This window comes from Anabas testudineus, chromosome 21, assembly GCF_900324465.2.
Source record: "Anabas testudineus chromosome 21, fAnaTes1.2, whole genome shotgun sequence".
Classification (NCBI taxonomy): domain Eukaryota; kingdom Metazoa; phylum Chordata; class Actinopteri; order Anabantiformes; family Anabantidae; genus Anabas; species Anabas testudineus.
In genome coordinates, this window is record NC_046629.1 from 16,019,134 (window position 1) to 16,163,312 (window position 144,179).

General features: G+C 40.4%; 1 protein-coding gene across 3 annotated transcripts; it reads left to right on the forward strand.

Annotated features, from left to right (window-relative positions):
* Positions 1-37,061: 37,061 nt before the first annotated feature.
* On the forward strand, positions 37,062-118,478 carry epha3 (eph receptor A3). Of its 3 annotated transcripts, none has more exons than XM_026376302.1 (18): positions 37,062-37,237; positions 44,764-44,828; positions 52,167-52,827; positions 81,581-81,736; positions 84,429-84,788; positions 88,284-88,408; positions 94,288-94,450; positions 94,783-94,888; positions 95,261-95,325; positions 96,562-96,687; positions 99,827-100,012; positions 103,221-103,282; positions 105,181-105,390; positions 107,465-107,614; positions 107,920-108,113; positions 111,769-111,924; positions 114,824-114,935; positions 116,073-116,193. In XM_026376302.1, exons 1-17 carry the CDS (start codon positions 37,144-37,146, stop codon positions 114,903-114,905), a joined length of 2,961 nt encoding a protein of 986 aa, XP_026232087.1. In that variant the 5' UTR covers positions 37,062-37,143; the 3' UTR covers positions 114,906-114,935; positions 116,073-116,193. The 3 variants fall into 3 exon arrangements, with proteins under 3 accessions (XP_026232087.1, XP_026232088.1, XP_026232086.1); XM_026376303.1 differs by having other exon boundaries at positions 114,827-114,935; XM_026376301.1 differs by lacking the exon at positions 114,824-114,935 and having other exon boundaries at positions 116,073-118,478.
* Positions 118,479-144,179: the final 25,701 nt, after the last annotated feature.

The window sequence follows — 144,179 nt, forward strand, 5'->3', positions numbered from 1 at the left end:
TGGTTCAGGTTTTCACTTTTAAATAATAACGACATCCTTTATTGATCCCCTTGGGGAAATTGTGGTTGGTCGGCTGCCAGACAGTACATATTGGCACTACTACTGGGTTTCAGGGTCTTATCCTAGGACACTTCAAAAGGTAACTAGTAGGAACTGGGAATCAAACCACTAACCCTGGGGCTTGTAGATGACTGTGTTACCACCTGAGCTACTGCCACCCCAGAGAAGTTTTTAATGTTGCTTTGTAATGTAAGTTAGCTTAAAAAACATTTGCAACTAACTAAGAATAACATAAACTTAAAGTACCTTAGCACCTCTATTTCTTCTGGAACTGTGTATCCCTGTGACACTTAAACTTCTACCACATACAACCACATGCATCAGTGATGCTGGTCATGTTGACTACAGAGATCAGCCAGAGTCTTCTGCATTTTGTATTTACATTTAGTATTTGGGTGACACTATCACCAAGCAACTTAAAAGTGAGGTTCAATGCAATCAAAAAAGTCACAACGAGGAGAAGATATTGACATGTGCCATGTAAAGAGATGTCTCGGTATTGTACAATGTCTGAGATGTAAGGTGCTGTTGAGTTGGCCACTCTGCAGTAGTATCAATACTATGAACAGTCGTGTGACGTGCCATTTATGGCTGATAAGTATTTTGAATCAGTAGGAGAAGAGTTTGGATGCATATGCAGGTAGCATTGTTAGTAGGGCATCAAAAAGACGAAGAACATCTCATGCCTGACAGATAGAGAAGATGTAGTCAATAAAGTTTAGTTTTCTGGCTTTGTTGTGATTTAGAATCTCTAAAATGTGAAACCCAATAAAAGCACTAACAACATTATTGTCTTGTCTCAAAAGATCAGGGGAAACAAATGTGCATGTCCAAAATGTGAATGTTAGAAAACTACACTTGAGCAGCAAAGATGTGGCGAGTTTCTGCATTCTGTGAATCACTAAAAAGTGCATCGAAGCAACTCCTCATCATATTCTTTGTCAGTTACACTTTTGTGGTGGCTCAGCAATTTATCCTTAAGGTATTATGATGAGTAACGCACACAAACACTGATGAGATGAGCCCCAGTGGCAAACACTCTCCAAACAAAGTAAATGACAGCCACCAAACAGATCCCCTGAAAGTGTGTACTGTCTTGTTTGAGTATATATATGCAGATGTGTGCACATTTGTTTGGCAGTTTATAAATCGTAAATTATGTATGCTTAGATGTGTTTCCTGCAGACCTCAACTGTTCCCTATCCTAATGACCGTGACAGCAGAGAGCTTCATTAGCGCCCTGTTAGTTGACCATCTCTTGCTGTTTGTGTTGCTCACTCCATCACCCTGGGCCATTTAACTTCCATCAGTGTGGCCTTTCTCATTGCCTGTTTTTAATCAGCCCATTGTGACCTTGAGTATCAATCTGCTGATTGGACTTGGAGGAATTAAGCTGGTGTGATATATCAGGGCAACCCTGTTTCCTAAAAATCCCATTCCTATGCAACTAAACTGGATGCACTTTCTCTGCATATAGTTATTTGCAGTTTTTTTGTTTAGTGGTGCCTTGAACTCATTCACTCTCATCAATTACTTTTCCAGTGTAATTTTTAGGAGACTGGGTTGATTAGATAAATGTAGATGTCAACAACTAACCTACCGCCACCTATATTAAGTGGTACATAATATGGCTAAACTGTTTCAACTAAATGCAACTTCTTCACTTCAGATCTCTACAGTTTTACTCTACATGTGCAGCTTTTTAAAGTAAAAATACAAATATGTATAAATAATTTACTAAATTAGGTACCCTAAATTTTAAATCAACAATTTTATACCTACTCACTATAAGTAAAATGTATTGTAAGTGCTGGTTTGAACATGGGATTTTAACTGGTTGCATTTTGTGGCACCTCCCACCAATTAATTGCATGTCTTTTTAGTGTCATGTCTATTGCATGTCTTTTTAGCCCACCCACACTTTGGTAGTGCTGTGAAGTGGGTGGCTCCAAATCCCACAAACCCCATGCTCTAACAGGGTGATGCATAGCTCCCACCTGTCAACATGACATTTGTGATGGTCCCATGCTTTGTGAGAATGAGGGAGGGAAGAACTAAATGGAGGGTAAGAAATGGAGAAAGAAACGTTTTTCTTTAGTTCTCTGTGTTTCCATCTCAATGTAGGCTGTGGGGAGCAAGGCAAGGACACAGCAGACATGATTCACTTTGAGGAGTGAACAATAGATGCAAATTGCCACTAACAGTTGTTTTTCTTCCTGCACAAATCTTTTCTTTCCTTTAAGTTTCATCCTTTTGGTGCAAGCTCATCCATCCGCATTCCCAAACGCAGGCCAACGTATGGCTGAACACTCACATGTTTTTTTATTAGATTGCATGACATTTATTATTTATTTTCCCCAATGTTTTTATCAGCTGGTAACATGCCCTAATAGTAAAGCTATGTGAGTAATTTGCCTCTCGAGGAAGAACAGACTTATGGGCCACAAGTCAATTATTTAACATTCCATGGAGGTCTGCCATAAAACCAATGGGTAGATCTTTATAGTAAGGTTAGCGTCACAGAGTGAATAAACACACCAGACACCGAGATAGTGACAATATCTTTATACTAATCAAACCAGACCAACACCACTCAGCTGCAATGGCTAAAGCAGGCACATAATTAAGGCATGCATTCTCCTGGCAAAAGCACCACTTCTCCATCTAAAGCCGACGCCATGTGCTGTTAAAAATACAGCAGTATGGCCTCGGTGCCAAGGGTTGGCCAACTCTGGCTTTGTTGTGGCAGTGGTTTCAACTGTGACTGCTGTAACATTTTAAATTTGTTTAAATTCCGGAAATTAAATCGCAGGTTGCAGCAACCAGTGCAAGTTTGCTTAATTTGCCTCTCTGTTTCTCTGCCACGGCTCAAGCTGTTGACTTTGCTATCTGTCAAACACACCGACACAGCCACACAGACACTTGAAAGAAAAGGAACATTTCTTGAACATAAGGAACACGTACATTATACATAGAGTTTAATAATGCGCTGGAGGACAGGATGGAGAGTGGGAGTTTGGAGGATCTTATAAATAAGTCTAATATTGATTGACACCAAAAAATCTTTAATTGAATTAACTATTAGCAGTTCTTACAATGTATGTACAGACGACTACCACTTACTTTAGTAACTCACAAACGTAGAGACTCTCTGCCAAGCTACACAGAGGGTTTTTACAGATTCACAGATGTTTATTTACGATGAAGGTTGGAGACACTTCCTGTGTATGTTCTTGAAGTGTAAGTCACACAGCTTGCTTTTGTGTATCCTGTCATTGTCTGAAATCAAACATGACATTTGCTCTTTTTATTCAAATGTGAACATTATTTGAGATCCATAGGTCATTGCAGAAAGATTTGATTTAAAGATAATGGAGTAATAGTAGTAGGGGTAACTTGTAAGAAGCTGATAGGAAAGGCTGCATGTCAAAGCAGTCTCTATAAATACTCCTTTCACATGTTCCTCAACAGCAGCTTGATGTGAGAGAATATTAATTTTTTTGCTGCTGACTGGAGCATGAAAGGGTGGAAAACAACTACTTTGTCCTTGTGGAGCGGTGTGTTTCTGCTTGCGTTGGCCAAAACTCCCTGAATCTGTGTGTGTGAGAGAGATAGAGAGAGAGACAGACAGAGAGAGAGAGAGATAGAGACAGGGAGAGATAGTTTACAAGAGGCGAGACAGTGGGCAAGGAGAGGAAATACTGAACTGTCAGTTAGAACCGCTTTTATACACATTGCAACAAATTCAATATTTGGCCACTAAAAAGGAAAAAAAGACTGATTTGGAATATTAAAGTTAGAAAAGAACCCACCATTCATGAATCCATAATGACATCAGACAGGTGGGAGAAACAAGCTCCGTTCTCACCCCACAGTGTCCTTTAATGACGGTTTGACCCCTCCAACTCTGCCTCCAAATACTGTTGTCAAACCTGTGGTGTCAGTAGTAAAACCACTCATTGTACGGCTGGGGGATGTGTGTTGTTAGACCATTCCAGGAAGTACTAATTAAACATTTTAACTTCACCTAACCCCAACATTTTTTGGGCTGAACCTTAAACCAGTTTACTTCGTGCATGAAGTCGATCAAACCGTGATGTGTCCACCCTGTGACTGTTTGTTTTGATGGGATCAGACGGGCAGCTTGTGTCATTCCCATGGCGTCAAGAAGTGGCACTTCTCGAAGTGTCAAATAGTGACGCAAGGAGGTTCTTTTGCATTGGTATTCAGACGCAAAGCAGGAAGTGTCACTATGTGACTCTTTGTGATGAGAACGTGTTGGTGAAACAGGAATGATACAGCTCTTTAGAACCTGGAATGCTTCATAACTAGAAAAGTACTATAGAAATAAAACAGAGCGCAATGTTTGCAAGATTAAAAGGCCATTTACAACCACACATTATTTTATCTTTTTATTAACTTTTCACTTCTTTTTCAACCTGTACATTTACCATATATGACTCTGCTTTGAGTCATGTATGTTATACAGTATGTAAGTACTTTTGATGGGATAATTTAACTAGACTAAGGTATAATAACATCCTGTTCATTTCAAAAATCTGTGATTCTCACTCCAACTTTTAAGACCAAAAGACAGAGGAAAAGAGTGAGGTAAAGAGAAGTGGAGTTCATGTGTTTTCACATTAAAAATTTATATTTTGTTATGTTAAACTGAGCAGGTTTGAAGTTTGATATCTGCACCACCACCAAAGAAGTGTAGCGATGGCACTACATGTTTTTTCAGGTACATTTTTATCTATTAGATTTTTTGGAGTTTGGGATCTGAGAGTAGCAATTGTTGCAGTTTTGCAAGTGAAAAACTTGCACATTGATGACATGACACGACTTCAGGTCAGACAGATCCTACAGGCAGGCCAGCCAGGCACATAGAGGCTTTGTTTAAAAAGTCATGCTATTGTAGGATGGGCAAATTGAGGCCTGGCATATCCACTGACTTCCCAAGAACAGAAGTTGCCTTGATGGCAGCATACGTCTCTCTAAAATCCCAAAACACGCCTCTGCATCACTGGTGACTTCACACATACACAAGTCACCCATGCCACGGGCACTTATGCATCCCCACAACACCCCAGATGCTGTTTTTTGCAGCTTTCACTGATAACAGTCTTTCAGTTTTCTGTCTTTAGCATGGAGAACTCAGTGTCCACTTTTCACAAAACGTGGATTTCTATAACCAGAGAATATGTATCCACTGAGATTGTTTACAGAGTACCGTGTAACGTGACAACGTGGCTGTGTTCACCACACTAGCATGACGGTATCCCATGCAATTCCTCCTGAGGGCTTGAAGGTCACATATATTCACCAGCAGTTTCCACCCTTGTCTGCCCTGAATGTTTTCACAGTATGATGTGCTGTAGATGGCGAAACACCTAAATTCTTTAGTCAAGACATTGTCTTTGTGAACTAAAGCTTCTCTCAGAAAGTTTGGCACAAAGACGAACCAGGACCCATCATTACTTGCAAAGATCCATTCACCAATCACCCTTTTAGTTAAAGTTAAATTGAAATGGCATTTAGAATCTATTGCATTTTAGAAACACACACACACAAAAAAAACAAACCAAAACAGAACTGGGTAATGCAGCAACCGTGGCTTGGTGATCAAGGGAATACTTCGTTTGTAATGTCATCTTCCCTTCTTCACTACACATTCACTCACAATCTATCAGTGGTAATAGACACATGATCACACTGGTTTAGAGCTGTTGAACATGCCTGGGCATATTGTACTGTATATGCAAGTGTGTGTGTGTGTGTGTAGACTATTATGTGCATACAGTATAACAAGACAAGAAAGCCATGGCTTAGTGTTTTAGCTGTGTGTTTGTGTGGCACTATCATACCATGTCCAAGCACAAAGCAAACAGGATTTTCTAGCATCTTTCTTTTTCTGTTTTTTTTTTTTTTTCCTGTGTGTGCGTGTTTGCGTACAGAGAGAGAGGGAGTACACTCTATATTGTGAGGCTTCGTTTCCCACTGTGGTCATCCAGATTGCCAGTCACCACAGCCTTGTGTGCGACATGCAAGATAAATCCTGTTTGCACACACACACACACACTCTCTCTCTTTCTCTCTCACACACACACACACGCACGCACACACACACATACACAGGAACGCACTGTGAGCCAAGAGATGTGGGCTAGCGGGTTCAGCTTAACCACAGTGAACTCTGGTTCATCCAAAACAAACGAAAAAGGCCACGCAGGGATGAGGGTTTTAACAGGCTTGATCAGACTTACAGTACATATTCCACTGGTGTAACATCAAGTATTATCTTTTAGCCTTCTTCTGTTTTAAGGTCTAACTTTTTTTCTATGAGTTCCAACAAGCACGAATAATATCATGCACACACCAGTGAGAACTCATCACAGGAACACTGGACAGAGGCGGTAAAATACACTGCAGCCGAACGTCAACAATCAATTATTCTTTCAAGAGCGAGCGAGTTCACATACTGTGTTCAAAATCAGTATCTCTCAGCTCCCGTGGCTTATTTACAAAGTTGGATCGATTTATTTTGGAGCGGAGAGCTCATCATATCAGAAAGGCAATTAGCAGGCTCTTCTGTTGTTGCAGCAAGCAAAGATCCTCGTCATTTTAATTTAATGAGCTGAGTCTGGCTCAGAATAAGAATCTCTGCTGGAATTTAATAACGGTTTCCACTCTGTCTGGCTCTGTAGAAAAAAGCCAAGGATCCAGACTGATGTTGTCACAGTGTTAGGTAGCATCCAAGGATATTATGGGAAAACAGACCCAGAAAGGCTCATTAGAAGATGTCCACACAGACCGAGATAGTAGACTCAAGACAATACTAACACGCAGGCGGTGTGGGGAAGATTCTGCCTGAATAATGGATGTTTTGTACTAAAAGGGGGCAGATCGCAGAGATTTTTTTTTTTTTTCACACAGACTTCTATGACACTGAAGTGTTTTGACGGATTCCGTTGTTCCAGTAAAGAGTGAGAAGCCAACCGCAAACAAAACTCTCAAACGACAAAGAGCAGACAGCGAAGCACGATGCAAATAATACAGAACAGGCAACTCCGCTCTCACAGGCCGCTGTACTTACAAACCAAACGTGCGAGCGCATGCACACGGAGGGGCAAAGTATAGAGACGTCTTTATTGTCGGTGAAATGCAATAAATTTAACCCCCGACGTGTGTGAAAAAAACAGTACACACATTGAGTTTCCATTCAGAATTCCCAGCATAGGATCAAAATGTGAATGGCAACCAATGTATTGTTCATTCTGCTCTCATGGAAACCCTTTCAAATAAACACATGTTAGGACCTAAAGCATGGATTACGAACAGACTTCTGTGTGTGCTCCTGCTCGGCCCGTGCACACACACACACACACACACACACACAAAAAGCATCCAGTTAGCATTCAAACTGAGAGCTATAGTATTGTGGCCCTAATGAAGCATTAGATTAGGGTTAAACGCCTGAATGGGGAGTGGTCCACTTGCTCTGGCCCGGGGCTACGCATACAGGGCCATCTCTTAGCATTAGCATAATTGCTGGACACCGGAGCACAGCAGAAGGCACTGAGCAATCCCGGTTCCAGCTCACGTAATTCATTCTGATTGAGCTGGGCGGACTGGTGCTGAACTCCATGAATGGCCCTGGGATGGGAAAAGAGGATGGATTGATCTCTTGGTTAAGAGCTTAGAGAGGATACAGAACTGCAAGGATGAAGAACAGAGCACTAGTTAGACTTTATTGCAGTGAATGAACACTTATTATTCAGCGCTGGATAAAAAAAAAAAAAGAAAAGAGTGAAGAAAGCAAAAGAATTGAGCAGCTATAGAGAGAGCAAGCACATGTCTGCTACTCATAATTATCCTAATAAAGAAGCTTTACAACAAGTCTGACCCTCCCAGTATCACAATTCTTGACAGACTGAGAAAGAGAGAGATCTCAAGTCACATTTGTAGCTGAGCACAATAGTTGGAAGCAGCTCTCTCTCTCGCTCCCCCCTCTCTCTACCCTCCAGGGAGGGGTCCTATTTTAAATTTAATGAAAGAGGAGAAAACATTACATTGCACAGGACTCAAACGGGACTCCAGAGAGACCCGAACCATTTCTGGTGGACAATGGCAATAATAAAACTAAAGATGAGTACAATACTGATCATTCACAAGCAGAAATATACTAGAAGTGTGGGAGATGAGAAAAATATCATTTAGGAAAATTAGTAAGTTAGTTGGTGCAGAATAATTTGCTAGTTTACAAAGCCCAACGCTGTTGATGATGATGGTTTTTGCTTCGGTATCTCTTTCGTCCACTCTTGGACACAGTAAGCACGCACAGAAAACCTAAAAACCACTGATACACGGTATTCAGATTTGAAATGTAAAAACTTTCCTGTGTTGCAGTGAAATAAAATGATTCACCACAAATCTAAAAGTGCACTAAGGCTCTTCTGATCATGAGCTCTCGCTCCTGCTCCTTCCTGCTTTGAAGATGAATAAACGGGAGGTTAGCTGTGAAGTGGGATTGATTTAACACCATGCCATTGAGCCTCATTTTCTTAGAGTGCCAGCCTCAGTGTTTTCCTAAAATCAGGGCCAGTGCCCTCTACACATTTCCTGTGAGGGTTCCCTGAACCCGGACAAGTGTTTTCCCTCCCACCTAGAGCTACTGCTCCCCTCCCCTCGTCTTGGTTCCCTATTCAGCCTGTTTACCATGCCATCAGACCTATTCAAATCCTAGTCGGCAGGTCTTCCAGGGCCTTGCAGATCCACTGAACTCTCCCTAACCTACTAATCAGACCTCTACTCCCTTTCAGGACTTGAACATAAAGCCCCATCTTGACCACCATTTTGTAGGTCAGCCAGTGTGGGCTTTGTGCAGGCCTTAGCACCACCAGAGAAAGATCCTCCTCCTATTGATGCATCTTGAGCGGCTCCCTGAGACACCCGGGCACCTCCTTCTGCACATGGAGGCATCCAAAGACTTCCAGTTTGTTAAGCTGTCACTGCACATCTAAATCTGTTCCCTATTGCAATGGTACAGGCCCTTGCAGCAAGAGAGAGAGAGAGAGAGGGAGAGGGAGCGAGAGCGAGAGAGAGTCTTTGTGTGTGACCAAGGTATTCAAAGAGCTATAAAAAAAAAAAAAAAATCACACACTAAAACTGATGCACACACACCGGTGAAATGAGATGCAAATCCAACGATTCACTTGGCAGTAAGAGCATGCTTTTCTTTGTGTGTGTATATGTGTATATCCTGTGTGCGTGCATGTGGCATTTAATGTGTGTGTGTGTGTGTGTGTGTGTGTGCGTGTGCCTAATTCCTGTAGCATGGTCTCAATCTGTGCTGGCATAGCAGCGCCTGTACAGTTGAGCAGCCGTAACACAGTTGTTGGTAGGGGGGCATTGTGAGATGGTGGCAGGGAAAGAAATTACTTAAGGAGCCAGGACAATGTGTTCGGTTAAACCAGGCTACAGTGAGGGGACACGCACAAAGACACCGGCAATCCAGGAGATGAGAAATACTGGATGACAGAAGAAAAGGGGTAAAGGCTGAAATGGATCCTGGTTAACACTTCCAGCTTCTTTCTCTTAACTAGACAATCGACACTCACAGGTTTGATTTGCATGGCTAATAGGAGTTTAGGGCTGTTTGTTTGTGCAACAAGGCCTCAGGAGGGGTCGACCCCTGGATTTCAGAAGCCCGAATTTAGCCACAGCATGACAAGTAGGGTACAGTATTTTTAACTCTGCTCTAGCAAATATACAGACTTTAAATGTATAGTTTGGGATTTTTTAAGATGATCTTAATGCAATAATGACTTGTTTATATTGTTTGTATGCGTTCATATCTACAGGAGGTCTCGGCTGCTAGAATTGAACCTGTTCACCTGTAGTCTACGAGATCTATTAGTTATTTATTGGTTGATTTCATTGAGTTCTTGTCTGAAATACAACATAGACAACAGGCAGTAGTACTAACCCATCAGAAAAACCTCACGCTAATCAATACTTCCACTGTTCTCTCATCATTTTTGACAATTGCTTTGTTTTTAGATGCTTGTGCACAGCAGTTGTTGCAGTGTTCATGTTTGGCCATTGCAGTTTTACAGTGCATGCATGGCACGTGTTAATGCTAATATAATCACTGTGTCTTTGCAGCAACAACATCTTTCACACACTTCTCCACAGACCTCTAATTTGGTTGACACATCTAACAAGAAGAACAGGGAGAAGAGAGCACTTTTTGCCTCGTCAGCTGTTGTTAGTCGATGGTGTTAAAGCTGTGTTTTCCAGACTTTGCTGTATGACTGCAGATGAAACACTGAGCAACTTAAAATAAAAATAACCTTTTAAATCTGAAAATACAAATTTGCTTCCATGTTAACTGTTTACTATTTGTGACAAACCTATAAGTTACTGGCAGAAGGTATTTCTACACTGCAGCTTGGACTCTCAGGGGAACAAAGAGAGTGTCAGAAGCTCAGTGTGTCTTTGAAAGACTTTGAATTTGAATTTGTTCTTTGGTTAGTAAATGCAGGCCTTTTTAGATTGATCCAGTCGCTCACATTCACAGGTCTGTAAAACTTCACTTGTTGGTTCACCAACCAGGGTAAAAAAGTTAACTGAGAATTTTTAAAAAGGGAAAAAATCCTGTACATTTACAAGAGACTTCAGATCAGTGAGTTTTCTGTGTGCGCCCGTATGTGTCTGTTAGGGAACATTTATTTGACTAAGGAGTGGAAATTAAAGGCTCAAGTGGTAAGTGCTGGTATTAGGAAAGGAAATGGCCACTGAGCGGTTCAATAATTCCCTTCGCTGTTAATGACCACTACCTCTCCAAGAGGGAGGTAGTCTGACACACAGGCACACACACACATACACCTGTGGAAAAGCAACAGGAAGAGGAAATGAACAAGTGATCCACTTCACCTTCTACTGTACATTCCCAGAAAGATGTCAAATCTTTGCCAAACCTCTTCATGGACCTGTGTAAAGCCCGAGCAAATTGTTTTGGACCCAAGACAATGTTCTTCACCACAAAGGTTCTTTTTTTGTGTGTGTGTGTGTGTGTGTGTGGGTGCTTATGGGGAAGCCCCTACCTTGGCTATAGGTAGAAGAAAAACATTTCATGTGTGTGTGTGTGTTTTAATATCATTAATGGTCTGGTCTGTTTAAGTGTTGAAATATGACTCAATTAACAAGTACTGCAGATTTGTTATTATTTCTCCCTGAATTAATCTTATGGAAATAGGAGCCCAGAGTAAGGTAGATATTTCCCATGGCGTGGTTCTGTGAAATGGGTTACACATGTACACTCTCAGCCCACCGCTGCCCTCTCACGTCGCGGATCCCTTTCTCCATTAGCTCCCACTCCTTTCTCATGTGGCTGTGCGCTCGGTGCAGAGAGTTCACCGCGGTTGGTCACCGACTAAACAAACACTATTGCCTTTCTGCCTTGACTTTGTCGATTTGGTCTGGCAATAATTTTAGGTAAGAGGAGTGAGTAAACAGTGAGCCTGTACGATCGTTACAGATGGTATTATCACTTGAAAATAGGTATAATTGCGCTCTGCTTATGGTGCTGCTTAAGTAAACCTACAGTAGGGATCGAGTTGCGCTGCTTCCCTTCCCGTGTGCATCGCGGAGTGGTTAGATGCTGTGTTAAACTGAGAAATAGGAACTTCATAATTACCTGAAAAGGAATTTGTCATACTTCAGTTTGACACAATTGGCTAGTGGTTCCTAAAACAGTTATTTGGTTATTTCTAAACTCTTCAGAAACAGAAATATAAAATGTAAAATAAGATAAAGTGCAACAGTTACAATAAGCTATTAATATGTCACTTTAACTCACATTTTCTTTACACTTCTTAGTCATAAGGGGTATGCTGCAGGCACACAGCATTCAGGGAAACAATAACTGTAATGGCCAATTGTTTTGCCTTTTGAAAGATCTACTGCTGCTATGAATCACAACAAGATGGCTAATGTATTAGAAGTGCAAAAGAAATAGGCAAACAGCCTTGAGCTGCAAATACCAGACACATTAAAGCCTGGAGCACTTCCAGAGAAATCTTTCAATTACACAGAGTGAATACCGCTCTGTTTCGAGGACAAGATGGATAAGTTAGAGAATGGTCTGTCAAAGAAGTAAACTACACTATAGATTTAATTAGACTAACACATTGGAGAGTTTATAGTTGCTTGGACAAGACTGCATTGTAACAGACAGGTGGACGGCAAATCGATGATCTGACCGAGAGGAAGAACTGGTTCTTCTCTATGTGAGAGAAAGTGAGATGAGACCAGAAAAAGTGAATTTACGGAAGAATAGTCAGAGTCGGGGTTCGCTTACACTTAGGTTCTGTATAAAAAGTCACATCGGACACAAATTCCCAATTGCAACAAATTTCCCTGGGACAGAAACAACGGAGAAAGATGAGTTCTCACTGATTTGTTTTGATCGCTCCATGAAAAGCATCCGACTTAAACAAGACTGGCAAATGTCAGGTGTATTAAATAACCGCCGCACAACTTTCCAACTGAGATTGTCTACCTCAGCTGTTCAGTCACTCCGATGGTGTCCCCTGCCAGGGCCTACAGCATCCACTCCATAAAAGACCAGCCTGTGAGTTCACTCTGAAGCGCTTTCTGCCAGACATGTGGTTCTTATTTTGCAGCCAGAGGAGTAGATTAACATAAAAGAGGGTGTGTAACAGTTCTCGCATTCAAAAACCCTGCCTGGGGCAAGAGGAGGAGAGGCCGCGGCTGGATTACCTCATTTAGGATCCATCAGAACAGTGTTTACCTTGCGAAGTGTGCATCTCAATGAGCTATTGCAGTGGCAGCAGGCATATCAGGGTCAATGGTATTAACAAACAATCTTCTTTGGCAGATACCTTTGCTCTGCATATGGAGACTTGTGTGTGCCAAGTACACACATACTGTATATGAGGAAAAAAGAGAAAGCGAAACTCGTGATATGCTGCTCTGGCAGTATTTTTTCCACGACCTTCAGGCGATTCTGAAACAATATATTTCAAGACAGTCACATCTATGATACAACACAGTAACTTAGATCTTAAAAGCAGTTGATGAAACACTAATTTTAAGGTGGTTACCTTGTAGTTGCAGTGAGAAGACTGCTTTCAATTACTAGTTTAGTTGTTTTCCATGGGCTGAGAAAGCTGTTTTAGTGTCAGCTTTACCATTACCTCAGTGTTTTTGTAATTCACCGATCCACTCATCTTAGAAAGGATTGAACACTGGGAACTAGCAGCACGTATGAACACGGGCTTCTTCTGTTTAAACTGTAACGTAGTGATGCATTTTGGGAGATTTTTATATTTAAATCACTGCTAAATGACTAATAGGAGCTGACAGGGTGAAGAGTTAAGAGAGGTTAAGAGACCTACAGTACATTTATAAAATGATAAACACACGGATGACATTCAATTATCTGTACAAACATGATCCCCCCCCCAAAAAATACAGGCATCAGTCATTTCTCTACAAAACTACATTCGTTTGACAGAGCATCCGTGGGATCTACTGCTGCAGAGGGAAAAAGTGCATGGAGGGAACAACAAAGTGGACATGAGCACAGGCCAATGATCCACGTGACACGTCTTATGTCTCGTAAACTAAATGTTCAGCTGAAATACCACTCAGATAACACTTTCAGGAATGTTTGAAGACGTCTCTGTTCTACCATCCTAGAAAATGCTCGGTATGTGTAAGATTCAAGCCATGACATGCAACTGTTTACAGCTTTCCACACAGCATCTGAAAGGTTAGTGAACTATTATGTGTAACTGTGAGACATAACATGTTTTAAAATAGTGGCTAATGCCAACTGTTTTTTTTATTATTATTATTATTATTGTAGATGTAATTAATCAAAGGTAATGTTAGCTCTTCATTAAGTAAGTTACATATTTTGAATTGATAATAGCTATCACTGCTGTTTACCACTTTTGGACACAGATGCCATCTTAAATCTGCTTCCCGTGTGTAATATAAACCTAGTTGTTTTACATAACGACTATATTAAACTAGAATGATTATCTAAATCGTACAATTAAATATGGGGCTCTGTTTTCCTTGCAGACACAGGTGTTGATGCGAACTGCTGGTAGAAGAGGCATAGCTTGGGCTGTGTTTATGCAGATTAGGTAGCACAGTGCAATTTTTGTGCTCATTTTGGACCAAAATAGCATCCAAATAGGGCTGGGCAATATGGAAAGAAAGTCTATCACAAACACCTTTCAGTAATCAAGTGTGGCATCCGTTCTGTTTGCTGCACTTTCCCTTCACGTTCTGATTAATATGTGAATAAAAATACTCAACTTATACAAAAAAATATCAACAATATCATGAGTGTTGTTTTTTTTTTATTCTGTCCCTGTGTGGTTTGACAATTATCTCACAATCAATCTCCAACCAACTCGACCAATTACTGCAGCATCTGACCTGTCAGGGTTCGGCCTTGAAGTCCAGGTTTGATTTGATTTATTTTTGTTTCTGACAGCTGTTATTTTGATAACCTCTGATCTACCAAGTTCTGCTTCATGTCTGTTTTTCTGGCTACCGGAGTGCCTGCTCCTGTGAGAGGACTGTTTGAGAGGCCTGTCTAGCCTGCCTCAGTGAAAGATTGTCGGCTTTGATGGTGCCAGCCTGGTGTCCTGTTGCCTGCCTGCCTGCACCAGACCTAGCCTGCTTCTGACCTTGACCCTGAATCTGTCCCTCAGCACTCCCTGTCACCTGATAGAAAGGGGACCTGAAGATTTTCTGAATACCCTGACCCTGTGTTTTGCATTTGTTGCTAGGAAGGGGACTTTTGTGGATTGTGTTTTGCTTTGGGTTGGTTTGGGGTCTTTTGTTCTGACATCTTCTGTGGAGTGGGTTTCAGTATGTAAGATTACAGAAGACTTTCTGTAGGATTTATGAGGGGAAGCTAGATGGATGTGCTTCTGTGCCATTTGTTCTGACTTACCTTTTTCCGTGTGTGTGTGTGTGTGTATGTGTGTGTGTTCCCGGAGTCACATGGTGGATGCTCATCCTGCTGTTCTCACCATCTTGTCTCGGCCACTATCTTCTGTGCTCGTCCCTGTAAGCCTGGAAGGTCATAACCCACGCATTCTTCTCCAGCTTCCCACTGTGTGCCTCCTACCTCAACTACCATCTGTATTCAACTGCCACCGTAAGCTACTTTTACAATTCGCATACTTAACTTACTTGCCTCTCTGTCTTGTGCTTAGATGCTGATTGGGCCTCTTGCTGGTGGAGGGGACCCCTGCATCATTCTTGCTGATTTCAGTAGACCCCCATCTCACCACTGGCAGGCTGAATATGCCTTCAAGACAAAGGTTTGTCAGTGGTATAATGCAGTGGTGGGTCAGTCTGGCAGGCAAATATGATGATATAACATTATTTTTAAATAAAGATAACAAATTAAAATATTCAACATCATGTGAAGTTCCCAGTGAAACTTTGGAGTCTGAGAGAACCTAACTTTAGTCACATTGACTATGTAGCATTACTGAGCTGCTAATGTGGCTGAAGACGAAAGGCTAATTCGATAAACAAGACAAAACCTTTTTAAATAAGGGTCACAGACTGTGATTATTAACACACATTTTTCTATCACTGTGAGGACATTTCCTTCAAACGAACAATAAATCTACTTATATGCTTATGTTATGCATCTTGTTTATTAACTTCTGTGTGTGTGTGTGTCTCCTCCCCGGTGTCTAATGACAAACGCAGACTCACGTAGGCATAAAAGGCTGTGAAGGAGGAGTTGCCCCTCTTTCACACCATCGACACAGATCTTGTTGTGTGTTGTCGTTTTCTTGATGTTGTGTTAACGATCAGCCGGGTTGGGTGTTATCGGCAGCAATGTTTTCGTTTTTGTTTTGTTGTTCTAGTTGAATGATTATTAGGGATAGTGGAGGAAGCTGGAAAACGATTGGTTTTGGGTTTCCCCTCAGTTTTGTTTCTTCGGCTGCGGCTCCCATTCCCTCTTGTTTTGTAAGTGATTTTCTGTTATTAAAATTATTGGAACTTTATGAGCATTTTGACATCTTATATTGTATGGGTTTGTTTGAGCCATGATTGTATTGGGACTGTAACATACTTTATATGAATTCCTCAACAAGGAGCCATAATGGAAACAAGTAGCAATGTAGTCCACTGATAATAACACACCAGATCATCAGCAGTTCACAATGTGCATTCCTGAGTCTATTTGGATCCATTTAGATCGTGGGCATATTGACACATTGACAAAAGTATTTGTATGTTTTGTTATACAGAAGGCACAAGTAACATATGACACTCTGTCATAAGTATAAAGAAATAACAGCGCTTACAGAGAATTGTAATCACTACTGAGTAGTCAGGCCACAACAAAAACCCTTCCAGCTAACATGCATAAGGTCAGATTTAACAATAAAGTAAAACAAAATACCTATTTGCTGCGATTTTTAGGAAAATTCTAATTTCATATTTGTTGATATCCACAAAATTGACAGCCAAATTAAAGAAAAATCAAGCAGTCACATACTGGGACAAAAATGCGAACACATTCTCAGGTGAGAGCGATTTTCCAGCAATTTCCCTCTCGTTGCTCCATTGACCTATGCAAGGAGCTACTGACTTGCTAGGTTCATGTTCATGTCTATACATATTTAATGTATATCTGCGTAGATGACTTAAAACAAACCAGATGTGATTTACACAATGTCGGCTGAGAAAAGCTGATCTTTGACCAATTCTGGGTTTTGAAATATGGTAGTAATGAAGAGTGGAGGAAGGCTCTGCTTCTTACATGTTTGTATGGATTCAGGTCAAAATGGACATTGTAACTATTTGAACATTGAGTCTGGTTTTGATTTAATACAACTTTTTAAGCTAAAATTCAGTCAGCTTTTTTGCAAACCAGATTTATTTAAAGATGCCTCTTCTCCCTGCCACAGACAAAGAGTTTCCCAAATAACTCCTCCAACCCCACGCTGTTTAAGATGGGAATAGACCAGACATGAAGCAGCCCTTTATTGGAGAAAAATTGATATAATTTTGTGCAGTTTGATTAAATCATAATGCAGCAGGTAATGAATCTTCAGCTTCGCTGTTTCATTACGCAGTGCAGTCATGTTATCACGCCCTAAATATAGCCTCATCATATATTCCATTTCTACCAGCCAGATTAAAAAAAAAAAAAAAAAAAGTCAGGTGTATATTTCACTTTGCTGTGCATACAAGGGCCCGGGCCCCTCTCTTTTCCTCTCTCTTACTCTATCTTCTTGAGTTATAGCCACGACTCAAATCTACCAACTCCAGATAAAAGGGGTCCTTTGCAAGTGGAATTAGAAATAGATGAGAGGACCACGGTGCAGCACTTGGATGAAAGGTTCAATTATTTTTATGATTGGTCTCAGGAAATGTCTCACAATGACACTCATTTAGTTCCAGTAGTGCTCTCTGGAGACTTACCTATTGCAACCTGAAAAGTAATCCTCATCCCCTCAGCACAATATCTGTGTAATCAGCAAAGCTATACTGACACATACAATGAAAATAGTTGGTTTTCTTATAAAGGTCCCTTAATTTGGTAAGATTTGGTTTGCTTATCTCAACGTCTTATCCATCTCCAGATGACCTTTGTTAGCTACCAAATGCACCCAATCAAATAAGGTAAATCTGTAATTAGGATGGCGCATAATGATCTTGACCCCAGAGGTGGGACAGATGATGTCCCAATCAGAGTCAATGAGCTAATCTATTTTGACAGAGGAGTCAAAGGTCACAGATGAAACTGTGATAAGAGACAGACCTAATGAATAACAATAGGTGGATTAAGTGGCAATTCTGACGGGGGGGGGGGGGGTTGACCAATAATGTCCCACAGATTTGCACATTGTGCCCTGAAGACTGGAAAAGAAGTGTTAGTTTGGAGTTTATAATGCAGCGTTTAAAAAGGACCACAGGTTTCAGCTGAATCTCAGTTTACAAAAATACAACATTTGAACTGTTACGTTACCAGATATACTAAGCTGCACACCTGTACTTGCCAGTCAATTCTGTATGCTGTATTATATGAGAGCATATCTGTGTATGCGGCCTATGTCTGAAATAATATTTTTGTTACCAAAGCATGTACAGCACTCCATTTTTTGCAGTTGTCCACATTAGATGTGTAAATTATGTGACACTGAGACTGCAGTGTCAGTGATATAAATAAAAGACTCGCATGCCTTAAGTCTCTATTTAATGCTCACTTCTGAATAAAATGAGCCATTGCATGTTAATTATGTTGGCGTTAATGAATGGGTGGTTTTGAAAACCACTCCCTCGTTGAAAAACCTGTTTGTGTGTGTCCACTAAAAAAAGTTACAGTTCGGTTTTGGCAACAATCTTTAGGGATGATTCAGTTTAATAAGATGCCGCTATGGAAGAATGTCTCAACATTACTGAAATAGCTTCTTAGTATCAAGAACTAAAACTAAAATGACTTTTACACACTTAACGGTCAGATTTTGTTTTTGTAACTGGTTAAATTTGACTTTTTTGCTTCTTTAACCAACAACATACAGTAATTCAACAGTTGTAATTATATATAAGTATGTACTGACACACATAGGCTGTTTATCTGGTACAAATGTAAAGTCGATGTGTTATGTTTTAAAATTCAGATGTAAATGGTAGAACTTTTTAAAGAGAGACTGTGTGTGTTTGTGTGTGGGAGACACCATTGACCAGGTATGCACAGTATAGTCTACATGGGAATACCTGCACAGAATATGCATTTTCCCTTTATTTGTGGTAACTTATTTGCAGCTAAATTTAACTAGTTTGTTCATATATATTTATTTTAAAGTGTATATTTCTGTGTGTGCTTCTGTGTCCCTACCAGAAATGCCCCCCCATGAGGTTTCCCCTACTAACCTCAACAGAGGTCATTGTGGGGGAGAACACATGGCCTGCTTTGACCTCTGGGGTCACAGGATGCCTGTGTGATGGAGATAGCTAGAGAGGGTTAGATAATAGAAAAACAATTCATGCGCTATGTGTTGTCTGCGCGACTGGCCTGCATAAATGCATGAATCAACTCATGTTTGCACACTCACAGCACGCACACAATAATTTTGTGCATGCATGCGTGTGCTGGTGTGTTTATGTCTGTGTGTGCAGCCTGAGTTGGTAATGGTCATTCCAGCATTAAACACTGAGCAGTTTGCCCACGGCTAGGTGCGTGTGCAGCAGATAACTGTGTTTGCATCTCTGCCTCCACACATACCAGGCGAAATCCTTGTGTCCACAGTGCAAATATTACTTTGTATTTACCCCATGGATTATATACTTCAGATAACTGAAGATAACAGGGTTGCTCAGAGCGCCTGTCAGCGCTTCCACCTGGCTATTACTCCATTATCCATTCAATTTCAAATGTCAACATTTGATTTTTGTCTTGGACAAAAAGACCTCATGAAAGACTTAGCAGAGTCGAAAATGACCAGCAGAAAAACAGATTATATGTGCAGTGTTTAATGCAATACTAATATATTCAGTGAAAGGAAACAGTTTAACCTATTTTTTCAATATATTCTCTAGATTTGTCTTTGGCTTGAGATCCATCATATATGTACTGTAATACATATTGTGGCAGACGGTCAAAATAGACACCCAGGCGCACAAAAATATGAGTTAGCGAGGCAGACTTGAAATAACAGAGAAATGTAAAATAACACAAAGGAATAAACATCAGTGTAAAAGGCAAGCCTGTGAACTAAAAAGGGGTAATTATGATAAGTGGAGAGGAGAATGGGAGTGAATGAAAAACAATGGTATATAAATAAAGTTAGGTTTTGATTGTTTCTATAAAAAAAAAAACATAAAATCCTAGGACTGGAATAAAGTTTGAGATAAAATTGGATTTTGTTTTTGTAAACAAATGTGTAGTATCCCTTTTTAATTATGTCAAGTTGCTGAGCCTCGCTGTGGTCTTTCTATATTCAGGGATTTCTGTGTCAGTTCATCAAAGATATTATCAAATTATTGCTAGATTTCCTGTCACTAATTTATTTACATTTATTTACTTTAATTTCTATTGAATAACAATTGAGGCACCAAATTTTTTAATTATAGCCATCAGACTTATTCTATAAAGTCACTCATACTCAAATGCTAAGGATCTAAGTGTCTCAAAAATCCCTGGTCTAGTGCTCGACACAAAAACGTATTTTCTTACCTACTGTTTTAACTGTTCTGTAGTCAGACAGCAGTGATTATTTTTTACATTAGGATTGTACAAGCATGCTACTTGTTCACACTTACAGTGTTTACACATGCGTGGTGCTTAATACAGTAACATAATTACACAGTCGAAAGCTTTAAAATGGTCCCACTAAATCTTTAACTGTTAAACATAACAGCTACTTTAAGAGATCTTGCTTGACTTTGTTCTGTAGCCTAGCATATGTTTGTTCATCAGATCTAGTCATTCAACAGCCAAGACCACATGTACCTGCTGCACACCTACCTTACTTGATATAAAATGAAACAGAGTCACCTAATATTCTCTAGTCATAGTTGATCTTCCACTGTTCTGTTCTTTCTTTTTTTTCTCCTCTTTATCTCAATTTGTTTATAATTTCAGAGCTGCTCTAAGTGATGTTGTTTTTGCAGCTTGGTTAGGTTCAGGGAAAGAGCATGATTTAGGTAAAAAAAGCATTTTCTCAAGGTTAGAGCAGCCTCGCTGTCATGGTTACAATATTAAATATTGTAATGTCAGTCTCATCTAAAACAATAATATGGAGATGGAAGAGTTCAGATCTCTTCTGCATTAAGTTCTGTCGTACAAAGTAGATAAATCTCTTTTGGTTTTAGAGTTTTAGAGCATTTTAGAAAGAGTGACTTTAATAGGAAAATATAAAGTGGATTTCTTAATTACATGGTCACAGATTATCTAACCCTAATGAACTACATATTTTAATACAGTCCTTAAACCTAACCAAACTGCTTTTGTGCCTAAACTTGACTACTGACATTTCTTGTTTATTTTTGTAGCCATTATGGTTATGAAGGTTTAATACACCAGTATTATAATTCTTTATCAATCCCCTTGGGGAAATAGTTCTTTGGACAGCTGCAGTAGATGCCAGTGCTACTGTGAGGTTTCAGTGTCTTGTCCAAGGGCACCTTAACATGTACAACGAGGCCTCTCATGTTTATGATTGTAAACACATTAACAAAGGTCTGTTACGCCCGCTGCCAGTAGGGGCAGCCACCGAACCATTGTGTAACGACTTCTCCAACACAACCCAAAGAGTCTATCTGGCCTCTGTGGTGGCCAATCCATGTGTGAAAATGACGTTTCATGCTCCACGATTTCACTCTTCCACTATTTGAGCTTAATGAACACTGACAATGTCAAGGATGTGTCATCAGGAGAGAAAAAAATGATCAAGTACATTCAGGTAGTGACCTCATTGTGTTGCCACCTGAAACATATAAATCACTGCAGTAATTACACATTGGAAGGCTCTTTATCACTTCTCTTTTTGCTTAGTGAAATCCAGATGGTGACTTGTTTTGGACAGTGTACTGACAGCGGAAATCAAAGCCAATTTGTAAGCGCCTACATGCATAATTTGATATAGAAACAATCTGTGTCTCCGCTCTTGTTGCACCTCAGTCTCAATTTCGTCTGCCTCAGTCAAAGTTTCTATACAACTAAGTACAAAATATGTATTTGTAAGGACTGTAATTGCAGCTCAATTACATTTTCTGTCAACATAAGGAGGAAATGACATGTCACAAATATGCTGATACTGAACGCAACAAGAAAATGACAGAATTGTCTGTTAAAATGTTGCAGGACAACATCCAGACTTTGGTGAATACAGTGTTATTAAACTGATTATGGTTATGTTTAGGCGTTCATCACACATGCAGTTTAGTTTCAGTTTGCTGACATGAAATTTAGGAGACATCATTGCTCAGTCACTAGATGCATTTTGTCTGGTAAACAATGATCATCATTTTTCTCTCATGCATCCCACTTGCCTCTCAAGCACAAATACACATACAGCCACAAATGCTGGACTGATGTTGGTCTAATTGCAGCACTGAAGCTCTGAATCGTCTCTTAGTCTGCTTTTCAGAAAGCTTAATCGCGTGGACAGGCAGAGTGAAATAATTATCTGCATGCTGTTTTCCCAGCCAAAGCTGGTAATTTAGCAGCAATTGACCTCCTGCAGTTTGCCGGCAAATGAAAACATGTAGGCCAGTTTGCTAACGAGGGGCCTGAAGACCCCAGGGTTCGTGCGGGCCCTGCTCTGCACAGTAGACACAGAACCCCTCACTTCAGTTCCAATTTACCTTTTTACCACCTCCAGGGGAGACATCATCATCCTCACACTGTGTAATCACTTAAGCTAGCTGCAGCAAAGGAAAGGCCTGTTGGGGGAACAACTCAGTACTGTGATTGTCTGGAAAACAGGATGTACTTCTTTCCAAGGTGGTTCATTGATGGCATGCGGCCTCAATTACTCCAGCTGGACTGTGCCTTTTAGAACTGTTTAGTGTATAGCTGTACCATTCATTATATGGCATGTAACATTTTTCTGGTTTGCATTCAAAGTTATACAAATATGGATTCTTTCAAAAATGGTTTTCCCTGTCTTACTCTTGGCCAACTGAGAAAGCCAGCCGAGAGCATTTACAACATCAATAAAACATCTCCAGGGAAAACCAAACTGTTAAATTTCTCCATCTTCTTCAAGTTAAGTGGCATCTATTCTTCCCGATTGTCAGCTCTTTTCTTCAGCACAAAAACAGTGTAGTTTCCTAAAATCACATGATTTTATGTTTGAAAAAACATTCAATTTTATAATTAGCCTGCCAAAAATAAAATAGCTTAATCACCTCTTTACTATGACTTTGTATTTTTTGACTATGTCATTTCCTCTCCACACTTGCCCACATGAAATGTAATAGGTTTGGTAGGTTCCAGATCTCACTGGGTGTAATTTTTGACTTGCCTTCCCTTGTAATAATACAATGCAGAAATTAAAACACAGCAGTAGTAATGTAGTGGCATTTACCCAAGGTGGATTTGTTCTTAGGCCAGTTAAACTACAGCATTGCTATAGCAGAAATATGTGGTGTAGAACATATACTTCCTAATATAATTTCTTTCTTGATAGTTATGTATGCTCACATTTTGACCTCTGAGGGCTGTTAATGAGTCAAAAATTAAGAATTTTCTTGTAATAAACTGTAAAATTGTTATATTATCTAAAAGAATGACATGATGATTTGTGTTTTTTGTCTCTGTGTGGGAACTATAATGTTCTTTGTACTGAATTACTTAATACGTAATATGTAAACCTTCAACAGTTTTCCAAAAATGCCAAAAAATAATTCACACTCTGGAAGTGGTTTACATATTTCCAACCTGCCAAAAGTGAAATATTGTTTTCTTACATCTAGTTGTCATGTATTCTCTTTTGGATGTATTGTTGAAATTTTAGTACTGAAATTGTGAAATCACTTTTTGGCTAAATCTGTTAGAAATGATTTGTATTTTTCAATTTGTGCACTAAGCAGTGTGTTTTTGGGTATGTGACAGAGACACACATACCAAGGACTTTAAGTACAATTTGCGGTTGCTTAAGTAAACATTGCGGCTTTATGAAGAGTGAATAACTGCACCCCCATTATGTGTTAATGTGTTTGTATGCGTGTGTGTTGTGAGGGGTGAGTAAGTTCACCACAGAGATATGGTTAAAGCTACAGTTACCGTGACTGTATTTTATTAGCTGCAGTTTGTGATGCCAGTAACTGGCTGAGACAGAAGACATATGTCGCCAACATGTTTGGAGCACACCAACAACAAAAATAGGGTTTACTGTAGAAAAGAAACTTCTGTATGGGAGAAAGTCACACAGCTGCAATTCACTGTTTTCTACCTCAATTCAATATTTCAAATCCCAAACTGACTGTATTTTAACTAGAGCTATTAAATACCGAACACTGTAATTCTAATGCTGCATGGTGCTAATTACAGTACTTCGACACATTTATATTCAAACGCTGAACCAAACATTAGCAAGTCCCAAATCCACTGACTGAAGATGGATCCAGAAACATTACCTAGAAAGAAATGACACACAGATACTTATGATCAATAGTTTACCTTTGCACTTTATAATATTCTTATCATGGTGACATTTGGATCCAAGCACCCCTTCTGACCTGTGCTCCATCATGTAATAAAAAGTAATAATAATTAATTTTATTTGTAAAGCACTTTACATTGGGTAAATCTCAAAGTGCTACAGTGGAGAGGCGGTGAAAAGTCAGCTCCTGCGTCCTCTCCCAATGCCTGACAGACCTAACATACGCGTCTTTGGAGGTGGGAGGAAGCCGGAGTTCCCGGAGAGAACCCGCAGAGACACGGGGAGAAATTCCACACAGAAAGGCACCCGGCCAACTCATACATTCGAACCGAATGGAGTCATCAGACTCATTCTATAAGGTAACAGAGTCGTTCTTGCTGTCAGGCGGCAGTGTTAACCACTACACCACTGTACTGTACTGTGTAGCTTTATAACTTTATTAATATTATTATTACTGTAAGCATAAAGTAAAATAAATTACAAACATACAAGTAAGATAACTGAGAAAAAAGTCCTCACTATGTTGCTGCTGTTCCTCTAAAAGCAGTTGTTAGGAATGGAGGCGCAGAATGGGTTGACAATTGTTTATGGGTTCCTCATTACAAGTGACCCCTTTTCACATGTTGTTGTCACACAAGATACATGCTATTATTAGAATATTGATTATATCTGCTGTAGTTAGATGATCTGAAAGCTCCATTAACAGTGACTTAGCCCAACTCTTAGTACATAAATTCAATTGTAAAACTGGTCTGCTTGTAAAAAAAATAAAAATAAAAAAATCCATATTTAGTAGTTTGAACTTGCTTGGTGTGCTTTGCTTTTTTTTTTTGGATGCTTCTGTACTGTCTCCAGCCAAAACATCATTTGAATGTTTCCACTAAATGTTTTCAATGTCAGTAAAACATTGTTCATCTATTTCCCATGAAAGTCATTGTTCATCATCCCCTGCTCAGGTAAACATTTGTACACTGAACTGTGACTAACACTGAAACAGATTGTATACAGTACAGCAGGCATGCTATTGTAATCAGAGGATGTAGCTGCATCCTTGTCAACCCGCTGACATATTCCTTATGTTTGCCCAACCTCTGTTGTATTGAGCTGCCGTTCCTGATTAGTTTTGATTGGTTTCATTTGTTCCTCTGTGTTTAGACATCAATCATAGTCTCCCCTTACTGGATTTCTGCTATCTTCCAGCTGGTTGCATTTTTATGGCTGTATATATGTGTGCAAATGTGTGTTTGCTTGGATTGAGTCTCGCAGGTGGTCTGCTGTAAATCTATAGGTGATCAGAGAAAGAATGAACATAAATTTGGAGTGTGAATGTTTGAGTCTGGATCTACTGCAAAGCTGTCCAACTTTTGGCCCACTGTTCTGGCACTGTGCCTGCATGTGTTTGCGCAACTGGCTTAAGTCAACATCCTATATCAGTTTACCATTGCTTCATACTGTTTTCTTTAGTACCTTTTAATAAAAACTACAGTATGCCAGCGTACCTAGGTGTTGGAACTGGTAGATATTGGTTTAAACACATTCCATGCGCATGAGTAAAATTATAGCAGCTATACTTTCAGTTCCAAATGTAGTTTCACATGTGGGGAACCTTGAGACCCCTGTTGATTAAATTTAAGTATGCAGGCATGCATATTCTATATGTTTATATGATCAAGTATTTATGTGAGCAAGTAACTCCATATCCTCAGAATCTTTGATCAGGTATCCAAGCTGTCAGACTGCCTTGATTGCTAGTTACTTATGGGCTGTACTGCCCTGTTCTGGATGGTCCAAAATCTGATTTATAGCTTTGGTAAGGAGTAATATAATCAGTCTTGAAGAACTCTGCTGCCTCTGTTTGCTCTGATGAGCAAGAGAGATGTAGAGGAGTGTTAGGATGCAGCTTCTGGCACAACAAAAGAGGGTAACTTTCCATGAAAGCCTATGGGAGGATGGGGCTGGCAGAGAAAGAAGAAAGGGAGGGACAGTGTGTCAGAGTGAGATGTCTGACATGTGGCTGAGTTCTTCAACCTGGCAGGGCCTGGAATGGCCTTGGCTCTGAAGTTTAGACAGCAGTGAGGGAGGGATGGTTTGGAAGACTGGAGAGATCACGTGTAGGAGGAGGAGGATGGTGTTGCCCTTCTTCATGTAACCAGGCAGACAATTGGGATTGTTTTAAGTCAGTGCAATTACAGTGCTGTTCTCTCTGGAATTGCCCTTGTGCTTCTGCCCCTGGCACACACTCTGCTTCGGATGGATGAAGAGGAGGAGAGGAGAAATGAGAAGAAAGCGTAAGATGGTGTAAGGCTGGGTGGGTTGGCAAAGTGAGCAGAATCTAAGTGGTGCAGGAGTTCCCTGGCAGACAGCATGGCACCTCTAATCACACTCAATCAGTCCTGTGTAGAAAGCCCAAGCCAACCTGACTCCCAAACTCCACCAGTCTCTCACCTTTTCTCATTTATTTATCCTGCCTTTTTGTCACCCACTGTATAAAGTACCAAGGAGGGTCATTCCCAGAAGTGGTGAGTAACTCAGTACATTTACTCAAGTACTGTAGTATAGTACGATTTTGAGGCACTTGTACTTTACTGGAGTATTTAAATTTTAGTTTACATTTACTTTTACTCCACTGCAAATCAGAGGAAAATATTATACTTTATACCACTATATTTATTGTTACATCAGTAGTTACTAGGTACGTTTTGCAAGACTAGATTCTTACAAAAAAAATCAATATATATGAATGAAATGCTAATGTATCATTTATGGATTAACCTCCTGTCTTTACATAACATGGTTAAAATCATCCCCACCTTTACTGTCTCATACCTCCAATTGGACCAGCTGTTCCTACAGTAAAGCTTAGCCTCGTTACAAAGTCTTTTATTGTAATTGGATATTTATGTATCACCATAGTGAGACAAGTTTGCACCAGAGAAACAGTTTTTACATGGACTACAGATTAGTCACTATTAAATGTGAAGATCACCCTCTCTATAAATACCTTATTTGGATGAAATGGATGAGAAGTCCATCACAAAGCAAAGACACTTGTTTTTACTGTGGCAACTTTGTAACACAGAAACTTTTTCAGCTTTTTCTGTGACTGATAAGATGAAATGAGCAAAAGTCTCACAAAGTGTCTTTGTGAGTGAATGCCACCCTTGGTTAGACACTCCACTGATCTGAACTAATCACTAGACAAAGGCAGCAATACACACACTGTTGTACAGTTTGGGAAAACAGTGTGAATGCTTGGCTCGTGGCCAACCTCAGTTGGTGACAACAGAATGTAAAATAAATGTGTTTTTTCCCCAAGTTATGAATCATACTGTGTCTTTTTAAACATTTAATTGCATTGAGTGACAAGAGGCTTCTCTCCTACACAGAGTGCTGCTTTCTGCTGTAACAGTAGACCTAAATAAAAATGGTCATTGGAAGATAGGGGATGGCGTGACACTGAGCGTGTGTGTCAGTGAAATTGTGCCACTGGGGCTTTGTCACAACGCTTTAGACTGTCTAACAAGATTGTATGCGTATGTTGGCTGGACTGTACACGCAAGCCGTGCATCCTCAGGACCAACTGCAGGATTATGGCATACTCATAGTAATTATAATTATTGTGTTTTTGTGTTGTCCCCTGTATAAACCGGGATGCAGTGCTGCACTTTGTAAATACTGCAGGACTACTTCATGCTTTATGTTGACTAATTCAAACTATGTGTAAGATTTGCAAGTAATTCCCCCTGTGTGAGTTCCCTCTCTCTGTCCGCCTTTAAAGTATAATTAGATAATTTGACAAGGGGAACCATGCAAGACTATTAACAGCAAGCAGACAGCCCTGTACAAAACTCCTCATTGAGGCATCCAGAAACGGTAATCTTCATATCTCAGTTAACTGTTGAATCAATAAAATCAACACACATAACACATAGAATCAAGCCTGCCTGTTTTTACTTATACCGTTTCCACTGTTCCATTAAATTCACTGCCAAATTTGGAGGCGCACTTCTGACCTGAACTCTCTGAACTTCAGATGTGCTCAATGCTAACTGCTTACCTGAAAAGGCAGCTAATCAACCGCAGAACCACAGAAAGCAGCGCAAAAATATCCCCTAATTGGGCACAGTTGCTGTAATTTTCATGTTTGTTTGTGCCTTGCAATTAGGAGCATTTCAGCTGCCAGTTGGACTGTATAGGGTGTTTTGAGGATGAGTGCACGCTTCATAATTTGAATCACAGTGTGTTGCAATCATCCATATATTAGAATGGATCAAACGACCTCTCCTCCCTAGTAGCTCTGATATGCAAGGATAATTCATTTCTGCATTCATCCAAATGAATTGAAAACTCCAAAATACCCCTCATGAGCAGCCAGCTTTTTACGGGCGAGGATGGGAAGGCTGTGTGCAGAATCTTTTCACGGGATTGTTTGAAGCGCCATAGGAGGCTGGTGCCAGAATTATGCTTGTTGATAAATTCCCGTGATGAGATTCAGAAACAGCTGGCTGCTTGGAGTAATTTTCTGGTCTGTCGTTCCCTCTCTTGCCTTCTGCACTTTCTCATATATGGCGAGCGCACGCAGAGAGATATCAGACAGAAGAAAGGAGCGAGAGGCATGAGAGTCAAGGTGAAGTTCATCGCTGAAATCCCTCTATTACTGAGACACCCGCACACACACAGCTCTATAGATTCCTTCGGCGGTTTAGTCCACAGCTATCTTAGCAATTACAGCAGTTTCCCACGGGCTCCGGCAAAGGGCCTGTTAGCTAATATGTTAATGAAGACAAATGGAGGTAATCTCTCTGTTCTCCAAATGAGTCTTGGTAGCACAGAAAGAAAGTTTGAAAGAGAGATGGCAGACGGAGGATAACGCAAGTTTATCCAAATGTCTGCTTTTTTTTTTAGCCGCGCCATAACCCCACCTTTCGTCAGCGACCCACCGAGATAAAAGCTTAACGCAAGAACGCGTCGCGAGACTTGCTCGTGCTCGGGGCCCCGCGCCTGGGCTTGTCGGTAAAAAGCACGTTAAGCCGCCCCAGAATCACTCAAAGAGGCTGAAACAAGGCAGGAAGAGCCCCAGACGCTCTTCACACAAGTGACAGCCGCCGTGACGGGTTTTATCTGTCGGTATTACACTGTTTCCGTTGGATGCGGTTCAAGCGCCCTCTCATCGCTGTGCCGTTTTTAAGGACTATGTGTGTGTGTGTCATAAAGCAAAGCAACATAATGACACAGCGCCCATTACACACAGTATTTAGAGATTAGACTAACACTGTGGTTTTGTGGTCAGAGTCTCGCTGATGGTAACCATGTGTTCCAGAGGATATACATGCTCAGACTGTGCTGACAAATAATGGGATAATGCACGCCAACATACCTGATTCATGATGAAGTGCTGTTTGGCTTTAACGGGAATAGAGGTGGTTTTGATGATCGGTAATAGAGTCATTGCCTCGTTTAGAGCTACGCTGTTGAATTCATAAACTGTGATGTAGAATATGGCATATCTACATTAATGGTTAGATAGTTAAAGTTTCTTATTCAGTCTACTTTCCATGGACTCCTTCCATATAGTCCATTTAGTAACCAGACTGTATCTGGGAAAAAAGTGTGAAGACTCACTGGGTTAATAAAAAACATTGAAACAGTGTCTTATTTTTCCCCACATGGCGTTTTTTCGTCTTAATGTGCAAATTTATTTGATGAGCAAGCAATTTTGGCATCATCAGCAATGTATAATCGCTAATATGACAAACTCTTATTATGTATTGATGTGATTATTTTCAACTGAGCAAACATAATCATTCCCAGTCCGAGAAACACACATAATTGTTCACTTGCTCACATCAGCAGCCCGACACCCCTTTCTTCTAATGGACTACTTGTAGGTTTTGTGAGGGTTTGGGTTTCAGAGTCCACAAGAGCACTTTCTGAAAGTTTCTGTAAAATGTTTTAATGCTGCGTACTCTCCTTGTAAATGCATGTTTATTGCCGCATTCAATGCAGCATCAAATATGTAAAAAGTATGGGTTTAATATTGATTTGGCCAGCAGTATTGTTTAAAACGATAATAAATAAGTAACTCGTGTTGCAGTTGTTATGAGAAAAGTTTATCTTTGCTTCTGGAGGGCCTCTTTTAAAGACATTACACATCAAGGAAAGCATGACACTACTTTATAGTTCACAGTAGTTAAAATGCCTTGTGGTTGAAAGGTTTGCCTCGTGATGTTTGACTAATGAATAGCTAGATTGGAAGAAATGTTTAGCTATGTTTCCAGTGGGCTTGTAATCTGCATTTTATGCAACACAGCACGCTTAAGAGTGTTGCCACAAACAAAATGAAATTCCAGCGAGGTTTACCCTAAAGGATTTACCAGGACACTCTGATGTTTCAACAGAAGGTCTTACTGACACAGTTGAGATTAAATTTGTGGTCGGGCGCCACACCCATAGCCTCGGCTTTCGCCAGACTTGCCAAACTGTTCATAACTTCACAGGCGCAAGACTGGAAGCAGATGATGGAAACAAACAAGGTTGAGTTAAAATGGTAGACGAAGTTAAAATGGTAGGCAAAGTTAAAATGGTAGGGAAAGTTAAAATGGTAGGGAAAGACATAACTAATAAAACATTTGTCTGTGTTCTCCTCTGTTTTAGCCTTAAAACTGCAGTGTCGAAGCCAAAGTTGTTTTTCATCATCCATCTGCAGAGAGCATTAACGCTCATGTCGTTCTATGGCCACATGCTTCTATGTCAAAGCCCTATACATTTTCACTTCTCAAATAAACCAACCATACCCTCAATGAAAAAGCTCCGTGTGGGCTGAGAATGTGTAAATTAATGAGTAGGTGTTGAAATAATTACACCGCTATAATGTAATTAGACCGTACGTAAGTCTGTTCGCTGTCACTCAGTGCTCCAACTGTCTTTTTTTTTCTCAACTGCTTGACTGTCGCTCAGGTAACCTTAACAACAGCCATGATTAATGAAGAAGGAACACCTCATTTGGTAGGTTTGGCAGGGGGCAGGCAACAAGTGTGTGTGTGTGTGTGTGTGTGTGCGCGTGTGTGTCTGCGTGTGTGTTTGTGCTTCCTGTGTCCACAGTGTCTTCCGTTTTGTCTCGTTGTCCCTTCCCACAGCCCCAGAAGTAAACACGAAAGTCTGTCACAGTACGCCACGCTTTGTTTGTGTGGACGTGAATGGTAAGTGAATGTGTTTGTTTGTTTGTTTTTTTACTGGTGTGTGTTTGTGCGTATTGCATGCGTGTGTTGCACATGTGCACGGAGCAAACGTACAGTAGTCTATCTACACATGTAGACGGCACAGATCCGTATCAAAAGCCAATTAAATGCAATTAAGGAAGCTGTGTTGTGTGATACTGACACACACACACACACACACACACAAAGGGCTTGTACTCCATAATATATAATTAAGGTGCTTTTCTCTTAAATGTTTCAGCATAGCAACAGACCTGTCTGCCTTTCCAATGAGGACCCCTCATAGTGAAACCAACAGATAACTTATAAACTTATATTTGGAACTATTATCATAGACATGACCTTTTATTAACCAACTCTTAATAAAAGTAATGCTAGTATAGGTTTTACATGTTTCCTACTGTCCAAGTTTAGGGAGTATATGTAAAGGCATGGTATTAAATGTGTGTGTGTGTGCTTTCCTCCTTTATCTGAGAACAAAACTCCTCCAAATGACATCATTTGGAGGAGTCTTTCGTTTCAAATGATGTCATCTTGCTTATTTTAAGGAGGGCAGATGATGTCATCCGGAGGATTCTTCAGCTAGCATATTTAAAAAAATGAAAGGCTTTAAAAGTCACTGAAGTGGCCTTCACTACACTGAGTGTGTTTTAAATGAATGAAGCTAAACATTTGTTTTTATCTGCATGATGCTTTTTTGAAACTAACTAGCTGAAGTGCTACATGTCTTTGTTTGTGAGAGTTCATGAATAAAAACGCAAAACCTGGATATTTTGGGAAATGCATTTCTGCAGACATTGTTCCAAAACCTTAACTAGTACGTCTGTGTGTGTGTGTGTGTGTGTGTGTGTGTGTGTGTGTGTGTGTGTGTGCATGGATCTAATCCTATAGCAGATGGAGGGGGAATAGTATCCAAGATGATACTGGCAGGAACAACAGAGGGAATGAGATGCAGGTTGAGACACTGTCCTTCAAAGTAGATGAGAGCTGATTCTATGACTGATGTCTTCTCGTTTCAGGACATGATTCCTTTCCAGAAAACTCCTATATATTCATTCATTATTGATTCATTGATTATTTATCATTGTGCAACACAATGACATGTCTCTATTTTACATTCAGCTCCGTGATCAATTAGGCCTGTTATACTTCAAGCATTTGTTTCTATGCAATTAAAATGATGAAGCGATATACTGTACATGCAAACTAACATCTGACTTTTGTTCTAGAGAGAGAGCGAGGGAGAGGCAACCGAGTGAGAGAGTTTATGACTGCTTGTTTGCATTTTTGTCTCTTTGTGACTAAACCTCAGTGCCATCAAGGAACCCAAAAGTTGTTCCCTTCCCCTTTTAATTACCAGCTCTTATGGTTTAGCCTTGTTTAGTTATCCTCCAGTAAATAAACCCTCATGTCAGAATGTTTCAGGGTATTACCCAGCTCCAGGCCTTAGTGCCTAAATGTGTTCTCGGCTAAGTCAGTGCTGTACATTTTTAGAGACATGATTAGAAGCATTCAGATCGGATTCAGATTCAAGTCAGTTCTTTGCTTGCCTGGCCAACCTTTCTCAAGTCAAGATTTACTAGTCGCCTGGTGTATGTGAGCGATATCTTCCTTGTCTCACATAGTTATGTGAAGCTGTATTTAAGTAAAGGATTTAATTTATTATCTTTTTTCCAGTTATCACCCAGTCAGATGGCCATTATCAGTTGTTATCACATTATAATTAGGCTTCAGTAAAGATAAACAAAATATGGACACTCAAATAACCTCTCTTTCTTAATATAACCAAGTCGTCTTTGTGCGTTTATTATTGTAACAATGACAACAGAGGTCTTACATGTAATAATGACACGCTGAGCTGAGGATGACTGCATACTGAGCCGACTATGATTGAAGTAGGGCCCTACTAACCCACTTCTATGTTCCTATTAACAAACTGAACATGGCCATTTAATGAAGTGATAACATTTAGAGCAGGTGCACTTGGTTGCGTTATGTTGCTGCTTTTCTCAGCCACCGGCCATCTGCTTACACTGCTATCCTATTCTTTCAGTGGGCAATAATCTCATCTTCTGTCATATCTATAAAAAAAAAAAAAAAAAACAAGCACATAACAGCAAACCCAAAAAATCTACAGCCAACATCTTTTATGCTCTAATCCCTGCCAGGCCCTGTAGTGGGTGGATGTGGAAAGAGAAAGTTGTTTGTAGTGGGAAGGAGGCCCGGCTCTGTCTCACAGGACCCTGTTATGGCAGGTCAGTCAGTCCTATCAGAGCAGCCTCCCACTTGCCTCTCGGTGGGTGAGAAGGAGACTTTGCCACATGAACCATAACCTAATTAATCACTGGTGCAAATGCAGGAAACGGACGGGGCACTTGATTTCTTTGTGTAAACACTTAGGCGCACTCAGCTAAACACATTCATCATAAGATAAGAATAAACACCTCTCGGCTGGTGCTGATATTAACATGTATTTCAAAACCTAATTCCTCTGTCTGCCGCTAAATCAGAGACTTGAAATTGTCTGTGACTGTTAAAATAATTGTTTATAATCAGAGGCACCGGCTTCCACTGCTTTTACTCTATTTGACAATATCACTAAACTCCTGAAAGGAGATAAGTAATGCTGTCTGTACAAAATAAATATTATTTGCAATGCAAGTTATTTTGCCAAGTGGAGCAAGTGTCTGACAAGTGTTAGTTTTAGTATTATTGTGAGAACCATCACTATCCCTCTTGAATGGATACACAATGACCGTAGTGGTATGTTTATAGCACACATGAGTATAATACACATTAAAATATCTACAATTGGTCTTTAATCTAGAATTGGACAGGCTGCTGCAGTTTTGTTCAGTTTTAGATTTCCCCGTAGAGCTGTAGGAAAATAAAAGAAAGACAAGGAAAAAGGGGTGAGGAGTGGTGGTGCTGCCAATAGTTAGAAAGCTGCCCTGGTATAGTGTTTGCTGTGGGGGGATAGTGTTACATGCCAGCAGCCTGCTGGCTTCTATATGCTGTGACTATAGAGGAATGTGCCGCATTAGAACCACAGGGAGGAAGAGGGTACTGACGGCGAGCACAAAGCACAGTCAACCTATTTGCTTTTGTTTGTCCTTTGCGTGTTACCGTGTAAGGAGGCCGGGCCTTGATGGCTTAAAAATGGCATCTCCTGAAGAACATCTGCTCTGTGAGTTTGCAGCGTATCACCGCCATGTCAGGACACACCATGACTTACAATTGTGGCTTTGAATCAATATTTTCCTCCATCGCATACTAGATTGTTCCAATGGCACGAGTTCAAGAATGGACAAGCGCTCATTGAGAAGAGGGAAAAAATGTTGGAGTGAACAGACGGGAGGGACCCGTTGCATTTTTCCAATTCACCACAATCAGAAACAGATTTTCAGCAATTAGTCTGAACTAACTTGCAGTTTTGTTGACTAAAGTCACAGTGACAGTGCCTTTTAGACAACCAAATGAAACCAATTACTACTGGCTATGTCTGACTGTCAGCATGAACTTCGGTCATGTGCCACGTTATAATCAGATTCACTAATTATCCACGATGCTAGTAATGACTCTTTTTTTTATTTGGCAATAGCCGTTTTTGATACTTGTAATTGCACAATTTTCTTCTCATGTAGAGAAAATGAATGAGTGAAATATTATTAAGCACATGGCTGCTTTTTATTTCAGACTTCCAGTTTAGCCATGATCCTTTTAATTCTCCATTATTACGTTGTAGAACATGTACAGAACATGAAAATAAATTCAGTCGCTCGCTCAGAAAGTCCAGTATGACCGGTCTTTGAATTGATTGTTAGCTGTGAGGCCTGTGGTATTAATCTATTTCAGTGTCTAATAAGTGAATTAGTGGGTTGTAGAGGATGATGTATGAAGAAGGCTGGTACATCTAAAACCTGCTGTAAATCCACATGCCACTGCCACTTAATAATGTGGCCGGAGACCTCCTGGCATCATTCCTCTCTGTATCCAGTGACAACCTGAAGCTCATAAATCACTCAGAGTAAAATAGTGCTCCGGGTTTGCTGTTAAGTAATTTTCTCCAGAATATCTCCATTAAATGCACTGTAAAAAACGCTGCAGTTCATTTTATAGAACTCCAGAACAAACTGCTAGCTACATAATATACTGAACATGACAAAATAAAAACATTATGTGCGTCTTCTCAAGCACAGTGTTTCCTATTCGGTGTCATAATTATTTACATAAATACTCATACAAATACTTATCTCATTTGCTGTCTACCGTAACCTTCGATATGCCTTTTCGATTTGATTTACCTTTTATTTTTGTCCGTTTCCTCTGAGTGGCCCCTCTGTGTGCGCAGTGTCTTTTAACTTCTCTCATACGTCAAATGCCTTCCCAATTTCCAGCTCCCACCCCCCCCCTCCCCGACCCCCGCCACAACAGCTGGCGTCTCAGCAAGGGCCTTGACGTTACACTGCCACGCCAGCCTTTCAGTGCGGATCAAGTATTGTGGTGTTAAGGGCCCCTAATAGCCCTCACAGACAACAGCACGTAGTAGACCCAAATGGAAGCACATCATATGTCTGTTCACACAATGGCTGTCCTTCAGTCATTAAGACATGGCAAAAAGTATAAACAGGATCGTAGGTTTTGCATCAGTATAATAGTTTTTAAAAAGTTTCAATCTGACCTTGGTTTATGGGTTTAACTTGTAATAAGAACTAATATGTAACAGGCAAGACAAAAAAACAGTTTTTCCCCAAAACGCATTGCTCGTGTAATTTGCTTAACTTCACTTCACTTTCCACTGACAAAATAAAACAAACAACTGTGTTCTGTTTGATGTAAAATAAGGCTATAAACATGTCCTCCCCGGGCTATTCCAAAGTCCACATTAAAATGACAGGATCCTGTGAGCTGCTCCAGTTTCTAGATTTAAAGCAAGTGTGCAGTCAAAATTTAAAAAACCAAGGCATTCCTTAAATGTCATCCAAAGTCGCAGCCCACGGTGGGTTGTTTTATTAAAAAAAATGTCAGGTTCTTTGGGTTTTACAGTGTTATTCTGAGACAGAAAGAAAAAGGAGGAACAAGTTAAAGGTGCATCTGATTTTACAATCACTTATTGGGAAAAGGGTCTGTGCAGAGTGTGGATTCATACAAGCAGAACTGCTAGTCACATACTTCCTGTTTATAATCAAATCACATTACTTTATTATTTAATTAACGTTGTGGGAGAATAAAGCATTAAATACTGCATGTCCTGAGTAAAAGTACTGAATATGTGATTAGATTTTTATAGTAATAGGTCACAGGAAAATATAACATTGCCCCTTTATTCTTTGATTTCTAATATTTCTCTTACTCCCTCTCTATTTCACTTATCCAAATTCCAGTTTTGGAGCCAGTCTGGCTGTAAAAAAAATAAAATGCTGAATGGCTGAGTTTGTCATTCAGGGAAAAAAAAAATACGCAGTGGATAAACTGACCTGTGATGAACTTAGGAGCTGTCGTTTTTTTTTTTTTTTTTTTTTTTGCTGTCTGTCAGACTCTGTAGGACCCAGCGGAAAACTGCTCCAACCGGAGGGAGACGGAGCAAGAGAGAGGGAGAAAGCTGAGTGGGGAGAAGACGCTCTCAGATCAGTCAGTGGCTTCATGGAGTTATGTACCTCTGATCCGCCGCCATGGATTGCAATCCGCGATCGCTCCTTTTCATTTTACCTCTTTTATTGTCCTGCGTTATTCCTGTGTTCTCCATCATCTACCCCCCGAATGAAGGTAAGGAAACTCTCAGCTTTTGCAGACATGTGTCTCTCTCTCTCTCTCTCTCTCTGTGTGTGTGTGTGTCTGCGCGCGCTCGTGTGTTCGTGTGAACGGTGCGTTACAGCACGGGCCGGTGCCGTGCGCTCGCGGTGGACTTGATTCTGTCCGAAATTACAGTGACAACAATGACAAGATTATCTAAAGTGAAGCAGGGGGACGCCGGAGACCAACGACTGTCAGTATCTAACCACCAGCCGACGATGTTTAGATATTAAACTTGTAAATAGATCCAAAACAAGCAGACAAGGAAGCCTCGTTTCGGTCAGTCGGTCGAACCAGGGGTTAATAGTTGTTGAAATTGGGCTGAACTGATCAAAGCCCACATCGCAGAGTAATTACGGGATGAATAGGTGCAAAGAAAAGCCCTGTGTCTGTGTTTCAAGGAAAGCTTCGTGCTGATCTGTTTTCTCCTTTTGGGGTAGACGCCCCAGTGAAGCTCACAGTCGCACCGATTAGAAAAGCAATAATTACGCGTGTAGTGCGTAAAAACGCGGATGAACGGGTTTGTTGTTTTGACCCGATTTTAAAACTAAAAAAATCAGCTGACTTGTATCTACAGGCTGCTCTGAGTATTATGCAGTCACATACTTGCTGTATTTTAGAGTGCAATTATAGGCCTGTTTATGTCTGACGTTTAGTTAAACGACGGCGCGGCAAACGGCTTATTCCCATTTATTTCTAATGCAAGTTCGACTCACTTCTTCTGCACCGTGTTCATGTGCACGTTTGGAAACCAGGCAGAGTCTCAGAGACCCGGCTCGATCTCGGCACAGTAACTTCTGCAAACACGTGAAACTCGCGCTAAAAACAAGAAGAAACAATATCAACCCCAGATTATTCTTATCTTAACACAAAAAAGCAGTGGCACATTTCCTGATCTAGAAGTACGTGTTAAGGTTAGAAGTCTATTTTTATATTTTTTAAATTGTAAAGGGAAGGCTCAGCCGTGCTGAAGGTGCTGTGAGTTCTGCAAATGTCACTGCAAGAGGCGAAAAAAGCGTTTGGGTGAAGATGTGGGTCAGAGTGTCTGAAGGAATATGGATCACAAATACAGATAAACCCTGGAAAATAACAGAATAAATAGAAAAGAAATAGTCCAGCATATTAAAACACACTTTCGTTTTCAAAAGGTGCTTGACGTGAGATAAGTAGGAAATATATCAACATAGATCTGATTGATAATGTCATTAAAGTAATTAAACGGATCGGAACAAGCTCTTAGTGGGTCTAATGTGCTCCACAGTAATTAAATGTTGAGGCTGACAAGTGGAGGCACAGAGTGTTGTTCTGATCCCTCCGCCGCCCATCGAGGCAACTGGAAAAAGTATTTGTGTGGCATAAATTAGGATGTTTGGAAAGTTTTGGTCCAGGCCAGGTCAGAACAGAACGGCAGCTCTAGTCTGTCAGAAACACCCTAAAGCGTAAATTGCCCTGAACGTGCAGTGTGTACCAGGCTGTAACCCAAATAAACCATCGATCGTGTTGTTTCCCTTTATTAAAATCGACAGTGAGGTGACTCTTTTTGCTCTGAGAGGAGCAATAGCCGAACAGAGACACGCACTTTATTTCCATTTGTGAACATGCACAAAGTTTCCTCCTTTGCAAATTCACTTCAAAGTGAACAGTTAAAAAACGGTTTTAAACCAAAACCTGGTTTGATCCACTGAAAGAAGATGTTGGTTGAATGTGGACCAGTCCTTCGATGGGGCCTGTTACAAAATGATTGTGTCTTCTTAGTCTAATGTGTCAGACACACATGGCAGTCATGCTGCTCTGTGCTCATAGTTGTTATTGTGGCACAAGGAGATTATAAGGTTTCATTTATAAAAGCCTACTTAGCTTCGAATCGGCTGATTTCCAATATGAAATCCAGTGAAAAAAGTGAAAAGAAAGTGACTGAATCAAGGTCAAATCGGCCTGCTGCAAAGTTAGGCTGTGCTCTGAGGAACTTTTATTCCAGGCTGTGACAGTCCAGATTAGAGTAGCTCTGGTTTATTGAAATAAAAGGCTGATAGGAATTTAAAATCACTTATTATTATAGCACTTCAGGACAAACAAGACCGCACTTCACAGTGTCCAAACATACACGAGTCCAGTGGCACAAAAAGGTGTGTATGCGTTAGAGTGCGCGTCAGAGAGGGAGAGGGACTCAGAGAGGGTGGAGGCTGCGCCTCGGAGATAGAAAGAGAAGAGCTACATCCTCTACCGGGTCCTCAAGTTAGTGGGAAACAGCAAATGGTGACAATAAGAAGAACAAATCAGTTTCATTCACCTGTCCAACGCACGCATCTGCCAGAGAGGGTCAGTATCGAGCCGCGCCGTCTCCGTATTGCGTCTTAACGCATACGCGCGATTGTGGCGCATTTCTCTAAACAGGGTGGGGAGGGTTGGAGGGTCCACTTCGAGTGATCAGGGCACTGATTTTCAGTGTGGATGCACGATCAAAAACAGGTCCTGTTGTTAATTGTCGCTTCCAGAATAGTGGCTTAATAAAGTAATTTCCAGCCCAGAAAGCCACGATTTATGGAGCATGTGTCAGCAGCCTACCAGAGAACACAAAGTCACAGCAATTCTTCTACTTATCCTTTATTTTCTCCACTTATTATACTTAATAATTAACTCAAATGGGTGACAAACAAAGTCCCTGCCCCACTCTCTGCCTCTCTTTACTTTGGTCAAGTCGTTTCACTCGAGCTGCGCAGTCAGTCAGTGCTGACATGATGCAGGACTGGAGACAGATTTTACAGGTTTCTGTCCTGCGGCCGATCTGTTGCAGATCAAATCCAGTCTGAAAACGCGCAGCAGATCGTGAAAAGATGAAAAAAAAAAGGAGAGATGGATGAAAAAAAAAAAAGGGATGTCTATTCTACTTGGAGAAGGATGCACTCCTTCACCGACACTGTGGCTTTAAGAAAGTTCTCCATAAATGGGGAAATTAATTAATAGAATGAGATTCCATATGAGTTCTCATAGATCTATAACATAATAGATTAATTCATTACATAACGATTGAGGAAACGTATTTTTCATGGTAAACAAAAACTGTATTACAAAAACTCCGTTTTAACGGGACGATGCCAAACTTGTGTTAGTTATTATCTTCCTCCTCATTTATAAGGAGACCGGACAAATTAATTCTATATTTGTTTTTTTAGATTTATAGCCAATCTCGGAAACATTTTATGAATTCATTTATTCATTTATTTAATTATCATGATTTCTAGTTAATAACATTCACTGTGCAGCTGTGATGAGGTCGTAATGATGTTGCAGGAAAAGTTGAGGAAAAACAAAAAAAAACAAACAAACAGAGAAAAGAGTCATTTAAGTGCAGACAGATGGGAGATGTCGTTTCATTTTTTTTTTTCCACATTAAATCGAATAATTCAATTCAAAAATAAAGTTGTTAGTTGCCTTTTGCTTTGGCGCAGCGTGGCTCTTTGCGTTGGCCCCGCTGCGGGACGTCGGGAGGCCTCGGGTATTTTTAGCCAGTGGTAGGGAAGGCTTGGTCCAGGAGAGCCCGGCACAGTGAGTCCCGCTGGGGACTGATAGGCGTTTTGTGAGCGATGGTACCTTTCAGAGGTGCTGGGAATGTGCTTACACACGCCCCTCCTTTAAAAATAAAAACTGCTGCCTTTTCCCTGCATACAAGCTCATATTTATATGTATTATCTGTCTTGAGCAAACACTGAGCTGATGATCGAGAGTGGAATCCTCAATATAACTGCAGGTGGTTCAGACTTCACAGTTGGATTAAACAATAACTGTGTAGGTTGTGCTGCATGTCTTTATGTGTGTGTGTGTGTGTACCTGGCAGAAGTGTAAGACAGAGGGGTAGAAGAAAGTAAGAAACAAATAAAAGACAGAAAGAATGGAAGAAGAAAAAGAAAAAGGAGCCAGGAATGGGGGCAGAGGGGCTGGGCAAGCAGCAGCAACATCAGACAGCGACTCTGCACTTGAATAATTCATAATGGGAGGTGAACACTTCACCCTTTAACACAGACACAAGTCGCCTTGCTTTGCCTGCACTGCGGCCTGCCAGCCTCCACATGCACAGAGCCGAGCTCAAAAAGAGACAAAATTCTTCTCGCCGCTTCCCCCTTCAGAACTGTATGGAAGACGGGGAACATGTATCTGTGCTGTTTTTGTTCTCGCTCTGAACAGAGTGGCTCACTGCAGCTCTCAGATGGGAGACACGGTGATCAAGCCATGTGTTGATCCTAGACCAGCATTTCTTACTGTGACCGTGGCTGAGGATTTAATATCCCTGTACATCTGCTGGGAACCAGCCTCTTTCATCATATTTTACTGGGCGTGTGTTAGTTAGTACCAGGCAGTGAGAGAAATTTATGGGACCGCTGATTTAAAGTTTGCGCTAGGCAGTTATAATGGTTGATTTAACTGTTAAATTATGAGAAGATAGACATCAAAATGGGCGCCCCGCCGATCTTTGCGCCAGCGTTTCATGTTAATATTTTAAAGTATATGCCAAGAGATATTAGGTCACTAGCAAAGTGAAGAAAATAATGGTTTTACTGCTGGTTGATGCACTAACCCTCCTATTCCAAAAATCAATCTATTCCCATCAGTTTATCATAGAAACCGTCTGGTTGCCTGTGGTGTTGTTTCTTCTACTCCCCTTGTGTTGGGGTCAGTGTATGTGTGTGGGTGTTTGATGGTGGCCTGGGCATGTGTCATATATTGATTCACCTGTTTCTACCTCTGTGATGTTTTGCTCCCTCCCAGACAGGCTGGCTCAGTTTGCTATTAATACTCCTAGTTCCCGTTTAGAGGCTCTCCCTGATGGGGCAGGGGCTATATGCTTGGCTGGCGCTTGCTTGCTAACTGACTGTGTATGCATGTGAGAGAGAGAGAGAGAGAGAGTGAGGAAGACTGTCAGCAAATGTTTGTCCGTGCACTTATTTCGTGCCTGCTTGAGTGTGCATGTGCAGGAAAATGTGTACCTTCTAGTGAGCATGTAAAAAAGTGTATACACACGCCATATATGTAAATAATTGGCGTTATCCAAAAACACTCCTTACTAACCCTATAATGTGCTTTATAAGGTGTTCAGCATTTGGAAGTGGTGTCGGGATCACTATATAATGCACTTAAAGCACTTCATGTACACTACTTCTCTGCACTGCTCCCCGTTTTAGAGTTAAAGAAAATTACAGTTGCATGGCTTAAACGCTTAGTAGCTATGACACAATATGACTATGATTAGCAAGTGGTTGAAATCACAATTGGCTGCTTTCTTTTTGAGTTGATGTGCATGTATTAATTGGTGCACCTTGGTACATATACACCATTTTGTGTTACTTTAAAGTAGTGTTTATGCATGTCAACTGTGTGCATATGTGTGTGTGTGTGTGTGTGTATAGGTGCTCATTTCCCCAGCCAAGTGCAGCTGGAGGGGGCTTTTTTCCTCGCGCGATATGAGAGCCGTCTAATTTTCTGCTCTCAAATTCCCCCACTCGGCTCAATTTGAGTGGTGGGCTCGGCTCGTTGAGAAATGTAAATTGGAAGCAATGGCCCTGGATGCTGAGCTGCTATTATCTGACATGAACAGATATCTTCATTAGACTCTAATACATGTAGAAATGTGTCTGCTGCCACTCAACGAGCGAGAGTGAGTTGGCACGGCCCGCAGCTCAGGTGAGACTCAGTTGGGCAGCTTATTGAGCCAGGAATTTGGTAATGACTATATGTGTGTGTGTGTGTTATCCTTTCTCTGTTTTCCTTACAGGTTTTTTATTGTGTTGCCAAACTAGCTGACACTTATCAACCCCCCCTGAAGAAAATGATGATTTCCATCTGAACCTTTATTGTAGTGTGAAAAAACAATTAGTTCACAGGGCAGCGAAATCACTTCGCTCCGTTAATGTATTTTTTGTCGCTTGTATAATAATCATTTTCACTGTGCCGCTGTGGTCCTGCGTGACCCGTAAGCACTCCCCTTTGAACATCTTGGGAAATGTGTACACTTGTGCTTAGCAAAGCTCTGAATGGGAGAATACAGGGAGATTGTATCCCTTATATTTTCACAGTGAATAGAGTTCCAGCTGCAGGGCCTGTCTGCACTGCCGCTTCACTCGGCTGTGTATGTATGTGCTTGCTTGGCTAAGTGTGTGTGTGTGTGTGTGGACGTGTGCACTTATTTGTGTGTGTGTGTTGAGCTGTGGACTGATTTGCTCTCAGCAGGATAAGAAGAAAGAGGCTGAGTCAGTTTCAGATTCCAACTTAAAGGGAGAGACCATCAGCAGAGTACCACTGTATTGATTTTTATCTATTCTTGTTAGCTGATTATTTAACCTTTACTTTTTTCATTCGCCATCTTAAACATAAACTAATTAGTTTGTCATTTTAATTTAGTTTTTTTAATTCATTTACATCCAAAAGGATTTTTTCAGAAAACTTACTCAGTTTCATATTCAATAATTAAAAAATAGATATAATTACATAGTTTTTGCTGTATCATCATTTCTTATTCTAAAGTCCACTATTATACCTTCTATTTTTTTATTAGAAGTGAAAGCGTTACTACTACTTATGTTACTACTAACAATCTGGTGACAAACTGCAGTGGCAGCCTCTGAAGGAATACACGGAGTATAGGGCTGCCTCTACATGCCCAACTCCACATGTCATGGTTTATACTGACAGTTGTACTCGACGACAATCATTGACACCAGAGCCGCGTATACTAAGAATAGAAAATGTTTCCGATCATTCTTCTGTGCTTGAGGAAGCTACTTTATGTTAAGTTAATTTCACTGAACCTGTTTGCATACGCGTAAAAGCTCACCTGCATTTTGCGCTGCATACTCGCCTGAGGAGGTGGGCAGTTAAAGTGCAATTACCAGAAAGTCATGACACTAAAATTATGCTGTGTTACACCTTCAGTACTGACATGGCTGCTATAAAGTTCACCATATGAAATCCATTTCGCAAACCCAAAGCCTCAACTTGCTCTATCACGCTAATGGAGTTCCTTGTCTTATTTGTTCTGTGTCAAATTCCTACTATTTGACATTGATTTCCCTGACTGCTGCTGGTTTCATGTCTGAAACTATGAATTCTTGGCAGGGTGCACGCATAAAGCTGTATTTCCAGTGATTACACGTGGATTTAGATTCTGTTTCCAATGTGACCAATGGAAGTTCGGACCACTTCTGAAACTAGGATTATTATTTTGATGTTTAGCTTTAAAGTACATTCTCACAGTCCAGTTGTGATGGCTGAATGTGGGATGGGTCAGATAGGTCAAAAACATGAATTTTGAAAAATGAGCGCTGTGTATGTGTGTGTGTGTGTAAGTGTGTGCGTGCATGTCGAGTGGCAGCTGAGTAAATAGAGTTGTGATCCGAGGTTGGTGATGCCTCCTGTGGGATTAGATAAGGGCTAATTGGGGCTAACAAGGACTAGACACTCATGTGCTCTCTTTGTTTTTCCCCCTCTCCTTCTCGTTCTCACCACAGTCAACCTGTTAGACTCTAAGGCAAGTCAAGGGGAGCTAGGATGGATTTCCTACCCATCACATGGGGTGAGTATCCTTTATCTCTGTATTAACCTGCATCATGTGTAACGTGCTTACATTTGGGAGACAGATCCATCAAAATGAACTGGGGCTCAGCCCTGCACCACATTAAATCAGGATTCAAACTCCTGTGGTTCTCACTGAGTCAAGCCAAGTGAGAAGCAGATTAACCCACTTTTCTTTAGCTGTGTTTTTGTTTGTTTGTTTGTTTTTTTCTTTTTTTTTTTTTTTTTTGGTCCATTCTCCATCTCGCAGGTTAAAGGTTAAGCATTCAGAGCTTGCCATGTGGTCAAGATGCTTAAAAGAAAATATACTGCATGCATGTATGGTTGTTTATTTGACTTTGTGTGTGTGTGTGTGTGTGTGTGTGTGTGTGTGTGTGTGTGTGTGTGTGTGTGTGTGTGTGTGTGTGTGTGTGTATTTAAAGATAGATTAAGGAATTAAAGGATTTTAGGTTGTAGACACAAAGGAATCCACACAAGGATGTAATAAGCTTAGTCCCCTTTTTAGTAAATATCACTTCACCAACAGATATAGCGTCTTACTTCTGTTGCATGTAAGCATTGTAATTCCATTGTTAAGATTTCACTTGTTAATCCTTTTTTTTTTTTACTTAATTGACCATAACCCCCACTTCATTCCATCTGTCATACATATTGACACAGTTAAAACATACTAGTAGGTAATAACAGGCTTTTAAAACACATTTTCTATAAAGAAAGATATGAATTTCTGCTGCTTCTTTTCAATTCCTATATTCTAACTGTAGCAGGTCTCTCTCAAGAATCATATAGCCTTCATCAAAACTAACCACCAACGTTGCAGCAACATCGTCCCATACTTTTGGAAAACAATCTACGCAGCCTCATCTATCAGCCTCTCTCTGTTACCAAAGTCAGTGTTTATTTGTCTAACTAGTTAGACTACTGTGCCTCAGGGCTTCCCCACATACACATGCACACAGACACACACACACACACACACACACAGTTCCTTGTTTTTCCTTTATTAAGTGTTAGAATTACTCCTTGGCAGTGGCTTAAGGTAATCCAGTCATTTGTTCCTCTGAGCTGCCAAACCTTGTTTCCCTCGGCCATATACAGCACTGGCATCGTTACAACGCCGAGTTTCTTCATGAGGTTGAACCACAATGTAAAAAAGATCCAAAGGAAAAACTGCAGGCTGTTTTAAAATGTGTTTGGTCCAGACACAATTGTAGGCTACAGGACAACTGTGTGATCAGTTCAAGGGAGAGATTGATGTTGTGATGATAGAAGTTGTTCATAAGAGCAAGTAGGAAAAAGCACACCGATATCGGGGACTTGATCCAGCGCTGGACACTGGAATGTGCGTTGGAGGTTATGCAGTGTGTGCAGCGAGCTCTGTTTGATTTCACGTTATTTGTTTTGACCAAGTTGAGATGAAAAGTGTGTGGTTACACAGTTTGTAAAAATGCTGCAGGAATGAGAGCCAGAGTCCTTCTTAAATAAGAATAACTCCAGAGAGGACAGGAGAGGAACAAAAAGAGGGATGAAGAAAGGAAGAGAGTGAGAAAAAGATGTGAGAGGGAAGGACAGGAAAGGATGAAAGAGAGCGACACACAGAGAGATATTGCTGATGATCAAGTCCTCAAGGTGAATCATCTGTAATTACTCACGTCATCCACTGACTGCGCTCCGATAAGCAGCCTGCCCTGGGACACTGCTGCTCACAAATGATTTCTCATAATGTGGCAGTGGCACCGAGCCCTCGCACACACACGCACACACACACACACACACACACAAGCAGTCACTCACATTGATGGAGAGGCCGTGGCTATTGGCCTACTGAGACACAACGTGCTCCAATCAGAACAAATTAAGAGCTTAGCCTCCCCAGGATGTTCACTCTAGAGCCACCAACTGGACTGACAAGTGTGTGCGTGTGTCTCTGTGTGTGTGTGTGTGATCCAGATATATTGTTATCTGTCTGGGAGGCAGGCTGATTGCTGAGCAGTGTCCAGGGGGCTTAGCCCGTTGCAAGACTAAAGAGTGTTAAAGATTACATTCTTGCGTGCTTTGAAAGCATTCTTCAGTAACAAACCAACACCCCAGACACTGGCTCTGCATACAAAATAGAATTAATGGGCATATACGAAGTAAAGTCCATTTTTCATAGGAATCAGCAGGGGATACAACTGCATTGCCATTTTTACCAGGATGGCTGTGTATTGATTTGCTTGTTTAAAACAAGCTGTAAAGTAACACAAAGTAAAGGTTTATTATTATTATTATTATTATTATTATTATTATTTGCAATTTGCATTTTGAAATGTCCAATTTAAGTGGCAATCGACATGATTTCTGTAGAAAAAAACTAGTGCTCACTGGATTTGAACTCTTCACATAGTGTCAGGAATAATAAAAGATATATATATATATATATATATATATATATATATATATATATATATATATATATATATATATATAACACACACACACAATCACACCTCATATTCCAGTTCTCAGGTCTAGAAGAGGAGGGTAGGGTGTGTGTGTAATGGCATGGCTTTTTATATTTTGGACCAAGTCCACCACTTCAGTCAGCCGGCTTTCTTTCCTTTTTTCTTTCCTGTCACTTCTTAAACCACACCCCTCCTTGCTATGCTGCCACCCCATCTGCAAAATCAGCCTGAGCGGCGTGCAATTCTCCCCCTGTTCCCCAGAAATAGAGAGGGTACAGAGAAAAGCCCGTCCATAAACGAGGATTAGCAGGTTGAGCTAAGGGACCAGAGAGGAGGAAGAAGAGGAGAATGTATAAAGTGTGTTGTGGTTGCTTTTCTCTGCTGACTGACAATACAAAATAACAATATACTGTACATTATTGCAATTTATATTAAATACATTAGGTCAAGAAATGCATCCCGCTTGTAGATTAATATATATATATAAATAAATGACTTTCTAGTCAGATCATAAATAAATGAAAAATGTCCCACCAGTGTAATAAATACACCTCATAGTAGTTTAAATGTACTGCAGATGTGGTTCATTGGAATTAATTAAAAAACGTACTTAGATTAATTAATTAATACCATGCATAGTTAACCCCAAGTTAGTAAAAGCTTAAAACATAAAATAAATGTTCCTTATCCAATCTTGTTGAAATGATTCACAAAAGCAGTAGGGTGTGTTCCAGCATCCTCCTGCAGTAGCTGTTGATGTGTCCTTGAGCAAAGCATAAACAGGGATTAGTAGAGATGCTAAAATCCAACGGGAATGAGGAAGAAGAGGAGGAGTGTATTCAAGTTTCCCTTTGGTGAGACCGGCTGGTGAAGTGTCTCCTGACTGATGTGCTACAGTTGTCGTGTCTGTGACCCCATGACCCCTATGGAGCCCAAAACATAAGCCTGCCCCGCACTTGTTGTGGACGCTCCAGTTTTTAGATCTGTCCCCAGTTTTAAGTGGTACAGTTTAAAATAGAGTTCAATAAGAGCAGTAACCAAAAACCCCATCACTGACACAGTCCACAAAAAATAAAGCCATTATGATTAAACCTTGGAAGACGAGATGCCCATTCTCAGGCTCGTTTCCTACAACACAAAACATTGTTACCCTATACTGGTCCACGTACTGGTCCATTAACTCTCATTGACCTGCATGTCTTTGAAGTGGATGAACTGGCATGCTGACTCGGGGACTCCGAGACCTGCATGTTGCCATAGTTGTAATGTGTTGGGCAGATCAGGTTACCACACTCTATTTTACCGTTTTACATTTTCCTGTTGGCCTACCTACAGCACAGATCAGAGAAAACTAGGGGCGAGATCACACCAAACTGTGCCTCAGCTGTGGCCATCAGGGGTCAGGTGTCAAAGGTCACAAGGACTGCTGCAGTTTCCTAGTGTTGTTATATATCAATTAGATGCCAGGGAGAGGGGAGTTACTCCCCCCTGAAGAGAAACAAAGGGGTGTCCGCCTGTCTTTATCTGTGCTGTTTGACATACAAACAGTTCCACACACTCACAGTGGGAGTTGACTATGCTGGTGGCAGAGATTCCAGATATTGCAAAAAGTGAGACGTAGTGCCGGATTTGGAATACTTCACATATACATTTCCATTTTGACTAGTCAGAAAGGCTCATTGACTTTAATGGGAAAACTAATTCAAGATATCTAAAAAAATACAGTTTTGCTCTGTAAAGTAAATTAGAGATATCTCAAAACATATTTTTGATACTAAAATGACATGATTGTAGATGACACACAGACGCCATTATGCTATTTTAGCATTTACTAGAAATCTGCAATTTCTAACTAGTCAAAACTTAAAGTGACGATATCTACAATGCACTTTGACTAAATAAATAAACACATTTATTTATAGAGCACTTTTCTACAACGTGATTCACATAAAGAACAAAAAAAAAAAAAACAGGTAGCTCAACAAGTCTAAACAACCAAAGCACTATGCAAGTCAAATTCAGATAAGATAACTACAACTGAAATTCAACTAGTAGTATCTAAAAAGATATCTATAGTTTTGATTTTTATCTGGAATTCAATTAATGGATAGTCAAAACTGAATGTAGATATATTTAATTAGTCAATGAGGCATTCTGACTAGTCAAAATGGAACTACATATATCTATTATTGGAATTATGACTAGTCAAAATCTACTTGTGGATATCTTTAATTACAGTTTTGAGCAGTCTGATATACATTGCAGATATCTATAATGTGAACTCTTTTGGTCTAGGAAAAAGAATTGTGACTAGTTAAAATTGAGGTGTAGCTATCTTTAAATATCATTCTTTCTGGTCAGAATGCAATTGTAGATAACTTAATTGAAATTTGGACTAGTCACATTATAATTTCAACTAGTCCAAATCCAATTTTAGATGTCTTAAATGTGATCATGGATATTCAGTTTAAACCTCTTTAATATTAAAATGCCATAACCTGCTGCCGTTAATTAGAAGTACACACAGAACATGTAATTTCTAAGAGACAGGGTTGCAACCAAAGATGTGCTGCAACATACTAACATCATGGTGTGATGCGCATATTTCAACACCTTCGCTTACACAAGTCATCTATTTCTTTGCTTTCTTGGACAAAATGTGAACTTTCCTGTTTCTGCAGTAATTATTTTTAGCAGGTACTTCAGAGTATTTTTTAAATTGCAGCAGTGACAGATCACATCTGCACAAATGTTAGCTTGTTATTCAGCCCTGTGAGAAAGATGTTGTTAACCGTGACAGGGAAGGATACATTCTTTTCATTATGCTGAAGTAATTACAGTGTCTTATCAAACGCGATGTCAACAAAATCACTAATCAGATCCTGTCTGTCCTTTCTGCTGTGTCAGTCTGTCAGAATACATTTCTGCATGTCATCACATCAGTTTTTATTCTTTTATTTAGTCAAACTTCTAAACTTAACCGAACATGGCGAGGTCATATGTTAAGTTTATATATACCTACCTACATTTATCCCCACCCCACTCAATCCTGTCTACTTTCCCCTGTTATTGTTAGACCTGTAGAGAGCTTGGACTACACTCTGATCAATGAGGTGATGCCAAGGAAAGCAAGACGTGTGAGACTAAACACCAATGGAATCTCTCCTTTCAGTTTCCCTCTCACTTTGTCTTCGCCTCCTTCTTCCTCTTCCTCTTTTTCAGGCCCGTCTCTTTCACTTTCTTCTCTGTGTCTCTCTCTTTTCTCTCTCTCTCTCTCTCTCTCTCTCGGGGGTGTTTCATTAACTTTACTGTGAGATGAAAAGCAAGTGGCCATCCTTCAGCCTGAGAGATCCTTGAGCGCCAGACGCATAGATATGCTTTACACCCGCACCCACACGCACACACACACACACACCTACAGACAATGACACGCAAAAATACATGTAATGGAGAACCTAGACTTTCTTAGCTCGTCATTAATTTCTCTGTTCGGGCTGAAAGCACCTGCTGTGTCTGTCCGCTGTAGGACTTTAAACACTTCACATGAGCTTTATGTGAGTGTACATAAGTGTGTGTGTGGGTTTATGTTTCCATTAATGCTTGTGTGAAAGAAGCGATAATTCAGTTTCCACTTACCCAGAAATTCTCTTTCTCTCTCTCTTTTTTTTTTCTCTGTCTACAAAACACCGCCCATTCAAGCATACATTCATTCTGAATTTCATGGAGAAAAATAAAAAATAAAAAAAGAATCAATTTACACATTTATGCCAGTTGGTTTCAATGATTGTCATTTTAACCACAATGAGCCCAGTGTTTCAGGTGTTTGCCCATTCATCACCGCTATTATTCAGTGTTGATTTGCCTGGACAACGAAGGCAAAGCGCATGATCAATGAGTCTTCCCGCTGTGTTGGATTCAAAAGGAATGACCCCGATTTCTTTTTCTCCTCTCCTCCCTCATTGCTTTCTCCCAGTGGAGGGAAAATGTAAGATAGACACGAACGTTCCTGGTTTTACACTCACATCTGTCTGTACTTCGTAGCTTCTTTTGTTTCTTAGTGGATTCAGCACGTTTCCTTTAGTAGCAGTAGTTCTGTGATGCAAATAACCAAGACTGCAGCTTGAAAGGCCTCACTTGTAGAGAAAAACATGTTAGTTAAAGGGTGGAAAAAAAAAAAAAACAGCACTATGAGATTTTGTTAATATTTAACAGCAATTAAGCAGCTTCACACAAATTTAGTAAGACTGCGATGGGTTATCGCACTCCGTCTTTTTTCTCAGAGATATTTTCACAAAACTCGAGAATTTGGCTAAGGCAGCAAGTTTGCTTTTAATTAATTAGGGTAATTTACAACATATCTGGTAGTGGGATTTTTCTTTTCCACCCTTAAGTTTATTTAGATGCTTAATATGCAGCAAGAGTGACTTTGAATCTAAATAATTGATCTATATGTGCTTACAGGATGGATATAACTTTGTTTTTCTTTCTGCTATCTTCTCCTCCTTTTCTCGTATCCCTCCAAATTCATTCTCCTTCCTCTATACTCTAACTTCTCTGTTCGCCTGTCTTCTCAAATAAACCCCTCTCCTTTTTCATACTCTCATTTCCCTTTTCTTCTTCTGCCTCTTCTTTTTAATCACCCTTTATTGTACCTTTCGATTCTTCCTTTCAAATCACCCTCCTGTAATTTTTTGTATTTCCTATTTTGCTCTTACAACGCTGCCTGCTTCTTTGACTACCCCTCGCTGTTCCTCCCTCTCTATTCCTACGCTCTTTTCCCTTTAACCCACTCTCTTTATTTTTCCCGTATTTGGTTCTCTGTCTTTCCTGGTCTTGTCTGTTCCTCCTATTCTTTGTCTCTCTCCTCCACCTCTCCTTCTCTCCATCTCTTTCAGTGGGAGGAGATCAGTGGGGTGGATGAGCACTACACTCCCATCAGGACCTTCCAGGTCTGCAATGTGATGGAATACAGCCAAAACAACTGGCTTCGCACCAACTGGATCCCTCGCCAGTCAGCCCAGAAGATCTACGTGGAGCTGAAGTTCACCCTGAGGGACTGCAACTCCATCCCATTGGTCCTGGGCACCTGCAAGGAGACCTTCAATCTCCTTTACCTGGAGACAGATGATGACCAGGGCAGCCACTTCAGAGAACACCAGTTCTCCAAGATCGACACCATCGCTGCCGACGAGAGCTTCACCCAAATGGACCTGGGTGATCGCATCCTCAAACTCAACACTGAGGTGCGCGAGGTGGGTCCGATGACCAAGAAGGGCTTCTACTTGGCGTTCCAGGACGTGGGCGCCTGCGTAGCTTTGGTTTCAGTGAGGGTTTACTTTAAAAAGTGCCCGTACACTGTGAGGAATCTGGCTTCCTTCCCTGATACGGTTCCCATAGACTCCCAGTCGCTGGTAGAGGTCAAAGGCTCATGTGTCAATCACTCCAAAGAGGAGGAACCTCCACGAATGTACTGCAGCACAGAGGGGGAGTGGCTTGTGCCTATTGGGAAGTGTCTATGTAACCCAGGGTACGAGGAAAGAAGCAACACCTGCCAAAGTAAGACACATCATCTTTCTTTAAGCATTTTTGTAGTCTGTGTTTCTTTGTGTGTAATGTTTCTCTTTTGCACCTTTGCCTTAATGGGAACACAGCCTGTATTTCTGTCTTTATTTATAATACTGTGTGTGATACAGCGCAAGGTTTGCCAATGCTGCAGAAGTGTTTCATCTCACACTTCATATCTGTCAGCCTAGAACATTCAATGTCAAATGCCCAAACTTTATGTTTTTGCATATTTGTGTGTGTGTGTGTGCGTGCGTAACGTATGTTTGATGCCTTCCAACAAATCCAAAAATCCCAGAGTGTTGGAGTATAAGCCCGAAGTTGTATGTGTTTATTTCCATACACATGTGATGTGTTAGCCAGATCTTTGAGCTATAGGTTGCAGTGTTCAGTAGTTCAGTTGTAATCTTCTTTGTGACACATCATTAGCCATGGGAAGAGCTTAACCAGAGGAGCAAAGATGGGACTGATAAAGCAGAAGAAAGGCGTGGGCTGAAGTGGATGGTGAATAATGGAATAGTTGTGGTGATGGTTGCGGGTGTTAGAGGAGGCCCGAGTGGGTAGACACTGGAGCCTGGAGATACTCAATCTCACCCAAAGGTCTGTTGTTCCGTTGGAGGTGGTTGAAAAAGTCCAAAATATCTGACTGCCTTCAATTTTCAGCCCATCCCGACTGTCTTTCTTTCTGCAGCATCACCATCACACATGGGAATTCAGTTTTTGCCAGTTGGTTGGAAGTAATGAAAATGTTGCAAGGACTGAAGTCCGTGGTGAAATCTGGGACTCCTGGTCATAGAACATTTCTTACATGATGGTTTGACCTACAGCTGTGGACGACTTATTGCATGTAAAACTGTCCTGAAATGATTTTTTTTCCTCACATGATCAAATTACTGAAGTAATACACAATAAATGTGAAACAACACCCGCGTGGTGACCTTTATATCAACGTTGGGATCAAGCAACAGATTCAGAATTTAATCTCAGCTTTTAAAACAACATTGCAGTCTGTTTAAAAACCACAGTGACCAAAAAGAATTTCAGTATTGCATGTATTTAACTTTCACTTATAATGGAGTTGATTTAAATATGAGCACAGAATATGCAACACAGCCTGCAACTACACTTCTTAAAAGCAATAACTTGTCCCATTCTTTAAATAGTACCCTGTATTTTGTAGAAAATGTTGCTTTAAATTCATTTTATATACATCATGCATACCTAATATTGCACCATATAACAATACATGCAGTATCTATGTACAACATTTGCTTACTTGTTATATTAGTCTGTGTTTCTGTACATTTTGTTAAACCGTGTCAAAGAGAAAATTCCTCAGAGTGGCTTTGAGAAAAGAAACAGAAGCACCAGCTGCGTGTGCCATGAAAGCCCACTTTCTCTTTGTTGTGGCAGTCTGCTGTGGTCCATGTCCTTCTATATGTGCTCCTCTTTTCTCAGTTACAGAGAGCTCCTCACTTTACTTTAGAAGCCAGACACAGCATCTATTTGAAAGCAGCTACCTCTGCACTGCAGTGCCGCCACAATACCTTTAATGTTAAAACAGTGCTGGGATTTGAAAAAAAAAAAAAAAAATCTTTAGCTCTCTTAGTCCTAGTTACTGTAGTTGGTCCCAAATGCTCCCAAGTTCATCATCTCTGTCCTCTCCGGAGCCATGCCCAGTGTTAATTAAAGATCAAAGGCAGTTTCACAGGTCAAACGCCTGCTGTCAGGGCCAAGGGAAGCTGCTTTTCTGGGCCTGTGGAATCCAGATGAGCCCATGTCTGTCCAGATGTGAGGAAAAAAAATTGCAGCAGCTGTCAGGTGAAAACGTTGGATGTGCAAACAGCAGATCAGGGATGATGAGTAAATGTAAATGTAACTTTAAAAGTCATTAAAACGATTTTTTACGTATCCAAATGATATTAATACATTCATAATAAAAATAAACAATTCTGATGAAGATTTTTTTTTTTTAAGTAAATAAATAAAATACACCATTCAACACATACAATTGTGTTTCTGACCCAAATTTGAAAGAACAAAAGCCGTGGATTAAAGAATGGGATATTATGGAGACAAATGGCAGACACCTGACCCCTTTCCTACAGCCCTCTTTTCACTTCCTGTCTCTCTGTGAATTGTGTGAATGTTTGGATGTATTTAACAATCTCTTATTAGTTTCAGAGAGGTCTAATGGACTCTAATAAGGTCTTATGTTACTCTGGAGTGGGACAGCTGCACCAACAGGCCCCCACAGCCCCCGTGTGCAGCCGTCAGGGCCCCCAGCATGCAGCTTGCTCTGCAGGCCCTCTGTGTTAACAGATAGATGACTGCATGGGTTTAGGTCACCGTGCGGACCGATAGCCAGAAAGATGAAAACAGCCAGCGAAAAACAGATGTCACAAACCTAAAAACAGACATATTGGACCACAAAACCCAAAACACAAGGATGTGTTGTTCTCCCAGTGCAGGGAAATGGTGTGATACACAAACGGCACAAACTAATTGAATCATAGTAAAATAAGACGAAATAAATCCCTGTGTTGTTTTTAAATAAATATATTAAATAACAAAACCCACACACAATCAAGTGACTAAGCATACATGCTGTCAGTAAGCATCAGTGAGGCAGATTTAAGACACAGACTGTGATTAGAGAGGTGTTTGGCTTGAGCATTGTTAGCTCTGCCTGTTAGCTTTGAGTCAGATGTGGATGGAGGAGAACATTTTATGCTTTGTTTTCTTTGACAGGGTGCCTCAATGCAGCATATTCCATTTACCTAAGTCTCTCTTTTGTCTTTGTGTGTGTGTGTGTGTGTGTGTCTGTGAGTTAGTGAGAAAGCAGTTGTCTTTGTATAAACAGACGGCGAAGTGTGTTTAAGGGCTTTAATAGAGTACACTTTAGTATTTGATATCACTATCCGGCTGCGTCTGTGTGTGTGAGGTCGCTGTTTAGCCGGACATATTTGTGAAAGCAAGGATGTTTTTGTCAGTGGCGCCTTCAAACAAACACACATGAATTCTGTCTGGGTCTGGCAATGGGTCACCATGTGTGAGCTGCCATTGCCAGAGTGTGTCCGCGTGCGTGGCTGATGGGTGCAACGCATATGTACTATTACATATCTCACAGGTTTCAGTGCATGGTAACATATTTTGATATTTCATCATCCTTATCGGAGCAGGAGTTGTCAACGGATCTTTTGTCAAGGAGAAACACAGTGAGCGGATTTTCAGGCTGTACAACGCGAATGGACGTGTCAGTCATCATCTGGATTACAGTGTGTTTTGTGAGCAGACTTCGGCGTATTTCCACAGAGAATGTAAGGCCAGATCTAATCTCACTAAGTCAGTCTTTCATCTGTCATTAGAACAGACTGGAGCAGGTGAACTAACTCATGTCTACCATCAGTGTGAAATTCCTGCAACCCTAATTTGATCCTAAAACAGCAAACGGATTTCTGTCTGTTGAGTTTAGGCGAAGGGTGTGTGTGTGTGTGTCTGTGTGTGTGTGTGTGTGTGTGTGCGCGCGCGCGTGTTGCAAATGCAAGCAGCTGTTCCGTTGTACGTTCAAGGAAAGAGCAAGGTTTACATTCCTGCTGGGTTTATCAAGTCACACAATCCTCAAACTTGTCAGCTTCATGATGCTTATTACATATTACAATTACATACATGCAGTAAATCTGTACACAAAGACAGAGGTTATTTATCTTTTTATAATACAAGTGGAAAGAAAGAAAGTAACCTTTAGAAATAGGAATACTGCAAATCTGCACCAACTTCACCATTTTCAACCACCAGTGTATTCTTCCTATGTTTCCTTCCTTCCTTTCTTTCCTCCTTCTCCTCTCACCCCTGTGGCCGATGGCCTTGGCTGCTGGTTCAATGCTCGCCGTCCATCTCATGTTGAATGTCTTATATCAATCTCTGCCCTCTCTCTCTTAAGTGATTTAGCTGCTTCCCTCATGCACACACACACGCTCGGCTTTCGAGCGGACATATTGGACTCACATTATCCATCTTTCAGTGACTTTGTTGCAGATGCAAGTCTACAAAATCTTGACCAATAAAATAGGTTTAGTTCTTAGTTTGTCATTTGATCCTAATCAACATTGACAATTGTCTGCTATAATATGAGGGTTGCTAGTGCTGCCAATCCCACTGAGTCTCTGTCTCATTTCCATGTTGTTGTTTCGGTTTTCTGGTCACTAGGGCTGATGCAACACGGTGGAGATCCAGCATGACTGCTGAAGAAACTCGTTTGGCATTTAGCTTGCGAAATAGAAGCCACATGCTTTTCTCAGGAGTGGTCAGACCATACCGAATCTAAAACGCCAGTAAATATTGGACTTGTATTCATTAAGCGGGGCGATAGAACATCCGGGGGGATGAGAGTGTTGCTCTGTTTCTGCTAGATGCTTTTGTCAGTTTGTTTGCTAGACTGCCTGCCCCCTAGTGATCAAAAATACCATTATGCAGCTTTATCAGAAGAAAGGCAATACAATGAAGACTTGAATGTCCGTGGTGCTTTTTTTTGTATTTTACACTTAGTAATAATATTCAAACATGTGTGTGGGCTATCTTATAGCACATCTATCTAGATAGACTTCACCATCATAACTATACCCGTGAAGATTATCAGCCTCAGTGTTTAACATTTTCTCACAGTTCTGCTTAGATTGTCTTTCTTATTTTCCTGAACCATGTTGTGTTTTGTGCCGTGTTTTTTGTATATTTTTCTGGCCGACTGTTGAGGCTGAGTGCTGTGAATTCGTGGAGCTATTGGCTCCCCTCTTGTCCCCTTGGAAGGACTCTGTTTGTTTGTGTTGGCCATTATATAACTGCCCAGCTCTCCACAGGAACATGTCAGTTCTACAGACACACACACACACACACACACACACACTACCACATCCCATAAATTGCAATTAGTATTTCTTAACCAGCGACGGGCTAACATACATCACTGCTTCTGCTCATGGCTTCTTTCACTGCCAAATATGTGTTTACACAACTCTGTGCGTTCTTCTACTTGTGCATCTCTGTGTCGAAGCCTTTATTTATCCAGTTCACTGCATCCTCTGAGCCATTGTTACTTTGTCCAGCTGCACCCTGCTGCACATCATATGCAATAGTTGCACAGCTTCACGGCGGGACCGGCACGGTCTGAAAGATTATAACAATAGCCAATAGTTACTGTTGAGCACCTCCGCACATGTTTTCGAGAGCAGGTGTTAGATACTTCTGCCACACACATGTTAACATCAGTTCAGGCTGAACTACGTGTGCATGTGTGTGTATGTGTGTATTTGTTTGGGTGAATGAAATGTTGTACTGTACATAGTTCTGCTCTAACACTAGTGTTACATTGCATCAGTCCCCTCCTCTCTTGTCAGTTTAGTTTAGTATGGAGGCTTTCTTTGCTGCAGTCTTTTGGCTGTGTGCTGCCTGGCATTTAGCCTTTTTGGAGCTAAATATGAGAGAGGAGCCTGAAAGAAAGGACAAGGCCTGGACTGGATGCTCCAGTGAAACTACACCAAAGAAACTTTGCTAAATATAAAACTACGCTCATCTTTATTTCTTTCTGGAAATCGCACCCCAACTGTAGCCATATTTTAGCACTTTACCCAAATGAAAATTAGTAAATCATAAAGTCTCTTCTAAATAGTGGCAACTAAGCCCTCCGTAGAAAGTTGCTGCCAAGCGGTTTCCTTTGGGATTTCATCTGACAGGAGTCCACAATTACCTCATCATTTCATGCGTCAAGTTTCATTGCATCAATGTGTTTACCTTACGCTATTGACCCACTGCGTTGTGGATGAAGAAAGGGAAAAAGGGACCACATGCATTCGTGCTCAAAGTTGTGCATGTGAGACCGGAGGTTAGTGTGTTTAGAGGCGCAACTGATGTGTTTTGTCCACACATTTCCCTGTATCCTGTCTCCATTTCTACCCTAAGTCTGAGTCCCTCTTTTACTGTTTGTGTCGTTGAGAATTTCCCATGATCTTGATGTGCAAAAAAAACTACAGAGCTAATTAAAACATGCTGAGAAGCCTGCAGCAATTGTACTGACTCATTCTCCACCGCACAACAGCCAGAGGGGAAATCCGACTGGATAGAGGGAAACAGAGAAAGAGGAAAGGCTGGAATTGCTCACAATTACTCACTAAGTGAGGAAACTCAGCAATGATAGTGTATATGCTCATAGACAGAGTGAGTTTTCTGTACAGGAATATTGAATCAGTCATCTTAAATCAATGTCTCCTTCTTTGTCTGTGTGTCCACCCATACAGTGCACTGATGGGCTGTGTGTGTGTGTGTGTGTGTGTTTCTGGAACACAAAGCCAAGGAGGGGGCTGTTGCCAAAGATGCAGGAAAGGTTTGTTCATTTGGGGTATTGTAGCCTGTTTGCTTTTCTCTTCATGGGCCTTCCAGTGCAGGCTGGGGGTGGCGGGTAAGCCTGTCACCCCGGGGCCCTGGTGCTATTGGGACTTCAAAGCCGTTGGTAACCACAGGCTCAGGAATTCAACTTAACACACAGAGAGACAAGCTCACTCAAATGCACACACACACACACACACACACTCAACAAGGCCTAAAACAGAAATAGAGGGATAGATAGATGGGGTGTTTATTTGTTGGAGAGGCCCCCGACCACTTCACAGTGGTCAGTCTTTCTGGCCGAGTGTGTGCGCGTATGTGTATACGGGTATGTGTGGGTTTGCACTGTCTGCAGAAATGTGGACATGTTTACAAAAAGTAAGCAAAAGAAAAGGACGTATACATATAATTAATCTCCATACAGTATATATGGTTATGTTTGTGTGTCTGTGTGTGTTTGTGTGCTTCTCTGAGTTTTCCAAATGCAGCCTACAGGTTTGCCCTAACACTGATGGATGGTGACTGGGGCTACATTACTAGAGTGTCTGCTTGTGTCTAAGAGTGTCTGTCAGTGGACAGACAAGGACAGAGGGATGGACACGGTAGGGAACGTCCTGCCCCATGTCTGACAGACACACTAGCTGTTTAGATGCACAGGTAATGTAACAGGGGAGGGAAGTGAGTGAGTAGAACAAGGGGTGGTGGTCCCTCTATCTTTCCTGATGGATGAGAGGGAGCGAGCAGGAGAGGGAGGAGGGAGGAAGGAGGAGGGGTGTGAGTCGAAGGCAGAAGAGAAAGAAAGCAAGCTGTCAGTGGGATGTAGACCCCTGCTGAAAACTCCTTGGCACAGAAGGGCTGTTTTGTGATTTGTGACGTTACTGCTATCAATTCAACATCCACAGAGGTTGCTTGCTGTGTGTGTGTGTGTGTGTGTGTGTGTGTGTGTATGTGTGTGCCTGCATTGCTCCACTAATCGTTTTCCTTTGTGCATTGCGTTCAAATGTTTCAGCGAGTTCCCTGACAAATAGATTTTCCATCATAACTTGAGCAGATGCACAGGTCCCAAGATCACACAGCCATCAGTGACATGTGCAAAGGTCGACAAATGCTTATTTTCCTTTAGCACTGTTAAACACAGCATCTAATCACTTAGTTTATGTAAAATAAAAAAAAAGAAAAGAAAAGAGAATCAATCAGGACACGAAATACAACACACGTCTATGTGAATTACAGATGATAAAAACATGATTTGTATGGTGAATATTTTGGAGATTTATATGTTTATTTATCTTTTGTAATTCCTTATGGTGTAATCATAATCAGCATTTGCAATTTATGTATTTTATCTTTTACTCCTTCTATTACAGCTTTTGTACTCAGTGTATTGTATCATATTTCACATATTTGCACAAAAGGCAACACCTGTTACCTCTACTTCTATATCACATTATCACCCATAAATTAAATCAACTATTCTCCTATAAACCCAGTGTACGTATGACGTCTGCTGTCCTTGGTGCTGAAGATATGGTATGTCCCTCAGCTTCACATCTCGAGGCTACGACTGTAAAGTGTCGCACTTATCTGAACGCGTCTTGTAAGCATGGATGGTGACTCTGTGAGCAGTTGTCAGGGACATCATTTCACCGTACTGTGCAGCCACTGTGTGTTCGTTGAAGACAGGCTTCTCAGTGTCATTTCAGCTAGAAAAACCCAAGCAGTCACCACATAAATGTCTGTCTTCCTGCAGCTGTCTGATCTCGCTGTGCTGCGACATCACAGATGTCAGCATACCAACCTTTTCCTTTCAACAAACACGGCAGTTTTTAATGACAGCCAAGCAATGACAGCAATGTCTGTTTTAACGGGGAGACATAGAGGCACTTACTGTCTGGACGTTTTTTCTGAATTTCTGTACTCAACTGTCCAGTGACTGTTGAATACAGACATCTCACAGTCATTCACAGTGTTTCTGAAGATTTTTTTTTTTAGCATTTCACTTTCTCACCAGAGTCTTGTTCCCGTGCCATGTCATAGACAGTGAAATGGCAGGCCTTGCATGCTAAACATACACATACCAACGCAACACGATCCAATACACAATCAAAAACTGTGACAGCCTGGGCTGATGTCAACTTGATAAGAAAAGTGAAGTATGCCAGGGCATCACTTGCTTGCAGTTCTATTTCTGTGTCAGTACAGTAGCAATATACAGTATACTGTATATATAAAACCTTCACTCAGCTGTTCCATGGTTTAGCCTCCCCCCTGCTTTGTATTTTTGTAGTGTTTATTTACTCACACCTCTGTCTAGTTGTGTGTTGTTGACCTTGCTGTGTTAACCTTGCTGTTTCCGTTGTTTATGTCTTCCATCTTAATCAGGTCTGCAGAAAGGAAGGGCATCACAGCTCCTCTGGGATCGCTCTCTGTGTGTGAGAAAGAGGGAATGAGCGCGCAACATGAGTGTGAGAGGCATGTCTGTCAATAGACGCGGGTCATTAGTAAGCCAGAAGTGAGCAGAGGTGAGGAGAGGAGGACAAAGTGCTTACCGCAGCAGGAACTGCTGCTCACTGACACATTTAACATACAACCGTACGTTAATATCATGCTGCAGCTGAAATATGCTTTAACCTGCTGAAAGCATTAATTTGTGTTTATAAAACCACAGTAGGATAATTAATTTTGTCTATGTTTATAGATTGAGGCATCAATTTCCAGACTTACCTATGTGTGTATATATATATATATATATATATATATATATATATATATATATATATATATATATATATATGACAGAGCAATAGGATGTTCTAGGTTCTAGGTTGCCTGTCAAAAGTGATAGCTTTTGGCCCAGAGCATGCTGGAGTGGATCAAAAGAAGTTTAAAAAAGGTGGATTTCTAGGCTGTGAAAAGGGTTCACTTGGGTTTTCAGGTCTAGTTTTTTAGTCAGCTTTTCTTATGGCTGAGCTTGCCAGTGTACCCTGTATGAATAGTGTGCTAGTTTGTGGTGTTATCTATTTGTCCTTTATGTAATTCGTTTGGTATACTAGTTTTGTAAGATGGGTCAGACTGTGTTAAGTTGTAGCTGTTTTTCTGTTGTATATTTATTAGTATCAAAAGGGTAAATAGCTCCATGTCTGCACCCGCGCTTCTAGCCAGGAGGACATTGGATTGCTCCAGACTGGTGAAACAAATGTTCCCAAATGTGTATTGAATGAACGATCTGAGTACCTCCTGCAGCAGATATCGGGCAGCCAGAGTAAAGAGAGACTTGAGCCAGAAAGCCACAAAAAGCTCTTTGAGCTACAGAACACAGAGCTAACTAGGAGGGACTGTACGGATCCAAAAGGCCACCTAAATCACCTGAAGAGAGTAAAAGAAGAACAGAGCATAAAAAAAGAAATCAAGGGTGGAGAATGTTACTTTCTCTAAATGCAAATAAATTAAACAATCTCTTATAAGTGGACTCAATTCAGCCATTGATAAAACATACACACACTCCCTTTGTGCGAAAGCCCACGTAACTCATCGTGAGTTACTTCTCAGCTGTTGCTCCAGTTAAGGAGTTACCGATGTCACAGACAGTTCTGCCTCTCTGAAATGATCCATGAACTCAGACTCCATGCATCTGTGACTCTCTCTACTCCACGTTCAATGGAGATAAACTAAAAGGTCCTTGCACTCATCTTTTGCACACTCTATCCATCCATATATCCCCGTCCGCCCTCAAGAACCGAGGGAAGTGGTGACATTTTGCTTTCGGCCTTGGAGGTTGACTTACAAACGGCGTCAGGTGGAGCGACATGCCCTCTCGTATATGTGTGTGAATGCGCACGTCTGCGAGCGCGGAAGTGGATTGTTCGCGCGTTGAGATATGCGCTACGCTTATGTATGCATATGAGTGTGTGCGAGTTTGTGTACACTGATTAAAGGCGGTCAGGCCTCAGTGACCAAGCCTTTAGCTGTCCCTGCACGCTGAATGCCAACCACAACAAAGCATGCCTAGAGCAACCAAGCATACAGACAGCAACAGTAGACCATAGCAGAAGACCTTAAAGGCCTGCAGCTGTGTGTACGTTTTCTCCATTTATATTTGTGTTGTTCATTGACCGTGTCAAGCGATCTAGATTAGAATCACTCTTGGTGAAGACGCTTATTTTTATCTCCCACTAACAAATCCCTGCATTAAAGAAAAAAGACAGTATGCTGACTCTGGGTGCGAAAATGATTGTATTGCTTCAAACAATTAGATATCAACCAACCTTGTAGTCAGTCATGACATCCACAGGTTGTACAACTCAAATAAAGCAATGGATGAAATATTCCCATGCTTAGATGTTGTTGCTGTGTCTTTTGAGTTTTATTTATACCTTTATGTGTTATATTAATATTACAAAAGAGAGCTATTTCCTTATGGCCGTGCTTCTTGTTTCCCAGTTTTTCAACAGGACTCCGGACCCAGTGTTCAGTTTTCTATCTGTGCTCAAGTAAATGTGGTTTGTTTTGTTTGGAGGCCGCTTGGTCTCAACGGTGAAGTTAAAGTTAATGGGTACGAAATAATAAAATAGTGTTTGTATAGTTAAGCTGCAATTATTCACGTTATTAGCAACTGAGAGCCGACTGAGTTACGACTCTTGCAGATGAGTATTTTCAGTCAGCTCAACCATCTTGGTCCCTTAGCAGTCCTTTTGCCAACACTATCACTTTGTGTCAACAAGCATTTGTGCTGCCAAAACTGTTCAATGCCGCCGCTCTCAAACTAGAGGCCTCTCACTCTGTCTTTGTCTACAGCTCTCCTCTTGTAGAGTCTGGAATAAAGTGTCACTTACACCAGGACAAAGGATTCAACCTTTAAAGGTTGAAGGATACTGTGGATATGAGCACTGACCTTTCTCACAAATTACACTCATTCCCACATTCTCTCTCTCTCTCTCTCTCTCTCACTCACACACACACACACACACACACACACAAATATGCGTGGAAGGTTAGGAGCAGTGTGAAGATGAGCGGTTAAAAAAATCGCAGACAGCAGTGTCCAACAAGATTACTGTACTCATCATCCACAGATTTCCCACCTCCTTCGATTCATTTCCCTTCATCTCTGCCTGTTCAAATGGATGGCACCAGGCATTTGTCAAGGTGAAGGTAGCATGGCCCGCGTCTAGCGATACAACCGACCAATTTTTCTATTTCTTCCGCTTCGCTAGTCTTTTGCTATTAAGTGTTCAATTTCAGCACCTGGAGGAGATGCCAAAGTGCAAAGCCTCCAGGGATGTTAGAGAAATTTCACTGATTAATACAAGATCTCCACACAGAACCCTGAATGATTTTCTGCTTTTCTGCCTGGTTTTTGTATTGGCAGTGGTGCAAGTAGTCATAAAGTAGGGTGATATAAATGATGGTTGGATAAAATAGAAAAAAAGATTATTAGCAGTATTTTGTTTTGGCCCGTACGAGTTCATAAGGAGTATTTATTTATAGGTACAGTACAGTAATAGAAAATTAACAACAACTGGTTCTGGTGGATCCTGAGTTCCCAATCAGGAGGTCTCATTTATATCACTGTCTCCTGTGGGTGAGGGGTGGTGCACGGGGTGGGTGGGTGTTGGTGGGGGATCGCAGCCAGATGACAGCCCAATGCCAGGGGTAATTGAGGTGTATAGTATTGATGAGACCCCAACACTAATGAGCTTTAGCCAATTAATCCATCGATTTACATGTAAATAGCTCCTGAAAGGTTACTGGCTGTGACTGCCATCTGCATGTACTTACCATGCTAATGTCACGCTGAGTGACACATCCACCCTCAACGCAGAAATTTAAGGGCTTGAGAGACGAAAAGTGCGGAAGAGACAGACATGACGCTGTCTGATCGCTGATAGATTGCACTGCATCTCATTACCAACAAAATAAGGTGTTAATTACAACGCCATACATTAACCACCGGTGTACACACCTTTTATCAATGAAGCGGATCGTTCATCTAGTCTTTTGATCTTCCCCCGACATCTCTACACGTATGCAAGGCGTACAGATTGATTATAGTTTTTAGTATTATTCATTTTATTTTGAAAGAACACTTTAGTGTGATTTCGTTTTAATATTTATGATTTCTTGACCTCCTGATTCTGCATTAACACCTTTAAATTACATTTTTATACTTTTTGTATGTGTTTGTCACGCGTAAGGTAAATGTGTAAACTTGCCTTCTATCTAAAAAATGTCAAATGTGGCTACATTTGCAGCACACAGGCCTCCAGTTATATAATATTATATAATATATAATATTCTTGATTACCGTCAGACCTCAGCCACTGAACAGCAGAGTTAATAACTTGATGCCAGACTTTAGGAAATTTTTTGAAGCATCAATTTGCTCATCAAATAAGAGGAGCGATGTTTCCCGGTTCCGACAGAGAGCCGAAGAGAAGTTCAGTGCAGCAGTCTTTAAATTCATTCATTCATTTTGCAGTAATTTGTCTTTCCCTCCATGAGTTCTGCTTCTAGTTCTGAGGCACGCTGCGATGAAGAATGGCTCAATCTGGCTTGCACAAAATTGGCTCTGTGAAGTCTTTTACCTAAAACAATGTCATAATGCAGAGTTCTGATATCAGACAGTTAACTGACTGGGACTCGGTTTTAATTACCGGTGTGTTCAGTTTAACTGAGATTCTCTGTAAATTGTCCCCAGGTGGGGGAAGAATAGGCTTTATCTTCATTTCCTATAGCTGCAGTGGAGCCAATTATGGTGACGTATAAGTATGTGTGCAAGTGGGCTCGAGAAGTTTGCTTGCTGTGTATGTTTGTGGGCTGATGTGTGCGTGTGTGTGTGTGTGTGTGTGTGTGTGACTTGATGTGTACTCTGAACGTTGAAATGTTGAAAATATTAAATGTTCCTGTGTGTACCCATTTACAGTGTGTGTGTGTGTGTGACTGTTGTGTTTCAAAGAGCTTTGTTCGCCTCTGTAATTTGTTTTTTTGCATGTGTATGTGTGTGTGTGTGTGTGTGTGTGTGTGTGTGTGTGCATTCTAGCAAAGCGAAGAGCAGAACTGGCGCATGCTAAAACACGCAACTTCCAAAGCTAACAGTTCTGTTAAGTGAGATGTGCTGCGTTATAATGATGCCATCTATCACTCCCTTCATCTCTCCATTCCTTTATCCCCTAACTCCTCCATCACCATCTCTGTGGCCTCATTAATTTAGCCTGGACTATTTATGGGCCTACAAAAACAATAAGTAAAGAGAAGAAGGGCTTTACTGGCACGGTAGATGCTTCTTGTGCATGGGAAAGACGAGGAAGCCTGTTGAGTTCGATGGAGCATACCGCATCACTTTCAGTTAATTGCGCTAGATTCTTAACATCTGGTTAACATTGGGCGATGTTTTCATAAATGCAGTATGTTTTCTTTTTGACATATTACAGTGAGTCTGTTTGATATTTCGGAACATAAGTAAAATCAATTCCATCTATACAGACTTTAGGAAACAAGAGCAACCAAACTGTATCTGTATACCTGCACACGGTACAGCACAATGATTTGAGATCGGACTTTACTATAGGAAACTGAAGCACAATGCAGAATCTTCATAGACTCTTTGTACAATGTTACATGAAATATTTGTACTGTATTAGATTTTCGACCTTGTGGTTAACGATACTGCAGGTATAAAAGACAGAAGCCTTGTAAATGTAGTAGATCCCTGCCTTCCAAGAACTGTGGCAGTCCAAACTAAATCACTGAAAATGCTATAACCAGGGACTATGCACGTATTGGTATCCATTACCTTGCCCATTGGACCATCCTTCCTACTACTGAATGTTTGACAGCAAGACTATTGTCAGCCAGTGAACTATAGTGACCTCAGGTTGCTGTCAATACAGAATATGTAACACACACACACACACACACACTATAACCCAGTCTACATGGGGACATAACCTGCTCTTCTTGGCTCCTTTTGAGGCTTACAACCTGGTGTCACACGAGCTCAGGGTCCCTTTCAGTGGGAGATCCTTCGCACACACTGTTGGAACGGAATTAAAAGGTTGGTCGCTCCATGTGGGGAAATGGAGATAATGAGGTGGTTTGTACAGGTGTTTAGTAAAAACAACAAGAACGAACAAAGTTTTAACTATGTTTGTGTATTTAACTATTGCAATTAATTTCTTTGTAATCTTCAAGAGAAACCCGAGACCGCTCTTGCAAGAGAGAAATATTTTGCGTGGAATAAATCAGATTACGTTTTTTTTAAGAAAACAAGATCAAGTGTGGATGCACGTGCTCGATGAACGCAGTCCTGTGGAGCTTTCATATTTTTGTGCACATGTAATCATGCTATGTTTAGCACGCTATGTGCAACGAGAACTCTCCACCGGGTTTCTTTTTTAATGATGGACTACTCTGGGTGGCTGTTATTGGGAAGAGTGGGGGTTATCACGCTGCTGCAGAGTGAAATGCCATGTGTGTGCTCAGCGGGACAACATTCCTGCTGGCCCCATGATTTCCTCAGGTCATTCATGCAGCCCTCATCCCCACTGTAATGGCATTATCCTGAGGCTCACCCACCCCACCAGGCCCCCCACGCTTCAGCCTTTTGGCCTCCGTGAAAGCACTGCCCTTCAGCTGTCAACTACACCGAGCCCTGGGTTATGAGGATGAGGCCGCGTTAGGGGCTAATGCTGCTTTAAAGTCATATTAAGACGCTGATGAAAATAAGGAAAAGATTGTTTAACCCTCATTTATTGATTCAGTGAATGTCACCTCCATCCATATGTGACGTGAAACTCAGATTTCTTTTTCAGTTCCTGCTGCATTTTGACGTCCCTTTCATGCATATGAAGTTCGCCGTGCATTAACGCGCTAAAGATGAAAAATGCACATACAACGTTTTGGCATTGAAAAGATTGTGTGTGTGTGGAGTGAATTTTTGAAGTATGCGGGCTCCACGGGAACTTTGCTCTTTGATTGCCAGCGTGGAGGGAGCGAAGAGCACGTTCTAGCATTCGCAGCATCTGGCACTAAGAGCTGCACGTACGTTTCTGTGTCAGCTTTCAATGAAATTTCTAAAAAAGTCACAGTCACATAACAAAAAAAAAAAAAAAAGCACATCCTCATAGCATTTACCGAGTAAAATGAGGGCTTTGTCTGTTGTCGTTTTATTGTGTTGCACTGTAAAGATACACAGATGAGGATGCGTGAGCCAAGAAGGAAAAACACAGTAGCCTGTAGCTAGTAAAAAGTGAATGCTCTGCATTGACTGAGTGGATGTATGGGGAGAAAGCTGAGGAGGAGGAGGAGGGCCGGCATCTGCCACTACTTATGAATTCAACAAAGAGTATGTGACACACATCTTTTCTCAAGGCTTCTTTCTCTCTCTGTGTTTTGTGCGTGTAAAAGGCGCCGTTCATCATTATTCAAGGACAGAGCTGATTAAAGGTGATTAAGCCCTGCCCATCCATCACTCTCGCCTTTCAGCCTGTCACTGGCCCCTGTATTAAGGGGGACACTGGCGCATGTATGTGTGTCTGTGTGTGTGTGTGTGTGTGAAAGAGGGAGAAAGGGATGACTGTCCATCCAGCTTTGTGTTCTTTCCAAATATTCGCAATTGCACTAATTGCTAATAATTTCTCAAATAGAAAAAAATATACTCGTCGCCCTAATAAACCTGGTTAATACTACAGTAATAATAGACAAAAGCGTTCAAATTGTGGTTTTGAGCTTAAATGGACCGTGGCAGCACATTCTTTACTGGATTCTTTAGCAACCCTATGATGAATGTCCACTCTCTCCCATGATGAATGACGGCAGTGAGAGCCTTTCTTACACTTGCCGCTCTTCACAACATTAACCCACAGTAATGCTCGTAAAGTGGTGCTAAAAAGAATGGAGAGTTTTCCTGGCCGAGAGTTAATTGATTGGTTTTGCTGGTGTCCTATTCTCGTGGACATTTTTTTTATTTTTATTTAAAGACTAAATGGATGGACGACAATTCTGGTCTTCATAGGGCAGTTAAAGCTTCTGAAACAGCGTTCAGACCATCACGGGGACGCTATAACCCTCAAGCTTCTCAAGATGGGGGAGAGACAGGTTTCACTGTTCGGTTTTACAGAGTGTTGAGTAAAGTTTCACTAGCTGTGGTCAGGGAGGAAGCTGTGGATGGCACACACTGGTCAGTGTCTGCTTTCTATTAAAACAGCCTACAGCGTATCAGCTTGACGGAGTGAGTTAACTATGGTTTTTAGCTGCCCAGAGAAGTGTTTGTTAAATTTAGGATTGTGAAGGTGTATGTCTGTGTTAAATTGGCATCTGTGCCAATGTTCACATGGCACAAGTGTTTGTTATGCTGTCTCAATCTTTAGGAATCAGCTGGGCTAATAAACACACACACATACACATCCTGCTTTACAAGATCCAAGAATAACAGTAGCAGACAATGCAATATGAGTTATGATCTGTTATACTGTATCAGTGTGGGGATGGTGTGTGTGTGTGTGTGTGTTAGAGCTGAGTACTGAGCATAGCCTACTGCATTTGCAAAGAGCAGCAACTCCGGTAAGACCGGTAAGCATTGCTGTGGGAGGAAAAGGACTAGAATGTGGTTATTTAACTTTTCTTTCCCACTGCGATGAGCTGGGGCTCCACAGACTCCTGCTAATGTTAACTCTGCAGGGTGCCACACTGGAAATACACTTCTGCTGAACCTGCACTTCTCCTAGTGCCTCAACCCGCCACTACCAAACACTAGCTCCAGTGCACCCCTGGGGCACAAAGTCACAGAAATGAAAGCTTGAGTAATTCCCGAGCAAAGGGAGAACATGAATATAGAGCTTTTTTATAGTTGTGTTGTATTTTGGAATGATTCACAGTGAATCCAAATTCTAAGACTAAAGGAAATTGTTGGAAGTGGGTTTGCACCTATTTGTTTCTGTTTTTCTACACTAATAAACATTATTTTTATGTTATGTTAGCTTTGGCCTTCCTGCCTATATGTAACATTGGGTATTTTGCATTCATGATGTAGAATTGAAATACAACAACACTAATAATGATACTCCACTGCTGAGTTGATTCATAGTTGCCACGGTGCACAGATGCTGCCTGCTGCTGCAGCTATATTTAAGTAAATTGACATTCATTTTATCTATAGAAACTAAGTGTCTCTCATTAAAAACAATCTTCATATATTCCATATTCATTGATGTATTCATTTCTCTTATTTTTAATTGGTCTCTAGTGTGTTGCTTCACGGGGATCTAACGGATCTCAACAGTATATGTCAGCTATTTGTGTGTAAGTGTGTTTGTGCTCTAAGATTAGCCCAGGAAGTTTGTTTTGAATGGATCCATGTGTATGCTATCCATGCTTGTGTCAGTGATGACTCATTCCTCCACACACACACACATTATACAGACAACATGTTGTTCAAACACTCAGCGGGATTCTGGCAAATGTATTTATACAGTACACGTATGTGTACATAAGTACATATGTGTGCGTGTTGGTGGCAGGTGTGCATTTCTGCGATTGAATGTGCATTCGTGGATCATATGGGATATGTAATCAAATGATTTTGACTTATTAAATATCAAATAATACAAGAAAAAATAACAGTATCTTTTAACAGCTATCATAAATCATCATCTTAAATATTTGTTTGTGTGTGTGTCTGTGTGTGTGTGTCTGGCGTATGCTGCAGAAACTGAGGATGATAGGAGAAGGTGTGGAGGAGCAGGAGGAGAGTTGGGAAAGAGGTGGGGGAAGGGGTAAGGCGAGAGCCTTGATGTGTACTTGGATCGTGCCAGGATGTCTGGCTCTGTCTGTAGCTCACCTGCGCTGGTCTATCATTCTCTCAGGCGCACAAACACACACACACACACACACACACCTACACTGGCAGCGGCAGGGACGAGCGCCCACATGCGCGGACACACACAGAGACACATTTCCAAGGACATACTGTAGCATCCATACAGCATGTTTACGTAAATCTCACGCACATGTATGACACCTACATTACAAGATGCTGATTTATAGAGAGGTTTATCGCTCTCTGTCTCTGTGACCCTGTAACCGCTACCCGTGGGTCTTTCTCACTGTCTCAGCAGTAACACATGGCGGGACACCCTGTGGTGAGGTGTGTCAGTTGAGGAGTGATTTAGTACTTCTCTGCCCCAGCCACTGCTGAGACACCTGCCCTAGGAATCTTACTGCACACACACACATTCACATACAGATGCATGCACTCACTTAAATAGTAGTTTAGCACTACCATAACCGCGCCGTGCACAAATAGTCCCTATAGTCTCGGGAGATCACATTTTGCTATTTCCGCAAAGCATTACACATACCAGCTCTTGTGGATCGTGAACTATGGATTTCAGTTATGAATTCCTCAATTTTCTCCAGCTGCTTAATCTTTTCCAGAAGAATCTGACTGGACACCGTCCCAGCATACATTAGGTGGAAGGGGACACCCCTAAAAACACGCTGCCACCATCTTCACATTTACTCTAGAATCTAAACCAGTCAACACAACCAACATGACACCGGAGCCAAAGCAAAGCTGAGAACCACAAAGAAGAGAGAGTAACTGTTTAGATTAGATAGACTAGTAGTTACTTTAAAATAAGATTCTGTGTGTATATAAAATAATAATAATATAAATAAACTTTAGAACGGGTCGCCCTCTCTTGAGCTGCATTTGACTTAATAATTAGCCCCCGCGACATCTGCTAAAAGACGTCCACGCCTGTGACTTTCCCTGCGTCTTTGTTGTTTGATCCCTCCCACGAAAGAATGTTACACGTTGGCAGTGTCACCGGGGGAGCATCAAATGAGATGCCAACGAGGGGGCCAATTTGAATGCGCAACGCTGCAAGTGGAAGGCGCTGCGACACTGGCATGAAGCTGTGAACGTGATTATTATTTTCTTACATGAGACCTTGATCAAATTGCCTCTCATTTTATCCCCTGTGGCATGGAGGGGAATCCTATTAGCCACCTCTGGTACGGGCTACACAGAGGAAATCTCAGACCTTAACAAATTGATTCTGACCTCCCCACCTCTGTCAGAGATTCATAGAGTGATGTTCACTTTCAAGGTGAGAAGTAATGAGATACATTTTTAGTTTGCTGTGATTTAATGAGGTAAGATAACATGTGCTATTTTGCATTATGGTATGATGTGGTTGTGAAACACAGAGGTCTTACATTAAAGTTTTGAAAGAGTCCCTCTAGCAGAAGAACCAGTTCAATGCTCTTTGCTGACCTTCTGATTACAGCCTTACTACAGTGGAAATTTGAAGTGGGTAAAACTATTACGGGTACTTTTTTCCTTGGATGCCTGTTTGTGTGATGGTTTATATTGTTTCCCGTAGCAACAAATGCAAACCTGATGTTGGAGCGTCAGGCTGGAGAACACCAGTGATACCGTTATTTCTTTCAGACTTGTCAGCTGCATAGCAGCTCTGCCATCGGTGTGTGAATGTGTGTGTGCTTGTGCTTGTGAATGGGTGAATGAGACGCAGTGTAAAGCGCTTTGAGTACCAGCAAGGTAGAAAAGCGCTATATAAGTGCAGAACATTTTACCATTTACTTGTCACAGCCACACAGTGTCTTATATGAAAATTAACAAGACGATGCATTAATCAAAACTGAATTAATAAAATGTCATTTCACAATTATAATGTCGGATATGCTATAGAAGTCAGCTGCCAGGATTTATCAGTTGAAACTAAATGTTTCTGTTTTTTTTATTTATTTATCTATTTTATTGTCTGGTCTGGATTGGACAAATTCCAGTGGGACACTTTTTGCTCAGTATGAAAGCCGGAATGTCATGTTGTCCGACGCGAGAAGAGTCTGGAGACTCTTTAGCATATGGCAGCAGCCGTTTTCAGAGGCTTCTGTGTAGGTGTCTGTCAGCGTATGCATAAAAGTGTGTGTGTGTGTGTGTGTGCTTATGCGCCTGTGTGTCCTTCAGCTGTCCTCAGGTGCTCCAGCAGGGAAAGTGGCCTTCCCTAGTGGCCTAGTAGAGCTCTCCACCTTAAAATCAGCAGGCAGAGTCACTTCTCCCAGACTGAGGCTCTGTGTCAGCAACCATATGGGTGCCTATAAATCGCCTTTAAACTAGATTTGGAACACAAAAGTCATATATTTTAAGAGTATAATTCAACAAGTTAATTATATATTTATACATATATATATATATATATATATATATATATATATATATATATATATATGTGTTTGTATCTAGTGGAAAATTAGACTTTAGATCATAATAATAAAACAAAAAGATGACTTCAAAATAAGTTTTCTTGAAAATACTATTTTATACTCAATTCCTGTTAGGACTTATTTTAGGATTCTTTATATTTTCTGCATGAATTTAATTGGATTCAATATTATCAGCAATATCAGAGGTTTAGAATAGTGTAGTTATTTGCATTGTGTGCTAACTTGCATCATTGTTGTTACAAAAGCGCCTAACATCAATTTCTTTGTATACGTCTTGCTGACTGAGCACATTGAGTGAAGTGGGTCACCATCATTGTGCATGTGTGTGTGTGTGTGTGTGTGTGTGTGTGTGTGTGTAAGCTTGTGCGTGTGTGTGTGCGTGTCCACCAACATTGTAAATGACCTATTTTCTCTTAAAGTAGAGAGCGTGTCCTCTCTGGCACTGCTCAATAAAACTGCTTTGGTGATTCGTGTCTCTCAGTGGGACTGGGACTGGTTACACACACACACACATATATAGAAACACACACATAAACACATATTTACTTGATGTTGAAAGACGCTTATGAAATTGGAGTAACTATTGAACCATTTTTTGCCGTCTGCTCTGATTTTTCCCTTTCTCTCCCACTCCTCTTCCATCGGTCTTTCCTCACCTTCTTCCTTTTCCCTCTTTTTTCAATCCAGTTTTCCCATCCATCCACCCATCCATCTGTCCATTAATTAGTTGGCTAGTCATCTATCCATCAATACATTCCTCAGTGGGATCCAGAGTGTTGACATTGTTCACAACACTTAAAGCACTTAAACTTTTATTATTTATTTATTAATTTTTATTTTATTTTACTTCAACAGGATGGGATTATGGGACTCTAGTTTTGGCTTTCCCTTTAAATCCCTTACTTGCCAATGTTAATCTAATCTGAGCTCCACATCTCCCTTTGTCTGATATAAGTATGGACATGGCAACATGGTTGCCACTGGCTACTATTGACACATAGGGAATTACAGTACAATAGTGTCAGCAGCTAAATCACCATCATGATGACAGCTATCGTTGTTTGTGTAAATGTGTGTTTGGCGTAAATGACTGGTTATCAGTGGTATTAAACCAGCACAATAGTAGTGAAAAGGATGATTGGAGGCAAGCGGGTTTAAAGGCCACTTAGCTTGTATAATGGCTGTTTCCAGGGAGTGTAACAGTGGAATGTGTATGTGTGTCTGTGTTTGGGCAAGTGAAAGGGCATCATCTTCCATCACAACACAATGTCTGGATATGCACAGACACCCAGTGTGTCGGGTTGTAATGTAATCAGCAGTAATTGCGCAGTATGTGATGGCCAAAGGCAAACAGGTACATTGTTGGTGTGTGCACAGGGGTAATTCTATGTGAAACATGCGTGAGTGTGTATGTGTAAGAGACAGAAAAAAAACAAAGATGCCCTATGTACAAAATGTAATGAGGAGATAAAATGTGTGGTGTGTGGTGAAATTCTCATCCACAGCAATGGAAGTAACGTCTCCTCAGTGTGTGCTCGCTGGTGTGTTTAGAGAGTGTGTTTGTGCTGATGCGCTGGTTGTCCTGGATTTTCTTAGTGACCTGGCTAATCTCTGGAGTGTGGAGGATGTAGAGAACAGTTATTGCATCCTTGATGGATACAGCAGGGAGTTGATCCATGCCTCTGCGTGTGTGGGCCTTTGCAGTACTTGCCCTGTTTTGCCCCAGTTAATTGTCCTTCACATATCAGCACTTTTTTTTTTTTTGTGTATGTGTAGTCACACAGACACACACACACACACACACACACACACACACACATACTCACACATGTTCTTTTCATAACATTGCTATTTCTCTCCCGTGCTCCAGATAAAGAAAATCATGTGATATTGTTTTAAAAGTTTGACATTTAGAATAGAAAAGAAAAAAAAAAAAGGGAGGAAACTATGACACTAGCCAATATTTACTACTATTAAAATCCCATTCATTGCAGTTGGCAAACTCTGGCGATGCTACTTGTTGATGATTAATGATGGCATAACATTAATCACTCATATAATTTTCATCCATTAGAAATAATTAAGTTTAATTTCAAACTGCAATTATAGTGAAACAGCACGTTTTTGAAAAATATCTTGAGGAAGCTGTATCTTTTCACACACAAAAACAATATTATCGGTTGCTATGGATAACTCACAGTATAATGGAGTATATCCACTTTCTTCTATTTGTATTTCCTTTCTATTTTCTGGCTACACCACCAGTAATGCACACTTTCTTCACCTTTCAACCACTTCTCCCTCTTTCTCACCTCAGCCCATTCTCTTTCTTCAGCCATCCTTCATCTTCATCAACGTCCTTTCATGCCCATCTCATCCTCCTCATCAGGCTGCTTTATTATGCAAATGAGTGTTGGATCAGATCTCTTAATTAAGCTCTGCTGTGCCAGACTGTGCGTGCACTCACACACACACACACACACACACCCCAAAAAAAAAAAAAAAACCTCACTTTCACACAGATAGAAGCTGCTGGTGGTTGTGTGGTGTAACGATTAGTATTCTGCACTCTGAATGACACACACAGTGCATCTAGGCAGCAGAAGAGTCTCTTGAGTGTGTATAGATAAACAGGCTTGAATAGCAGGGTCTCCCCAGGCCATTAGCCTGCAGTTAGCATTGCAAACTCCAATCTGGCCCTTCACTGCTCAGCTGACGAAGCCAAGTGCTTCATTTCTATAGTTGCTGACAACACAGCTCATGAGGTCATGGCCGTGTTAAAACTAGAAATTGATCTAGTGGCCCAGTTTTAAGTGGAACTCTGTGGAAGCGAGATGAGAACTGTTGCTATACGTAGTTTTCCTACAACAGAATCGATTTTAAAAATCAAACAGCAACTTCAACCGTCAGCATTCAACGTTTCTGTAATGGCACCTTAAAACTCTCTGTGTGCATTCATTTTTTTTTTTTTTTTTTAACAGCAGGCAAGAAATTGAATCGGCAATTCCATTTAAAAATATGGCAGAGATGAGCTCATTTTATAAAATGAGTGTGGAAAGATTTGGCGAGATTACAGCCTTTTCTCTCCATTATCGTCCAACCTTGATCTACAGAGTGTGTCCATTTTACCGTTTTTCCAGCTAGAAGAGATTAATTTAAATCATTAAACGGGAGCTTTACAGACATGCAGATCTCTAACAAGTCAACAAAGACACTGCTAAATACTGCTGAATGTGCAGGTGAACTGCCTCCTTTGTCCAACTTATGCTGTGCCAGCACAGGACTAAAAACCACAATGGAAAATCTTCAGCAGTTATGACCTAAAGAGTTTTTTTTTTTAATATTCTGATTAGTTTGACAGCTTTCATCACAGTCACTGAAAATGAATTACTTTGCAGGTTTAGTTTGGACAGTTAATGTGTTCACCAGTTGATGGTTACTGGCGGCCCTGGAGGCTTGCACATGTACAGAATCACTTCTTCTTCTGCGCAGGCTGGCAGGAAAAAGCACACGGCCTGCCATAACGACACATGAATAGTCTCATGTGTGTACGTTCCCAATGTGATTATCGTGGCAACTCACACAATAATTGAACATAAGAGAGATGGAACGTCTAGCAGTTAGCCCCCAAGACACAACCTATCAATTGTGATGATTGCTTTCATTTACATTCCCAAGAACAGTGAGTTCATTTTATTTGGTTATGATCGTATTAGCGTCGACAAATTGATTGTAATTCTGTATAATGGATGTCTGCATCACTTTGTATATAAGACATTTTTTTTTTTGTATCTTGGTTATCTTGGGCTTACAGATAAGTTGCTGATATTGGCGTAATGTGCCAATGTTTTGTTTTAAAATTAGGCGCAATTTTCAGTTTCAAAATGTTAGTATATAAATATTGTGTCCACTGATTATCAGCCAGATGGTAATAACATCACTGTTGAAATGATTGAATTTTATGTTTCCTCATTAATCAACAATGTTTCCGCAATACTTAAAGCAGCAATGTGTCACAATTACAACAGAGTCAAATTTTCCCACCAAAAAGTTCTGGCTTAATAAAGGACTTTGACCTTTTTCGTATTTCTGTAAGTTGTTAACTCGCCGGCCTGAAGGGGGATTTCATGGCAGGGGGCACATTATTTACTGTTGCCATGTTTTCAGTAACATTACAAGTGGCTCCGGATAAGACCGCCAGCCAAATGCCTAAGCTGTCAAAGTAAATAACTTTTCCATTTCAAAGAGAGCTATTCCAATTAAGGGAAGAAGGGATGGAGGAACTGAAAGAGAAGGGAAAGCCACAGAAAAGAAGTGGAGGAGGGAGGGCAGGATGAAGGGGGGAGGTGGAGATGGAGGGAGATGGAAGGGGAGGAGAGTGGGAGTGAAAGTCATTGGGATGTTGTCGGATTTAAAGAGAAAAGCAGCGGAGGTGGTATGGAAACAGGAAATCAATTGTTTGGTCTGCTTTTCTGGCTGTGTATGCAGAGAGACTGGACTCTGAATGTGTGTGTTTAGGCGGCTCAGAGAGAGAAAGAGACCAAAAAGGCGCAGAAAAGAGCTGGAGCTTTGGATTGGGCTGACGCAAAGATAGAGGTCACGAGCAGTGGTACTTTCCAATCATCCCGTTGTGACGCCAATCAAATTTTAAGTAACAGGTGAAATTAAGGGCCAAGAGGACACAGATCAGGAGAAATAACACGTTGATTGTAATCAGGTTATGTTTTTCTGATGATTACAGAAGATTCTAATAAAAGCTGATCTCCATCTGTTGTTATATGTAACAAAGATATGGGTCACACATGGATGCCAGGTTCTATCTGAATGTGTAATAACTTTAAATTCTTCATGTTGTTTTCTCAAATAGTTCAAAACTGGTCCCATTAAACGGTGCATGGTAACAGAACTGAAGGTCAGGTTGGGGTTTTAACCACCATGTAGATAAAAGGGGGACTACATGCGACCATTAGACCATCCAGCAGTCATGTTAATTATTGATAAGGGTGTCCCATGACCTAGACCATTGATCGAGCACAAATCGCAGCCCTGGTTATTTCACAGCCATCGTATCATGTGGCTGCTGCAGTTGTGCTCGTGCCTCTGCACACGTGTATGTGTAAATGTCAGAGTGCGCAGCTCTTTAAAAGTGAATGAAGAGATTGTGTTTCAGCCGTCATTCTGTAGAAAGTAACAAGGCTTTCTGTTTGAGTCTTATGTGTGAGTTTTTGCAGAAAATTCAGTGTGTGTGTGTGTGTGTGTGTGTGTGTGTGAGTGAGAGACTGCTACAACAAAACGTACATGTTGTTCCTGCTGCTATTGATTTGGAAATAAATAAAAGATTATTCATAGGGGATAACCTTCATGTTTTTCTCTGCTGCAAACATTTTATTTTCTCACTTTTTCTCAAAGCACTTGTGATTGTGATTGCGTGCGTGTCCGCTCATGTGTTACTTCTACACACACACAACTCTTAATTAATCACACATACTCTGTCATCTGAAGAGGTGCCGTGTTTCCTCTCCTGGGGCACACAAACGCGCACACAGATGCTACTACACATGATATCATAGCCTTCCACGCACGTCCTTGCACAGACCGCTGGTGAATGTCAGTGTAACACATTCTGGTTCTCCCGTAGATGAGGAGTTAACCTCCTGCGAGGCAAATCTGATTTTACCATCAGAGTTTCTTTTTTATCCTGGCAGACACACAGGGAAGAAACAGGACTTTTATTATCCTTTTCCAACTGTTATAAAAATATTTTTAGGGCTGCGGTCATGAAAATACGACATATCACTATACTGTCATATGAAAAGCTTATACTGCAAGTGCAGCTTTGGTTATTCGTTTTTACACTAAAAGTTAATGAGATCCACTCTGTGCCTAATACGTTTCATTGCTGTGTTATGCACTGAAACGTCCCCATATATTTTTAACTTTTAAGTGGAAATAAGATTGTGTTTCTCCAACTGTAAAGTGTTGACTTGCCAGAGTAATTCATCCAACTGTTACGTTCAAAGACTAAGCCGGGTGATTTTAGTTTTTTTATTTGTAAGGAGTATTTTGGTGTTATCAAAGGCTTTGCTCTGTGTGATAGAGCTTATGTATTGTAAAAAATTATTAAAGCCACCCCAGTTACCCATGCCCCTTCATTGCAATAAACGCATAAAGTGCCAGTGCCATAAATATAGCACACACGCATGGTCCCCCAAAAGTGTACATTCATGTCTGCCAAAAGCTCAAATTTTTTTCTCCTTTGGTTCAAATTCTATATATGTGCATTTTCATATAAATGAATTTGTCTTAGTCTGACAGAACAGGAACAAAAAAAGGACTTAATACGTGACATATGAACATCTGAACACCAAGAAACATGTTTGCCAGCAACTTATCCACTGAATGTACTACACATATCTATCTTGCTAATCCTCAGTGATGCCAGAAGTTCGTACATATGGTAGCTAAATGGAAACAGATCCAGCTGGACTCGAGCCCAGTTGTTTAACTGTCCAATGAATGGGGCGAACGCATCTTTGTTTGGTGTTATCCAGGGGTGAACAGTTAGGAGCATGTGTGCTCTGTCATAGGTTATAAATACGGGATCAGATGAAAGCCCGGTGTCCCACTGCTATAAGATTAATTAATTTTAACTTCTGTCTGTTTATCCACACTTCTGTTTTACGTTCCTTATGCATTCCTGCTGACACAGCAGTTATCTCTCTGCCTCTCTTACCTGATTGGCTGGGGGTGCTGGCTGTCATGTCTAATATCCCCGCGTGTCCTCCAATCAGGGTGGTCTGTTTTGTGTGTGTCAGCAAGTGTTGTGGCTGTCATTTCATCAGTGGGATCATAATAGGGCTGCTTAAACCCACTTCACATGCTATTACTCTCACACGTGCATGCACACACACACACACACACACATGCACCTACACACATGCTCTGTAGTAGATGGCATGTAGTGGAGTATTTAGTGCAGCATGGGAACCTTGGCGTGCCAGTGTCAGTGATGGATATGGCAGTAGTATCAGCAATGTTGGCTTTTGCAGGAGCGTGTTGTCCACCACTGGGATCTGTCAGACCTGTTCTGCTGAGCCCACACATTCTGCTGGCTCGCTGCTGTTGCCGCTAGCCATTTTTTAAACCTAGTGTATGTGTATATGTGCGTTTAATAGAGACACACACAGAGAGAGATTTTGGTTTGAGTGTATGTGCTAGATGCAGTATCAGATTACTATAAATGTCCATGTTTGCATTTTAATAAAAAGTGTGGTCTGATCCAAACGGTGTCATGAACATCCAATCATGTCTGTAATATTTATCATAACACTGTGTGAATACAGCTTTTCTTGTTATTTAGGTTTGCAATTACTGTGTACTTAAATATTTCTAGTTTTTGATGTTAAAACACAGTGTGTATGACCAGAAATTCAACTATAGCACTATTAATACACACTTTTTGTGGGCTTAAACGCTTTGAATTCCACAATCAAGTCTAGATAGGAGTTTTGCCTACTTGAAAAAAAGGGAGTTTTATAAAGATAATACATGATTGGGGTGGAACCAGAGAAAGATATAAAAAGGGGAAAGGGGAGAAAACTGTTTTTTAATGATCCCCTCTTCTTGATCTCCCGTCCTACACAGATACACAAACACACATGTAATATACTTTACACAGGTGGAGTGTCATCCTCCTTGCACAGATTGCAACAGATTTGTGGTGAGTAGGAGTTAAAAGAGCTGCTGAGTGCAGATTTAATACCACAGATATTTAAAGAGAACAGCCCTTTCATCTGAGGGGACAATTTGCATTATTCATGTTGTGCCTTCTGAGAGATGAACAGAGAGAGAAACAGAGACAAAGACATTTCTGAGAATTATTGTTTGTTTTGTTTTTTTACTAGCAGTCAATGGGTTCTTGTTACATTAACATCAGATTTATATTCAGCCCTCTACTTAGGGTTGTGTGTATGTGTGTGAGTGCATTAAAATACTTCCCATATATCATTTCAACGGGCTCTCGTTGTAGGTGCTTGTAGGTGAAGAAAAATTGCTGCTAATACTGTAGCATGATACTGTCAGCATGATGCTCACGGATCTGTCTCTGTTCTTTTGTCTCCAGTGTGCCGGGCAGGCTTCTACAAATCTACGCTGGGAAACACAGAGTGTTCGAAGTGTCCGCCTCATAGCTTCTCTCACCATGAAGGGTCATTGCACTGTGGCTGTGAGAAAAACTACTTCCGTGCCGAGGGAGACCCTGCCTCCATGGCCTGTACTCGTAAGTGTGTGTGTGTGTGTGTGTGTGTGTGGCATGTGTGTTCTTGCATTTTCATCTTTGTGTGAATAGTTTGGGATGATACATCATGTAAAGAGTCAAGGGAAAATCTACTGATGTTATTTTTTAGACCAGACCCGACTAGAGAATGTATTAGTTTGGTTTTTATTGACTTTAGTGTCCCATTATGCTCTAAATCTTTTCAGATGCTTCTTTACACTCACTTTCATTTGAGGGATGTTGTTAGTTCATGCCAAGCCTTTAAAAAAATCACTATTATGTTGCACACATTATTTGATTATTAAGAAATTACATACACACTGTCCATATCCAGTTTAATCAGGAAAATTTAGAACTGTATCAAAACAACTAACAAAAAAAAAAGCAGTTCCAATGAAAACAGTGTAACAGTGTTTACACTGTAATTTCCTGGTACGTGGGATCTCATTTACAGTCTTGAGGTCTCTGAAGTTACAGCTGCCCAAGAACTTTTTATCACCTTTTGTGCTCTTTACGTTATTGTTTTTTGCGTCCATCTGATTCTGATGAATTGCAGATGCTGATGTCTCTGCAAGCTTTTCAAAATGCATTCCCCATAAAACCATAAATCACTGCATTCCCTGATGATAGATTATGGATACATCCGTTACTAAAGGGGAATAAAAAAAAAAGAGAGATCATGTGGAGAACAGTAGAAAATACAAATTGACGCCCACAACCACAGACAGAATCCTAATTAGAAAGACTGCCACGGCAGGTCCCTGTTGTGATTATCTCAACACCATCTTGTCAGCTAGGCAAATTTCACCTCATTGGGACAGATTGAGCAACGTGAGGGCTGTGAATGAATAGATAAGTTGTTAGAAGATAATGATCGTGATTATCTTAGAGGAAGGAATTTTACCGTTACCGACATTGTAGAGGTTGTTTAGAGTTGACTCTGGAAATTAAAAAATAAAAAATGGTAGAAAAAGTCTATGAGGACAGGGACACAGAGAGTATGTTTTAATGGTATGGTATTTCCTGCTTTATTCAACATGAGACGTTGCTATAACAGCTGCTGTAACATAGTGTGTCTACTCCCAAGAATTCAGTTCCACCAATTAAAAATGCATTAATTCCTTCCCTCTGTCCCATAGCACTGCCTCCAAATTAGCACAAAAAATGCACAAAAAGTGCTGGTCGCTCACCAATAGCTTAATTTATTTTGTTTGTTTTAAAGTTTGAGCATCTGCACACATTACCAGAGGTATGTAAAAGGCTCGAAAGAACCTAAAGAAAACTGTTAGCTATGTAAATCCCCTCGTGAGTGACTGGGGATTACGTACACCCTCAGGTTCTTACACACTATAATTTGTGTCATGTGTTAATTCAACATCTATGTATTATTTTGACATTCGGAATTAGGAGATGATTGTCTGCATATGTACACATGTACGTCTGTGCAGGTAACATCAGATATAAATTACAGTTCCAAAACTTTGATGTGGTCAGTGGATTGCGCTGTGTAGGCGCGCCAGAGGACTGTCAGGGTCAGATTAGTATCAGAGAAAGCGGAATCCCACTTTTCAGAAACTTAAAGATGAAGTTTGACGTAGAATATGTTTAAAATTAGATAACGTTTGATAAGCTAACATCATGATTGTTCTAAAAAGCTTCTGTGTGCACATAACAAAGGCGAATAAGCGGGAGGTCTGACAATACAATTATTATTGACAAATGGCTGTTTATTGTTGAGGTGGACATTTGATTAGTGCAAATCACACAATCATAATCACGTTGCATTGATAGAAGCAGGATGTGAACATTGTTCGGATGGCATTGGTGTTTTCGTGCATTTTAGCTGTCTTTTCATTTAAATATATTCCCCTTCATCTAATGCTTTATCTGTAACTGAGCATGGTTATTGGTTTTTGTAATTGGTTATGGGAACCTACTGTTTTTAGTACTTGTGGCTATTTCCACTTTAAACTGGTTGTGACAAAATTGTTCTTAAATATCAGTGTCACGTTTGCTTTCTAACAGCATTAAACATCTTACAAGTCTTTAATTAAAATTTGTAGCACTTGTGGACACCTTGATGTCGTTTCCTGCTGGGTTTGCCTTTTTATTACTATCTCTCGCACGAACCCAGACTACAATGCAGATTATTGAGATGACTGAGCTAACGCATAGTTTGGGAGTGAAGTAAAATCGTGTCAAGTCAAACAAACCAAACAAAGCGTTTTATCACAAGACACAATCCGCTAAGCCCATTTCAATCTCCTTCCCTCTCCGCTGAGAACTTGAGCAGGAGCTCAAGTTCTCAGCGGAGTTATTTGGCAGTTTTGTTTTGTCCTCTATGTAATTACTGTCATAGCTTTGATATGAAAATCTGGAAATATTCGGAGTGATCTGTTTGTAATAAGACGTTTTTACTTTTATATGTCAGTCAGAGTATTTATTTTAGACTTTTCTTTCTGAAAGAGGCTGTGTCATGCCCTTCTCTTTAGAAAGAGAGGGGGAAAACAAATGCTGATATTATATTACAAATACAGTATAGTAAAACAGGTTGTACTATATATATTTTGTGCATTGTTCATTATGACAATTTCCTTTATGCACAAAATAGTTAGTACTTAGTGCCTAGTACTTCACACTTCTCACACAAAACCTCTGTCCCTTACTTTTTCATATTCACTTGTCTGTCTACCAGATCCTCCTTCAGCTCCCCGAAATGTGATCTCCTCCATCAACGAGACTTCAGTTATCCTGGACTGGAGCTGGCCGGAGGACACCGGGGGCCGCAGGGACATCACCTTCACTGTCGTCTGCAAACGCTGCCGCGTCGTCGCCGCCAACGGCAGCAACGGCGGCACCCAGCGTTGCGAGCCTTGCCGCAGCAGCGTCCGCTTTCTGCCGAGAGCCACGGGCCTCCAAAACACCACAGTGACGGTGGGCGACCTGCTGGCTCACACCAACTACACGTTTGAGATCGAAGCACAGAACGGCGTGTCGTCGCTGGCCCCCAAGATGAGGCAGTACGCCGCTGTCACCATCACCACCAATCAAGCAGGTAAGATGTCCCAGCAGATGGGTACAGGGATGAAGGCATGCGCTCAGATAATCAGCCAGACATCAAACAGCCACTGCACCAGATTATTCTTTTAGTAGTTTCACTTGAACGTGTACATGCTGGCTCAGTGAACAACTCTTTACAAATCTTTATTGTCCAGATCTTATACACATGCGTGTGTTGTACTTTTGCATGAAGAAACATATTTTAACCCGTAGTAATGCACATAAATAAAATACATAAAAAAGTGAATAAGATGCATGCACCCTCTCCCACCTCTTCCCTCTCCTTCCAAATATCCTTATCACATAATACACTAGCCTATAGAGTATGTGCTCTAAACATATGCACTCCAACCATCAGTCCCTGGACATTTACAAGCTGATCCCAGGCCACTACTCTCTTGTTTAACGACCAGTATCGAATGTCTTCCTCCTTCCCAAAAAAATATCTCATCCTTCTAACAGACTTTTTAAAAACACTTTCAATATGAGGATGGACTCCTGAAACCCCCACCAATCATTTATACAAATATCTCCCCACATACCCCGAATACAAAGGCAAAGGGAAGCGGTGCTGTGAAATTCCAAGAGTAAAGTAAATCTAGCTGCAGTAAAAAAAAGTGCCAAACCTCAGAAATCTGTGATTGTAGGAAGGAATGCGTAAAGTTCTTCGCTGAAGTTCATGAGTTTATTCTGAACTCTCCCCTGACTATTCCATTAAACAGTTTGTCTCTGTGTTTGTTCATGTTTTGTGTCAGCAGCTCAGCATGTTTCTGTTTTCCTGTCAATCTCCCCTTCCCATTTCCTGTCACTTTTCTTTCTTCATGTGGACACAGCACATCTTTTATTCCAGCCTGCCCTCTCCTTCCAAAACCCAGGCCACAGCCGGCCATTCTCTCCCTCTGTATGTGTTTCCACATGTCTCTGTACAGCTTTTTTTTTTTTTTTTTTTCCCAATACTGGAAGGTGATTTAACACTTGGAAGGTGGTTTTTGAGGAGAGCGAACAGACGGGCGTTTCTCTCATAAGTTGTCATACAGCAAGGTCAGACTTACACAATCCATCACATCGGTGATGATAGGCAGATGGCAGGAGTTTGACTTCAAATATCATGATCAGAGCGTGTGCATCTTGAAGCTTGACGCAATGGGACGTGCGGTCCTTCAGCCTCTTGGTTTGTTTTGATTTGAATCCAGACATATGAGCTCTGTGTTCCTGCTTTATTTGAGGAATATAAGAGTTGCATTATTATGGGTGCGTTAGCTCTTTTCGTGTAGAATCAGTGAGCCAGGAGGATGCAGTCAGTCATTTCACATGATGAAGATAATTGTCAATTAATGATAATAATGTGTCTACAGAAGATTGAAGATAATAAAGGACATAGGTCATTTCTTGACATGATTATAAAGGTCAATGGAGAATAAAAGCTGCACATTTGAATTAAAAACAGTCTAAATGAGAAAGACAACTTGGTGTAGTACAGACTTGGAGTCTGCTGTTAGTAAGCAGTATAATCTGTGTGTGGTTAGCAGGGGGGGGGGGATTCTCTTTGCAATCTGAATATATATTAGATTTGAAGAGAGCTTATCAACACTAAGAGGCCTGTGTGTGCTCTGAATATTGAAAACCATCTTTAATGTTTGAGTGATCATCAGAAGAGATGGGTCTTGGTTTTTTCCATATTACAGATCAGAGCACACACATGCAATCGGATTCACACACACACACACACGCATAAAAGCACAGAAACGCACACCTTGACACTATACCCACCTTCATCACTGCACACTCACAGTCTTCTCGCTCTCGAACAAATATCTCAGCCTGCAGCTGCACACTCTCCATCAGCCCTGAGAGTTTACAAGGATTACCTATGTCAGTGCACTATAGCCCCACCCGTGTGTCTATGTACTTTCTCTCACCTGCACACACACACACACACACATACATACAGATGCCAAAGCTGTTAAAAGCTGGATTAAGTGTTTCCCTGGGAAGGCAGTGTGTCCTGGCTTTGCTGTCAAGGTACCGTCAGAAAACTCTCGCTCCTCTCGCCACCTTTTCCTTCCGCACTCGTTGTCATAACTATGCTAACAACAGCAGAATGGTGATCCACATTTACAGACGTCTAATGTCAATCATCATCGTACAAAAATTTGTAGGAGCATTCTTTTCCAAAATAGCACCTTTAAATCCCTTTTTTTTAGCCCACTTGATTTCTATAATATTCTATCACTTCTAATAGTCCACGGGTCATGTTCATAATAAATAGATACATTCCAACAGCTGAATCGTTTCCCTCAAGTCACCAGTGAATGACACCGAAGGCCAGTTTTTAAGGCCATTATAGGCCTGGTATGCTGTTATCAGTTTTACAGTTGTAACATAGACAGGAACAGAGTGACAGAAAATTAAATACTTGGCAATGGACAGGCAGAGAGAGGCGAGCGAGAAGAAGGAAAAAGGAGGAGGAGAGGAACTTGAAGCTTCCTCCAAGCGCCCCAGACACAGTAAATCATTACCATCATAAACCACAGAGCCAATAAAAAGCAAAGCCTCACTCGGTTATCAGAATCAGAAAGAGAGAGCGAGTGGAGGAGAGGAGGAGCAAGGGGTACAGAAACAGATTCTCCCCATCTGGATTCATTACAGGAGAAAAAATAACTTCCCGTGGAAATACACGCGAGTACATGTGTGGAGAGACGCAAACAAAAAAAAAAAAACGTGCATAATCACAATCAAGAAAGGCTTGAACATTTCAAAGACAAACATGTTTTTTCCTGTGGTCTAATAAAATTAAAAGTCGATGCCTCAGATGCCGAGCTGGCCCCAGAGCTGCCTGGCAATTAGAGAGCAGTAAAAAAGGGAAATGAGAAAGGGAGTGAAGAGGGAGACAGAATGAAGGAGGGGTGCAGGGATTGATAGAGGGAGGGATGTGCTGAATTACTAGATTGGGACCATGTGAATTGCCTGAGGCAAGGCGATGCATGGGCAAAGGATCGGCAAGGGAGCCGGCGAGAGAGAAAGCACCAAACTGGAAAGAATGGAGATAGCACATTTAAATTACAACAATTTTACTAAATGCAGTGGAGAAAGGGATGCTGCAACAAAGGGTAATGGACAAACCATTGTGCTCCGATGACAAATTGCTTCTTAAGCAATATAAACAGTTTCATGTTGTCACCATCTTCAGAAACAGTCAATGCGGTAACCAAGCGCAGCCTTGTTTGGCTTTATTTTGATGGAATTGGCCGGTGATTTGTCCCAAAGATTACTTCTCAAATTCGAATTGGCAGGAGTTTGTGTGTTTGTTCAGCAACGGTGGTTCTTGCTGCTTATACAGTAGCAACCGCTGTATTTGTCTATATTTATTCTGGAAACGAGCATGGTAATGTTTGCTTCAGACATTGGCCAAGCGGACACTGTTTTTATAATCACAAATTTGAAAGCTGCCATTCAATTCTCTCTGTCTGTGTCTGTGCTTCCCACCTAGCTCCCTCCCCTGTAACAGTCATCAGAAAGGAGAAGACATCTCGAAACAGTGTCTCGCTGTCCTGGGTGGAGCCAGAGAGACCCAATGGAATTATCCTGGACTATGAGATCAAGTACTACGAAAAGGTGGGTTGTTGAATATACCACTGTTGCCCTGTGTCTTGCGAAAGGCATCTGTTGATCATGACAGTGTTTAACTAGCCAGGCTGCACAAAGCATAAAAGTTCATGTCAAATCCTGTTTCCCTATAATTGTGAAACAGCTTGTTTGTGTTTGGAACTTGTATTTTTTCCGTTTTGTCCCCATAACTCCTCCTTATTCCTGTAGTTGTTTGCCTCCATCATCTTCTCTTATTCTTCCTGTTTGTCTTTCTGTCTCTGTCCTTCCTTCTATCTCTTATTTTACCCGTTATCTCCTCTTTCCATCTCTCCTTTTATCCCTCGTACTGTCCTCCTCTCCCCTCTGCTCCTTAATGGAGACAAGTTTTATGGGGTCGCTCATTCCTCTGTGAGGGAAATTAGTGCAGAACGAATTACACTGGCTTTCAGCACCAGCGCTGTGCTATGGCTGACATTTGATGGTGAAATTAGCCGTGGATGCAAGTTTAATCACTCTGGCAGATTCAATGTGCATGTGTGTGTGTGTGTGTGTGTGTGTGTGTGTGTGTCTATATTTGTGTGTCACACAGTTTGCTTGAATGCCAACAGTGGCCCCTAATCTCTTGATTAGTAGGCCGACAGAAGATGTTTCCTCTCTAAACTCTGTTCCCTGCTCAGCCATCCTTACCTAAGATGTTAAAACAAGGCCGGAAAACAGCGAGAGGAAAAGTTAATGACTGATACTGCGCTGATCAGCGCTCACTGCTGGTCTAATTCTCAGTTGTGGTTTTCCAATCACACGCACATGCTCACTCACTACAAATGCATATTCATTCAAAGAAGACGGGGAAAAATGTAAGGGAGGAGTCCAAGAAGGAATCTGTGTGACCAACTCTCTGGGCCTTTGCTCCGATCCCTGTTAATCATTGTCTCTCAGGAATTACTGGAGACACTCTGGGACAGACACACAAACACACAAAGACACACAACCCGAGTTCCCAGAAGATTATCCACAGTAGCCATACATACCCAGGGATTTCAAACCCCAGACAAAGGGCTCTTCCATGCAGAAGAAAAAACTGGGACAACCAGAGGAGACCCCCATAACAACCCAGGATAGAGGGCTCTTCGTGTGGCAGTTAGAGGGACGCTGACTGTCTCCAGCATGCCAAGGATCAAGGCCTTAAGAGGACAAGAGTTGACGCACACAAATTCCCCACACCAAGACCACACCATGACTCACTCATGAGACAGAAAGACGCTTACACATACACACACAGATATAATTGCATACATACATAAACAGGAAGGTGAAACAAAACACAAAAACAGACTGACCGAGATTAAAAAGAGGGAACCTTTAGCAAGAAGACGAAGTTTTAAACAGACACACACAGTTTATATTTCCCCATAATTCAATTGTATATTCATTTACAAATGGCTGTAACTTCACTTAAAGTGAGAAATGTTTTTCAACAACCACACAAGTAAAAAAAAAAACAAAAACCTGTATATAGTCATCCCTTTTTCCTAAAGTGATGTTGCTATGTCACTAAACTGCAAACATAGTAACATTTTTATGGGGAGTGTAATGGCTTCCTGGATTATATTCCACTGCTACATATTTTTGAATAAAAATATGAATGCAACAAATGAAACACTACATTTATTAACGAAAAGCAATTGGCAAGGAGGTGGATGGATGTGAAGAATGGAGTTTGTATAGTGCTGGACTGTTAGCACCACAGGCCTAAGTTAAAGTTAAGTAAGATCAATTCCTGAATCACATGTGTGGTTCCGTTTAGGCAAGACAAACACTTTGGTTCCATTCAGGAAAAACCATGGTTCTTTTTAAAGGTTTATAAACACAATGACGTGACTGTTAAATGTTTTACTCTATAAGCCAGGCCACAATCTTTCCCTAACGTTAACCAAGTTATGTAAGTGCCTAAACAAAATCATAACAAAGTTTAGTAACTCTGTAGCCAAACAATCTACCGTACAAGCCTGTGGGGGCAGTGCTATGATCTGGGGTTGCTGCAGTTGGTCGGTCTAGGTTCAGCAACGTTATGAGGTCAGCTGACTACCTGAATATCCTGAATGACCAGGTTTTTCCATCAGTGGATTTTTTCTTTCCTGATGTCACGGGCATATTCCAAGATGACAATACCAGGATTCATCAGACTCAGATTGTGAAAGGGTGGTTCAGTGAGCATGACACATCATTTTCACACATGGATTGGCCACCACAGAGTCCAGACCCGAACCCTATTGAGAATCTTTGAGATGTGCTGGAGAAGACTTTGCGCAGCAGTCCGACTCTCCCATGGTGAATGTGTGCCATAATCAAGGCAAAAGGCTAAAGGTCCAACAAACGATTTGCAACTTTCCTTTTATGTTAATTGTATGTTAAATAAATGTGCAGTTTAATGGTAAAGAGACTTAGCTTTTAGATAGGGTTGCTTTAGCAGTTGGGCTCCTCAATAGCTCATCTGAGTTCATTGCTATATGCAAACTCTATTTGACACACTGTGCAACACCTGAGCTAAGTGAAGTGTTGGCATGCCAGTAGCAAAAATCATTTAAATGTAGTTGTTCTTGATTGTTAAAAAAAAATTACTCACTATTCTATACATGATAATACTTTAGGATTGTTTTGGAGATACAGTATTCTTGGGAATTCCCAGCAAAAAAAAACTTCCCAGAGCTAGAGAGGTGTTTCATCTTTGGCTAACTGTGTGATCTTCCTGTCACTTTATCAGGCAAAAAGCCATTCTGCAGACGATAAGTGTTTCCAAGTGCACTTTTTGAAAATAAAATTTGTGGGAATACGCTTTGCTGATTGTTTTTGCATGTTTTATCATCATAATCTAAAGAGCAAAGGGAGAGCTTCAGATCCACTTTAATTTGGGCTGTTTATTTAGTCTTAGATGGAAGGAATGCTGACTGAAAAACTGTATTTACAAGACTTCTGCTTTACATCTCCTGTTTTTGGGTCTGCATGCATTTGCATCTACGTATGACTGTGTGTGTGTGTGTTATACAAGCTATAATTTGCTACAGCTTTGTTTACTTTATCAAAACAGAACACAGCACAGAGGCCATATTAAATTCTAGCAGTGTTCTGGTGAGACGCACAGGCACAGTGGATGGTCCACAGTGTAGCTACACAGATTGTCGGGCCGTGATATGCATAAAAGGGGTCTAAACTGAATGTCTTTATATCTTACTCATGCACATACACATACACACACAACGGTGCTTCTTCTACACCTGTGTGCGATTTTTCAGGGGATCTCCTGCTGTCCTGAGTGCTGAACAGTCACAAGCTCTGACTGGATTTACAGCTGATGAATACTTGTCCCAGTGCATGTCTGCTGTATCAGTTACCTCCGCACACACATACCAGTTTAAAACGTTGAGCACCATAAAACTTTGATCCACTCCATTAAAGAGCGTGAAGTTTCTTTTGGACACTGCTTATATATGTGTGTATGTGTGTTTGTATGGCTACCATGTGAGGACCAGCAAGAATATTTAACCATTGGACTGAGGAAATTTTAAAGAGCAATTGTGGGGTTAAGGTTTTAGGGTTTTGGTTAGGTTTAGGTTAAAGCTGTGCATAATTAAAATAAATTTGAATTAATTTTAAAATTGAAACAGAGTAGATTAGCGTGGCCTACGTGACAGCAGGGGGCTAGAGAAGGCATTATGTCAGTGAATGTCCTCACACTGACTGCCATACAAAAATGTGTGTGTGTGTGTTTATGTGTGCGCTCGTCTTTCAAGTATTTATGCTGCCTTTACCAATGAATACCTCTTAATAACTAGGTCTATAAAATGAGGATCTGACGGTGCCTGGATACGATTCGACCTTGACTGATTTTTATGAGCTTGGCTACGTTGCAAAACATGTTGCTCATTTTCAGTATGGTTGAAGTCATCCCTAATAGGCTGTCATTAAGATTTAAGATTAATCTTGTCCTATTTTCTCTGTACTTGATGGATTGTTTCACAGAATTAAGCATTGAACGTAGTAGTGTGATTGCAGGGCATTCATGGGCTCAGTGATTTCCACTGTGAGGCACAGACAGAATAAAATGACTTGATTTGTTGACAGCTGCTGGATGGCTAACTTTGTTCTCCTCCAGATTTTGATGCCAGCCGCTCTTACACATCATCCATTGCAGTATTTTTTGTGTCTAATGGTTTTTATACTTGTCCTGCATTATTACTCAGCCTTCTCTCCTGTCAGTCTCCTTGACAGCAACAGACTAGCTCATGTAACATAGCATTCCCATTTTACCATGTTATATGTCTATTAATGTCTGCTTATAGCATTTTATTAAAAGAAATATCATAGTACAGTAGTTTAAGGTCTCGTACTATGTATTATTTTTTGTTTAATAATCTAGATATACATAAAAAAAATGAGCAAAAAATAAAACAAAACAAAGAAATAGAAGTGTATAAATCATGTATTATGCAACAGGCCATGCATTATTTGTGCATTAACAAATGTCTGGTGCATGTAAATGAGATGTACATCAAGGGGACAGAAACACATTGTTTTGTTTTGTTTTGTTTTTTTCTAAAAGAAATATACTGTCCAATAGCAGTAGATTTTTCTACTCACATAGGAATTCGATATCTTGTTTCACCACACACATTAGTGTATATCTCCATGCTTTTTTTGCATCAGATCACATTATGCATCAGTCTCTGTGCTTATTTAGCGCTGTCCACTTGTTATCTGCTTGAAACGCAGCTTAGTAAGCAGTGTCAATATGTGTCACTCCTTTAACAAAGCTGGCAACGGGCAGTTTCAAAAGAGATCTCTTCTTGTGAGATAGCAATTGCCTATTACTAATTACCTCTGCAACAGTTAGCAACCTGGGCTGCAGATTGTTCCTGGTTCAACCCCCATCTCTGTCACCAGGTATGTCCTTGAGCAGGACACTCCAGGCTAGCTCCCCGGTCCTGTCTGTATACTCTCTTTATACGAACTGGCACAGGCAAAAAGTTCAAATTATCAGCCCAGCTGGCAAGTTGCCCTAGATTCCTATGCTTTTAGCTGTAATGAATACTCCAGATGTCTTTATGTTGTATGTGCTTTACTTCTGACTCAGATATAAGCATGAAAAATGATTTGACAACAAAATTAGCACAATCTATGTAGTCACCATACTGACCTTAAGGGGGAAGTTAGCCTTTTGAATGATCTTTAACTTCTTGTCTAACATACGTAAACAGATAAAATGTGTTTGTGTTTGTGAAAATATAATAAGCGCAGCTTCATTCCAGTAAGAATGGCTGGATAGGGTAGTGTTTAGATCGATGGCCTACCTTTAGTAGGAGTCTTTAGGCAAGACCTCCTTGTGCTTACTCTGTCTTTGTCTTTTACCTTCTACCCTTGTAAATAGAGTAAAGCAAACACAATAAAACTGTTGGGTTTACTGTAATTGTAGAAATCTGTTGAAATCAAAGCGCTACTTTTTATCTTTCTTTTTTTTTTTTACTGTATGTCCTGCCCTCTTGTCTTTGCTTCATCATTTTTCTTCCTTCCACATCTGGAAACAATGTGCCAAATGCAGACCTGGTGTGTAAATCCTCCTGTTGTTTTATCAGTGGAGATCAGTAGTAGAGAAGTCATAAAATATCACGGCATAATTCATCAGATTGGGAAGAAAGCTGCCAACCAGTCTGGGCTGTTTGTGCACGTATGTCTGGGTGTGTGCATGTGCATGTGCTGTGTTGTTTTGTACATATCATCTATGTATTTTGTATTCATCAAAAGTTCCAACCCAGACTAAATTGTTTTTTTTTTTTTCCCCATAAATGTGAACTGTCTCACAAATTTCCTCTCTTTCTCTGGCCTTCTTTTCCTTTGTCCTTCACTTCTTACAGGAAGAGCAGGAGACCAGCTACACCATTCTTCGTGCTCGGGGTTGTAATGTGACTCTGAATGGTCTGAAGCCTAACACCGCCTACCTTCTGCAGATCAGAGCTCGCACCGCTGCAGGATACGGAGCCAGCAGCCCCAGTTTTCAGTTTGAGACCAGCCCTGACTGTAAGCTCAGCACATAGACAAAGCTTTGCAGAATTCCTTTACTGCTTTAGTTGAAAATATGATTAGACTTATATGTTGGGTTTGCTGATTATGCACAAGGCCTATGAAAGTTAAGATTATGTTACTGTTCTGATTGGAACCACATAAGTATGCATGCAATTTTTTTTTCTTCAATTTTACACAGTCCTTATGTCCAGTAGTTGTTTCAAATGTTTTAATATTTCAAAGGTTTCTTTACCTATAAAAACAGTCCTGTATTGATGGGGAGCTGCTTTCCATTAAACTGTCCATGAGTTTGTTTACCTATTGCTTTCTTGTTTTTGCTTCTTTAGCAGCCTTTTCCATCTCCAGTGAGAGCAGCCAGGTTGTTCTGATTGCCATTTCCTCTGCTGTGGCCATCATCCTGCTCACGGTGCTGCTCTATGTCCTGATTGGCAGGTCTGTCCACCATTCACTTGACTCAGTTCTCTTTCTCAGTGTCATCTTTACCAGTCACACAAATCCATTTCTTCCTTTTTTTATTTTCTGTAGGTCTTGTAAGTGGAGTATTCATGCATGTGTATAGGAAACACTAAGAATTGTGAGTGTGTGTGTGGCTAAAGTTGGCAATCAGTACTGTTCAGAGAGAGTATAAATCCATGGCTCATTATAAGACTTACTGATCCTCTCTTGGCCTGTAAGAGCTGGGATCACACACACACACTCACACACATACAGACAGCATTTGCTAGCTTCCAGGCATGGCCAATGGGTAAAATCTTATTGGGAGATGTGGCACTAGTTCTGACCTTTCTCTGTTTGAATTGGCAGGTTTTGTTGCCACAGCAAATCCAAACATCCTGATGAGAAAAGACTGCACTTTGGCAACGGCCACTGTAAGTACTGGACTTTGTTTCCCCAAGCCTGGTTCAATCTGTCCTTGAATTTCATATTCACCACGTAGAAATATAAGTAGATAGCAACATATATAGTTACACATATAGTTACACATAGTGTGATGGTTGCATCTGGGTAGATGTCTTTCATCAAGCATTTTCACACCACCAAAAACAGTGTTGCTGTTCTTCTAGAGGAAACATTCCTAAGCTTGAAGTTTCCCCCTATTAATGTTTGGTCATATGAGAAGACAGTAATCAGACCAAGACCATGCTGAAAAAGAGGTTTCCCAGTCCATTTGCAAACCAATCCTAGAGGTTTCATTCAGAAAAGGAAAGGAAGTTCAGACAGTATTGTATTTTCCATTGATACATTTTTTGATAATTCATGCAACGTTTTGTAAAATTCTGTAATTGGACCAATGTGAAATCACCTTTGCTCTCTCTTTTATCTCTGTTCTACTTATTTTTATATACAATGTGATATTTATTAGGAATACCGGTACCTTTTAGCCTTGACCTAGGCATTGGACCAGGAACTCCCCAGGCACTGTGCAGTATTTTCCGTCTCCTTCATGAAGTTAGAATGAGTCAGATGCAGATCATAAATTAGTTTGACCAAGTTTGTCCTAAAACAATTTCAAAATTACATTTTATTTGTCTGATTCATTGTTCCTCCAGTCCATATATTAACCATGAAAAGACAAAAAGCGCAAAAGGGCTGTCTTTTTGTGCATAAATGTATTTTCAGGTTTATGTAAAGATAATATTGAGCTTAAGCAGCTTCAGATAGACAAATCTTTCCTAGTTCTTAGTATGTGTTTGCATAATAAATCAGCTTCATATGCATCTGGTTATGATTTTCCTGATTGAGATTTACTTTCACACATAAAAGCAGTATAACTTGGAGACATGCCATATTGTCCAACTTAGAAGCATCTGAAGTGTTGTTATTCTACCAGATGATTTACTGTATTAACTGGCTCCTGGTTGAAAGTGCATTCTGGCCTGTTCCCTTCTTCATTAATGCTTCGCATATTGAAAGCTACAACATCAAGCTTTGTTTTTTCAGTGAAAGAAAATCTGTTGTGCAGTCCTCGAGACATACTTACTGTATGTCCTTGCAAATTTGAACTAACATATTTGGAGAACATATGGGCATAGGGACACAGGAAGAAAGAGGAACAGACTGTTTAATGGTCATTAATTAATGCAACCTGCTCTCTGCCACTGCAGTGCGTCTCCCGGGTGTCAGAACCTACGTGGACCCCCATACGTATGAGGACCCGAGTCAGGCTGTGCACGAGTTTGCCAAGGAACTGGAAGCTTCCTGCATCGCCATTGATAAAGTGGTGGGAGCAGGTGAGACTAGACAAAGAAAGCCACCTACCACATTTTATTGCATAAGTAGACACCATGTAAGTTATTTGAGGGTGAACAAATGCCAGCCACTCCTGGTACGTTAAAGCCATGCACTGGAACCCTGAAACTTTGAACACGTATAGAGATGTATGTGAGGAAGCAAATATCCCTTTCAAAGCAGGTAATGTGAGAATTCACAGGAAGTTTCTTCTTTAGAGAAGCAGAGTTACATACACAGAGCATCTGATGCAGATCAGCCATCCATACAGTCCGTCCAGATAACTAACATTTTAAAAATAAAAAAACACATTAAGAGAAATAAATAGTTTCTTTCATGCTCTGACCCCATCTCTCTCACTCTTACTTCAGATCCTTCGTTTTCACTTTCTTACTCCGTCATGCTCCATTTAAATGACAAAGACACACCAAGTTCACAAGCATTTGTAGTCCATGTAGAGCTCCTATATATCTACAGCATGCTAGTTTAACTGGGTGCCATGTACTGCTCATCTGGGAATGAAAACGCATTTAATGGCCTAGCTTCAGGTCCCTCATTTCCACTTCTCATCTATGATGGAGAGAAAGGAGAAGTTGTTTAATGCACCTTCATTTTACCCTTTTCCTCTTCTCCTTTCTTCATTTTCTTACCTACATTAAATCGTTTGCCTGAATCTTATATTAAGCCTAATGTTTGTAACGGTAAAACAAGCTTCCCTTTTCTAGCTTGTCCTCTCCTCGTGTACTCCCTCATAAGTTGAGCGGGACTGCAGATGGGAGGATAATGCATTGTTATTCATGTTGAGTGCAGGCAGAGTAGATAGACACTAAAGCACACAGTATATAACGGCAGGCAGCTCTCGAGAGTCCCTCCAGTCCTTCACACTGTAAAGCTGTCAGGACAGCCCGAGAGTCAAATACCTGACTCCACACTGGACTATGCCGCAGATATTTCATAGTCCAATGTAGACACAAAGCATAATCTCTATGGGATTGGAGGGATCCATGTGTACATACATGTAGTTTTCTATTTACTACACACACACACACACACACACACATTGTATCCATACAGAATCAGCCAAACAGTTTTTAATGTTACATAATTAAGTGTAATATCATATAATGTTAAAATATTCTGTGTTATATATTAACACGGGCAAATATTCTTTATGACTGTTACAAAGAGGTGCTGACTACACCGAGTGGTTTCCTTTGAAAGATGTAATGTGAAATGCATGTTGAGCTGTTCTGCAGGTGTTTCTGTTATTTTGTTATCCCAGTCCATAACAGTGAAGCTATGATAATCAATTAATAAAGAACGAGACTCTGCATGAGAGAAAAAGGAGAGTGGAACTTTTTCTCTTAATATATTGAACGTCATGATGTAAAGCTTAAGCCATGATGTTAACATTATTGTCCATCAACTTGGATGCAAAGTACCACCCATCTGTGTGATTTTTATGAAGCCATATAAGCAGCGTACCTCCTTTTCTCCATCTCTGCTTCAATCCCCATCTGTCTTCATTAAACATGTTAACAAGACTTTGATCCCGTTGCCAATTGGTGATTGTGCGCTAAAAGACAGAACACATGCTCCACTCTACTTACATGGGTCAGATTGTAACATCAAAGTGGGATACCTAGATCTGCTCAGAACAGGAAAGCAGCGAGAGTCCCTAATCAAGCTTTATTAGACTGAGATCTTCTTTCCCGGAGTGGCTACATAAAAAGGTGCCTTGGCCTGGCTCGTCTGTCCACTGCTGAGGGCCAGAAGAATGCAGGAAACAACAGACAGGCTTTTTGTATTTAGACAGGTTGTAATTATATCGGTTTAACTTCTTCCAGACCCCGTTGCTTCAAGTACAAGCTTTGACCCATGGTCTCACATCCAGAGCTGCTCTGCAGAATGAGTGTACTGGACAAAGAGAGATCTGCACATCTTTGCTGTGACATCACTGTACACGAGCACACTCAATATACATTACGAACACACACACATGCATTCGCGCAACACAGTCACACACACGTGTGTATGTCTATGCACAGACGCACACACACACTCCACTCTGCTTTTACTTTACAGCCAAATCCCTGTCACCGGCGGTAACATGGCTGGCTGCCTTTGAAGTGTCCAGCCTGGCTACAAAGTTTCCAGTACCTTGTGAACACACACACGCAAGTGAAGTGAAGTAAACACACACATCCCCTCACTGGCAAGGAATGCTAATTGATCCCTCTCAGAGTGACTATTGAGTCATGCCGGGTTTTAATCCAACATAGAAGGAGAGTTGAAAAGTTGCGGCGCTGTCTGTTCAGGTGGACGTTGTTTTTTTGGACTGTGGATTCAGTTGGATTAATTCAAAGTGTATTACTACATATGGTGTCATTACTGTAGTTAGTGATCAGACATACAGGTCATATAATTATACTAATAATTATGATTTATGCTCAAAATCAAAGAATACATTTCCTGATTAATGGGAGTTAAGCAACAGCAGTAAATTCCTTTCTGATTTGCAGCTTCATCGTTGGCTCATTACAAAGGATGATTTTAATTTGGTCCAGTACAGTACATACAGTACAACTGCCTTATGTTAAACTAGAGCTGAAACCTACCTAGTACTGGTTTAAGTGTCTAAGAACATAACATAAAACAACACATGGTACAAAATGGATTCTCTTTATGTCTGTTATACATCGATTAGGAATAAAACAATTCTGAAACCGAGACTGAACTGCGAGATACATGTCCACAATCTTCTATCGAGGTTCCTGAAGGCGGAACCGTGATACGCCCACTCCTCGTTTCCTGAATCTGTACAACTGAGGCAACGTGTGTAAAGTTAACATAACCCATAACCCAGTCACAGTGCACACAGAGCCAGGTCGGAAATGTTGCCTTAAAGTTAAATCATTTGTTTTTCCCCAAATTGAATCTGTATCTTGTTGAACCATGAATAATTAATTGCAGATGCAAAAGCTCTATGGAGAATTAAATCATCTCTAGTGCATTTTTAACTGAACAAACATTTCTTAATGATTTATGATGATAAAATATATTCCATACATATTCTCTATATACCTTTATTTGTGGTCGTGATATTTGGGATATTCATTCTGTAATGCTGCATCTCTCTAGGTGAGTTTGGCGAGGTGTGCAGTGGTCGCCTGAAGCTACCCAGTAAGAAGGAGATCTGCGTGGCCATCAAGACCCTTAAGGGAGGATATACGGACAAACAAAGACGGGACTTCCTCGCTGAAGCGTCAATCATGGGACAGTTTGACCACCCCAACATCATCAGGCTGGAGGGGGTGGTAACACGCAGTAAGCATGCATGACTCATATGACCTACAGTACGGGGACACCATGGATTATTATGAATTGTTTATTAATTGTTAACAATTAACATTTAACAATAATGTTTAACAAGTAAAGTAGAATAGAATAGAATAGAATAGAATAGAACAGAATAGGTAAAGACAGAATATAGATATGATTTACATTTATATTCCATCACACATCCAATCTCTCCCAAGAGTCTTTTTACCGATTCCGGATTTGCAATTGTCTTTGACAAATGGCTCTAATGCGGCCGACACTTCTGTAAAAAGAGCGCAGGAGCTTTATTGAGTTGCCGTGGTGTAAATCTCTGCAGATCAATGTGCTCTGATCAAAGCCTGTGTCCAAAGCAGGCATAAATCCATAAATCCATATCTTGGACTTGCTCGCCTCTGGGCCTCTTTATAAGACTATCATTAGCACACAGAAGGCCTGTTTAAAAAGGAATGAGTGCAGAAAAAGGGAAATAATGAGTCTGAACTTTGTCGTTGAGAAACGGGCCTGCCCTCTATCTCTCCCTGCGGCACCGGGCTTGTTAACTAATCCTGGTTATTCTGAAAAGTAGAATAAAGTACCTGAACTCTCCCTCCTATATTGTTCTTGAGTTTTAGTTTCTCCTATTTTATCTCTTTGCACCTACTTTTTTTTTTTCATCATTACTGTTTTGTCTAATCACTTTTTTGTGCCTCTCAGTGCCTTAATTGCTCCCTTCCTCTTATATTTGATTCCACAGACTTCTGGCATGACTTCTTTTAATCATAAACAGTATTGCTACATAAGCAATCAAACTGTAAAAAAGGCAACAGATGGATATTTCAACCATATTGTTTTAATTAAGGAATGATCTTTCACTCTGTGTTTCTCATGCTTTCCCTGTGCAGCGTTTGCCAGACAACTGCCAAGAAAAGGCTGTAGCAGTAGGATGGTAGTCTGTATATACTGTTTTACTGGATAGTGAGTGGTTCAGCACTTGATAGACTGACACTTGGAAATAGTCCTAATGATACATTCCTTATTTTGAATTGTAGCAATAACATTGCAAAGTCTAACTTTCTTATTCAAGTTAAAACTTTCCTTTGTATGTTCTTCTGAAAAGAACATGCTGCAATAGAACTTTTTGAAGGTATAACATATTTTTTTGCAGTGGTATATGCAGTGAAATAGGCATCTTATACTACTATTTTACTTCAAAATAGAGTTCTTTAGTGTAGATTTTGTGTTGGAAAAAACATTATTATCTTAGATTTAACAGACATTTCCTGTGAAGCACACTAGAAATAAAAATAACAGTGAAATCCAACCTCGACTTACAATTTTCAGTTTTGTTCTTAGCCCCTTTCGGGCTTGGTGTGTAATTATTCACCGTTATTTGTCTGATACATCTTAGAACAGTCTTCCTATTATTGTCCAGCAGGAGTGCAGTGTCTAGTTTTAGGAGGTCTATTTGAAATGTTCTCACACACGCTTACCCACATGCAAACACACAGTGCTGTAGGGTGATTTATTAAGCTGCTCCTGTTAATTCTTAATAATCCTGAGACTTTCACACCCCATTTACCTTGCTGCTGCTTTTGGCTGATCCAAATGCTGCATATCTGCTCACACACACATGCACACACACACACACACACAAACATGCATATAGTTCTTAGTCTTTTTTTTCTGACATGCACACATCCACGCATGCACTCTAACTTTCACAGTACAAAGGGCCTCGGGGGCCTTTATCTTTTCTGCCAATGTTGTGAATCAAGAAAAAGAGGGAAGGGGAGAGGGCGGAGGAGAGGGCAGAGGACTGGGTGGGTATGTTCCTGTCTGCAACTACAAAAGCGGCTCGCTGGTAAACGGAGCGATTCATCGCAGCCTTTTAGGGATGAGGATGTGGGTTAAGGGCGTTTAACTGTATCTCTGGCTGTGTTTGAAAGACGCTTTGTGCTGTAATTCATAGAGAAAGTTCTGAGACTGATTGATAAGAAGAACAAGAAGAAAAACAAATGTGTGAGGAAAATTGAGAGGCCTGTATGCTTAATGATATGCACAAACTGGAATCCATAGTTTATTTTTTAGCCCTACAACCCTACCTTGACTTAAGCACGTCTTCCCTCTCTACTGATTTACTCTGAACTGCCAAATAAGATTTTTTGGGTCAGCATCAGGCACATATTGAATTGAAATTCAGACCAGATCTGTTGTATTCAGATCTGCTGATTTAATTAAATACACTCAGTCAGCCAACCTCCATCCTTATTAATGGAAAGTTTATTTCTTTTTCCAGTGAGGGGGAATTGATTTGTTTCTTTTAACAACCAATTCCATCACCCTCTCCACTCAGCACGTGTCATTCTTGAAAAAAAGGTCTGTTTCACCAGATGTGGGGAAGGTTCACATTAATACATGCAAGAAGAACAGAAGGAAAAGGGAAGGATGCAGTGTTGGGGAAATAGAGACGGGGCTGATAGAGAAAATGTAGGTTGAGAAAGAAAGAAAGTGAAGGGGAGGAAGCGAAGAGGACACATTAATCAGAATAAAATGGAGATGAAGCATACGGCTGGTGCTAAGTCAAGGGTGAAGCAGGGAGAACAAAGCCATATGGGACACAAATGAGTCCTGACACTGACACTGTTCATTTAACTATGGCTGATTTAAAGGTTTCTTAAAGAGAATTTTTTCCTTTTCTTCCCCGGTAATAAACCTTGTGTTGGCCACAGTCTGATCTGATACAGATGACAGCAGGTAGTGTGGATTTACAGCCGTTTTTTTGTTTTTTTTTTCCCACAGAAATAAAGATGTCACACTTTGACAGCTGACCTGCTGGGACCTTAAAAACTATGACTGGGATCATATGATTCTGTATGTGTGTGTGTGTCTATGTGTGTGTTGAAGAGAGAGCGAGAAAGACAGACAGACAGATAGAAAAAAAAATAGGTTCAACCTGGTCCCTATCAGGGCTATGTCTATGTCTGCTTTAAGTCACGTCACAGCCCTCCCTGTTGACTCCCGATGACTTGAACAGCTTCACAGAATAATTCAGAAATCAACATGAAACAGGAGCATGACAGCGTTTTGTTTGGTCTGTAGCTCTGTTGTGCAGCAAACTAAACTCGTTGCACTCATTTTTCGAGTCATACTGTACAGCTGATGATGATGAAGATGATGATGTGAGCTTAAATTGGACGTTTCTTCTCTAACACAGGTAAACCTGTCATGATTGTGACAGAGTATATGGAGAATGGATCCCTGGACAGCTTCTTGAGAGTAAGTAATAACACAGACAAGCATGCACGGTCCAGAAAGGATTATAATGCATCATAGCAGCACAGTACACACCCTGAGGCAAGCGGAGGGGGATACATACTTGATGGCTAACTCAGGATTAAGGGACATGCACCAGGGAACCATCCTAATGTAGTGAAAAAATGTCCTCCACCTGTACAGCACAGTCAGACATTAAACATCAGGCTGCTCCGTCCAGAGAGCTGGCAGTTAATCTTGGCTTTTACAGACTGTATTAAAAAAACACTGAACCTCAAATGAATCTTTGGGTGTAGTCATGTAATAGATGTGGCACAGAAAGTAAAAGTAGGGAAGTAGTTTTCAATTTCACATAGCATAAATGATCCTTGACATGTTTACAATATGTTTACAAGACCGCTAAGGAGATTCCAGTAAATACGGAACCTAAGATTGGTTTAAATTGACTCTCCATGCAGGGCTTATCAAATGACCAGGTTTTATGAAGTGTATCCTAAATGCTCCACCAGCCAGCAGTGCACTCGATTCCTGCCATACCTCTGTCTCTTAAGGAGTAGACCTGCCTCAGTGAAACGAGCCAAAACACGGACAGCCAAGCCGCAACACTGGCATGAAAGCATGTGTGCTGATGCCCTTTTCCATATGTGCACGGCACCCAGACACGTCCAGAAGGAGTAGCTGGTGTCTCATGACATTTTCCCAGAGGCCTGCAGTTTGTCATCGGAAATGTGTCATATGTGCAAACACGCATATGCAAATTTATAGCTCGTGCATTGCAGCTTATGTTCGTGTTTTGAATCCACAAAGCTTTGAAGTGACTAAACCAGGTGGTCTGGCCACTAATTGCTCCAGACGAAATAGGAGGTGAGGTGGGCCCGGCTGGTTTTCAAAGAAAAACACACTCATCTTACACTCATCTCGCAAATGATGTGGTCTTGGACAAACACAATTACAGTAATTTGTAGGGGAACACTGTGCACATGAAGAATGAACTATAGACAGCCTGTTCTCACTCACATTGTAAATGGAGTCTGGTACAGACCCTGACAACAAAACCACCGAAGATATAGATAGAGATAAATATGTGGCCTTGTTTTACTCAACGTCGCCTGCTCTGTAATGGCATTCAGTCATCCTAAACTTCTGCTGTGCTCATGTCTCCGCTGTTTATAGTTCTGTTCCCGGCCAGATATCAGCAATGGATCACTAAACATATAGGTTTACTCATAAACACTTGCCAGTGTAACCCAGTGTAAACACTCCCACTCACCAATGCAAACAGAAGAAAATGTGTTTTGGGTTTAGGTCTCATCCAGTGTGTGGTCGAATGCCGCATCTAAACATTGTGCAAACATTTTGCAGCGTCGTGAAAATCCAGCGGATTATTCAAACGAGACGATCAGGATTTGCATTAGGAGCAGATTCATCAACAAAATAATACATTGTCAAAAAATATATATATTAGGTGCAATTTGAAATTGTGATTGTGATTTGACCTTATCTGAGTTTTCAAAGATGCCTTTTGGTTGAACTAAACTGTTAATAAATCTATGTTTGATGTATTCGTCAAACATTTTAATCAGTTCACCCTGACAAATGACCATGATAGCAATTATAATACTGGTCTGATCCTGATTTCCATACATTAGTGCGTGTCAAGCTTTGGGATTTCACAGCTGAGCTGAAGATGCCCTGCAGAATGTCAAAGGTGGTGTTTAAAGGTTAATGAAAATGCTGTGGATAGAAAGGTACAAGGGTTTCATTTTATGCACACGGTCAGAAAGGTCAGACTCTCTCTGTGTTCTTTATAATATACATTAAATGTGTGGCATTACCAGAACTTTCTATCTTCTTTTCATTCTTCCCTTCTGTCATTCTCGTTTGTTTTCCCCTACGTTTAGAAGCACGACGCCCAGTTTACAGGCATCCAGTTGGTCGGCATGCTGCGTGGCATCGCCTCGGGCATGAAGTATCTGTCAGACATGGGCTACGTTCACCGAGATCTGGCAGCACGGAACATCCTGGTCAACAGCAATCTGGTGTGTAAAGTGTCAGACTTCGGCCTGTCCCGAGTCCTGGAGGACGACCCGGAGGCTGCTTACACCACCAGGGTGAGCCGGAGCACAAACACAAACTAAGGACACCAGTGACAGTGTGAACAAATACAGTATGTTCAGCAGAATCCCGGGGAACACAATTGTTTTATTTATTTATTATCTCTTAAAGACACATGTTAGTTAAAATGCAGTGTTATAAATTCAATTTCTTTTCTCACTTCCTGAGAAAAGAATGGAATCCATCACTTTTTCTTTACTGTGGCCTGAAAACTCTTACATTCGCATTGTAACTTGTTCCTCTTCACCAAATATTATCAGAAAACCAAATAACACTGAAGCCAAATGCATTGTTGTTGTTCATACTGACTTCATATACTGTAGCAACAAATGGAGTGCACAGATCACACACATACACACACACACATCCTGTAGACTGAAGTAATCTCAGGAACCACACTGCATGCCTTGTCCATTCTTCACGGCAAGGAAGAGGAACACATAAATAAAAATAGAGTTGTGATAAGACCGCCATAAATCCACAAAGCCTTGCCTTCCTGGATCACAGCACAGAAATGACAAAAAAAAAAAAAAAAAGAAAAAATTACACCTGCTGGGAGATCATAGAGAGGGCCACTCCAAGCAGCGCGTACCCCGAGGGAATGCATTTCATTGATAAGAGGTCGAGAATGTTCGTATGAGATAGATTTAGATTTTACTTTACTTATTTTGAGGTTTTAAAGAAGTTTTGTTAAAATGTCAAAGGTCACTGAAACCTTTCTGTTCATAAACAATAGATAAAAGGAAAAACGGATCTGGATGGTCAAAGCAAAAGCATGGATGATGAATTGCTTTAAAAACAGCTAAACTCTTGAAAGGTTGACATATAATCTTCTTTTCTTGACATACATGTCATGAAGTCAACCGCAACCTGCTGGCGCACCAGGATCCAGGCACTCATCTGTGTTTTTTTGCTTTCTGTGTGTGTGTGTGTTTTCGTCATAGGATCCTGATGTCTAGACCATGCGTGCAGCGCCTAAACACAGCATAATTTGCTGGCTGAGAATTGCTTGTCAAATAAACAGTCAGCGTGCCTCTTTTGCCGTTCTCCCAGAAATGCATAATCTGAAATAATAAGACAGAATAATAAACTTTGTCACTCTGCTGTAGCACAGTAACTCACTACGCTCCTCGCACACCAGCAGGTTCACATCCAGCTCTCACTCTCTTTCTTTCTTTCTTTCTTTTTCTCTTGCCGTCCTCCTGGTTAATCTGCAGTTTTGGGTCATTTGTGTGTGTGTGTGTGTCTTGTGTTAAGTTGTTTTCCACTTCAACCTCTTGGTAGAGCCGAAGTGTACAGCATGTGTGAGTGAGTGTGTGTGTGTGTTTTGAAATTGTCTTTACCGTGTGTGTGCATTCTCTCCCTTCGGAATCAGGCCGTCTACTTCCATCTCTTAGCACAATTTTGTTCCTAATAAAAACTGACTTTAGATTGAAACTAGATATTACTGATACTGTATGTTTGTTGAAATGCCTGTGGTCTTTTATATGACGGAAGTAAAACGGAACAATAATTTCTGTCTGACCTCTTTGAGACAGCATGAAGCAGGTTTACACCACTGGAAAATAATAATAATAATAATAATAATAATAATAATAATAATAATAAAAATAATAATAATAATACATTTTCAGATAACTTGTTACAATTATGGATTCGGGGTTAAGATCACTGTGCTCAGTCCAAACCACGGAGCTCATGGGAGTTAAAGCTTTTCAGAACAACAATGTCTGAGTCTTTGAGGCCGTGTGTGTGCTTGTATGCTGGATTACTCAATACCCCATATTACAGTATATGCATCAGTATACATTTTTAAAGTTCTTTTGATAGAATTTAGTACTCACCATCACATTTAAACCATAAAAACAACACAACAGTTCACCAACAGTTTAGAGGATATTATTCCGTAATACAGCATGTCTGATATAGCTGGGCCACACTGAATAATATCACATAGTGAGACAGTTATCAGGTAGACTCAAGAATTTTAATCCACAGAAGGAATAAATGACTGATAGACTGGTTAGCTGAATAACTGGTCTAATCTTTCTTTTACTTTCTGTCTCTCAGGGAGGGAAGATTCCTATCCGTTGGACAGCTCCAGAGGCGATTGCATACAGGAAGTTTACTTCAGCCAGTGATGCTTGGAGTTATGGGATTGTGCTCTGGGAAGTGATGTCATATGGGGAAAGGCCATACTGGGAGATGTCCAATCAGGATGTAAGTACTACCAAGTTGCCAAGTTGGCAGCAGGGAAAATGTGACAGGTAAATAAGGGAATGTAGAAAAAGGCAGTAAGGTGTTGTTGGCACTAAGTCACATAACTAACAATTAATGAACAATTAAAACTATTTAAAATAATTAAAAATAACTTTTTTCAACTTGATCACTAGATACCAGAGTGTGAATTTAAATGCACAGCATGAATATACAATATGAGTTCCTGACCACTATCATATGATAAATAGATTTGTTTCCAGTAGGAAACTTTCTCCAATCTTGTCCATGTATTTTGCTACATCAAGGTAATAAAAGCTGTAGATGAGGGTTACCGCCTCCCCCCACCCATGGACTGCCCAGCGACCCTGTACCAGCTAATGTTGGACTGCTGGCAGAAGGAGAGGAACAACCGACCTAAGTTTGAACAGATTGTCAGCATCTTGGATAAACTAATCCGCAACCCTGGTAGCCTCAAAATCACAGCCAACACCACACCCAGGTAAACCTCCAATATACTCGTTGACTTGTTGTCATCTAGATCACAGCCATCCTTACTGTTTTTCTGTCTTTTCAGCACTTTATACATACGCTCACATAGTAATAGCAGTTATGTAAGAGGCGCATTTCACCCTTATTATTCGACAATAAAAAAGAAGAGAGAAAAATGTTGTGTTTTGTATCAGTACATTTCTAGCTCCCTTGGTGCAGTGTGTAAATAATATAAAACAATTTATATTCTCATGCAGTGTAATGACACATTCCTCTTCCCATGAACTTCAATATTTTGTTGGAACCACTCTTTCCCAATGAGCTATGTGGAAAGAGCCCATGTACACTTGTCAATGCAGGGCAGGGAGGGGGTATCTGTGTCTGCAGCAGACGGCCGTGGTATTATAGAGCCGTCAAAGCTCATAACATTGACTAATGATTTCTTAAGAAAGTGAAAATAGGTCCCTTGGAGTTTGCATGTAATTTTCCTGATTGGCTTTTAACACTGGGTGAGCACAGGCTGGCCAACAGATCCGGCTGTGGTGATTTATTAGAATGATGTGTGTATGTGCATATATGTGTGTGTGTGTGTGTGTGGTGGCAGCAGTTGCACAGCGGGAGCAGCTGCACTCAGCTCCACACACCTCGTTTGTCTCAGGGCTGTCCTGGCTGGCTAATGGAGCACCTCCTTCCTTACAAAGCCCAGTCCAAAGACTGGGACCAGAGTAGGGCATCTGGAGACACTAGGGGTGGCACCTGGTCAAAATTTAGTATCCCTGTAGGTGGATAAAGACAGACTGGGGTTAGTGGGCCAAGTTTGGCTGTTAGAGACTAATTATGGGCCACTAGTGGTCCATTCAGGGTTATAGGCTGCTGTGTATATTATTGGTTTAATAGGGTGTCAAAAACATATGTGGTCACATATGTTTATTGTGTTTTCACACTGAAAAATTGCTTTCGTAGTGTTCAACACAGCAAACAAAGTCCTCAAACACAACTATAATACTCCCTCTAAGTGTTGGTAATGTTCAGTACTAAGTAATGTACTGCTACAAATGTAGATCATTCAAACTTTTCATTTACAAAACTTTTGTTTTTCCGCTACATCCCACTGAAAACCTGGCTCGTCATATTAGTTTGGTGTTCAGAGAAAAAGTCACACATTCACGACACATTTAGAGGTAGACGGTACCAGTAGATCTAAATTTCAATTTAAAGAGCAAACATTATCTCTATATATTGGTGTAAAAGCTTCCAGGGAAGCATATCTTGGGATTTGCCCCAGAAACACAGTGGTGAGGTGAATTCCTCCCACACTCTCCTTACCACGTCCACCACATGTATCTGTTCAGCCTCTTCCCCTCATCCACCTCGCAGCTCCCTGGAGAACTCTAAAAACAAGAGACTACACAGCTCTGGAGGTCAAAAGTATGAAAGACTGCACAAAAGAGGAGAAAGGAAGTGAAAACGAGGAGGTAGACTTTATTCTCTCTCCAGCATATTTATATTTCCTTCTGTTTGAGCAGGTGTTTTCTGCATTGCTATATGATGCTAAGTCCATGAGGGGTTTTGAAAACCCCATCCCTGCAGGCAGACAGATGCTTTCTTTTCTCTCTATTTCCCCCCTTCATCACATCCTTCTGTTTCATTGTTTCCTCTCCAATCATCTTGTCTCTTATGTTGCTGAAAATGTAACAACAAAGGAAACAAAGAAAATGATAAGGGAGGGGAAATAAGGTCATTTGCAGTTTACCTCTCAGAGGAGACAGGAGAGGAGGCAGACGATGAAGGAGGGGTGGGGGGTGGAGGCAGATCAGAGAAGGAAACGAAGAGAGTGTGTACAGGAGAGGAGAGGAGAGAATCGATAATACTGTAAAGAAAAGTTGAACATTCTTATCCTGACAGCCCGAAAGTCACAATCAAATTTTGTTCAGACTGCTTTTTCAGCAAATGTTCATTGGAAAAAAAGTCAGAGATAACCATCGTGATCATTCCTTTGTGTCATTTTTTAAGAAACTTTTTTTTTTTCCTGCGGGAGATTCACACACTTTCTTTATTTCCCCTCATGCAAACCAACCCCCCACCCTCCCAGCCCCCAATTGCCTTCATTTTCCTACAAACCAGTCTCTCCAGGAGGTCCTGGGGGGCTGCAGCTTTTTGACAGGCCTCTGATCTGACAGGAAAAGACTCAATCATTGTAACAACACCCACTCCACCACCTCAAATGCTTTTTTTTTTTTTTTTTTTCCTGTTTCCGTTTGAAATGTCATCTCACTTTTCTCCTGTCTTTAACTTAGTACAGTGTTTTTCATACACTCTTTTTTCCATTGTAACATTCTTTTGATTCTATTTTGCTTCTATAAATCAAATTGCAAAAAAAAAAAAAAAAATGCCTTTGCATGAAAGGTACAAATAAAGATAACTTTTAATTACTATTTTTCTCATTATGGACATATAAGTTTAAGTTCAACAAATAAGAGCCTGGATGGCAAAACAAAACTTGCACATACGCTTATTGTTTATATATTGTCATCTATGATGTTGCAAAATGATCAGGTAATTTGAAAAAAAGAAAAGAAAAATGACGTTGCTGCAGTATTAAACTTCACTGAAGCCCACTGCATACAGTTCAACTCCCTATTTCCCAGAAGGCATCCTAACCTAGGGTAATATTTCCCAGATTTCCACACACATAAACACACACAGTGGCTCCAAACATCCTTGCCAATCCAAACCAGTCTGCCAGAGGTGGACTTCCCTGTATTATAATGAGTTTATTTACTAGGCTATGAATAGTACTCCCTAAGGGAGAACCCTTGTTTCTGTCCTGTCCCGTCCTGCCTTGTATGCTAGGCTCCATTCCCTTGTTTGTGTGTGTGTGTGTGTGTGTTGATGCAGGTGCCTTTGTCTGATCTGCAAGACAGGTGCAGCGTTTCCTTATAAAAAAAAAAAAAAAGAGTGCTTTTGCAACCCAGTTTTAAATGCCACTCACAGATTGAGCAATCAACACAGAAAGTGATCTAATGCGGACTGTTTGACATTAAGTCCTGGTTTGGCCTAATGTGCTTTGACCTGATTTTTCCATTTCCTGCCTTGATGGCATCAGATTTCACAACAGCTAAAAGTGAGTCCCATTTGCAAAACGCAGCATTAGTCGTGACATCAGAGAGAGACACACACATCAGACACTGTTAAATAAAATACCTTTAGCTATAATATTCCTCTTACACTCAGTATGTCTTTATACCTCTGTTATTCGTTCTTTCCCCCCGTCAATTAGAACTAGTCAGAGCAGTGCCTGTAGCCTTTGCTTCACCCTCTACTGTTGACTGAGCACTCCAAAGCCCAACGCAGTGCATTTAATTTGATTTGATCCAATTGAAACCATCAAGTCTAATCAAATTTAATGTTGCATTTTGCCGCGTGCTACATGTACCACAGGAAACATTAATTGAATTTGACAGAAATTGAAGCAGCTTTTGTTGGTAATCTTGTTCTTGAATATGTTAAATATGTTATGGAAATATTTTGTGACGATATTTTCCCCCCAGGTTCCAAAACCTACACGCTAAACTATTTGCTATATGACATTGTTACAGGTCATTAATTGAAGAAATGTGTTCAAAATTCGATGATTTATTTACATCGCTCCTCCCTCTTCTCAGGCCGACCAACTTGCTGTTGGACAGAAGCAGTTCAGAGGCTCCCTCGGTGGGGACTATGGGTGACTGGATGGATGGAATGAGGACCTTGCCCTGCAAGGAGGCCTTCTCTGGTGTCAGCTACAGTTCCTGTGACACTCTGGCCAAGACCTCCACAGAGTAAGACAACGACACACACAGATACACACATTAGGCTTCTCTGCCTATTCATGTCACCAGTGTTTACAGGCCCTCAGTACCCGTGGCAAGGCCCAGGAATTTGAAGAGGCTCTTAGTAAAGATCTTTCACACACACAAACACACGCAGGCCCTTGTTCTCATTTAGCAAAGAAAGCTGCAGAGCCATTACTAAAGGTGTTCAGATGAGACTCGTGGTAACTAATAATGACAGGACTTTAGCCATGCTTTCATTGGAAGTATACACTAGCAAGTATAACTGCACAGGGAAGATGGTGAGAGGATGAAAAGATAGAGAGAAGCAGGGAAAGCAGAGAGCAAGAGAGAAACTGTTAGGGGCTGAGATTAAACAAGACAAAAGAGTGGAGAGAGAGGCCTTTGACAGAGTAAATAAAGGCATAGCAGTCAGATCAATCAGCAAAGAAGTGACACTTTTCACACTGTGGGGTTTTTAATGCAAAGCAACAATCAAGAAAAGATTAAAATGAATAATCAGCAAGTCACATCTTTCCATTGTTTCTTTCTTTTACTTAGCTGTTTTCATTAGAGTTGGAGCTGGCATTTTGGAAATGATACATAGATTCAGGGTATTTATCACAGAAGAATAGCTGCAAAAGCTTGTAAGAGTCTGATACTGACACTGATACTTAAAGGAATTGTGAATCTGAATAACAGTGATAACTGACTGGAAAATGATACTGCTGAATAAACGTTATTTTCACAATAGAACGTAGCTCCCGAATAATTTTATCCATATACCCTTTTTCATATTTTGTTGTTTTTCTTTATTAGCAACGGAAAATTAGGAAATGTTCTCCCTTTCTCCCTCCGGCTTAGTCGCTCCGTTGGCCTGCTGCTGACTTAATTGATGTGGAATGTGACCAAGTAAATAATTGGACATTTCTCATCACTGTGATCAAAGCAGCCTTTCACCGTGTTGATGGCAGCGAGAGGGGCAGTCGGGGAGCGGTGGTCAGTGCTGCAGCCAGCTGTAACTCCTTACCCAACTTGTAGGTCATTAACAGTATTGGGATTGATGGCTTAGAAAGGAGCTCTGCGATGTAAAATTGTGGCGGTAATGTCAATAGCTGTATTCCTGTAGTGACCCATGAATGCACCGCAACGAACGGAGAGGTTTAAATCTTCTGCGAAACATATTAGAGCTTAATTTCTTTGGATTTTTATAAGACTATACTGCACCGTTAGGAAAAGGAAAGGTGGAGGTAGAGGACGTGTGTGCTTTCCCTGTATCTTCTTGAACCACACAAAAGATACAGCATCAATATATTTTCTTCACATATTTCTTGTGTTGCCGTTTATTCAATTAAAAAAGTTAATATTCTCTCCAGCAGCACGTTACAAAACAAGAAAATCTTACACTGCAGAATACAGTAGGTAGTATAAGTCCACATTAAGTATTGACAAAATATATCACTGCAGCACTGATGAAATCATGTCGGTCTACTTTTTTCTGTACTTCGATTCTAAATTGGATCACTACAGTATTAATCCACTGAAGGCTGAGGCTAAGGCACCCAAGGCTAGCTCAGCTGCGAGACTAGCCGCCTTGGCTGAGACTACGCTCAATATAGATTGCTCTATTGATCTGTACAGTCTTAATCTAGTCCTTGATATTCAGCACAAGACTTGGCAATGCAGTGACCTCTGAGGAGCAGTAATCATACTTGGCTGCAGTGTGCTGACTCATCTGCTGGAGTAATTGAAGTCCCTTTTTTCAAAAAGAGGTGCCATAGAGTGACTGAACTACTGTGCCATTTGGACTATTTTCTTCATCAGGCCAGGATGCATGGGATGTTTATTTCAGGTGTTTGATTGAGGAAGTAAAAAGCTTGCCAGCAAGCTGTGAGACAATGTGAGTCAGTGTGTAGTGACAGCCTGACTCACATTGTCACACTGTCGCTACAGAACTGTAAGATCATTATGGAAAAAAGATATCCTTGTAATTATACAGTACTTGATGTGTTTCCTGTTGCAGTAATGTATTGTATTCTTTTTTCTGATGAATCTTACTCATGTGGCTTTTTGACAGAAGACATGTTACTACAGATCAACATGACAGTGTCGCCTTAAGCAACCTAAATAATATGAGTATAAAGAACATTGATTACTGCTGCTACTTGTCGTGAGGACGGTATGGTGGCTTAAAGGTTTATAGCACAACTTTTGAAAAGATGGCAATTAAATAGCTTTGACTCTCAGTATAACTGCACTAAGGCGCAGGAGGAATGAGTCTTTGCGTGCCAGTATTTTAAATGAATAACATCTCCATGATGTTCCTCAACATCAAAACGTATCTACTTGTGGTTCAACTGCCCACAAACTCTTAAAAAAGGAACGTTTCCTTAAATCCCATCATATCCTGGAAGCTTAAAACAGCACACCACATAGTTATTTCTGAGTTATAAAATATAATTAATGCACATGACCTCAAGTTTAAGTCCCTATTAAATTATACTGCATTCCAACTTAACATGGATGTATTGTCAGTTTATGCTGTGGTGTTTATTATTTGCACTTAGAGGGTCCCTTTTCACTGTTGTGTAAAAGAACATGTCCATGTCATGTCCAGTAGTGACAAATAATTGTGGGGTCTCCTGTATATGTCATGATGTCATAAACAGCAGTTCATATCCATGGTCCATAGAAGGATGTCTTCATTTCCTGACTATACAGTAGATGTTTTACATACAGTACATTATATAGGTAAAGCTACACGATTAAACCTAATTTATTTTTTCTAATTTATTTATTTATTCATTTATTATAATTAAACTGTGTATTCAGTACCATCCTAGAGAAAGTGCAAACTGATGACATCTAGTGTAAAGCGTTAATGTTGCTGGGCCTGGCTCTCTCTCAGTAGAGTGGTTCTGACGGAGGTCCACGTCACACCAGCGACTTGCCCGGAATGGGAGCCGTCCATGGGGGTCACCACTCTCTAACGCCCAGCTCCTCTCCTCAGGCTCTGGATGGTGGGTGGAGGATTAGAGAGTAAAGGCCCCACCCGTGGGAGCAGTAACCTACCCCCAGAACCACTGATGGGCTTTCACTTGTCATACTTTTAAAGGGATAGTTAATATTCTCCTAACAATAGTTCTACTAATTGCAAAATTTTACAAAATTACACAATAACTTATTTACATTTAAAGCATTATTTAATTTGTTTAACCATCCCTTTATATAGTAGCATAAAGTGAAGCAACGTCTGTGGATTTCTGGGTGCTCCAGATGTTTCTAAATGTCTACTGTTTTGGCTAAACTAAAACCTTTGCTTGCAAACAATAAAACTCTAACTGTGATATTTTTGAATAACACATAACCTTTCTTGAAGGCTGGAGTTTTTCCCTTTTCAAATGCCACAGCTCCGACTGCAACCCCACTGCTTCTACTAATACCATATAACTGTATTTGAGTGGACAAAGACATTTCTAATATGTTCTACAATTTACTGTGTGCTGTAATATCAGCAGTGTTGTTGTAAGTAGTGTCTGTTCTGTATCTTCCAAAAAGAGCCTTGATGTTTTAATGATGCTGACTAACTACTGTGTGTTTTTAATGTGTATGATGCATAGCTCATGTGAAACATCATAACCCTTTAATTAGTCTTATAAACAAATGGTCTTTCCGTACACTTGAATGCATGTATAGTACCATATATTTTCTTAAAAAAGATATCCTACACATGATCCCGTGCTGCTCCTCTCCACATACTATACCTATTTTGTCAAAGAAATCCAGATCAATGCAGAAAACTAGGTCTTCTCTGCCTCTGTGGCCTTTGCATGTCATTGTTTCCTACACTGACAGGGTCGTAATAGTAGCTGTCAGTTTAGCCCCACAGGCCCACTTCCCTGCTTGTTAGCCCACCCCAGCTCACGCACCTCCTTCAGATATGTGGCAGCCCAGTGGCCTTCTGGGAAATGCAGTCCTTTGTGAATGACAGCTGCAAGAGGAAAGTGAGAGAGCAGCACAGGGAGCATGTCATTAAAGGTCACCTGGGTGTAACACACACTTTCCATTTTCTCTTTCTTCCAACGTTTCCCTCTTTCCTTACCTGATTGTGTCTCATTTACAACCCCTCCCCCCTTCTTACTCTCTTCTAAAACCAGGGATCTGAAAAAGGTTGGAGTGACTATCGTAGGACCGCAGAAGAAGATCGTGAGCAGCCTCAAAGCCCTAGATTCCCATACCAAGAATGGCCCAGTACCTGTTTAAAAGGTGAACCTGTCTGCCCGTCTGTGTTAACAGACTCTGGTTGCTGATCACACTCTAACACAGTGGCTGCGTATCCAAACTATAAATGGATGGAATGGAGGAAAAAATTGAAATTCGTACGAGAGCTTCCGTTGTTTTGTTGAAAGACGATACTGAAGTCCTGACGGAGAAACTGGAAGGATTCAGTGCAGCTCTGCCAACTAGTTAACTGGCTGACTCTTCAACACTCCATCCCTCCATGCCCAAGTTGAGATGCCTTACAGACTAATAGGAGGGTAGGGGAAGCAGAGGAGAGCCAAGAAGGTGACTGAGACATGTTCAGTGAGACAAACTGGAACCGGGATGGAGTAAGGGCAGAGACTGGACTAACTTAAGTCGGAGCTCTCCATGAGTTACTCAGCTGGATAGCGTGCTGGCGCTCTCTTCCCACCAGCCTGTGGAATGAGGCAGTGAAATGGCTGAGATGCCTTTGTGTAGAAGAGCATGGCAGACAGCAGCAGCTCACCTGGATGTGGACCCTTACTGGACTAATGAAGTCTGAGGCATGAGATTTTATTGTAACTACCTACAGTACATTTACAGCCTCTGTTCATGAGAGAGTTTGAGCTGGGATGGATGCACCTAGGTGATAACCGAGCCATTTTCCTCTGTAGCTCTAACCTATAGCATTTGCATTCAGTAGACATGTCACATAAAAGCAATAATTATGATAATCAGTTAAATAGTCTCATTGTACGGAAGCCATGAGTCTGTCACATGTATAACGTATTGAACGCTGTGCTTTGAAGGTACAGGGGCCATAACACACACTTGACAAACACACACACACACACACACATACACACACACATAATTTTCTTTATGGTATTTCTCTTTGTGCTTATGAACAGATATTGTACAGGTATAGTGCTGTCTCCTCAACCCAATGCCGTTTGTGTGAAATCTCAGGATGTATACGTTCTTCGTTCTTTTCTTTTTTTTCTATTTCTAACAAGAGAGACGCAGAGAGGTGGAGCGGAGCTGGGAAAATGAGAGGGCAGGTTAAGAAAGAGAGGAGCAAGAAAAAAACAGGAAGCACCAGTAAGAGGGAGACTTAAATAAGATGCAGCAGTGTCAATCAAGACTCTGCTTCGGGTGTTGTTGTGTTGCGGAAGTGTTTTAAGCTGCAGACGTGTTTGTATTTAGTTCGTTCGTCAAATGAGACAGGTTAGCATCATCAGTCCTATGCGACACCAGGCATCCTTTCAAGATATGAAACATATTTTCTATTGAGTCAGTTTAGATCAACACTGCTGCTCTGACAGTTTTCTAAACCTTTAATGTGTTCGTCTTGGTCTCAATTCATAACTTATTAACAAAAGCCAAATAGGGTCGTGCTCTTCTTTGATTTGAAATTTGTGATAAAAAAAAGAAACAAATGACAAATGAAATAAATAAAAAAAAAAAAACAACAACAAAACTTTGTTCTAGTTCCGAGTTAGTTCTTAATCCGTACATCTTGGTGTGTTTAATGCAAAAAGTCGAGTGCCTCCTGTATTTGAGGGTGGTGGCATCACCACGCAAAAACGCTGAGTTTGAATTTGTTTTTTCAAGTCTTGTTTCTGTGTTCTCATCGGGGCACTGGGTTTCCCACCACTGCCCCGAACAAACAAAGGTGCGGAAGCACCCGGAAAGCGATGCAACACTATAAATAATTTTCAGAAAGTAGTACAGGACATTTCCAGGGTGGGGTTTCCTAAAGGCACCTTAGATGATATTTGTACAATGAGGAACATACTTAAAGATGCTAGTCTCCTGCTTTGATGTTGCCCAGGTAATTCCATCAGTGCAACACATACAGTATTTCTCAAGTGGCACTTTGGCACTTTGCTGCTGTTGGATGGGTAATATTTTACCACGGTGATGGCATCTTTAAGCTTGTTCCAGGCACTTAATACACAATATTTGAGCACTTTGAATGGAAACGTTATTGCCTTGGCCAAAGACCAAGCTTATGTAGTGGATAGGGGATGACTTTGGTGCTTTTGGGAAACCCAGTCCCGTTCCGTGTGTCAGTCATTCAGTCAGTCCTCCGTTACTTGGTCTACCTGTGGATGCTGCTGTTGCTGCTATATGTTCAAATTAGCATGTACATAATGTAAACCATCATAATGATAGCAACTAGCACTGCAGAGCCCACTATATGTACATGGCCATCCCTCTTTGTAAAAATGTTTGTATGTATAAATGAAGGAAAAAAAAAAAGTGCAACATTTTTAATTAAAAAAAAGAGACAAAAACCATCTGTATTATATTTTATCTTATTTTTAATTATAATTGTCAGTTTTGTTTTGTTTTTTTTTTCTACAATAAAAAGGCAATTATGATTACATCATTATTTATTTAACATTATACAGCGCAATGTTGACGTGTTTTTGTAACATACAGTAAATTATGTGTCAGTGCTTTTTGTGTTTTGGTTTTTGACTTACTTTATAAAACCCGGAACATCTGAGAGAGCAATACTGTTATGCACCCCCTATCCAGAGCCCTCATTTTCTGTCTCAAGACTGACCCGTGTGTCTGTGTGAGAGTTTTATGTGTGCAAATGTAGATGGCCTTGTCTACTAATGTAAAATGATTTGTAGTGGAAACATTTATATTTTTATAATAAATATTCGCAAAATATTTTCAAAAAATGGATGATCATAGAACAGCGCATGTGTTTTTATTTTATCGTGCGATGATGTCACAGAGCAACAATTAATGTGGGCTTTTCTTTGTAAGGGTAAGCATATTCCCATATGGTTCAAAGACTATGCATTATGAATGACACATTCATAATGCAATAGTTTTTTTTTTACATTCCATAGATCAGTCTTTTGGCACACCTTGCCCTCTTCAAGATAGAAACCAGCAACCATCTGACTAACATATATACTGTACAGGACAGATGTTCCAAATCACAGTTCACAGGGCAGGCAACAGAAACAGAGAAGATGTCCAAAGAAAGTTCATTCACGGTCATTAATGGACCAGACTGGATCACCTCACATCCTAGACTCTAAGAATCATAAATACAAACAAGAGTAAACATGAGTGCTGTTGGAACACTTCCATCACACACAATAGAAATCATTTCTCATGACTCTGATTTTTTTTGGTTTTGTGTGCTTAAATAACTTGTTGCCACCTCCAGTCGTGTATATACTGAATTTTCTACATATCGGACATGCTCCCACATCTGTTAAGCAGTCCCCCAACGTAACCACCTCAGCCTCTGTTTCTAATCCCTTCAAACCTGCTGTGCCTTCTTGTTTCCACGTCCAATAAAGCATTTTGTTTCCAATCATGTATGGTTAGAGCCGATTTGTTGTATGATTTTAATGTGGAAGATCTGCTTTTTCTCCCCTTTTTTTTTTGCTGACTGTAGAAGATGAGATGTATCACAGAAGGGAAAGAGTGATGATCTCTGTGCTCAATGTTGAAAGGCTGACATTATCCAGATGTTCTCTGGCAGATGTGCACAGAGAGAAAACAGGACGTTGCCCTCCCCAAGTCAGGAAACAATCAAGACAGTGTGCTTGACAACTCCACCAGTTTGGTCATGCTCTTGTTGTTTTATTTATTTTTTCTATAAAATCTCTATTATTCTAAAACCACCAGGGTGATGGAAGATAAAGCCATAAAAAAAAAGAGATGCAACACAGGTATGCTGTTTGTGCGATGCCTGTGTCAGTTCGGTCCAATAATAACACCTTGAACAATGGTATATGATAATGCAATAACGCAGGAGCAGGTTAACCAACACCATTCATCATCCTGTGTAGCAGGGCGCTGTTGAAAAGCACTCCCCTAGCTGCCACTGATATAGAAATGGACATGGTTCCACTTGAGGGAAGATAAAAAGAAAACAAAGTCACAAAATTAAGTCCCCGACTTGAACTGGGGTAATATGCCACCATCAAAAATACAGCTGTGTCATAAGACGTTGCTCGTTTTATACAGATTTTCAACATAAGAACTTATTTGAGCTTTGAAGTTGTTGTTTTCAACTTGAACTTTAAATATCTAAGTCCATCTCTACACTGTTCTACTGATTAATACGTAAAATCAGCTTTTCTTTCAAAACCCAATTTGTGTTTAAACGTTTGTCTGGTAGCGTACATAAAGAAAGGAAAGTTGTTTATTTTATTTTTTTTATTTTTATAATTTAAATAGCAAACTAACACCTTTTTCCGTTTATTTTTTTTTAATTGAATGCCAATTATTCCCTCTATGGATTACATATGCTGGCCTGTGCATTTTCAACAGCAGGAAATATTTAACTGTACTGTAAGAATGAATCCAGCTCTATTAATCAGTTTCTGCTGTATTTTTCAGAGCTTGTTTAGTCACTCAAATGCAGCTGATGAAATGCACCTGAAAGAGCAGTTCCGTGGCCCACATCCCATCCTCCCTATGTAGAGAAGTCTCCTCCCTTTGAAGCCGGCTCAGTGGCCTCATCCCTCTATCTCCCTTTGCTTTCCTCTCTTCGCTTAGTAAAAAACTGGCCTCCAGCTGTGTGCAGCTGCTTTGCAGGGCCTGACGCCATGTTGTAAACTCGTAACGCTCCATTCAGCTCTGCCCCTGAGGCCTGCTGTGAGGATGTTATCCTCATAAGCTCACTTATAGGGTTCAGAGTTCACCGATAAAGGACCAGAATGTCATGTGTTAATTGCCTTTGTTACGCACCGTGTTTATTTTTTTTCTGCAAGAGAAGACTGCAGAATAAGAAAGGCTTTGACTCTCCAGTGTTGTACAGAATTGCAAGAACACACACATTGCATGGCCGTGCTGACAAAGAGAGGATGTTACATGTACACATGCGCTGCGGGGAGCACTAAGCTGTCACAGTTCTGTGTATACCACACACATGTGCACATGCACGCAGATAAAGATAGATGGTTGCTGGTTGTTAGCTTTGGTTGTCTGTGCTCTCTGTGGAACCAACACACACACACACTGGCTGTTTTCTCACCAAAGTAATGCATCCTGTGTGTGTGCGTGTGTGTGTGTGTGTGTGTGTGTGTGATATCACAGGTCCCAGGACTGCAGTGCTCAAACCGCTTCTGTCACTTTAACAAATGGTGCCATCACAGAGAAGAGCAGATATATCATCACAGTACAACTACGAGCACATTTGTTTATGAGTGGAGAGTAAAGGTTTGATCAGGATAGATGTCATGAGAGTTTGTCACAAGTTCTTCAGAAGTTTAAAATCCCCCTTTAGGATTTTTTTTGTTGTCTGTGCCCTTTTATTTTATAGTTTGAATGGTTGAAGAGACCAAGGGGGGTGGCTGGTATTCACAGTGTCATAATCCAGGAAGTCTTCATTTGTAATTGAGGATAAAACATATTGACTTTAGTGAAGAGAACAACCTTTATTAGCAGGACATGGTCAGTCACGTCACATTTCTTATACTGTGCTGTGAGTTTAATTACTTTTACATACAGAGCCTCCAGGGTGACACGTTCTCTTAAATATATAATGGCTTAAACACATTAGTAAAGTTTCGCATGTCATTTCTTGCTCTAAGGCATAAGAAGACAAACTTAATGCGTATACTGTGTTGTGTCGTTACTGTATATTCCATTCTAGTAAGTTCGTTTGGTTGCATTTTCTTCCGCCCATCTGTTATCTTTATTGCCTATGCTGTTAAAGATTGCAGAGGTGCTGGAGCCGATCCCAGCTGTCAGTGGGTGAGAGACGAGGTACACCCTGGACAGGTCACCGGTCTTATTGCAGGGGCCACAGTCTATCACAGGAGTCACCGATTTATCCAACGTGCAAATCTTTGGACTGTGGGAGGAAACCCACACAAGCATTTGGAAAACATCCAACAGAATGACTGTAATGATACCCAAAGAGGCCACACTCTTACCACCCTGTCTCTTAATGTTAATGGCTGAAGCGAGGCTATAGAGCTGCCTGTTCTGTCTGCTGTTGAGACCATTGTCCATACCGAGGAGAATTGATTTTCCATGATGGCTGATTGATGTGGAGGAGCCGCTGGCCCTCTGATGTCAGCATTCTGTCATCTCTCTTTGCTTTCTCTCTCTCTCTCTCTTTCACCCTCTGCATAATCTCTGTCATTCTCTCTTTGCCTTTTTCCTGTTTATCTTCAGTTTATTTCCTGCCCACTATGTTTGGTTCTCGTTTCACCTCTCTGTCGTCCTCCTCTGTTTCTCTCTAACTTCTCTTCTTTGCTCTTCTGCTTTATTGTTATCAACTGTTGATGAACACAGCATAGACTGAAATCAATTTACAGTCATCAACAGCTTAGTAGTATTAATTTAACAGATGTAAAGAGGCATCTATTGCTCCCTCTTCTTGCCCCCACCCCTTTTATAGCAGCAGGTACTGTAGGATGATTACACGATGAGATCACGTCTCTAAATAAGAGCCTGATTTCCACTGCCGCCACGCTCTTTGCATCATTCACATAAATGAATTTCGTACAGTTGAGTGTGATAATCTTTACTTTTCAACAACATGCCCTTTGTTTACTTCATATCCAGCTTTTACAGATTCGTGTCAAAGGAAGATGGAATTTTAGGATTAATCTGAATTTGTCAGCCAGTACACATAAACAAGAAAAACATCTATTGTGTGTGTTTGGATAGAAATGATTAATAACACTTGCATTATGATGTTTGTCAGCATTTGGTATTTCTTAATCTCTCTTTCTCTCTCTCTTTCTCTCTCTCTCTCTCTCTCTCTCTCTCTCTCTCTCTCTCTCTCTCTCTCTACATATATATATATATATATATATATATATATATATATATATATATATATATATATACTTGAAATTAAAGGCAACTGTGTTTTTATAACTATGTTTGGCAGCAATAACCACAAGCAAGCACTTCTTATAGCTGTGGATTACACCTTCTACTGAGGTTCAGCTTGCGGTCAGCCACCCTGACATTATCCTGCAGGCCACCTTGATAAATTTGGGGATTCATTTGCCCCTTTACAATGGCAAACAGTCTGGCTCCTGAGGCAGCAAAGCAGCCCCAATCATGATGCTTCTTCGACCATACATTACTGTTGGAATGACGTTTTCGTGCTGGTGCTTCTTACTCCATATACAATTAAAGTGGAATTTCATGGATTTCTGCATTACTTTGTAATAAAATGTGATCTAATCTTTATCTAAATAAAGAGTATTAACAAATATGATGTGTCTAAAATAATAGACAGACACACACACACACAAAAAAAAAAAAAAAAAATCTGATCTTGTACTTTCATGTTGAGAACAACCATTAAAAAACTAATAGTAGGTGAGGGTTAGGGTGGTGGAAGTGGAAAAAGTATTGCACTTCCTGTAGCTGTGGATGAGATCGTTCAGGAGGAATTTCAGCCCATTTTTTCTGCAGAACAGCTTTAGCTCTGTCATATTCTTTGGACGTCTCGTGTTTGGCTCTCTAAAAGTGGTTCCATAGCATGTCTATTGGTTTGAGGTCTGGGCTCTGACTTGGTCACACCATTTGTGTTGATTGTTTTTCTGAAGCTTTTCTGTTGTTGAACTTGGACTGGTTTTGGTGTTTAGGGTCATTGTCCTGTAGAATCACTGAACTTCTACAGAGTTTAGCTGACATAGGTTATCATGAAGAATTTCTTGAGACACTCAATCACTGCAAGCTGTCCAGGCCCTGATGCAACAAAGCAGGCCCAAATCATGATGTTTCCTTCACCATTATTGGGATGATGTTTTAATGGTGATCTGCAATGACATTTTTATGCCAGATGTAGTGCTGTGTGTTCTTTCCAAATAGTCAAATCGTAGTTTCATCACTCTACCAAACATCAAATCTCATTAATGAGTGTTTTTTGTTTTCAGGGGGGTCATTTTGACTGGCCGCCCAGTTCGTCTTCTTGCTGAAACCTCCTTTTGGCGAAGCATGGCTCACAAAAGCGTATTCTTCTTCTGCGGAACAAACTCAAAAAGCTTGAGTGTTTTTTGTCAGGTGAAGTAGCTCTAGTCCACACCTCCAAACTAACACCTGACTCCAATTAGCTTTTTTGTTGTTCATATACTTTTTCCACTAGCACCATGAGGTTTTTATGGTTGTTCTCAATAAAGATAAATTAATTATCTGATTTTGTGTGTGTGTGTGTGTGTGTTATTATTTTAGGCACATTAGATTTGTTAATACTCTTGACTTGGATTAAGATCAGATCAGATTTATGTCAAATTTATGCAGACATAAAAGGATCCAAAAGGATCACACAGTTTACTAAGTTTAAAGTAAAGAGTTATATTTCACCACTGTACAATTTCTGCTATTGTTTTATAAAAGTTGGATAGTTTTCTCCTAACTCAGCCACAGTCTGTCACATAAACTCAAAAGTCACTCACTACGTGCTGTTCTTCCTGCTTCTCTCCCTCCCTCTCCCTCTCTCGGTGTCTGTCTTACATCCTCTCTGTTGCCCCATCTTTCCATCCACATATTAAAGCTATATATCACCAAGATCAAACCCAGTGTGTGAGAGCCAGTGACAGGCTGATTTACTGGTGGGTTCCCTCTCTGTCTGTGAGTTTTATGATTGGGGTCGAGGGCCATGGGCACAGGGATACATTTCTGACAAGGTCTGTCTTTGACTACTGGTGTTTCTAGCACTTCTCATTGTGTCTCGCTCAGCTTGACCTCTGTGAATTGCAAGGCCACATGTTAATGCCACTTTTGACTTAAACAGCTGAGTTCCAGAAGATGCGGCAACCAGGACTCGCCAGCTGCTGTAGTGGTTAAAGAAGGGCTGTGTTTCTGTCCCAGGTTGACATACAGTCTTTTTGTGAAAAGGTCATTTGTTGGTTAGACCGGCTGGCTAAAAGCAATGCTGTTTTGACAAATTGTTAGTGACTTGTACTAATACATAGAGTAAATAAATCAAAGTGTGTTCTTAAAGCCAGGCAGCAGAAATGACATAAAAATAGACAGTAGGAGTGAACGTAAGGGAAACAGTTTCTGCACATAAATTACTGTTGCAGTTTCTTTTTATTTTTAGATTTTACATTTTTTATTTCAAGCTGTTTATGACTTAGTATTGCCTCAAAGTGAACTTCTCTTCTCCTAAGTTCCTATACAACTGCCACTTCATGCACCACATTTGCTGTTAGTGTTTCAAATGCAATATTAAAATCTTCTTGTTTAATCATTTTTTATATTGTAAATAAAACCTTCTTTTTAATATCAAGACCTAAAGAAATATTTGTAACTTTTATTATTATTTTTGTTGTTTTATTATGTTGAATAGGACAACTTTTCCAGTCCACACTGACTCTGGAAGTAATATTTACAAATAATAATAATGATTTATTGATTTTTATTTTTTATGTTTTCATGATTATTTTACCTACATACAAAAACAAATATTATGAGGAGACATAAAAACATCAAATATACAAAGAATTATCACTGTTCTGAGTGTATAGCTGTCCAAGAGACTTTAAGATGATTTTTCTCTGCATGTTACATGCTCTTCTCAGGACAATCATAAGCTGATCCACACAAACTCTAAAAGGACTCAGGACAGGAACCATGACCTAACCAGAAAACACATCACCAGATTTGTGCCTGTGCAACTGGGACAAAACACAGTGAAAACAACAAATGTCACAAGTCCACACACTGCTGAGACCCCAAGACATCCACGCATGAAGGCTTTCACACAGCGCAGAACGCAAGATTTCTATCTCTCTCACATTCTTCGTCTCCTTTTTTGCCTTTTTTTCCCCCTCTTTATTCTTTTCCTCTTGTGTGTTTGCACGTCAGCAGTGTAGACGTGACACGTCCCTTCCGGCGTTTCCCCAAAGTAAGCCCGTTCAGGTTTTACCACAGTGCATCTGTCAGCAGGCCAACTCCTAGTCCTGCAGGAATGCAGAGGAAGAGTCCAGCCCTGCGTTATTCGTTTCATCGTCAGTCATTTCATTTGCAATGTGATCACGCTGAAGAAGAGAATGTAGAAAAATACGTACAAGTATAAAGGCGTGGTGAAGACCTTCTGTTGAAAAGTCATGAATGTTACAAGACTGCGCATATGTGAAATCAGTTTTTACAGCCAAATTGTTCAAATTGCTTTTGAGTGTGCATCATAATACAGAAGACACACCATGAAGCTAGTTGATGATTGACTTGTGTTACAGTAGGCTTTTATAAAGCTCTGCTGCAAAATTTCCCCCTTGTTCCCTCTCATATGCACCCATAAGGAAAGCACAGCTATTTATTTTTGTGTTAATGCTGCCTGACATTTACAATTACTGCTGTGTTTGGTTGCAGCAGGGCCTGCTTTAATAGGGCTGTTGACTGTCAAACTTGGTTACGTCTTTTTAGATCTCAGCGCTCCTCTTGTGGTGACCCTTTTTTTTTCCCGTGGCGCACGTGTCTGTGTAGGTGTAAGTGTGGGCAAACCCACGCTTACATTTTTGTGGCTTTTGTTGTAGTGTTCTAATTTAATGTGAGCATGTGCAGAAGTAGGGCAAAGCTCCGTTTGGCGTGCGTAGGACGTTTTTGTGAGAATGTTTTTTTTTTTTTTTACTCACGTCAACATGTGCACCTATGTACACCTAGAAGGACTTTTGCAGGCCCAGTGAGAGCCTCCAGGAACTGAATGGGTCTTATTGCTCTGATGAGAATTGATAAAACCTTTCCACTTCTGATGATTGTTACAAGAGGCAAGGCAACATTAACAATCTAGGCAGCATCGGCTGGGTTTTCATGCTCTCTGGTTCTGACTTCCTCTCCAGTTACAGCCATCTAAACAGTTCAGGGAAGTGGCCGCTGTAATTCACTAATGACATGAGCAGTTAGCAGGGGACAGATAGACAGACAGACAGACTCATGGGGACTGTCAGAGATGTCGGTATTGATTTGGTAAGATGACACTTTGTCCTAATGGAGGCACTATGTTGTTAATACAATATTATAGCAGGTCAATAGAGTCATGAAATATGTTTTGCTGTGCTTCAAAATACAGGAAGTACTGTTATCTATCTGTCATGTTTTAGGACTGACAAAATCTCACATGCAATCTCACTTCCTTTGTTTCACACTGAGATACAAGCAGCATTCAAATGATTTCAATATTACCATTCCTGCTTTAAAGAGACGAGAAAAAAAGACAATCTGTAAAATCAGATTATCACGTAAAAAAAAGTGAACTGAACCCTGAGGGAAAGATTGCAAAGAATGGCGTCACGGGTAAAGGTGAAAAACATGTAAAAAGAGAGCAATCTTTAATTTCACACGATTTTAGTTGAGTAAAAATACAATTAATTATTCTCTGATTAAATCATTTGCAGGTTATTTAAGGCACATTTATTATGTTTAGTGCTGATTCATGATGAAAATCAATTTCCGCGTTTCTCTTTTTCTGATTTAATGTCATGATGTTGTCTGCATTTACTTCTTCTAAGCAGCTGCACAAAAATACTGTGTATCAAATAGTATTTATACATATATGTTAATGATTTATGTGGATGAGTAAATAAGAAAGAAAAAAAGCAGGAAGAAATAAAGTAAGAGAGAAAGACAGGAATATGTAAGCATTAATGCTGATGTTAGATGTTGAGAAAATCTTATATTTCAGCTTTGACCGCTCCTTGGCAAACTGAAATTCTGCACACTGGCAGATGACACACACATCGATGTGCACACACACACACACACACACACACACACACACACACACACACACACACACACACACACACACACACACACACACACACACAGGGCACCTTGCCTACTTTCCCTTATAACAGAGGTATAGCTATCAAAGCCCTTGTAATGATGTGATGGTCTGCTAGCGCTTCAGCCTCTTTGGATGGAAAATGTGAGGAGAGAGTCTAGTAAAAGTCCAGTCTGATCACACACAATCCACCCAAACCGTCAAACTCTTCCCCCTTCCCCTCATCTGAAAAATAAGGTGGACTGATCCAGGGAAATATTTTCATTGTATTAAGAGGCTTTATTTGGATACTCTGGTCATTGTAAGCTTTAGGGGCAAAAAACCTAAAGGGATGATCACTTCATCCCACTTGGAAAGTCCTTCCTCACTTGTTTTTTCGTCGAGAAAATATGCACTGACATCATGAAATGGAAGAATATCGTCAGGGGATGAGAAATGTGCAGGACAGTGGACGGCGTGAGTACAGGTCAAAGGGTATTTGATTTTCGCTAACGCTGGGATTTTTGTTGGATCATTTTAAACCGTTAATGACTTAAGAATCGTGAGACTCTGTTATAAACCTCGTCGATCACATGTTGTGAAGCCTATTCTTTGAATATCGTCTTGGCCCACGCTCAGAGAGACATTTTTAGGGCTTGTATTGTTGTACAACATTAAACCTCTTTTGAAGGTTGAGAAGCAAATCTTTAATAAAGTGATTTTGATTCAGATTGTATTAGCGATTATGGTTTGATAAATAAAATACATGTTGACAAACTTTTTAAAGGCTCTTCTTTTTTCTAGTATGCACAAAGCTTCTCACTCTTCGCACAGCTCAGTGGTGATTATCTAAATAGAACTTCTGCCAGGAAATCGGACCTGGCTCTTTATTTACGCTTCGCATATTTTCAAACATTTCAGTTGTCTCACCTCTGTAGAGCTTGGAAATCTCATCTGACAGCTTGAATCCCTATCTGGGTGAGATCAGAAACTAGTCATCAGAGCCGAGACCATCTGTTTACACCAAGACAAGGCACAGAGCTCTGACTCAGGGTTACTCAACACCGCCAGACGAGGCAGCTGATTCCCAGTGAAAAAGCAATCTTTGTGGGGTGGCAGCCACAGCTCCTCATAAAGGTTCTGATTCAAACAATATGAGGCGGAGTGCAATGGAGTAGATAGTTAAGTATTAACTAAAGACGTGTTGAGCTGTCAAGGGGATGCAATGCAGTTTCTACTGCAAAATTTGTTTTACACAATCATAGGCAATGAACCTAATAATGTTTTATATGTAAAATAATAATCATCATTATAATAATTATTATAACATATTAGTATTAGTAGTATCTAATGCTCCTGCTTTACCTACTACATAACAATTAAATGCTGGATTCTGAAATTTAAACATTTAACACAATAATACATTTACTACATCTTTAAAAAAAAAAAGCCTCCTTTTGCTAATTTATTTTGTCCTAATTGTATGTGTGACATGATTAAAAGGGTCAAATGATGAAGTAATTCATGGATTTATTTGGACAGGGTTTTCTGCAAAATGCAGTTTCTTTTTTGTGTGAATACATGTGATTCAGGTTTTTTATTTTATTTTTTATATAAACATTAAGAAAATTCTAGTTCACAAAAAATGTGGTTCTGATATCGTTTTTATAGATTTTTCTTCTCATATCTCATGATATATGGTCTCATACTCATGGATATATTCAATTGTACAACTGATTTTCTCGCAACAAAGCCATTTGCACTTATCACCTTACAGATAAAATAGCTTCAAAAGATTATAGCTGTCGTTGGTTTTGGTTAATTTATTTTTTTGCAATAAAATAATTTGGAATAAATCAAATTAATATGACTTCATATTCTACCCATAAAAAAAGCTGATTAGTTGTGTGGGACAGTTGATGATAAATAAAATAAAATATAATAAATAAATAAAATGTTTGTTTACTGTGCTGCAAAAAAACATAAACAACAACAACAAAAAAATATCAATTGAACATTTGAAACCACATCAGCTTTTTGATGTTCTGAAATCAAACATCTGACTGAAAGCTAATTCAAAATCAACCACAGCTTTTGCCGTCTCTGTGTGATGGTGTGAAATCACGCAGAGATGGAAGTGGGAAGTTTCACTCTTAGCTTCTTACTTGGTTACTTTTCATATTTGATGTGCGTCTAGATGCGTATCGTTTGGTTCAATGAGTGTGGCACGTCTATCATCCCTCATCTGTGATCCAAAAAAACTCTTCCATGTCACTGGGTGAATGAAAAGACATAACTTTTCTTCAGGAATATCCATCATATGATTTACTGCAGACACAGCCTGTCTGAATATAAAACCTTATAATAAACAAATTTCCAGTGGTTCGGCCAACAACAACAGACATTAGCAAGCAATTGTCTCATTCCCTAGCTACATTATTCCCATACACTGGGTAATTCCCCCTTTGGCGTAATTGCATGTAAAAGCCATTATCATCTGGGTCCATGCTAATCATATTTTGAGGCTGGGCTCCGGGTAATTGTTGAACTTTCTGTCAATGTGTGGAGATAGAAATGCAGTCCTGGCACTGGTAGAGCTGCAGCTGCTTCACTTTTCTGGTCTGAACCCCCCAAAAACCACTACAGATTGCTTTTCATTCAACACACTATAGTGGACTAAGAAGCAGAGTTAAGTTCTTTTAGATGACTTGGAGTTTCATTCTTGTTACTGTACCTTGAGAGCTGGCGCTACACTCCCCAGTATGAGAAATTCAGTCCAATGTGGCTCAGCCACAGTGAAAAGAGGGAGAGGGAGAAGTGCCAGCAAAAAAAAAAAAAAGTGGGATGGAGAGAAGAGAAGAAGAACAAAGGGAAAGGAGAGCGGGATGGAGAGTTTCATGTTAACAGTGTGTGTAGAGACAGCTGTCACGGAGCAGCTCGCTCTTTGGAAACACTTACAGGCTCATCAGTCAAAAAAGCTGCACCTGCACCAGCGTTGGTGTGCGGCTGTGAGAGAGAGAGACGGACTGTACATACAGTATGCAAACATATGTCACCGTTAAAATGTGCATGGGCACATTTGTGTGTGAGATAAATTACACTTTCGGAAACACTCAGCAGTCTCTGTTTACATTGCCTTTATGCTCAGTTTACATCTGCTGCATGAGGATTATTATACTTTAAATTTCCTCCCACTTGGCTTAAATTCGCTGTTTCCACAATACTTTCACTGATCCAGAGATTGATATAGACTCTTATATCGAAGGCCCATACAAATAATGGAATGTTTGTAGTGAACTTGCCAATAGCTGGCATTGTGTGGCAGTACTATTGAAGTAGAGAGTTACTCAGGAATTCAGTGCGTTCTCCATCACTTTGCTCATGACTGAATAAAAAACAACAACAACAATAATTGTGATGCATCATGTAATTGAAAAAAAAAAAAGTCTATTTCTTCATTAAATTTTTTGTTTGTTTTGGCCGAATCCAATCCAGAAATAACGACTGGGCAGAAACTACAATTTAAATGCTTCCAAACAACCTCTCAGTGGAACTTTCCATAATTTTAATATGTACATACAAAATGTGTACAAATATATTCATAACTACTAAGTCTCATGAATCATTCATCACAGCGATAGGCGGTAATGACTGTGGCGTCACATTGCTCGGGAAAATTTATGGCTCCTAATTACTATTCCATCAAGCATATTTGGCCTCTCAATATCATACAGTGCATTATGTGGGCTTGAATCACAATCAGGGGAAAGTTTGTGCTCTGTCACTCGCTCTCCACTCCCCGCTGCCAGATAGTTGTCCATTTTAACCAGACACTTGAAAAAAAAAGAAATCCATCCTTATATTCGCATTATCTACTATTTTCCTATACTGGTCATTTGGATGGGACAATTCAGTGGGTTCCTGTAACTTGTAATAACTTTAATTTAAAAATAAAAACATGTTGCAGTTATTATGTTTTATGCTTATTTATATTGGCTAATTGAGACTTAACTTTGTCTTCTTCATGCCTTTGTCTGTTTGTATGAGTGTGTCTAGTTGTTTACTGTCTCTTCACTGTTTTAAAATATTTGACAGGCAAAGCTGCAGAGAACCTAGCTTTTATGATCCGACTTCAATCCAAAGAACTGCGAAACCAGCCGCAACGGTTCTGGGAGTGGTGGTGTTATACACAAGCAATAAACTGAAAGCATTTTCCAATTACAAGATATACAAATCTCAGTGCTGAACATGGTTTTCGAAAATTCTTTCTCAGGACAAAAAGCTACGCTGATGAAGTTAGGATGTCTCACAGGGTCCGGAAAATGTGACTGTCGTGATCAAAAGAAACAAATGTTAGCTGTCATTGTGAGGTATGAATCACTGTCTACAGTAAACCAGTCACAGAACTCCAAAGTCAACACCTCCATCTTAAAGTCAGGAAACCTTTACTGAACATTACTGAACATTTACTGTAGCAGTATCCAAATTCATAACATCCTGTGCTAAAGAGCCATTTGAAGAAAAATTTGGAAGCATATAAAGGGAATATCACGTGGACTGTACAATCTGCTCCTGACACACACCGCTCAGCCTTCAATTAATACCAGAGTTAAACTGCAAACCACTGAGCAGTGACGTTCACTTCTAACAGGACCAGCCTTTGTGTGGTTCTGTCTCTTTTGCTGCTGTGCTTTTGTCACCAGGGTAGAAGTACAGTAGAAAAGTCCTATTATCCTCAATCTAGATGTCATCAGGACATACACACACGGGCACAGACACACTCTCTCACACACAGAGTCACACATTGGAAAGACAGGCTATCATCACCCGTCTCCGTGTTTCCATAGCAGAGGTTACATAGCAATCATTGTCTGTTGAAAAGAAACTGGGAAGTGTGGTTAACTGCTGAATCCGTGATCCGAGTAGCATGCACAGCTCTGTGAGATGTGTCATGGGATCTGGCCAACAAGGCATTTCGAGACACACCACTGAAAAACATTGGATTGAAGTGGAAATGATGTTATTAATGGGTATAAAATGAAAACATCGCCTGATACACCGCTTTTACAAAGCCAGACTGACTCATAGGGTTGAAAATAAAGTGGTTATTTGAGTGGGAAAACACACTTTCTTTTGTACTTTTATTTGCACAGATATAGCAGTTAATATCTGAGTCTCTCTTCCTAAGTTGATGCATGATGTTTAGTTGCGATTGTTTGATTTCAGCTAGTCAGCGAGGATTATACTGGTGGAAGAGAGTGTCAAAACATCACCAATCAACTTCCCTGCCGCTCCTGCTGCACATTCCCCTCCTCCATATGTCCACCCAGATGCTCAGGATGCTTCAAAACCTTGCTAAAATATAAGCAACTTGGTTCTTCAGCACTTACCGTAGCAACCAAGAAACATTATTCATTGTTAAATGTTCACCTTCTCACTCAAAGAGTGGCCACGCATTGGTCCTTTTGCAGCATATGATTTACATGTACCCAGTGCTAAGGTACTGGACGAAATATTCAGTGAACAGATGCTTTGTGTTGTCGTTGGAGTGCACAGTCTACGGCTTTGTTCAGAAGAGGGCAGAATATGATTTGTCCAACTCTGCTTGGGCTGCGTGAAATGTACCCTTGGCTCACATGAAGGAATAAAGTGCTGGATTACAGGTCTGTACAGACCCAGTGTTAACGTTTAATGCGTGCCTTAGGCCTGACTATGCTTATTACACATTGGTCAGAGCAACTGTTGCATTTCAGAAGATCTGGTGCTCGAACAGAGCTGTTTATATTGTACTTCATAATCTAAGCTGTATAAATATAACAGACCATGGAGGCTGATGCGGCTGGCATGATGTCTGCTGCTCTAATGTGTGAAGAGTGGTCTGCTGGAGTTTCGCAGGGGATTTACTAATACGCTATTGATGTTTGAGGCTGCACTTGTCTGTACACATAGTTGTGAAGTTTCACTGTGCATTGTACGTAATCTCTTATTCAGTGTACTGTCGGATACAGTAATTTATATTAAACATAATGTTCCTGATGGGTCTCTGATTAGGTCTAATGAATCATTTACAGTTTATTATTGCATTTAAAAAGCAATACTGAAGTTGAATTACTGCATTGCCTGTTCTAATGAGGTTATGCAAGTTTAGGCATTTTTGAAATATCACATGGACAAGAATGGGACAGGAAGACAGAGTGACCCACACCTTGGACCTTTGATGACCAAAATCTAATCATTTAATCTCTAAGTAAATGCTTGAACCAAGTCACCAGAAACGGAGAGATGACCCTGTGTGTACCTGTTTACCTTAAATACTTAGATAAACATACAGAAAAGTGCATTAGGCTTCTAAATATTTGATGTGAAAAACTGTGCACTGTGCACACAAATATTTGTTTAAAAGTAGAAAACCATTAAAAAGCAATTAATGGGAGAAACCCAGTTTGTCTCGTTTTAGCAGGAAAAACAAACACGGGGCTGAGAAAAGGCTGCAGAAGCAGCGAGAAAAAATAAACATGATCAGGAATCAATTCACTGATTTTCACACAGCGAATCCCGCTTTCCCCGCCACCTACTGCATGTGCACGGGTGCGTGCGTGTTCATTACACGTTGCTCATTAACAACACATACTGTACATTTGTATAGCATTTTAATTTGTGTTTATTTGCTGTATTTATAACACCATGGATACCGATGGTTCTGAAAACAAACTTTGTCGGCATTAGAGAGATAGATTAGAGAGAGCACAGTACATGAAGCTGTCAATATATTTAATAAACATTAAATAAATGAAACCAAACATGATGTTGTATTTTCTTGGTTGTGAGAATTTAACTTAAGTAGTAGATATTATAGAGTCAGTCTAGACAAGCTAGCAAATAAGCTTATTATACAGTATATAGCTTTATTAATATTGAATAGTAGTAGAATAGTAGTGATAATAGCAATATAGTATAATAGATATAGTCATTATTTAACTTCTGAGGTCTGATACTAACTTTAATAACCAATATCTTGGCAATCTAAGCCTCATTATAGGCTCGTACGGTGATGCTGAAAAATGAAGTAACATGCAATTTCTTTCTTTCTTTCGTTCCTATTGGTAGATATGAAAACCTTTCCGCAATACAACATGTCACCAGGATAAGACTGGATTTATTTTCATTTAAGGTAGCAAAAAGGTGATAAATGAATGAACCGTAATTCACTGTAATTTATTGCTAAGTTTCAGTTAGGTCTGTTGCTGTCACATTTTGAAAGGAACCTTATAGCATGAGCGCTTATGCGGTACGTGAGGTTTCCCCCTCTTAAGGATAAAACAAAGCATAAGTGGAATAAAATTGATGATGTTTGTTTGACTAAAGCCCAAAACATGAGCAAAACTGAAAACATGCCATGCGCTTGGCTGTGTGTTTAGTGCGAGCTGTCATTAGGTGATTTGACATTGTTTCTAAACAAGTCAGAAATGGCTCATGTTTGTTATGAGACAAATCTGTGTGTTTCTTACAATGGCTGAAATAATGACTGCCATATGATTAATAGAGGCAATAAATGAAAGACCACCAACACTGAGCGGATGAAGGTAGCGCAGAAACTCTTTTAAGCACTTTTCGACAGCGTTTTTAGACATTTTTGTTGACAATGAACTCGCACAGCCAAGTTCAGGATTATGCTAAAAAGAGTCATGCTGTAAACTATGTGTTACAAGACTTACTGGGTAATTGAAACTGACGTTGTTCTTAGGCCACTGTTAACGACCATATTTGTAAAATATGCAATATGAACTGTACGGCCACGGTGTAACCTTTATGGAATATCAACTAAAGGTAAAATCAGATCACTATTTTCATGTGTTCAAGTGTGTTTTGCTGTATAAAAATATGCCACAGTGCACATGTAAGATTATACTGTAGACTAGAACTGAAAAACTTCAAAGCTTTCAAGGGGCTTTAAGTATTCTAGTCTCCACACTGTTAAACAGGAGAATGTTTGAAAGGAAATTGTTGAGGCAATTTATCAATCAACACTCAATAAATCAATCAGTCTGAGCCAACTTCAATATCAACCCTACATTCATCAGCCAGATAAACACAATCTAAGTGAGTGAATGAGATGCCAGGTTCATGAGATACTCGCATATAAAAATTTAATGGCAGATGGATGATGCTAATTGGCTCTTTGAAAATCTGAGAGTAGCGAAGTGACAGTGAGGACACGCGTTTCTTTTTTTGTTTTTTTTTCGGCACACAATGTGTTTAATCCTCTCTGCCAGATAAACAAACATGCACACATGGTTTAAACTGCACTCTGACAATATACAGGAGGAATGCAAAATGTCAGGGTAATCCATGGAGATTGGGTTTTATCTAAATCCACAACTGTTCCCCTCTATGTCTTCTCTCGTGTGTTCATGTCCACAGAGGAACAGGGCTGCGCTAAGCAATTCCAATCTGACATAACTCTTTTTCTTTCTATCTCCTTGGATCTCTTGTTTCTTGACACATATTTCAGCTAACCAGTTGTGCACCGCCACCAAACCAAAGCACAGTATGTGTAAAAGAAGTACAACAAACTACACATAAAGATAAAAAAAGAAAAGAAAAGCAAAGTTAAACACCGCATAAATACAATTAATTACCTGCTATATGTTTTAGCATGTTTTAAATCACTAAACAAATGGAACAGATGAAGTTCTAATTTTATTCCTCCAGTAAATAAAATACTTTACTGAAAATACTATACTTATGATATATATATTTTGTTCTTCTCAACCAACAAATGTCTAAGGATGACAAATGGTTGCCAGAAATCAACAACTTTACAATCTCTGATGTGGACAAGAACATTTTCTACCTCCAGCCGTGCTGCTTTGGAGCTGACCCTGACCTCTGATCTATCTGTAGACAAGAAAGAAACAATTTCTCTCCAGGGACCAGTAATGTGCCATGCTAACATTATGGTGCAATTCCTTTTTTTTTGTCCAGCCTCTCTAGTCTGAGAATTTAATTGTAAATTGTAGAACAATTTATACTGAACTGTAAACATCCAGAAAGCTCATCAAAAACACAACTTAATGCTAATGGCAATGCAAACACATATGATCCAAATCACATGATTAGTAAAAAAGTTTACCAAAAAATTAGGATTGATTTATATTCATCAAACGAACTAGAAGCCGTCGCCCTCCCTTGCCCTGCCTGTCCGAGATGATGGAGCTGCAAACAGAGACATAACTCCATTGCAACACACTTCTCAGGTTTCTACATGTCTCCCACATGTCCTTTGGCATTGCTCTTCAGATCCAAAACAGCTTATCACTAAATCACCACTAACCCACAGTACAGGCCCGGTTCATGGGATAGTGAAGCAATGTGAGCTCCTGCTGACCTCTCTGGAGCTCTACGGTCCTCTGCATCGGTAAATCAGTCCGCCGACGCTTTCCCAAGGCTGCTCTGACTCTGAAGGTCAGGGACAGGGAGGATGTGACCTGAGAGGGCAGATGCCATAGGGAAAGTAGTTAAGAGGCCTGAATCCCACTGAGAGAGAGAGAGAAAAAAGGTTGATAGGGTCTGATATATAGAACGGATAGAGGAACAAACTTGTGAATATGACTTCCTACTGTGGTTTGGTATGTAGGGAGGGATACGGACACACATACAGCCCCCATCCTACTTAAACGTCCAATGAGAACGAATGGTACTGCTGAAGCTTATGACTTACTCAGTTTAAACAAAAAAAAGAATAAAACATCGCCACTGGCAGCTTGTTTAAAACCAGCTGTTTTAAATCAGTCGCACACATGCACTTCATGTTTCTCACGTCACCCAAAATTGAATATGATACTGACTACTGACTACAACTTTACACATTATATAGTAGATGGCCCGACACTTGGCGTTCAAGTTAAGCCTACCATCCAGACATGTCTCCACCACTAGTAAAACCGCACGCCAGAAAAAATGCAGAGTATGAAAAGTTTCTGCCATAGCTGAGCCTCCTGATATTTATTTGGGATCAATAGGGCGAAGCTCCTGAAATGATTTGATTGTGATGAAATGATGATTGTTTGACTCTCTATCTTCTTCCTTTAATACAAAATTATGAACTGTGAAAGGTCAAAATTTTCAGTAAAATGTCTCAACAACTTGATTGACTACTAAAATGTTATTTATTACATATTTTTATTATAAAAATATATCACTAGATAGATTATATTCCCATCTGACTTAGCTGTACTTAACACTATTTGCCAATTTGGTACTAGCATGTTAAACTAAAACAGGCAGCATGATAAACGTCCTACTTCCATGTGATCAGCATGTTAATATTGTCCTGTGAGCATGCTCAAAGCACCACTGAGCCTCAGGACAGTCAACAACAGAAAAAACAGCACCTATCAAAAGGTTGTCACCACTCTTAGAATTTTTCATGTTATGAATCATGGTTGATTGAATTTTGCTTTATTAACTTTATTGACTACTGGCGTTGTATAAGATTATAATGAGATGTGTTTGTTGTTGTTTTTCTTCATCTGTATAAATGTAGGTGATAAAAACAACAGAATTTGTTGCAGAATGATTCAAGCAGTGGATTGCATTAGGTAGGTTTCTGCTAATGAACTAGTAACTAAGTAATTAGATAGTCTTGGTCATATGAAAGCAATCTCTGAATGGTAATAGAACACAGACACACATGCACACACACACACACACACACACACACACACACACACACACACACACACACACACACACACACACACACACACACACACACACCATAAGGCAGCCCATAGCGTATCCACTTCTGGCCCAGGAGCGAGGTGAAAATAGCATTTTCTTCTCATCTGAGGCTTCATTCAAGGTTAGCCAAGTGAGAAAGAGCTCCCCACACAATGTTATAGCACAGCCTCGCAGCTCTGTGCCTCTCAGAAAGGTGGGATATTGACTCCTCTGCTTCTTTTTGTTTTGCAGGGGAGTTTTGATAGTGTACCGCGTGGGAGCCCTGTTGTTTGAGGTACTATGCATTCAGTCCCTCTGAGATGTGCAGTGTGTAGTGTGATAATTAAATGCATTCCTTGTGGGATAGACAGCTTGGAGACTGCATGTTTTTAAACACCTCGGAGCAGGATGGACATGATTTTTTTTTCCCCCATACATTCTAATTCATTATAGATAAATAGTACAATTGGTGTTAAATTTATTAACACCAATTTAGAAGTCAAACTTTAAATACTACCATCCATTAATCTAAGTGATCACGATCCAACTATGCTGTCAACATTATATATGTGGGATTAATATCAATACTGTTGCTGCCTTTTTTTCCACTGTGCTGCTGAGGCTTTTCAAATCTACAGTATAAACACTGAAAAGAGATGGGAGGAAAGAGGGTTAATGCCTCATAGAAAGGTCACGGGCCTCTGAGATAGATTTTTCAAAGATATAACAGGAGGACTAACATGATTCTGTGTTCTGGCAAAACGGAGGCTGTGCATTTGTTGAGGAACACACTAGATTAGCGTTGTGAAATTGCACAGTTTAATGTACATTAATCAACCGAACGTAATAGGGTTGATAATAGGGTTGGATGCGTGCATACTGTACTCTAGTTCAGTTGTAGCTGAGTTATGGCTATCAACTTGAAGCAATTATGTAGATATGCAATGGGTCCAATTTAGTTTGCTTGATAACATTGTGCAATAAATTACGCTACTACTCTGACCCTGTAATTGCAAATAGTTAACCTAAATGACTTAACATGTTCTGTAATATATGTGTACATTTTTCTGGTTCTGAATAGGTTCTTTTTTATCATTTAGAAATATTATCTTTGTATTACAGTAGCTTGTGGTTTTGAAGCACAGCTCTCTTTTTTTTTTTTCTCTCCTCATTTCCTCTTCACTGTGACAGTTCAGCAGTAAGTGGAGCAATATTTCCAAACAGACAGCTCAAATGAGTGATCCCATCAATATCTGTCTGAAGACAACAGCGATTTCAAACTGGCTTTCCACGGCAGCGTGTGGATGTGTGCCGGGAATTTCGTGGGGAGTAAGGTGTTTATGTGCACCTTACCCCTCTCCAATCAACAACAGCCTCTCCATACAACACCATCCCCTCCCCAGACGTAAAAAGCAGGCTAATTAGTCCCTTAACTATATATTCTAATATTACCTAGGCCCTTCATCAACTAAATGCTCTGCTTCAATCCTTAACTTAACAGAAACCTAATCTACCAGTCTTAACCCTTCAACATTAAAAAAATGGTAGGTGAGGCATTGGATGTAAATTACCATAGCTGTTGAGTTTGTTTCCTCCTTTTGTTGTGACAAATGCTCGGGCTAACAGATATGATCCATGTGATCCACAGGAGGCTGATAGAAGCTGTGCTTATTCAAGCACACCCGGGATTATTCAAACATGTCAGGCTGAGACACTAAGGCCAGGCTGCTGACAAATAAGTGTCCAATGCTTGTTGTTAGCTGTGTCACATAAGCTGCGTTCTGTGTCTTTGCATCATCGCTCTATATCGTGTAAAGGGTGTCTGTGTATGTCAGCATGTGCGGATGGATTAAATTTAATCCCATTCACATCAACCGAAAGAAACAAATAGGTTTCTGGATTTCATATTAGCAAAGGAAAATGAAACAAAACAAAAATCGAAACAAGAGGATTTAAACAGTTCTTTATATTTTTAGTGGAGCTTTTGTCGGTGCTGGACCTTGAAAAATGTTTTCATGCTTTCATCAATTTACACCGCTCAAGGTCAACAAAAGAGATGATGTGTGTTTGTGTGTGTGTTTAGTTCACCTTTGGGGGGGGGGTTGTCAAATCACTGCCACGCACCTTCAATCATCAGACAGAAACTAATCTGTGTAGAGCTGGTGGCTATCCCTGTCTCTGTCTGAATTTTCCATCATACATGTAACATCCGTACATGTATGTGTGTGTGTGTGTGTGTACATGCACTTGTAGGGAAGCATGTGTGTATGCCGGTGTGTGTATTCCACAGGGTATGACTGAGTTGAATGTTTGTCAGTGATGAATCTCTTAAATCTGTGAAACACTGTTGTCCTTGAACTTCAAGGTCTACCATATGTTGCCCAGTACAGAGCCAGATGAAGTGTCTGTGTGTGTGTGTGTGTGTGTGTGTGTGTGTGTGTGTGCGTGTTTGTGGATAGGGTGATACCTTCAGGCAGTAGTCACAGACCAGCATGATATCTCCTAGACGTCACGTGCCCCATAAAGGTCATGAGGTCAGTCATGGAAGTCTACAATGTTTTAGAGATGATGCTGATTGATTTTATATTTTTGACACATTTTAAATCATTTGTAGTTTATGATAGGGCACATTCATGTTTTTGTTAAGGTAGATTCCAGTAATATTTTCTGGCTCAGAAAGTATATATTTTTTATTGAAATATTACAATGAGGATTCTCATTAAGTTTGCACCCTAAATATTAAACAATGTAATGTGAGAGCTGGATGACCCTTGAATTTAATTGAATTTAGTTTCTCCAATTAACTGAAAAACTAGCAACGCATGGTCAATTCAGTGTATTGTATCAGGGTCTGAACTGCTGCACAGTGTGAAAGAAAACCAGGGAACAATTCTTTTAGATTGAGATTGCCTCTTATTGAATAACATTTTGAATTTTCTTCCTGGCCTAACTGAGCCAAAAATAAATGAACCCTCTGTGATGATAAGACATCCTTAGTTGCTCTTATTCTCCCCAGTCTGCTCTACAGTTTCTACTTCCAGACTCTGTGGAAAGCCAATAGTAAAAAACAAATTCAGCAAAGCCTTACTCCAACTAAGTCCTTTAGTTATCCTTAAGACGTCCTGAACTCGTATCAGATGTCATCTGTTTCCTCAGGAGATGGATGATATCATAGGTTATCATCCAAACACTAGATGGGTTCTAGAGGGCCAAGAAGAGCAATAATGTGGCTGTGATTCCTCTTTGCCTTCCTATTTAATGTATGAACGTTGTTATTTACATTCATTCAGAGATGTTTTTACGTCCATTTTATACATTTTTCCGTGTCTGCTGCAGAGGATGAAGAAAGTGAAACCAGAGAGCTCACGGTGACGTAGTGAGCCTGACAGATCATTACAGATCCTGTATCAGGAGAAGGTTTGCAGCAGCTTTTATACAGATGTCTGTGGATATCGCGCTTCATTAAACGCACAAGAAGGAAAAGGTTTAAGGGGAACACAGGATTTCCAGTGGTTACATGCGTCTCGAAGTCGGTGTGGATTGATGCACTTAATAAAAAATTTATTTTTGCTCTGTGAGATGTGCAATTTATAGCAATTTAGCAAGGTCAAATAATGAAGCCTTTCAGTGGGATTTCGCATCTGGGAACCATGAATTGTTATTGTGAAGTAAAAACTCTGACCTGTTGGTGACACTAGAAAAAAAAGTGAGGGAATCCCCAACCTTGTTAGGATTTATTTCGTGGGAACCGTGAGCGTGTCAGCAACATTTAATGAGCAACCACTGAATAGATGTTGAGATGTTTCAGTTCGGACCGAAGTGGACTGGCTGACCGATCCAAAAATGTGTCATTGTTTGTAATTTCTTACATGCTTTAAGTTGAGAAAAAGCTGTAGTTAACTTCCAGCCCTTCACCGGGTCTTCTGTTATGTTGCTATACAAACAAACGTCTTAAATTACCAGGTTTTAAACAAGCATAGCTGTGTGACCTTACTGTATAACATGCAAATAGCAAGGTGAGAGAGAGCTGTGCCATGTTCGTCTTTGTGCTACACTGTACTGACTGTGGATTATGTGAACAGCTGAAACTCTACACTAATAAAATTTAGATTGGCCTATCAGACAGTGTTTGTGTTGGTGAAAGAAATAAAACGAAATAAACCAACTTTGTGCTACATACTGTTCATATCAACTGATCATACCTATTTGTAAGAGGAGTTCCAAGGATGCATCTTTCCATTCTTTAAAAGTTGTCAATGAATTTGTCAACCACAATCCATCAAATCTACTTCACAGGGAGAAGCTGACAGTAAGCAGATGAATGACGTTTTCACTTCTCAGAGTCAATTGGATTGTTGGGAATCATCTTTTTTTTTTGTCTCCAACTCTGGCTGCATAATAATCAGAAGACTGATTTTGGCCACGCTGGCGTCACAGCTGCTTAGACAAGAGTATCAACAGGATGTGCAATGCAAAAGTACACACTGCACGCTACTCTTTTTTGTACTTGTGAGATCGCTTTCGCAGTTTGGTGAATAGAGAAGTACCACAGTGTGTGTGTGTGTGTGTGTGTGTGTTACATGCAGGCTACTTGCCAAAAGACTAGATGTAAACTGGGGAGGTTTGGAAACTGCAGGTTTATTTCTCCTGAATTTATTGTTTATATGGTACATAATTCAATAACCTGTCTTCTCCTGTTTCAAGTCATGAATAATAGTTCTGTGTGCATGAGTGTGTGTTTGTGTGCGTGCATGTGTGTGTGGTTACGATTTGTAAGCACATCTGAGGAAATGAACTGATGCACTAATGCACTGCAGCCCGTAAACACTGTGATTAAAATGTCCACAAGCTACAGGCATGTGTTAAATAAAATAATGGAATTGTCTTTTTTTTTTTTTTTTTTTGTTTTCAATTCTTTTACTTTCACTTAGTTTCAACCTGTCTCAGTTACTTGTAAAAAGGAAGCAACAATCTGAATTAATTATGCCTCGTTCACTTGCCAAGCATTTATTGTGTTTGCTGGATAATTGTTGTGTCAAAGACAAAGACGGCCTGGTGGAGCTGAGCTAGTGCGTCTTTCCACATGTTACCAGTATATAAATAGTATGTTGACTTGAAAGGTATGGTAAAAGTAGAATTACTTGTTTGAACAACAAATTAAAGTCAAAACTTGCTTTAAATTTAATTAAAAGTTAAAAGTTTTTATTTTTCTTCAATGGGAAGGTATTATCGTCAAGGCGATTTGCGGTGTTGGATCCCGTTTTTTATTTTTCTCACCTATATCATCACAGCTTATTTGTGTCACATTTCACGTCGTATTGTGCCGCTTTCCATCTTTTTCATATCCCCATCTGGTCTGGGAACGCCTCAGGAAGTTCCAGGGAAGAGGTGAAGAACATGGCAAGAGAGAAGAATGTAGTAGGGGATTTATGACCTGTTGCCACCATAAAGCTGACACACACAAAGATTGGAAAATGGAGCCAATGGTTGTTTATCATTTTTGTGCATGTTGCTTTCTTCTTTAATCTCTGGGTTCTGACTGTAATCCGAATTTCTCATTATCTCAGAAATAACTACTGAA

What these genes read in the sequence shown, in the direction of transcription:
- epha3 (XM_026376301.1), top strand. Translation starts at nt 37,144, where the DNA reads ATGGATTGCAATCCGCGATCGCTCCTTTTCATTTTACCTCTTTTATTG. An exon ending in TTTCCTACCCATCACATGGG is followed by an intron (nt 44,829 to 52,166) that starts GTGAGTATCCTT and finishes CATCTCTTTCAG; the next exon opens with TGGGAGGAGATCAGTGGGGT. An exon ending in ACAGCCAACACCACACCCAG is followed by an intron (nt 108,114 to 111,768) that starts GTAAACCTCCAA and finishes CCCTCTTCTCAG; the next exon opens with GCCGACCAACTTGCTGTTGG.